Source organism: Hirundo rustica, chromosome 3 (genome assembly GCF_015227805.2).
Source record: "Hirundo rustica isolate bHirRus1 chromosome 3, bHirRus1.pri.v3, whole genome shotgun sequence".
NCBI lineage: Eukaryota > Metazoa > Chordata > Aves > Passeriformes > Hirundinidae > Hirundo > Hirundo rustica.
In genome coordinates this window covers 37,770,726-37,913,260 of record NC_053452.1, presented here as the reverse complement: position 1 = coordinate 37,913,260, position 142,535 = coordinate 37,770,726, and the positions used below count along the sequence as shown (strand labels likewise).

Below are 142,535 nucleotides of genomic sequence, written 5' to 3'. Positions count from 1 at the left end.
TCATCCTCCCCAGGAGATACACTGGTAAAAGATGACTGATCAAGGTGGTTTCTGTGGTGAGGGCCCTCCACCCATACACTGGAACCCTGTGATCTCCCCAGGGGGCAAGTGCAGGGCAAAGAGCCAGAAGATGGGCCAGTACCTGAGAGCACATTTGAGCTTTTACCTGGACCAGTTTATCCTGGGGCTCCGTGGGGACATCTGTGGTGTACTCCTCTGTCCGCTCCACACTCACCATCATGATCTCTGTGTGAGTGAAACTGGCAATGAGGCCTGAGAGCAGGTTTGTGACAGACAGGGCGTATGAGAGCGCCAGGCCCACAAGTCCTGTGAGGACAAAAGCATAAGCAAGAATGTCACTGGCAGGGAAGGAGCTGGCATCTTGGTGGGCAGACAAAAAAGAAACAAAGGAAAAGTCAGGACTCTGGAGTCTGGGGTCAAGCTTGAGGTTGGGGACACACAGGAGCAGAGACAGGAGCTGAAGCACTACACTGTGGGTGACTTGCTAGGGACAGGAGGCAGGAGCTCTGGATCTTACCCCAGTGCAGGAAAATGTGTAGCTCTGGGCTGGGAGAGGAGGAACCCCTTGGGGACAGCCTAGGGGTGGACATAGATCAATCCCTGGCAGTCTACCTGGATTTCCCAGCTGCTTCTGGTGCTGGATGATGGCAATCCCTGCAATAGCAGTAACCACAGCAACCCCAATCATCTGCAAGCGGATGTCCAGCCATTCCATCACCGTGTTGCTGGCAAAGAGGCAGCGCTGGTTCTGCTCCAGACGCAGCTGATTCTCCAACTCAAACCTGTCAGGCACACAACCGAGGTTTGCACCACTCAAATTCCACCCCTGCTGCCCCAGACCAAGGGCATTCCAGTCACCCTATAACCATCCCCACAGGAAGAAAAAAGAAAAAGCCTGCTCACCTCTTGGCTGCCCGCATGGCTCTGACAGTGCTCAGTCCCGAGAGGGTCTCTGAGAAGTGGGTGTAAATGGGAGACAGGGTGACACTGTGGAGGCGCTTGAGCTCCCGGGACGTGCATCGGTAATAGCGCTGAATGAAGAAGTAGACTACAGCCAGAGGGAGCAAGACCAGGCCAATCCAAGGGAGGCCATAGGTCATTATCACCAGCATGCCCAAGAGCCCGTACATGTTGGCTAGGAAGATGTTGAGCATAAATGGCAGGCTGTCATCCACACAGTACAGGTCTGAGGAGAAGCGGTTCAGGATGCGGCCTGTTGGTGTGGTGTCGAAGAAGGTGACTGTAGCCTGGCAATAAGGGAAGCAGACGGTAAGAGCTAGTCAGCTGCAGTGAGATCCAACCACAGAACACTGCAGGAGAGCAGCACCAAGGGGGGCAGATAAGGCCACAAGGTGGTGGCCACCACAAGCCACTTCCTCACCTCAACAGCCAGCATCCACTAGCAGCCAAACAACTCACGTTGTTTGCATGGTAAAAGGAAGCACTCCTTCCGGATCAAGTGGCTGAGAGCCACTGAGAAAGCAGGCACCCAGACACCATGATGGCCCAACAGTAGCGAGGCAAACCTAGCCTCTAATCCAAGCCACCAATCCCCTAATCCTAACTCTAGCCTGAGGACCCAAGGAAGCAGAAAACATAAATAAAGTTAACTGACACATGCCAGCATCAGCCCTAGATCTTGCTTAATGACTCTTAATGACTCTTTCCAATCTCATCTGAACTCACCATCCTGTAAAAGCTACTTTGACTTGACTGGCCCTCACCTTGGCAATACATCTAAGCCTAATGCGTGAACAGATGCAGGTGGGAGCCATAAATCATCCTTCCATGGAATGAACGGGACACATTTTGAACCCCAGCTCATTGGCCCCTTGTGCTGGCTGTGGTGCAGCCCTTTTTGAATACAGCTCTACCTGCCAATACCAACAAAAACCTTAATCTATCTCCCACATCCTTACTCCCAGCTATGAGAAGAATGTCAGCTTGCAGGAGCCTCAGCATGCCCTGGACTTTATGCCCATTACCTTTAGAACCCTTTGGAGCAGTCGGTCGTGAATGACAGAGGCAGCACGGAGAGCGCCACAAGCAAAGAGGAAGGCCCGAATAATGGTGAAGAGGGAGTTGGCCCCTGCAATGCTCCCATAAACTATCAGGTAGAAGTTCACATCCACTGAGCCATTGGGAGGGGCTGGGGTCTTGTCCAAATCTTGAATGGGGGAACTGGAAAAAAGGAGGAAGATTATGAATCTGTGAACATCTTCCTGACAGTAAATTCACAGACAGGGCATGAGAACCCAAGAGCATACTCCAGGGGAAATCAGGATAAAGCCTGACACTCCTGTTACACCCTTTTGGCACATTGGGACAAATACTCTTATTACTATGCAGCTAGGGGTCTTCCATCAGCCCCAGACAGAAGCCTTTTGGGCACGTTGTCAGGCCAGGGTTTTTGATTCTCTTTGTCAAAGCAGTCACACACATCCCCGCAAGTGAAGTGGTCAGTTTATCTGTCCTACTCTCCAGGATCTTCACAGGAAATGCACTTAAGGACATTTCCAGCTTCCTTTGGCACTTCTGGACCATATTGACTTACACAAGGCCAGCAGTGGAGAAGAGAAGCAGCTCTGGGGAAGGCAGAGAAGTTGAGCCGGCCATCACAGAGGTATTTGCTGTCTGGGACATGCTGGAGATCCAGTAGGACAGCCACCAATCCGAGATATTTCTGGATGCTACAGAGAAAGACAGACTACATAAAGAGAAATTCTACTTTTGAATCAGCAAATATGAAGCAGTCAAGCTGAAGGGGAAGCTGCTGGACAACTTTTGCAGAGTCCTGCTGCCCAGTATAGTCTTCCCCCTGTCAGCAGCAGAGCAGGAGAAGGAAACAGCCTTGAGGTGCAGCAGTGAAAGAGGACTGCTACAGAGGTACAGTAATGCAAATGCAGCAGCAAGATGCCAGGTGTAGCACTGTGCTTTTCAGATGGTGGAGCTCCAGGGACTACCACAGCCAGGTACAGTTCCTCCATGTGTCTCCTCCCTACTATAGAAGCTCTTTGAGCTACTTTAATTTGGGTAATAGAAAAGTGGTCTTCCTGCTCCAGGGAGAGTGTTTAAACCCCAGGTGTCTTTCCTTCTGGACTCCATGCAAGCAGGGAATGAGACGAGAGTAGTGCCCAAAGAGAGATGTGCTGCTGGGTCACTGCCTCACCTTGCATCAGGAACAGCGAGAAGAGGATTGATACTGCCAAGCAGCTGCCCATTGCCATCCAATAGGCCTTGTACACCTGAAAAGCCACTGCCCCTTCTTTCTTCTCTTCCTCCTTGTGGATGAGATTATTGGTTTGGGTTGGTTCTTCTGCCTCTGTCTTTATGGCCTCTTCCTGTCCCTGTTCATTAGAGGCTGTGGGAATGGATGCAAAAGCAAAGGTCAGTGTGGTGTTAATTTCTTCCTGCAGCTGTTCCTAACTGTGAACTATGAGGGACACTTTTTTCCCCTCCTGTCTCCTCTTTCAAGACAGGTGCACCAACCCTGGCAGTTCTTCATCCAAAACTGGACTACAGGTGGAACAATAGGTTCAAATACTGCTCCAGACCAATACCCAGTGACATGTGGGCCTCCTGTCCTTCTATGTATACACCATCCACATATCAGCATTGCCACAGCAGAACAAGATGGTGGGAGTTCTGCTCTAAGGCCAGCAGCCATCAGGTACAGCTTCTGTCTGGAAGGTCAGCTGTGCTGCCCCAGCTACCCTTAAGCTCATCAGGAACAGACCTTTATCCTTATGACCCTTGTCTGTATCCTTGAACTTGGGGAAGGCTTCAACAAGTGGCAGGATATCAGCTGGTGTGCCTGCAAAGAGAGACATGCAAATTCTTCAGCATCTGTGAGGAACAGGTGACAACTCTGCACCTTCCCACTGCCTCTTGCTCTGAAATGACCCAGTTTTGTTCTCTCATAACATTCCCTATGTTATACAGTAACATAGCACCTTGGAGGCTCTGGTCCATTCAACCTGTTACATCCTTCTGCCTCATAGGCTCCCCACATCTAGGGCTGTGCTGCTTTATCTGTACATCTGCACGTTCTCTTCCACCCCACCTTTGCCCACATGCAGTGTTCTCAGTGTCCTCTTTCATCACTGGGTTCCCCACTAGTTAACCCTAATCCCCTCAAGCCATTCCAAGACACAGGCACAAAGGAATGCCTGAGAAGACAATGTACCTGTCTTAACTATCCTGCCATTGTCCATCAGCAACAAGGCATCGGCCTTCTCCAAAAACTCTGTCCTGTGAGTGCAAAGGACCCTGGTCTTATCTTTGAGAACTCCGAAAATGCACTTCCGCATTATATGGTTGGCTACATCTGCATCAACGGCAGCCAGGGGATCATCAAGGAGATAAAGTTCTTTCTCCTGGGAGGGGTACAAAAGAAAAAAGGATACAGCTGCTGGCCCTGCTGGAGCAGGCAGTGCTGTAGAGAAAAGTCCAAGTGTCTCCGTGTGGCAGCACCTTTAGGCTAGCACGATGTGCTTTAAAGACACGCTGCCAGAGCTCACTGTACAGCTGAGAGCCTCAGCCTCTTCATATTCGACTTGGCACGATCTGCCACACAGTAACTCCTTTGTTATTTACCTGGTAAATGGCTCTGGCAAGGGCTATTCGAGCCTTCTGTCCCCCACTGAGTGTCACACCGTTTTCACCCACCTCTGTCTGGTCACCTGCTGGTAAAATCTGAAATATTCAAGAGTGTAATTTAGAAAGGGACAGGAAACTGCTGGGGACCCCACACCAGGACACAGGGGCCCCTCTCCAGTCTCTGGCAGTAATTTCTAAGGCTGACACCTTACCAACAATTAAACAATGATACATTCTGTACACTGGTTCTCCAGACAACCGGCAAGCTTTATTTATGCAACGGGAAGGTTGCATAAATACACTCCAGAACAGGGTGGTGACATCTGAACTACCATGGAGAGCAACTTCTGGTCCAAGGTAATTGCACAAGTAATTCTCTGTGAGAATGAGAGCTGTGCCTGACGTCAGGGTCCTTCCAAAGAGTGTAGCAGTAAAAACTACCAAATTTCAGTACCTGGAAATAAGTCTCTTCTTGGCTTGGTAGCATAGGTGATTCTACTAAATCTCAAATAAAAATCTTGCCTTTACAGAGCGTTCATAGCTCTGGCCAAAACAAACAGGGGCTGCTAAAGCTTGTCACTTCAGAAAATCAGGCATCAGCTTATAAACTGGGAGAAGGCAATCTTCCTATCATATATACAGCCAGGTTTACTGACTAATACAGTCATAAACCTCAAATTTAGAATATATGTCAGCAGCACTGACTTTGCCCTTCCAAATCCTAAAGAAGTTGCTTCTGATCCCCCCCAACCTCAAAAAAGCATCAGCTGATGATAGGTTCTGACTGAAAAACCCAACAGTCATCAGCTCTGCAAGAACAACTCCTTTCCCCAGGATGAAGAGCTTTTGGCTCAGCAGCAGAAGAAACCACCCAAAGTGCTACAAGAGTGACTTCACACCTTAAAGAAGTATGGGCACGCCAGGAATGGCGTGGGCTTGGTAATCAGAGCAACACTGCATGATGGGACATTGGAAAATCAGTCTACACCCTGAAAGAATAAAGACTGATCCCAGGGAGGCTCAGGATGGATGTAAAAGCTTGCCAAGAAGGCTCAGGCAGGTTTACAGCCTAGGCACTCACATTTAGGTCCTCAGAGAGGGCACAGGCCTCCAGCACCTCCTCGTACAGCTTGGCATCATATTCCCGCCCAAAAAGGATGTTTTCACGGATAGTGGTAAACTGTATCCAAGGCTCCTGTGTGGTCAGGCCAAATCCTTGCTCCAGGTCACAAACATACACTCGTCCACCTTGCCTGCAAGCACAACACAAGTGGGTATAAAGGGCAACAAAGAAAAACTGCTGGCAGATCAAAGTTACCTACAAGTTGCAATAGCACCAGACAGTGCCCACCTGCCATGGCATGGAGGGACCAGGCAGGGAGAAGTCTTTAGGCTACTTACTTAATAAGCTCTCCAGTGATGGCTGCAAGCAGAGAGCTTTTGCCAGAGCCAACCTTCCCAACAACCCCCAGGAGCATTCCCTGTAAAGGGAAATGAAAAGAAGCAACCTGATGTGCTAATAGAGGGTAGCTTGTCCAGATTTCTTGAGCCACAAGTAGCCTGTAAGGAAGCTGGCTGCTAGGATCATCTCACACGTTCAGCAGCGCAGCTGGGTACAGTCGTCAGGTGAACCAGACTCCTGATATGACAGGACACAGATTTGCAAGGAGTGCTATCTCTAGAGCCCTGCTCTGTTCCCTGCCCAGTTGTCTCCTGCAGCAATAGTAGAAAGCAGAGAGAACTAGTTCATCTCCTGTCTGTAAGTCATGGATGTTCTCCAGCATCTTTCAGCTCTGAGAGACGCGTCCTGTGCCTCTTGACCAAGAGAAGACTTTGATGCACAGCTCCTAAGCTAAGGAAAATATGCCACCTCTGCTCCATTATTTCTAGTTTCCAGTACTTTTTCTCCAGTGCCATTTTTCTGTATTACGTCCCATGTCCTTGCTCACCTTTCTCACTGACAGGTTCTCGATGTGCAGTTGCAGAGTGCCTGTGGATGAGGGCTGCCTGGGGCTTTCCTCCTCAACTGGCACCCACGAGAAGGCTGCACATTGCATCTCCATGGCAATAGCAGCATCTGAAGGGCTATCTACAAGTGAAAAGCAGAACAGCAAATCACTGCTATGAGAAGAACAGAAAATTAAAGACACCTGGCATCACAAATACCATCAGCTTTGTCCCCAAATGCAGAGACCATGGATGAAGCACGGCATGATGCTCCTGACCCAACCACAGAATGAGACTCTTGCCTACTGACTTGTCCTTAAATTATACTTCCCTTCTTCCAACCCTCCTGTCTCCAGCTCACACCAGACACATATGGCTGTCAGGAAGACAGCGAAAGGATATAACCTGGTTTTATTATTGCTGAAGGTGAAAGAATGACAGGGAGCTGGCCAAAGGCAATGATAGAAGGAAAGGGAGCTAATATGGCTCAGGAGAGGGGCAGCCAGCATGCCTGTCTGCCAGTTGAAGCCAGGTTTGTTGATGGCCTCAGTGTCAGAGCTTTGGTCAGAGGACAGAGCTGCTTGTTCTGCTGGGACACTAATGGCTCTGCCAGGACAAGCAGTGGCTTGTGGTGGAATGTTATAGCCTTGGCTCCTCCTTTCCACAGAAATCAGGAAAAGTTAAGTGTATCCACTCTGCCTCTACCCAACTGAATCTCTTGAATCACAGGGTGACAACCAGCTGCCCTCCAGTACTGCCCCTGGGCCGCGCACCTCAGCTTTCTGCTCTGAACATCTGCTCAGAGTCTCAGGCCTGGCAGATTCCTCAACCGTTACCTAGGGCATAATAAGCTTCCAGGTCCTGGTCCATGAGTTCAAAGAATTTCTGGATTCGATCCAGGGAAACTTTGGCCTCCAAGATCGCATTCAACACCCATGGGAAGCCGTTGAGGGGTAGAATAAGCATCCCAACGAGGGCCAATGCTGTGAACACCTGCATGGGTAAGCAAACAGCCATGAGCTGGAGTCAGTACCTCCCTTGTATCCTCCAAACAGCTTCACCAGCGAGAGCCTGAAGAGCTGTGGAGAGACATGGGCTGGGTTTATTTCCCACAGAAGATGCCTCAGGACTGTAGACTGTGCTCTGCACAAGACAAATTGGAGCTCTCCCTACTACCTACTCACCTTAGTGGCAGTGAGCTGGTGACCCAACAGGACATAGGTGAGGAAGATGGCAATGGAGACAACAACAGGCAGTGCTGCCCACATGTACACGCACAGAGCATCCAGGTAACGGATGGCCCGTAACTTCTGCAGCTCTTTAGCTCGGCTGGCATTTATCCTGGTGCTGAAGTGCTTCTCCCAGACATAAAACTTGATCACACGAATGCCACACAGGAACTCTGTCATTAGCTGCAGGCAACAAGGAAAAGAACATCAAGCCAACAGTGCCCCGGCAGCCTGGGCTGTGCCTGGGTGTGCAGTTGTCTCCTGCTAAGGGTCAGAGGCTAGAGACGTCAGGAACCATTTATTGCTAACAGTGACATAAACTTAAGTGACAACTACTGGAAACTTTGTGCTCATCCATCCCACCAGCTTCTTCAGCTACCCATGCTGTGTACAACTCAGGAAAAGGCAAAATATTACACTACTTTCCAAGTCAAAGATGAACAATACAGGTGAAGGGATGTGTGGAATTGCTAGCTACAGCCTGGATATTATTTACTTGTGTTGACCTGATAGTGCCTTGAGATAACACCTGACTCTCAGGCCTGGTCCTATCCTGACACAGCTAGTCTGTATCCAGAGCCTGGCTGGTTAATTTCCACAACTCTGGTGTCCCTGCAGGATGCAGTCCTCTCATTTCTGCTCTTAGGTCAGCATATGTAGAGCAAGCTGACTGTGTCTCTGCCCAACATTAAAGAAAGATAACAAGAGAGACTTTATTCAGCAAACCGGTCTTAAAACAGTTGGAAAAAGTTCAGCATCATCAGATATAACTCCGGTAGATGCACCTTCTATTAGGAAAATAAGCATTTTTAAAGCTGCCAACAGTTCTGACATGGAGTTGACCTGTTTCATGCTTCCAAAGTGTAAGTGAAACTTCTGTCCCCTCAGAGATACAATACTAAAAGGTGGGAATCAAATGTCTGACAGGTGGTGAGGAGAGATGGTACTGCAAATATGGGAAAAGCAGTGGAAACGATGACTGAGAGTGCCATGCCTGGAGCCATTTAAAATTACATCCATGATCACTGCCTTTGTCCAGACTGCAAGCCACTTTAGCATTGACGGTGTCACTGGAGCAATAGGATGGATGCATATCTAGAGGAAGCCATTGGGAGTCTTGCCTTAACTACTACATAGAGAAAAGAAACTTGCAAGGGAACCTAAATTAGCCCAGGGGACAAGACAAGCGTTAAAGGTTCACAATCTTACAGCTGGTGAAACTACATCACCCTGAAACACTTCTGACCCAAGTGTGTGCGTGCGCCCCTTCTGGCATTTTTCTCAACAGCTGCGATTCAATTAATCTGCCTCGGATCACGACTAGTGGCCAAGAAGCCAACATTGCGGGACAAACAGGGACAAAATGCAAACTCGGGGAGGTACGGTGCCCCTCACCTTGACTCGTGTGTCCTTGTGTTTCAGCATCTTCTCGTTGTTCGCCATGATGCGGTTAACTACGATCTTGTTGATGGGCACGAGCAGCAGCGCCAGGGCCATGCCTCCCAGAAAGGCCACCCCCACTTGCTGGTAGAGGAGGTAGAGGGTAACAGCAAGCTGGACAGGCAGGCTCCACAACTCGTGGAAGCTGCGGCAGAAGTTGACCAACCTATTGGTGTCCGTGCTCATGAAGTTGACGATTTCCCCCACGGTGAAGCGGGCAAGGCTGGTGCCGCTGACACGCAGAGCCTTGCGGTAGATGGCGGAGATGACGGCGGCCCGCACCATCAGCGCCATCTTGTTCGTCTCGTAGCTGAACTGGTTCCGCAGGAGAGCGCCCAGGAAGGAGCCAGCAAAGAGCCCGAGGGCATACAGAACCCCGTGGCTCAGGGGCTCCCGCCGTGACTCCATGAAGTTCACCAGCAAGTTCAGAAGCAGAGGACCTGAAAAACCCAGCAGACTGCCAGCCAGCTTGAGAAGTCCAAGGGTGTAGAAACGAAGCCCAAAGGCCGCATGAAGGACTGACAAGAGGCTCACAGCTTCCTGGGCATGGTGTGGGCTGTCTGGAGCATCACTACTCCCACCACCTCCAGCAATGATTGGGCTGGTAAGAGACGCTGTCTCCTCCTCCACTTGGTGAGGAGCTGCCTTCTTCTGCCAGCAAGAGTAGAACCGGTCACAGACCCTGGCAGCCTGGAGCTGGCGAGGGAGCACATAGACATCCTGTGGCTGGTTCAGCTTCTGCTGGTAGCCACGCTGCATAAGGGGGTTCATCCAGGTGTAAAAGAAGCGTGAGAGCCAGCTCTCACCGTCTTCTGCCACTCTCTGCTGGTCAGGCACTGGGATCCCTGGCCCTGAGATGGGCTGGTCTTGTTGCCAGGAGCGATTGATGGAGAGGAAGTCTTGCCTGCCAGCCGTGGGGAAGAGGTAGCTGACCACATATGCAAGCAGAGAGGCCAGCTGCAGACAGAGAATGGCAAACCTGGAGGAGGCACCGGGGTGGGCAGGGGACCAAGCTGTCCCACTCTGGCAGTACCACACCAGTGTGATGATGAAGGAAGGTAGGGGCAAGAGAGTGAGGAGAGCCAGGGCTGCAGGGCCCCTGGTAAAGCCATGAACGGACCTGCAGAGCATGACAAGAGTGAAGCCATGCACTAGCCATGTCAGGGCAGCAGTGCCATTGGCCAGCACTTCCAGGTACACAGGGCCCAGCTCCTGCTGGGAAACGGTGGCTGGAATGGTGTCGGCAAGGAACAAGCCAGCAAGTACGAAGGAGGTAGCGATTCTCCACCCCCAGCTTGGCCTGCAAGGCACACCGGAGCCAGACCTTGAGCAGGAAAGAGCAGTGAAATAAATTACAGTTGAAATTCCACTACCTCTCAGTCAGTATTGTCCCTCCTTCCTCTCCTCTTCCCCATGTTTATACATCCACTCCTACTTAACCTTCTGGATACACCTCCCTAGATCTGTAACTTTTTCTGACTGTAGGCATTGCTAAACTACATCAGGACATTACAGACCCCTCTACGGCCAATACCAGAGATTTAGATGCTACCAAACAAAAGCATTTCTTCACAGAAATTTGTTTGCAAACTATGATATTTTGTGGTCAAATTAGACTCAAATCCTTGAGGATTAACAGAAGAAAAAAAAAAAAAAAGTATATTTAACCTCTGTAACACAAATTTTGGACAATGAAATTCTCTGTGTCACATCTCTGATCCCTGATTTCCTTGTCTGTGGGATATTTTTTCTACAAACATTATTTTTATCACTGCTAGTTTCAGTGATGCTGTGCTTCTAAAGTGTATCATCTATTGCCCATCAAAATACTTCATTATCACCGGATTCTTTGTGGCCTTTGAGTATCAGTGAATGTTGTCATGTTTACAAATTTCAGAAGAGGGTAAACAGAAAAACAATTTTGCATTTCTCTGAACTCTGTATTGCCTTACATACATCTTCTATGCCACCTTGGATTTATATCCTCTCCAAGAACACTCCCAGTTCCCCCAGTCCTCATTCACTGAAAAAGTTTTTAATTACTTTCTGTGATTTTGCGCCCACAAATCCCCTCTATTCTTTCTGGATTCCTTTCTGTACACCGAATTAAGACGGGTGCTGACAAATATAATAGCATTATAATATTGTGTCATTCCCTAATTATATATGCAGCACATGATAGGGAGATCCAATTTCCAGCCTTTCCACCCCACCTCCAGCCCTCTATAATAATCAAGACCCAGACAAGTCAGTTGTCATACCTCGGAGTGCCAAGGAAGCAGGCACTGACCACTGCAAGGATCACATGAGGAATCACATTTAATGTCAGCTGGTTAAAGCAATGGCCAAAGCTGCCACGAACCCACACAGGGAGTGGATCTTCTGGGCTGGTCCCACACAAACTAGCCAGGATGCTCTCCATCCTTTGCTGGTAATTCAGCGTGAGAAACGGGATGTCCTAGGGAAAAGAAAAAGCAGCATGAGGTAAAAAACGTAAGAACTACAGTCCCAGTCCAAGATGGAGTGATGAGTAATTAATACAGAGCTAGAAGCAACTTCCTGGGTCGTAGTCCAAGCCCAGCTATTGTTGACTTACTAGCACATTTCTACTTCAGAAAACGATCAAGCTCCAGTTTAAAATAAATTATGTTGCTTATTCCCTTAAGTCACCCTGGGACTGCAATGTCCTGTGAATTTGAAGTTTTCTTATTTCCAGGTTGATTTTTTTTTTTTTTTTTTTTTTCCCCATGGCAAGTTTATCCACTGTAAGTACAGAAGAATTTTCCTTTCTATGGATCGGTATGAAAAATATTTTGAGCTGCTTAAACAATAACCTATTCATTGTATCTCCGTGTGCACAACACTTGCCAGCACGGTACTCCTTAAAGGCAGCGTGTATCATGAAACATCCCGCAGATGGCAGGGGAGGATGCTGGCGCCCATCCTGAGAAGCAGGCGGTGCCTCTAAGCCAGACTGCTGCTCTGTGTGCCGCCCCGCGGACTGAAGCACACCTGGGAAGGTCTCGGCTTTTATCCCGATTTCTGCTCGCACCAGCCCGTCCCATCTCCAGCCCGGGGCCGGCCGAGCGCCACGTGCGGGGCGCCGCACCGAGCTGGGCACGCAGGCGGCAGCACCGCGGCCGGGACCCCGGCACGGCGGCCCCCGACCCCGCTACCTCCGGCGCCGGCCCGGGGACCTCCCAGGCGGGCGGGGGCGAGCGCCGCGGCCGCCACACGCCCGCGCCGGGCGGGCCCCGGCTGCGCCGCCCCGCCGCCCCCCGGCCCGGTACCTCGGCTCCCCGGCGGCGCCGCCCCGCGCCCCTGGCGGCCCGGAGGACGCACCGCAGCCCCGGCGGGGCGGGGCGGGGCGGGGTCCCAGGGGAATCCGGGCCCGGGCCACAGGCCGAGCGGAGGGACGAGGGCGAGGCAACGTCCCACGCACAGCGCGCTCAGGCTTCTGCCCTCGGGTTAAAAATTAAAAAAAAAAAAAAAAAATTAAAATATATATATATATATATATATATATATATGTTACCCAAGCTAAAAACGGGCTCCAGTCATGAGCAACGGTGATTTCCCCCAGAATTCCTCTAGTTCCGTTCTGATGATCTTATCCCTCCCCTCCTTCTCCGATGATTTTTGGCTCACAGCACCTGAACTGTTTGTACACTGACAGACACCAGATGTACATTACAGACTTGCAGTGTCACCATGTCAATCAGCACAGGAATATTTATGAGCCACCGTGTTATCCAAACATCAGCAGGTATAGCCCAGGCAGTGCTTTTACAGGTATATATGTGCTAATACAGGTACAGCATTCTTTGCTTGTAGACAATACTACAAGACGCAAATGACATTACTGTAAGAGCACCTTGCCAATAACACAGTCTACTCACAGTGGCAGAGGTCTCCTGGCACAGTGAGAGATTGTGATGTTAACTTAACACAACCATCTGAATAACACAGGGTAAACAAATCCTCTTTGTTTCACCTGTGTTGTGTTCGGTGACTGTCTGGAACACAAACACACATGCAAGCAGCTTCCCTAAATGCGACACTGATTCGTTACTGTAAGAGTATATTGCATTGGGGTGGGGAGAGTAAATGCACAATTTTCCAGATGAGAGAAAACAAACCGGAGAGGATATCCAGCTCTATCTGCTCTGTCCCAACCCCTCTCCCCCTTCAGTACTCTCTTGCCAGGGAAAATAAGCATATCCCTGTAAATAACTCATCAAAGGTAGAAAATTTACTTTCAACATGCAGCTCACCGGAAATACAAAAAGCATTCTCTGAGTTTAGAGATGTTATCAGTGGGGTGCTGAGGAAGGAAAGTATCAGTGACATTCCTGAGAAAACACAGCAATCTCTGGAACAGCAGAGAGAAGATCAAGAGCTCAGTGGCCACACTACTCTCTAATCATAGTTTCCTTGTAAGGAGCAGGAGAGTGCATTTTCAGCAAATCTCTCTCTCCCCTTCCCTTCTTGTTTAGTAATACTTTCTCACATGTCTGAAAGTAATCTTCATGTGTTAGGTTGCCTTTACATCACCAAGCTACTCGTACTGTACACTGTATTTGGCCAGACTGCTCTTTTCCCCCACAGGTCATCCAAAGGTATCTAGACAAAGCTTACCTGAAGAGGCCTTGAGAGTAAGTTTATGCCCTCTCTGCTCAGGGAAGCTTCCCTTCAAAGAAAATGCTGTGAAAGCAGCAAACTCTCAAAACAACAAGTAGGGGTTACATGAAGTCGAAGCATTGAGCAGCACACAAGTGAAGCTGATTTCAGATTTCATGGTTGTGATGCCTTATTTATTTCCAAATAAATAAATAAATTATTGAAAACAAATAAACAAAAAGAAACAAAACAAATGCCCCCAAAATACCCACAACCCCAACCAAACAAATACTTTCCATGTCTTAATAAGATACTAGAGAAGTTCTCAGATGGCAACAAAGGACAACCCTCCTCCCTTGAACCAATCACCCTCACAGCTTTTCCATTCATACAATACACCGTATTTTAGCGCCTTTTTTTTTTTTCTTTCTTTTCTTTTCTTTCCCTTTTCCTCCCACAGTTCTACATCCTGCTTGCTCATCTTTCCTAATCTCTTCAGGTTCAAACCCATGAATTTTATTACTTCAGCTGAAAGATGGACAACTATCAGATGCCACAGATTCCTTTTTGGTCCGGACAGCATTGCCTACATTCATACGGGAAAACAAACACAAAGGGCATTAAAAAAGTAACCCAGGAAAATACCAAATCCACTCTAACTGATCTGAAATCACTTCGCCTGTTCTGTGCAAATAAGTGCATTTAAATAGCATCACAGCAAGAATTTAAGTAGACATTCCTTCTTTTCCTGCTGCCTTTTGGCTATTTCCCCTTCTCCTGAATTTTGCTGCCTATTTCATTTACTGCTGTGTATTTGACTGATTTAAGACATGCAGCATGTGGAGTACAGGCTGGTGGCTATATTGCTTACAAAGTACTTTGTGCGCTATAAATAATCATACACCTGGCAATCATTAAAAAACCAGAGTGTTCAAAATTGAAAAAGAACCCCACCAATATTAGGTTTAATTTAATCCACCTCCACAGGCCATGAAGGCCAGATTTTATTCACCATTATCCAGAGTTTGTTAATGCTCTAGATTGATAAATCCCCATTGAGGAAGCGCTGTCTGGCAAAGGGAGACTGCCCTCCCTTCTCTGATGAGTTTGTTTTGCAAAAGATTACTTAATACCAATCCCAGGACTCAGGGAACCAGTGTAGGCTGCACGCCCATGCCACTTCCCAGCTATAAGTAAATATTGAGCTGAAACAGAAGCCAGCCTAGACAAGCCTTAAATTCAGAATTATCAACCTTGTAATTATAGATGTAAAATCTCTGAAAGCAATTGTCTGTTTGGATGCATTTTCTGTGCTCCCAGCCAGGACTCTGCTATCAGCTGAACCATCCTCAAATTCCATGACGACACAGCCAAAGAAGGTTTCACTATTTGGCTCAGTCCAAAATTTTTCATGAACAAGCTGCTTTGCCTGGACCTGAAGGCACAAGATAGATATCGTGCCCTGTTTTCCAGGGAAAAAAAATTAATGCCAAGTTCAGAAGACAGAAGAGTATCTTCTACTGTATCTCATCATGAGAACACCAATTCCGTCACAGAAACACAGAAACTGTCTTTGTTGTTACTCATAGGCTAGCCATTCAACATTAGATGGTTGTCTCATGTCCCTGGATCTAGTCCTGACTCAGACAAGAAGGTAAAGAATTATAATTAAGGGATTACATTTTTCTCTTTTACTGCTCTGCTTCTTACACTAATGGTCCAACCTGAATTAACTTCAATTCTGATTTCTGTTTACTTGTTTATACAAAGCTATTCCTATCTTTTCTTATTCTGTTCTTTTTGAATGTCATTTGCTCCCCTTTCTTATTTGGGGCCTAGTGAGAATTCAGAGACACCCTTATTACCCCAACATTGCCCTCAGCATCCAACTAGATAAAACCTCTCCAAGCAGCAGCTAATTGCAAGTTCAACTATGAGCCTTGGAATTTCAAAGAGGAGTTTAGGAGCTGAACTTCAAGCAGAACAGACTGACTGGCACCTCCATCATCCAGTGAGAGCCCATAGCACCAATTGCAGGGATGTTACAAAAACCTCTGCAAAGGACCTTGCCTGGCTTTTTCAATTCCTGACACAAACTGCAGAGCTTCCTCTTCCAAAGATGTAAAAACTCTCAATTTGATCTGCACTATTGGGCCTAGATTTTGGTACTGATTTTAGGAATAATTTAACTGGATCCCACTAGAGATGCTTAGTCCCTTTAAAAATTTAACTTAGTAAGGCATGGGGTTAAAAGATGATGCTATGTCTAGTTGAAAATGAGTTTATAAATCACAATTATAAATTGTAATTGTAAGGCAATGCTCAGTAAGATGACAGGGTGCTAGAAAACACTAATGAGCACTGGTCAGCCTCCAACAAATGGAATTTTTTTCTCTTAGGAACTCTTAACATCACAACACACAGAGTGTTTGCTTTCTTTTTAGCATTTCCCCCATGAGCAGTTTTCTTACTGGTGCGCAGGTAAGACACTTTAGTGAACCTCTTCAGTTTTCATTATCTGGATTCTTTCATCTTCCAAATGCCACTAAAATCTATGATCAGAAACCACCAGAATACCTCCTGTAGGGCTCCTTCAGATATGAGGCAAAAAGGGAAAAAAATAATTTTCTAGCATTTTGCAAAGTTTTTAGGTATTATACACATAACTGTTATAGAAATCTGAATTTCTGCTGAGTTTCTTGGGTCTGTGGCTTTTTATTTGCCTGTTTTAAAACCAAACTATAGTTGAAAACTGATGCAATGAAAGCAACAGCATGGAAGAGATGTCCAAAACCAAACCAAACAAGTCATTTTCCTCACTTTTTTTATTACACTCAGCTATTTTTATTTACTTCAGTTGGTGGGACTGAGTGCTTGATGCAAACACCTGACACTAAGGCATGAAAACATGTTTCTCATTTGAATAAAAATACAGAACATATTTGGGCAACAGTATATTCCTTATAGCAATAAACTACTTGCATGAGATCTACCACCAAAAAAAACCAAAGGGGAATTTCCAACATACAGATCAGTTTTGTGGTTATCTCAAAGTGTTCTGCTTCTCTGGGTGTCACTGAGCCTGCTGCTTAGGGTAGTTAACTGGAACGGGTTGAGCGCCCATTGGTCCCACAAGAAGCAGATCCACAGTCTGCTGCACACCCTCAAAGATGAAATTCCTATCCCAGGAATTCTTACAGTTGAATTAAGGTGGCTGATAAGCACTGTAAGCCTTAGGACAGACAAGCGAGAAGAGGACAATGGCAACAGAAAATAGGTCTTTATACAGCTCATGCTTATTTTCATAATTGAGCGCATTTCCTGAGCCTGGGTAGTGTTGCAGTCATTCAGAAAATCTTAAAGGCGGTGAGTTTTAATACAGTTGTACTAAACAACTCCCACCAGAAACATCAGCAGACAGATCACCATCCTGCTGCTCATAGAAAGTACGCTTCAAAACGGGGTGTGTACCTTCAAGCAAATACATTCCCAAACACACAAGCAAAGTTTTAGCCAAAAAATCAACTGGCTCTTCAAAGACAAGCCCTCACGTGTCATCGAGCTAACAACAAAATACAAATCAAGATATAAAAGCTCATGGATTTTGGAAATGAAGGTGAAGAGTTTTATGAGAACCTTCACTTCTCTTGACCGCTAACCCATCTTAGTCAATTGAAAACCCTCCTCCTCTCCGGACACAGCCCCAGCACCAAGTAAGAGAAATGTTTTATCCGTCACACGAGAGCCGCAGCCGTCCCAGCGCTGTCCCGCACGAAGCGCGGTCGGGAGCAGGTGGTCAGGCGGGAGAGGGAGGAGGCGGGAAGCCATTTCCTTCCCTGCTATCCCTGCTCCCGGCAGCCAAGAGCGCGGAAACTGTTCAGGAGTTTTCTGAGCTGGACGCTCAGCCTTAGCACCGTCTCATCGATCAGGCAAGAATCGCTTTCGAACGCACTCCTGCTTGAAGACAACACCCGTACCGACCAGCTCCACGGCACTGTGCGTGTAGGGGGGAACAAAAAACTTCGTAACAAAAACAGCCAAGCAAACAACAACAACAACAAAAATCCCAAACAAAAAAAAAAAAAAAAAAACCAAAGCCGAGCGTGCCCCAGTCACGGCCGCCGGGAACCGAAGCGCGGAGGGAGACAAAGACGCGCCTACACGGCCGAGCGCACCAGCACCCCCGACTCCCAGCCCACCAGCCGCGACGGGCTGCCGGCCGCCGCCATTTTGTGCGGGCGTCCCCAGGCACCGCCCCCCCGCCCGGGCTCCCCCCTCCCTCCTCCCCCGCCCGGCTCGGGAGCGCGCAGGGCGGCGGGGAGCGCGCACGCCGGAGGAGGGGCGGTCCGGAGAAGCCGCGGGACCCCCGGGCCGCCGGCGCCATCATGTACCACTCTAGCAGCGGCCGCTCCGGCCCCTCGTCCTCGTCCTCCTCCCACCGGCTGAAGGAGGGCGGCTCGTCGGCGTCCCGCGCCTCCCGTTTCAGCATATCGGGGCCGGGGCCGGGCCACGGCCGGCCTCCCCCGCCGATGCCCGCCGCCGCTTGCGCCGCCGCCTCGCCGCCGCGCTCCGCTTCGCCCCGTCCGCCGCCGCTTCGCCGCCACCGTTCTCCATCGGGCCACCGCTCCCCATCGGGCCACCGCGGGCCCTGCCGCCGGTCCCCGTCGCCGCACCGCAGCCGGAGGTTGCCGTCGCCGCCGGGAGGAGCGGGGCTCGGAGGGCCCCGGGGCCGCCGGGGCAGCGAGCACGGAGACGGCGGCAGCAGCCGGGTAAATACTGCCGTGCACCGAGGGGGCTCGGGGCGGGTCCTGCCCCGTCGCCCGGGGGGGCTGTCAGAGCTCCGAACTTGGCGCGGCGAGGTCCTTGCAAAAATTACATCGGCCCCGGGCTCTCCCTGTGCGGAGGGAGAGCGGCGATTTCCCCCTATTCCTTAGAGAGCCAAATGGGGAAAAAAAAAAAAGAAAAAGAAAAAGAAAAAACCCACAAAAATCGAAAACAAAACATTGATTTCCATTTTAAGTGGTGTTTTCCCACTAATTTCCATTGCATTTTTGTTTGGCTTACTGGCTAGCTAGAGCCATTTTAGAGAAGGTGCAGAGATGATGCTGTCTTTTCGCTATGGCAGAGGATGTAACTAGTCGTTTTCCTCCATTTAACACGCTGGGTTGTGTTAGTGCATAAATATCGTTTAACTTATGGGAGTATAACTTTTTAGATAGCATGAGTACTTCGTCTGAATTCTTTCTGCTGTCACACGGCGGGCGTACAAAGAGAGCTGTTACTGATTTATATCTTTGTGAGGTATTCTGTGGCAGGCACTGCTTTGTAGCTGGGATTGCGCACAGGCTGTTCCAGTCTCCTCACTTTGTCTTGGCGAAGTCTGATTTGGGCATGTGGAGCTCCGTTTTGGCATCCGTAGTGGATGGCATTTTGGATGCAGACACCTTTGTAATAAATCAAAGTCTGAAGACTTAGTTTTTTGCGTGAGTGGGATTCGCTCACTTAGGTTTTCTCTTGTTGCTCCTTGGTGCAGTGATTGTTTTGTCTGGCGACTCTGAGCTGTGGAGTGTGGTAAGTTCATTGTGCGTTTGTATTACCGTGAAAGAAAAGATTTTCTTACTGCGGTATTCTGGGCAGTGGTTGCGTGGTCTCTCAGTCCAGCACACGTACAGTTGGAAAGAATGGTAGGTGTACTTGCCTTTCCCTCTCTGCAGTATGTTCTGCCCTCTCCCCTGTGCTCAGGCGTGGATTTGTGAGTTGCAGGGTGGGCTGATGTGAGGAAACAATGTAGCTGCAGGTTAGTCCAACAAAAGTGTGTTATCTGCTGATTCATTGCCTGATGGGGCTCCCCAGAGAGAATGGGGATTGCCCTTTCTCCTGGTGATACGGGTTCTTTGGAGCTGCAGCCATAGGAGAGGTCACAGGTGGTTGTAGTGGCATTTAAATTCTGGTATTGGTGTTGTTTCTTGCTGAAAGGTGAGCTCTCCTGGAAATGCAGGAAGATAATGTTGTCTTTGACAGTTAAGCCAAGCCAGGCTAAGAAACTTGCCTCTGGCCATTTGTTTTCACGTGGTTTTTCACCCTTATCTCCATCCTTGTTAGTTTCCTGTGTGGTACCCTTGCAAATTGCGTTGCTAGTAAAATCCATGATGAAAATAAGTAGTTTTTAAAAAGGAAATGTTTTTCTATCTGATTCATGTCAGTTTGTGTTGTGGCTTGATGGGCAATTGCATGTTCGTAACTGACGGGTGGCAACCTGAGATACAGGAAAGAACTTTCTTAAACTGACTCCACCATCCTTCAGTCTCCCATTTCACTGTATCCGTGATAGGCTGTGAACCTGTGCTTGTTGTAACAAAACTTTCAATGCTGACTGTGTTGGTGGTTCAGGCTTGGAGAAATTTGATCTAGGAGTTTTGGCTGGAAGCCTCCCACTCCCTCTTTGGTGGGGGGGTTAGCCCACCAAAAATGTCCACTTTACACAAGCATTATTTTTGACAAACACTGCTCTTCTAGTGTTATTTTACACCGTCCTGGCTCAAGTTAAATCAGTCATCTCAGCAAATTGTTACAGGTCAATGATATTTTTCTTGGCTATTCTAATTTCAGAGAAGGATTGAAAAACTATTAATCCTAGAATTTAGGCGTCAGCAGGTTAGCTAATGCTGTACTGATGAGCCAAATGAATTTTTTGTTTATTTACAGGATTACTGCATTTAAGGAAAGGCCTTCTGTAGGAAGCAATTGTCACAATAAGAGATCTTGAGACAATTAAATAGACCTCTTCAACCTATATTGTGCTGACTCTTGCTTTGCTAAAGCCGAGTGTAAGTAATCCTTAGAGTGGAACATCCACATTTTTTCCATGGAAGTTTTTGTTCTCCAACAGGTGTTTGAGTGACAATGGACACTACTTTTTCTTCAAAAGTGATGTTACAAAGCATAAAATACATATGTAGGTTTGTTTTACTTTTTAAAACTACTGTTTACAAAAGTAGCGTTAATTAGAGGAAAACTGGGATTATGCTGTCATTTTCCAAGGAGTGGAACTAAATGTGATGGAAACGTAGCAGACAGCAGATATGGTGGGTTATCAAGACTAGTTAGGGTAAAGTTTTAATAAAATTTTTAGGGTTTTATGACTTACGATCCTCTCTCTTCAGAGGCTTGAGAATACAAAATGTGCAGATATGGAGAGACACAAATATATTAGTAAATGGGATTTTGTAGCTGTCACTGGAAGGACGTGAATTCAGAAGCCTGAGGAAGAGGAATTTAATTTGCAACAAGAAAAGAGAATTTGAAAAAAGGGGGGAATATATGCATAAGGGTGGGAGATGTAGTACGTAGAATGAAGACACTGATGGGATAAGGGCATGGGGTTGAAATGGAGAAAATGAGTACAAGTTCCAGGTTATTTTCCCTATCCTACATATGAATTGGAGTATGAAAGCAGCAGCCTTAGAGATTTCTTACTAAATTTTCTTGATTCTGGGAGTTGTTTTAGTTTGGCTTTTTTGTTGTTGTGGGTTTTTATATTATTATTATTATTATTATTATTATTATTATTATTGTTGAGATGGAGTACATGCATTTCCAGGTTACAGCATTATTGCACATTTTGTTGTACATAACTGGGGTGCTGGCAGTGGAGCCATGTGTTGGATGTTTAAAGTAGGGATTGTGTTAGTTTCTTAATAGCTGAGGAAAACTTTGTGGAGATTGGAAAACATGGAGTGATAGCAAAGATTTGGGGCCAGTACTGAGAAATGTAATGAAGAAGAGGAGGATCAGGGCTTTATAGTGAGAGATTTTGGCAGACTTTTATTTGTTCTTGCAAGTCTGACACATGCTGCTTTTATTTATCCCTGCTGACCTACGTGCTTGTTCTTTTTAAGGGTTTTATTTTAGCTTCTTTGCTTTCTTGTAAGAAAATTGGCTGAGATTACAGGACTGGAGCATGTGGGGGTCAACAGAGAATGGAGAAATGACAAACAGGTATGCAACCTGTTCAGTAATATGGCAGTGGTAACTGTGGTTTAGGTGGCAGAACAGGAAGGGAGAAAAATGCAGTGCAGTGCACACATAGGTATGACTAGTGGTGGTGTTCAGTGCTCCAGATACAAAAACCTTTTAAAACTGGAATTTCTCCAGTTTAAAAAACAAAAATAAAAATCACGAAGTTCAGATATTTACTGCCCTAACTGCTGTCTCTGGGCAATTTGTAGAGGTCAGTCATAAGCAATCCAAACATTCTTAATGTAAACTATTTCTTTCGTTTGTCCAGAGTTTGTTCTGAGATGTAATCATCAATCACTTCTCTGTCTTCAGTGGAGGTGATTGTCATCTATATGCCCATAGACTTGATGACAAGAAGATGGCCTTGAAGATAGTAATTTCTTGAGGCAGCCCTCAAAATTCAGTGTTACAATGGGCACAAGTGAGCCTTCAGAATGTATTTGTATGAGACACATGCACCTTCAATGTGTTTTATCTCAGCCATGCTGTTGCAGGATCATATTGTGCTGGGCAAGACAGTTGATCTTTAAAAGTAATTAAAGTTCTGATAAATTCTGAGATTCTGCTTAATGGAACAAAACAGAAATCACTAATGTGTTACCTTAGCATAAAGCTATATGCATGATGGATTCTAGTATGGATTTGTACTGCAAGTGAATTTGGTTAGGTAAATTGTAAGAGAATTCTTTTGCTTTTGTTGGAGGTTATGTACTGTTCTTTTGGTCTCTTGGAGGATGGAGCTGAACTGCTGCACATTCTCCAGGTGGATGCAGATAATTCAGTGCACCTGCTGCTTGCTTCTGCAGTTTTCAGCAGTAAAAACAGTGTGCAGTGCATGACTGGTTTGGCAGAACTGAAGCTGGTTCACTGCTTCGTGTTAAACAGAATCTATATTGTGTTGGTTTAAAAAAGCAAATCAAGTATCTCCGTCTCTGGGCAGTCTCATCTGTTTTTGATGGAACTCCCCTTAACTCTGGTCATTCCTGTGTTCCAGTGCTATATTTTAGAATAATGTGAGGTGTAACTAGTTAAGCATAACTTACCAGTGATGGTGTTTCGTGTACTGTGTACGTGTACAATGGAAGGTCTGTGCAGAGGCAATGAGCTCAGGTCTTCTCTGCCATAGATTTTTCAGAGCCAACTTTATTTAGTTTACTGGTGTTTATCTCTACCAGTAATAAATAATGGAAAGGGAATTTTAGACACTTCAAGGAAGTGTTTCTAGTGGCATTGGTATTTTTAGTATTATGCTGTGCTTATTTGCTGAAAGCAGCATGAGGTGAGGAAAACTGTTAAAAACATCACTGCTAGGAAAATCTCTGTTTACATTGGTTTATACTTTGGTTCGTGTTGTCACTAAAGTTGTAAAGAGCCAGAAATTCAGACACTTTATTAAGAAATTCCTGGCACTGTTTCTATGCAATGTTTCTTTAGCTGCTTCTTCTCTACAAATAAAGGAGAACAGCAGCAAATTTGGGACTTTGTGACTTTCTCTTTGGTTTAACATCTTCCAAAATGGTGCTTTATGAAATATATTTTTGAGTTGAAAATTTCCAGATAATTTAAATATAGAGCATTTTATTAGCACCTGGGATGAGAAGTTAAATGCAGTCAATACCCTCCTCTTTCTTCAGTAACTAAATAAAATTGAAGTATTTGGAACAGTTATTCATCTAGTTTGATGTTTTAATTGATCCATCCCCCCAAGTTGAATTTATTAAGCAGAGCAGAATCGCTTTCCTTTCTGTAGCTGAGATTAAAATCCCCTGACTGATGGGCTTGCACTCTTTCTTCAATTCACAGCGGCGTTCACCAAGTCTCCGCTCTGAGTCTTCACTGGAGCACAGTTTGCGGATTACCGTTGGTAATGACCGGTATTGCCTTGGCACCCCGGAGCGAAGGAGGCTGTCTGATAGACTGGGCTCACCAATTGATAACCTGAGTGACAGGTATGGTCCTGTGCAAGTGGGGGTTCACGTGGGTAAACAGCGTGGGAATGGCTCTGCTGGATGAGACCAAACGTCTCATTAGCCCACTGATTGCCTAGGGAATGAGGGTAAGCATGTAAGATGCTTCCCAGGGATATTCCCCCAGCCTTCCAAGCTGCCGTGCAGGGAATTCCTGAACAAAAGTCTCTGCCTGTGTAACTCTAAACAGATATTTCTTCTCTAACTTTTGTCAGCTGCTTCTAAACCCTGTATAAACTAAGGATGCACATCATATATTGCAGGAGGGAATGTGATGTCAGTCCCTTCGGTGCTTCCTTCCCCTTAAGGGTGGGATGTCACACGGGGACACTTCATTTGACATTTCACTACTTCAGCCACCTTCTGTTTCTTAGGAACCTACCTAGTCCTTACTGAAAGGAAGGTTGTTTAGTATGAGGATAGTGTAAAGCTTCAACTTCTTCAATTATTGGGAGGAATTGTCTACTTTCCTGATTTTTGAGACTAGTCTAGAAGAAAACTCTAAAGTAGCTTGAAGGAGATTAGTATTTTGACTTCAAAAACCTTGCAGAAGAGAACATAGTCAGACAGTCTCATACATTATAAAGGAAGTCTGAATTCTTAGGATCCCTTGATCCCTTGAAATTGAAGAGAAACAGTGATGGAGAGAATTCTTTTGTGTTAAAATACTGCTGTGAATCGTGAAGTATAAATATTAGTAGATACAATTGGGAACTCTTTGCCTTCAGTAGGAGAACTGCTAGAATCTGGCAAAAGAAAGAAAATAAGAAAACTATGCAAATAATTCTCTTTGTCTTGAATTGCAAAATTAAAGATGGCATAGCTTGTGCCCTGGAGCATACAGTTGCACTTTCGGGTCAGGGAAAAGCTTCCAGCACAGAAAAAAAACATAACCACTTCCATTTTTGATGCAAATATCATCAACTGTTAAAAACCAAAAAATATGAGAGAGAGGGAAGTGAGCAGAATAAACGAATTTCCTGTTTTCTCAGGTGTAAAGTTAAGTTTCAGCAGGTGTAGAAAACCAAATGCGAGTTAGGTTTTTGGTACTGTCACATTTATGCCTTTACCTCAGTTCTCCTGGCATCAGTGTTTGATTTTTAAATCCCCTGTGCAGTCTGCAGTCTCCTAAATGAAATGAGTGCGTGTGCTCAGGGAGTGTACTGTGGTTGGAAGGAAAAGGAAGTGATAAGTCAGGAACCGGCACTTCTCTGGAGAATTAGGGGTGGTGGTGTTTGTCCCATTGCTTCATGGTCTCAGGTCACATTTTAGATTTAACCTGTTCTGTGGTGCTGATGCCTGGTTAGAAGTAACATCAGGTATAGCGGAGTTTATTGAATTTAAGAGTGAGAAATCACAGGAGTTGACTTTCTGTTACAGAGCCCATAGATGCAAAAAAGAATGGTAAGAGTAGACTCCAGAGAAGGTTTAAAAGTGACAGATGAGTTAGAATGAGGAGAAGATAAAGTGAGACCATATAGACTTTAAGTGACTTCCTTGTATTTGTAGTGTAAATATGCAAGAACTTAATGTCATTACACTTACTTTTTTTGTCTAATCTGTGCTGGCTGCACTTTTCTGAGTGATGCCCATTGTCCAGAAGCTTAAAGTATGTGACAAACAAGTCACCTGTTAGCTTTTCCTAAATCATCTAGGTACTACTTCTAAATTGTAAGTTTCTTCACTGCTAGCCATTTTCTTTGTTTTCAAAAGACACTTGGTATTTGGCTAAGGACATTGTTTATCAAGTAGTTTTCATCATGTATTTTTTCCCCTCTCTGACAGGCTGCCTTGGTACCAGAACACTTTATATCTATAAGTGGGCTGTAAAACGATCCTTACTGTTTCTGCTCATATCACAGTTTTATTTGGCATGTGGTATATTCTCATTCTAATAAAAAAAAATAAATAAGGCAAAAGAAAAAAGTATTTCTTGAAGATGTCTCTTCAAATTTTGAAGTAATTGGAGTAAAAAATTCTGAATTTAGTTATCAGCTATTTTTGCTAACTATTCTACTTTGACATTTTAAGCAATCACTTTGACACATTAGTGTCTGTAATTTGTAGGGCCTTGGGATGGTAGAGAGGTTCATTAGTTTATAAAGGAAATAAAATACCAAAGGAGAGAAATTGAGGAGGCTTTTAGAGTCTGCTGCAGCAGTGGGTTTTCAGGATGCCCAAGGAGTCTTTCTCAGTGTGTGTGTTCACATGCAGATCCATCCTAAAACATCTGTGAGAACTTGCCCCAAGTTTCTAGGGCAGCTGGTCTCCTGCACATATCTAAATAGGCACGCTGAACGCTGCTGGGCTGTGTCTTCAATGTCACCTAAGCAGCTTCAGTCTCCTGCTTGGACGAGTAAGTATTTTTTTGCCTTCCAGAATCTGAATCTGTCAAAGTGAAAAACAAATCTTTTTCTCTCTCCCTGTCTTCCATCTCTTTGGCTCTCGGTATTTTTAAAGCATTCTACTACTATCTGAGCTGGCACAAGCTATAGAGAGCATCCCACCAATTCTTTAATTGGTTAATACAAAAGATAGACTGAATCACTGCAGAGACTTGGTCTGTATTAAGCTGTGTTCTGAAACAGTGTTTTTTGGCATAATATCAAGAGTAACAGTTGGCTTGAATATGAACACTCATCTGACTCCCTATTCAAAGACTGTGTGTTAAAGTGGAGTCCTATTGATTGCTGACAGCAGAATACTGCTATTTATTTCTATCTCTGTGGATGTGAATAAACATGCCAAAAAGTAAATGACCTTACACGGTTGTAGATCTCTGAGGCATCATATGTGTGTGTAGCCTGTGGTCTGTTTTCCATCAATGAAACTGCAAATTCCAGTGATTCATGGATTCTTTGTTGGTGAAAGAATTGAGAAAGTCACAGTGGTACCACCTTGTATCCTCCCTCGGGGGTGCAGTAGCCAGTAGTGGACATTACTGGCTGAAAGCATCCAAAACAAGTAAGAGGGACATAAATCTATTGGTTTGCATGCACAGAAAACATGTTTCAAAAAATCCTTTAAGGCAAATGATCATTTCTTCCCACACCTGTATTTAATTTTCAGGTTTTAAATTTGCATTTTAGCTGTTCAGAGTGTATTTGGAATGTCTTGCTAGTTTTAAATATAGTAGGTCTGCTGTTCCTTTCTTTCCAAAGTATGATTAAAAATTCCTGTGCTTTGTCGCTGCAGTCTGAGTGTTTGAATTGTAGGTGGCAGCTGCCAGACATGCATCTAAATAATTCTATTTGCACTAAAATCAGCTGAAGGTATATGGTGAAACACATCTGTTACTCCATCAGGTGTGTTCATGCAGCTTGTACAGGCAGGCTCTTAGAAAACATGCCACTGGGAATAAACATATCTTTGTGTAGGTTGTGAAACCAACATTTTTTAATGAAATTTAATTTAGCTATTTTTAGATATTTTTGTGCTTTTGGAGGAGGTGGATATGTGTAGTTTGCTGAAAACTGGAAAGATACCATGTAATACAATAGGTACGGGTGCATGCCAGATGTGTTTTATAAAATCTTGAAGTATCTAATAAATGCTTTGTAATGATGCAAGGTAAAGCCAAGCTTTGTGTTGATTTTGTTCTTAAATATGCATGTGTAAACTAGGAAAATACCCATGAAAAAACCTTGTCTGTGCATCTCTGTTGTTCTTTAGTTTGCTGTGAAAAACTGGGGCTGTAATTTATTTGCAGATTTTTTTGAAGACGTCTTCTGGCATGACTTGATTAGTCCCTTCTCAAATCTACAGAGGGACCTTTTTGCGTACAAAGAGGTGATTTTTGTGGATTCAGGCCATTACACATAGCTTATCTCAAATCGATTCACTCAGTAAAGTCTTCTGTCTCACTGATGTCACTTAGGGCACACATTTTCTTCTTTGGACGATCTTGCTGGATTTTGAAATATCAATGAGTAAAACTAGCAGTTGGTAACTTTTGAACTGCTTGGTTTCTGCCTTACCTAAAGAAAAGTCCCAGAAAAGATTTTAGTCATAGAGGAAAAGGCCTTAGTTAAAACAGTACCCCTAATTGTAGGTGTCTGTAGGAATTGGTCCAAAAGTAGATACTCCAAGAGAAGAAGCCGGTTATTCTGATCCTGTGACAGTTGCACATCCACTGTGTGTAATAGTGCAGGGGCTGGCACAGAAGAACGGTACCATTACGCTTAATCTCCCTGGTTTGTGGATATCAGAAACTGTGCTTCTTTTTAGGTATGGGGTTCATGTGATTAGTGACAGTGCTGTCTGCATATCTGTTGCAGAAGAAAGTGTTGATAGAATTTGTGGTCCTTGTCCACAGCTGGAAATAAAAAGAGGATCTGGTTGCATTTGCCTGTGTGAAACTGAATTATACCTTGCATAATTTATAGGAAATCTGACCTTGGCATCTTACTGGGAGAGGCAAGGAAAAGGATTGTGGTCTGAAATATGATAGTAAGGGTTTTTAAAATGTGTAGTCTCTTACATTCACAGAAACGAATCCATCCTATTAATTTTTTAAGGCTCTTATTCCTCAGTATGAGTTGAATTGTCGATCTCACTGTGTTTGAAGGTAACTTCCTAGGAGGGATGTATAGTACTATTAAAAATAAGTCTCCCTCTCTACCCTGCCTTTTAAATACATAAGAATGTTGGTTCTGTTTAGTGAGGGAGATGTTTTTTTGAAACTGGTTTAGAAATTTCTTACCCTTGGATAGGAGTAAGACTTTGTTTCCTCTGATTCCAGTACTTCTGTTCTGTGCTTCTCTTACACAGGGATGATATGGCTGATGGTCCAATATTCACTAGAGGACTCACATGTCCTCGAGGCCTTGAGAGATACCCAGCGCATGAAGATCAGCCTTCAAGTCCCTTCGTTCCGAGGCATGATGAAGACTACCGCAACCGAGATGTTTTCCTGCACCGTTCGGATTACAGTCCGCACTACAGCCGTCGCGAGGTGCTGCCTCGTGCATCTGACAGAGATGCTGACAAACTGAGGAGATCCCCCTACCCACTGAGGGCAGAGGAGAGGGGACGGGAAATAAAGCGTCCGCGGTACGAAAAGGATGACAAGGTGCACGGTGCAAGTGGAGAGCATCAGGGTTTCTCATCAGGTACGCGAAACTACCGCAGACGAAGCCGCAGCCGTAGTAGAAGCCCGAGCCCGTCATACCCGAATGAAGAATTCCGAGAGCTTGACCGTGCAAGGAGGAAAAGAGAAGAAGAAGAGCGCAGTAGAAACTTGAATCATGATGTTTCAGGCAGTGGCTACACGATCCCTGGCTTGACTAACACATTACAGACTTCTGAGCCTCGGTATACATACAGGCCTGAAGAAATCCCACCCATGCCCAAAAAATCTATTTTGAAGAAACGAGTGGACACGGAAGCAGAGTCTGCTGTTCAGGTTTGGTCTCTGTGTGTCTGGCTATGTGCTTCTACTTTCCAAAACAGTTACTTCATGATACAGAATGTTAGTTTGATTTCCAAATTAAAAACAGCCAAATCTTTGTTTCCCTGTCCTTCAGAGAACAGATCTCTTTCTGTGGGGCTGTATAAGTTCAAAGTGCTTTAGAAACTTTAAATGGTTATGGCATTTAATCAGGAGTCATGTATATACATATATATACACCTAAATATATATATGTATATATTAAAAATCTGAGAAAGGATGACATGTCTTTGTGGAAATTCAACCCAGGATGCAGAGATGTGGGCCAGCTTTCATAGAAAAGCTGACTCTCATAGTACCACAGGCAGCCAGGATACTGATTGATATCCCCTGTCGCAGTGTCTGTTTCTTGTTTCTTTATAGACCTGGAGAACTGCCTAATGCATCCTCAATACCTCTGTCTGAAAACAGCTTTTAAATTTCCATATTTTTTTCCCTTTGGACTATAGGCTGGAGTCAGCCCTATTTAATTTGTACCAAATATATACCATTTGAGTCTCAAAATTAGAGCAAGAGACAGATATGTGGCTGTGACTACTGCGATAAACTGACTTTTTTAACACATCACTTTGATTTGCCTGTTGGATCAATGTTGGTTTGACAGTGACATATTTATCTCAGGAGTCCTCCAATACTGAGGATCCCGTTCTATACCTATTACTGGAAATGCTATTTAATATGGCATTAATTACGAATATCTGAAGAAGTGACTGAGAATAACCCTAATGCAGTAGTTTTTACCTGAATTAAAGTATTGAAATCCTGTGTGACTATGGCTAAACTCAAAGCATATTCAAAATTATGTACATTATTGACATATGTAATTATGTCAATTTAAAAATTTCAGTTCTTATGCTTGCAAAAAAATTGTGAAATGTAATTGTGATTTTGTGTGTTCTCTGAGATTTGTTTATTGTTGGACACAGCATTTCAGAATTAACAGGCAGCTCTGTTTGTAATCTTCTGTGTTCTCTTTCAACTCTGTATTGTCTCATCTAACATTTTTATTCAGCTGTGAACTCAAGGAGTTCCTTTGTTCTGTGAGGTGCATAGTGCCTTAGAAATAAATACTATCTTCTCTCTTTCAGCCCGAGGGCTTTTCAAGCAGTCCAGCCCCCAGCAAGGATCCTCCTCTTCTTTCTAGTCAGTCTCCTTTGCCCCAGAGCAACAACGTAGCTCCTTTTGCCTCTGAAGTGGAAAACTTTCTCAAACGGTTTAACAAAGGCTCTCTTGTGGAGTCTTCAAGCAAGGAGTTATGTGAAGGTTTGTACGAGTGGAACCCACTCTCTCATCCTCCCAAAGACACTTTGACGTTTGAAGAGAAGTTTGGAAGCTTCTTAAGTCACAAAGAAAAAGTAGAACCCAAGTCAGAGCCCACTGATCGCCATACTGACTTCTTGCTGCCTCATGAGAGGGCCAGTCAGGATGGCAGTGGTTTCTCCCGAATTCTGGGCATGATGGCTGATTCTGTCAGTGCTCAGGAGAAGAGGAGGCGTAGCTTTCCTGACATTGAGGATGAAGAGAAATTTCTTTACGGTGATGAGGATGAAGAGACCAAAATTGAATCTCTCCCCATAGAGAAGCCCCCCGTGAGTTGTGGCAGTGAGACAGTAACACAGAAAATGAGCCCACCTCCTTCTCCTGCTCCAGCTGTCAAGATGGATCCTGTAGAAGAGCCAAATGCGGAGTATGCAAAGATCCACGACTTGCTCAAAACCATTGGACTTGACATTGGTGTTGCTGAAATTGGAAAACTGGCGGTTCGTACCCAGGAACGCCTTCATGGCAAGAAGCTGGCATCTCGTTCTCCGGATCGTCGCTCTTCAGACGCTCGCAGACTGGATGCCTGGGAGCTGCGCCGCAGCCGGAGTGACACTCGCTCTCCCGAGTCAGGCCAGCAGCGCTCAGCATCACCTCCGGGCTCTTCCCAGCAGTCTAAAGATGTGCCCTGTCTTCAGAAATCAGACTATACTAAGAACAAGCCAGTGGGACAGGAGATACCTCCACATGCACTGGAACATCCTCTCCCTTCTGTCTCTCTCATTCCTTCAATTCCACCAACTCCTCCTAGTTTGCCACCCACACCTACTTCTGTTTCCCAATACCAAATTCCCAACTATTCCCACTACACTGCTGCTCAAATGCCCCAGAACTATCCTCCTCCCACAATGGCTCCTCCAGGATATGATGCATACGGACACTATATGGCATATGCAGCCCCTGGCTGGCCCATGTACCCCCCTGCCCAGCAGCCCAACCCTGCGCTACCAGAAGCTCATGGTCTTCTTACTATGGCCATGTCAGCAAACCCCACACGTCCCAATCTCCGGGTGATTGAGACAGTCTCTCTGGGAAAGGATGCCTCAGACGTAAAAAGAGATGGTTCTGTGCTTGTTCAAGTCCCTACCACCCCTTCTCATACCAAAGCACCCCTTCGTCTGTCATCACACCCTCTCAAAAATACCACGGAAAGGATGTCAGATGAAAAAAATCGGGCAGCTCAAAAGCAGAAGGTATGTTAGGTATTCTGATACTTCGGAATATGTTGGATTGCATGATTGGTGGGGTGGAAGCTTTTTTCCCTCAGGTGCATCTTTTCTTTTTTTTCCTGAGTCACTCCAGTTTAAAAATAGTTTGACCTAGTTTACTCCCGTTAAAGATTTGTCTGTATTAATCTGTGACACTTGTAAAAAAATGCATTTTAAACCTCCCCGAGTTGTATGCCATCAGCTATGGCAGAACATATCAAATCAAAAACAAAGTTGAATTTCTTTGGACCAACAAAATCTTACAGAGAAAACACATGGTGGCCATAGCTTAGCTTTATTCTGCTGAGATTTAGATATTGAAATACCTGAAGATATCTGGAGGTATGTAAAAATCTGAAGGGACAGTGTAAAGAAAATAAAATGGCTTTTTTTGTCATGTCCAGTGACAGAACAAGAGGCAAGAGGCACAAACTGAAACACGGGAGGCTCCGTCTGAACATGCCACATTGTACAACATACCATGGTTACACCTGTATTAGACATTCTTAAATACATACTACAGGATATCATCATTGACCATCACATACAATCTTCCCTCTACAGAATTTATATTAATTCTGTTACAAAAATCACAAAGTGAGAAGAATTTAGAGGAAACTCTACTTGGAGGCTCTGACACCAGTTCAGGTCATGCATGTTAATGTTTTCCTCTTCTAATTATCTTGGTTTGTACAATAATTAGAGAGTAGTGGGGAAGAATGCATTTTATAATAGGAAACTGTAGTCACACAACTGTCAACTGTAAGAGTCCCAAAAGTTGTTTTAGTTTTCAGACTGGTGTCCACTTGGTCTTTGTTGTTAAAATAAGGGCATGGAATTATTTGGGTATGAAGGGGCAATTAAAAATCATCTAGTTCCAACCCCACTGCCATAGACAGGGACACCTTCCACTAGACCAGGTTGCTCAGAGCCCCATGCAATCTGACCTTGAACACTTCAGGGCTGGAGAGTCCTCAATCTCTATGGGCAGCCTTCCATGCCTCACCATCCTCATTGTAAAAAAATGCTTCCTTTATATCTAGTTTAAATCTACCCTCTTTCAGTTTGAAATTGTTGCCACTTTTCCTGTGACCACAAACCTTGGTAAAGTATCTGTACCCCTTTTGCTTTCAAACTCCCTTTAGCTATTGAGACTGCAATACAACCTTTTATAATAAGAGCCTTTTCTTCACTTATATGAAGCACTACATCAGCAAATAAGTGAGCTTCCACTGCTTGCAGGAATAATAATTTCAACTGACACAGCTAAATTTTCTTCTTAATGAAATTACTTCTGGAAGAGCTATCTTGGCTAAAGGTGTGTGGTTTTCTCCTTCCCTGACAAACCCTGGTAACTCATCTGTGCATCTTGGTAGAACTCTTAAGGCTTTGTCTCCACTATAGAAATCTTTAACTTGGGTTTAGTCCACTGGGTTTTTGCTGGGATGGCTTGGAGTATAAAAATTTGCATACTCCGCTTGATGCCCCCATGCTGCAGAAAACTCAGAGAGAAAATGGTGGTTTGATGATAAAAATATTAGCATACAAAACCAAAATAATAACAAAAATCTCCTTACAGTGTTTAAGATGTAACTTAACTGTGTTGGTAGAACTGCTTCAGGAAGGATTCAGGGATCCTGCCAACACTGACATTGCTATAGTAGAAGTGTTTGTCTAGGAAAGTCAAGATCACTTGCTTGTTAGGGAAGGAGTCTGTAGTAAGTTTTAAGAGCCTTGTGAAGGTGGAAAAATTGGCATTTGTCTCTTGAAAAATGAAGCTGGAAAAGAAACTGAAAGAACATTTCAGGTTTCATTTTAGCATATTGCTTTGTTTCCTTCTGTGAGAATCAGTGTAAACCAATGAAGAAAGGATTTGTGAGTTCCTCATGCTACAGTTTACCTTACTGAACAAGAAACAAATTTAATCCTGATGTTTCATGTCAGATTGAAGCAAAACCTCACTAATAGCTAAAATGTGCCAAAGCAGGAGGCAAGGTGAAGGGCTGTGAAGGCTGATGGAACATGCTAGCTGTAGAGATGCTGCATGAGTTTTGAACAGCTATTTGGCACTGATCTTGATTAGCCCTGTAGAAGATAGTCAGATGAGCCTAAGGACCTTGGGAATTGGTGCATCCAACAGAGCAGTTTAGAGGAATACACTGCCCCAAAGAAAAAAAATTGCCTACAAACTGGGTTGAAGCATGACCACTTGTACAGTTGCCTTCAGGTACAGAGGGAGAGGTGTATTTATTGTGTTAAAATACTCAAGAACTTTTTGGAGTAGTGAGCAGTGTTCTGTGTCTGGGAAGCTGAGGTCTTCCTGTCGTTCTTACAAGGCTGTTTAACTTGTGTGGGGAAGAGAAGAAAATCCAGACACCTTCCAATTTATTTAGGTGATAGAAGAGAGAGAAAAACTGAAGAATGATCGAGAAGCACGGCAGAAGAAGCTTTACTATCTCAAGACTGAATTGGACAGGCTTCGTAAACAGCAAGGTAAAGTGCATTACCTACCCCTCCATTCCCTGCTTTTTTTTTCTCCCCCCTTGGGATGTGTCACAAGTCCTGGTATCTAACAGGAGGAGGAGGACCAATATAATAATAGTCCATAATGTATTTTCATACTCCTGGTAATGCACAACTCTTGAGAAAGCAGTGACCTAGTTACTGTATTAAGATCAATTGCATCAAAATTTGAGCAAACAGTTGCTCTTGCATCTTCTTGGCTTGAAAAAGTGAAGGAATTGTAATTTATGCTTTTTAATGCTTCTTTAGAAGTGAGAAATAGTAACTGAAGATGTTATTGTGCCTCTCAATTGTTCATGAATGTTATCTGGAGATGGAAAAGTCCTCTCTCAAGAGAGCTAATTTTTTGTGTCTTTAAAATTTGTTTGGTCCAAGTAAATACTTAGTTCCCTCACCTTTGGAAAATGATACTTTCAGGTTAGAATATGCAATTTAACTTTTGTTTGTTTGGTCACACGGGGAAATAATGATTATTAAATTGATACTCCGGAGGACTATGGTGCCTCTCTTAGGGTGTCTGTTATGGTAGTCCTTATAGAGGCACATCATTCAGATTTAGTGATGCTGTGCCTGAGAGTCAGTTCCATCTTTACAACTTCATAGTGAAGATTTAGCCATAATAATTTATATTAGTATTTTACTTGTTGCTGGAGTTATTGTGCAGATCTAAAGTCAGTTTTCCTTTTGCATTTCTGACTCTTCTGGTTCCTTGATTGGCTCAGGAGAGATGTTGAGGAAAAAACGTCGTGAGAAAGACGGACACAAAGACCCCTTGTTGGTTGAGGTGAACAGACTACAAGAGAATATTATGAAGGAGATTGCAGAGCTGCATAAAGAAGCTGATGCAGCCGACAAGAAGCAGTCTGAGCTTGACAAAGTAGCACAAATCCTGGGGATTAACATATTTGAAAAATCCCGGAAACCATCTGTGGAAACTAAAGATTCCTCGGAAAAGAGCAGCAAGTCAGAAAATGCAAAAGGTGTAGAGAAAACATCTTCCTCCAACAAGGTAAAGTCTTGCAGTTTGTTTGTAAAGATTTTCCCACTAAGAGAAGAGGGCACTGGGGGGACAGCTGGTCGCACACATTTACTAGAGGATCATTTGATGTCATTTGTTACCGCATCTCATACACTGGCTTTGATGGTGCATGCAGGTGAGAGTCAATGTATCAGTGTATATCACGTCGCTCAGGTTTTGTGCAGTTCAGCGGCACTTACTGTTTTTTATCTTGGTTTTGCTGAGGTGTTGGTTGGATTGAATAGTATCATTATTGTGTGTAGCTGTTTGATCTCGATACCATATCAGGAGGACAGACCTCTTTGTCTCCTCTACAAAATTTCTGTCATGGCCTTTCAGGGAGGAGTGTTTTTAGCAGCAAAGCTCTTTGAAAGTTGGGAGCATGTCGGTCTTCTCACTGGGTAATGATAGTAACAAATCACAAGACTTAAAGATGATGGTCAGCGTACCATGTTTTTTAAGTCCATGTGTTCTCTCTTAAGAAATGCCAGTATGCATCAGTATGGTCTCTCTGACATGATCTGTGCTACTCTGTGCTGGATGTACCAGAACAGGTTTATTGCATTCCAGAAGACAGTTTTACTTTGAAAGTAGGATGGTTATGCTTGTATTCAGGAAATCAATTATCCTGCTTTTCAGATGTTTATTCAAATATGTAACAGAAATAGCTAATGGGAAATTGTAGATGAATTTTGTGTAGATCTTAGCATATATTTTTTTTGCAGAGAGGAAAATGTTAATAGGGTAAGAGGTATAAGGAAAAACTGAGAAGGCGCCTCATCAATTTATCTGAAGGGAGGATGCCAAGAGCGTGGGGCCAGGTTCTTCTTAGTGGTGCTGAACAAGAGGACAAGAGGCAGTGGGCAGAAAGTGATGCACAGGAAGTTCCAGCTGAGTGTGAGGAGGAACTTCTTTACTGTGTGGGTGACTGAGCACTGGAACAGATTGCCTAGAGAGGTTGTGGAGTCTTCGTCACTGGAGATAACTCCAGAACCATCTGGACACAATCCCATGCCATGTGTTCTGGGATGACCCTGCTCAAGCAGGGTCCAGATGACTCACTGTGGTCTCTTCCAACCTTACCCGTTTTGTGATTCTGTATTTCCTACAAAGTCACTCAAATCTGTTTATCCTGTAAAATTTTCCTTGTGCGTTATTGTGGTCTGAAAACTCATTAGGTATCTTTAATTTAAAGACTTACTTTTTATTGTAGCTGTTTCTTGAAACATCTCTGAAGTTTACTGTCCGCTTACTGTCCACAACAAATTGTTTGCTTCAGTCACCACTTCATAAAACTAAAGCAAGCAAAAATGTTTAAGTCCTACATTGCCTTAAGTTATATTGTTTTCTTTTCTTGAGATATGGCATGTGTGAATATATTTCTCATTACTTTAATTTGCATTGTCTGTGTTGTCCAAACCCATAATGACTTGATCTCCTTTTCATAGTTCCCTTTTTAACATGGAAAATTGTGAGTTCTGGACAGGAACATTTAATATTTTCATACATATGTAGGCACATAGGACACGGCCTTCAGCTTCTAAAATTCACGCTGTAGTTCTGATTGTTAACTTTTTTTTCATGAAAAGAAAGATGGTGCAGGCCTTTCAACACTGAGATTGGTTCACTCTGCCAACCTGAGGGCAAAAAGCCTTTGCCTTTCTGCTTATTTGCAAGGTACCTTGTTGTCCCTTGCTGCTGACACTGTGTCCGTGTTTTGTAGTTACACGGTCAGTGCAGAGGTGAAGTCTGTGTTTCTGTGCTAAACACACAGCTCACCCTGTCTGGGCTCTAAATAGCAGCAAATTATAAAGGCATCTTTGAGCTGGGGTAGTGCACAAACTGGAGTTAAGGGTGGGCTGTCACCTGTCTATCTGAGAAGCATTGTCTTCTTAAAGTTCTGATTGAGATAGTATTTTTATAGGTGTATGTCTGTAAATAACATAAACATTGATGCTTGTGTGACATTGTGAACATCCTTCCTTGCACCTCCTGCAGATCATAAGTTGATCTCATTGTTCAAGAGAACGTTTGCTATGTTCTTGCTGACAGAGTACCTGCAAATATTTATTGGGTCATTTCTTATTTTGCTACCAAGAACTAGATTATATTGGGATATGGATATCTGTGGGGTGCATAGTGGCCTGACTGTTTCTTCAGTCTTTGATTTACAATGCATGTTGCAGGGGGTGGTGTTAAGGAATTTAAAGTAAGGCAGTTGTTATTTGACAATTTTGAATCTGCTTAAATAAATTTATTTAGTGCTGGTTGTGAATAACTTGGAAATCCTACAGCCAACTCGAGTCTGCTAAGTTAACATGCCATTCTTTCCAGACTGCCATGCAAAATGATAACATGATGGACTTTATGCCACTGAAAATGTAACTCAAAACTCAAAATACATCTAGTACTATTGTAATCTAAATTACCAAGGCTCATTCATGGTATATTTCAGATAATACTTGTTTTGCTACAAGTGTTAGTTTAGTATTAATTTGGGATAGAGTCCTGAAATGTCTGTGTATCACTATATGGCATCTTTCTGTACAGATCAATGTAAGCGCAAACATCACAAGTTTAAATCACAAGATCCTTCACCTTATATGCTTAGGTAATTAACAAAACATCATCTTTCTGTTATTATTAAGCAACAAGTTTTCTGGAGAATTCAGGAACGCTCAAATAATCTGATAAAACTGGAGTTAAATACTTTTAGTCTACTGATTTTTGCTTCCTTTTCCATTCTGCTTTCATTCAAGCTACTTTCACAGTAACTTCTGAATGCCTCTAGGGGAACCATTTGAGGTCTTCTGGGCATTGTTTGGATAGTGTGGTAAATTGGAACTGTTGTGTGAAACCAATAAAGTGGGAAGGGTGCATGCCACAGGGAATTTGTTCATTTGGTTCCTTGATTACCTACAACCATCCAGCCATTACATCTGGGACCCTTATTGGAAACTCTTCACTGCAGCCACGCAGCATCTTAGTCGGCAATACCAGCTCTCTGAAGTGGTGGAATTAACCTGGGCGCTGAAAAGCAGGTGATACATTTTTTTTTTTGGTATGTATGGCTTCTGCTGGAGGCAGGTTCTGAGTTCTAGAGCATTTTGTCTGTCCTGCCCTGTCTTAGAGAAGTGTTTCCTTCTGTTCAATTTAGGAATCAAAAACTACTAATGAAAAGTCGAGAGGTAGAAGCCCGAAGCCAGCAGAATCCTCTTCACAGTCCTCCAAACATCCTTTCCAGTTGGCCAATATTTATGAATATTATGATGCAGGGAACCACTGGTGCAAAGACTGCAATACCATCTGCGGGACCATGTTTGACTTTTTCACACACATGCATAATAAGAAACACAGACAGGTATGTTGCAGGCTTCCTTCACTAAGTGCATTTCATATTGCTATGAATATTAACACAAAAACATACATCACAGAACTACATTTTACAAGAGAACCTGAAGTAATAACAAACCCAAGAAGTAGTTTATCAAATTCTTTTCCCCTGATGTTGGACTTGAGCAGTTGTACAGCTACTGATGTGTTCCAAATATTGTAAATGGGGCCTGTGTTCAGTTTGCTGAGGTTTGCCACTTGTGTTTCACATGTTTACTTGTTCCTTGCGGTCATTTACATTTTACACTTTTCACAGGTTATTTTGTCGTTGTAAATTGTAAAATGGGAGGGAAAAGAAAGGAAAATTAGTTCTTGTAAATATATGCACATTGATTTTAATGTTCAGTGTTCTAAAAGGATATTAAAAAGGAAAAAGACAAGTGTTCTTGCCTTGCTTGTGTAATATATGAGCCTATATACCTCTGTCACTGTGCAAATAGACCCTGGATCCTTACAACAGACCTTGGGCTTCGAAGACCCAGAGTGAGACCAAACAAGACTCCATAAAACGCATTGATAAGATAACGGTTCCTGCCAAAGGTATGTTAATTTTTATTAACTCAGCTATCATCCCTCTTTGCCCCTCCAGTAGGTTCCACTTGCTCAGAGAAAGGAATTTTCAAAACTTTACCTTGGTACAGGAGCAGTTATAGTTAATGCATTATTAGGAAAAAGGCAAGTTATTTAGTTTCTTGGCTGTTCTTGTGGAAAAGGTCATGAGGAAAGTGTAGGAAAAATGTGGTTTCTTTTCATCTTTTTAGAGATTATTTTTTTTATTTTGAATACCAGATGTCTTTCAGTGTGGTTCTGAAGCAATTTTTGCCAACATATTAGATTTTAGAGCATGACTACAAGAGTTGGCAGTGTTTGGGTAGATCTTGCACAGTATTCCACACAGTCTTGTAGTAGACTTTTCCATTCTGTAAATTTTTAGCAGAGGTCTCTCTGAAAATTGACCAATGAGTACTTGTGTGTGCAAATACGGAGAATCTGAGACAGACATATGGAAGGAGCTCTAACTGAGCTGAAAAGTAATATAGGATTTAAAATATGATGTCTAAAAGGCCTGCCAGTGATCAACTCATTTTATTGATCTGTTACATATTTCTATTAGTGCCCACTAAAGAAGAATCTGCAGCGTCTCAGATAACTGTAGAGAGTTCTGTAGGCATAAGAATGCAACCTTGCTGAACATCAATGAAAATATTTGTGTTCTGTTTATAAACCAGGTGCTTAGTATTTGAGCAGACTATACCAGAAAGATAGAAAATAGATCAAGACTGTAGGAAATGTTAACCTGCTTGAATGCTCGATTACCATAACACAGTGGTAACCACTTAAATTTGAACCGTAGTAACAAACTTACTCACTTTACATGTTTTTTCCTGGTAGTGGTGGTTCCTATAATGTAACTGTAAGGAGCGCAGCATTAACTGTTCCTGAAGGAACATTACTGGAGGTTTTGCTGTTGTTCTTTGACCAACTTTGTTAAGAGCTTGGCATTTATTAAGTTTTGTTTCTCTGATAATTTTCTTTGGCCTTTTCAGGCTCTGAGTTTCTGATTCCCATCACTGGATATTATTGCCAGCTCTGTCAGGAATTTTTTGGAGATCAAATCTCAGCAGAGCAGCATGTGAAAAGTCATCCCCACAATGAGAAATATAAGGTTGGTAACTGGTGTACTAGGAAAGAGACATTCCCTACACTAGCTTCCACTTGTTCTGTCTTCCTTTCCTGAAGAATGACATTTAACTCCTTGGAGTATATGTGTTTGGTTATCTTCACTACATTCTACTGAACTAAATAAGCAGAACTTCCCACTACATCAGTACATAGAGATATTTTATCTGCATGAAGCTGAAACAGTGTCTACTGTAAAGTGACAGCACTGCTGCAAGCAGTTTGTAGTTGGTAGGACAAAGTTCCCTGTTCTCTTAGTGTTGAGTTGGTACTTACTGAACAAGTCAAAATTGTCAGAGAGCTGCATTTATTGATTTCTTTTTCACAGAAACGGTGGCTAAAATGTTGCTGTTTATTCCCACAGAAATACATAGATGAAAACCCACTCTATGAAGAGAGGAGAAATTTAGACCGTCAAGCTGGATTGGCTGTAGTTCTAGAAACAGAGCGCAGGCGGCAAAACGAGCTGAAACGGAAACTGGTTGAAAAACAGAAGGAAGAGAAGGATGAGAAAAACTCAAAAATAATAAAGAAGGAGGAAGTAAAGAGCATCCCAGAGTCTGGAGAAGGAAATAATGAAACTCAAGGCAAAACAGATTCTTCTGGGCGAAAAATGGGTATCATGGTAAAGCTAAAGAAGGAGGAGACAACAGAGGAGAAGAAAGAAGAAAAGAAAGAGGAATCAAAAAAGGAATCACCAAGTCAGACCTCCTTTGGGAAATTCAGCTGGAAAAAGACAGAGAGAGAGGATAAAACCCCAGGAGCTATTCCAAAGGAAGAGAATACAGAAGGAAACAAGGAGGAGAACAAGTGTCAGTCTGTGAAGTCCCATATCAAGCCCATTGAAATCAAGCTGTCTGGGAAAACTGTTATTCCACACACTAGCCCATGGACACCAGTTGTTTCCACACCGACACCAACAAAAATTTTTCCCAATCTACCAATCCCCACCATGATTTTCAGGAAGTCTAATACTGCAACAGTTAGTAAACCACCACCTTTGAACACCTTTTTATCCATCAAATCCTCTGGAACTACCACCAAGCCGCTGCCAGTGGTAAAAGAAACAAATGCAGATGTTCTACTGCCTCCAGATATCATATCAAAAGCTTTTGGGGGAGAAGAAGTAATTTTGAAAGGCTCAGAGGAGGATTTGAAAGCAGCAGAGAAAAATGAGTCTTCTCAGACTGCAGACAGACTACCTCCACCCCGTCCTCCACCAGCAGTCCAGCCGGCAGCTCTCATCCCTGCAGATGAAGGAGCTCCAGGTGTGTCTGAAAGTGAACAGACAATGCTGGCAACGCCTGTGAGACCACCGCCACCTTCAACTGCTTTCAGTGAGCAAGCAAAAAAGATAGAGAAACGGAATTCTTGCTTGGCCACAGCCAATGCTAAGGATCTCTATGATATTTTCTACAGTAGTGGTGGAAAGGGTTCAGCTGACAGTAAGCTTGCAAGTTCTGCGCTTCCAAATGGAGAAAACATAACAAAACCTGCAGACTTATCTGCAAATCACAGAACAAATAGTTGCTCATCCTCATTGAAAGAGGATTCTGAGAATGTGGATTCCTCACAGTGTAATAATCAAGTGACAGGGAGTTTGGTTCCTGTTGAAAATCAGGCTAAAATGATCAAGAAATCACTTCAGCCTCACCTATCAGAAATGGCAGTCACAGAATTACCAGAAAAAAACCCTGTTACTGGTATCCAGATGCCTGCAGAAATTGGACTTCTTGATACAGGAGGTGGAGAGCAGGCAGGCAGTCTGGAATTCTGTAATCTACAGAAAACTGAGGTCCAAGAGAAAGTTGGACGGGAAGATGGAAATAAAACCCCAGTTACAAACACAAATGTTCCCGGTACCTTGGAGAAAGACACAAAGACAAAAGACTGGGAAATAAAAGCAGTAAAGCCTAAGCATAGCCTACACTCAAAGACTTTGTTACCTGAGACACAGAATGAAATTCAAAATTTGGGAAATTCCCATTTGGTAGAGGAAAAGTTAAATGATAACTGTAGAACTTACTCAGAAACTGATAGCCCAGACTTGCTCTGGGGCACTTCCAGAACTAGTAATGGAAAAGAACAGATAGTCACAACACATTCTTGTTCTGAAAGTGGTTGGGATCTATCAAATACTCCAAATGCAGGAATAAAATCTGCCTCTAATGAGGTTAATGCTTCAGAACTGACAGAGGGACAGACAGAAACTAGAAGTACCCTATCAGAAGCTCAAGAAAAAGTTCAACGTAAACCTTCGGGCCATACAGTGTTAGATAACCAAAGCCAGAAGCAGGGAGTTGAACGGTTAGTCAATACCAGCTCGAACATTGTTGAAATCAGATCCAGTCTAGAATTAGTAGCTGAAAATGAACAAAAGTCATTAGGACACACTGAATCTGATGCAAGATTAGATAATTTTCTTTTCAAGAGACCATCAGAGGATGTGAAACACTTGAAGACTCCCTCCCAGAAAGCAGAGCTTGAGTTGAAAAGCACTGATTTCAATTTGGGAGACAGTAAGGTAAAACATGAATGTTTCAGCATCCTTTCAGCAGGACTTTTAGAGGAAAATACAGAAGAAGTCACAAAACTAGAAACTGTTGCATCCATTAGGCTGGAGTCCAGTAAACTTAAAAAACTGGGCATTGAGAGAACAGTGAATGAAACAGAGATTACTGATTTTGCTACATTGACTTCTGGTAGTTGTGAAGATAAAATTTGCACACGGATTTCTCAGAAACCTATGCCGCAGCCTGGATCACAGACCTCAAATAGTGACACTACAGAAGTGGTCATGCCAGTTCTAGAAGTGCAGGGCATTTCTCCCACGTCTGAGATACTTGTGCAAGTGAAGGAGAGCAAAGGTGGCACTGTTGAAATGCCATCACTGAGTTGTGACAGAGGCAGCACAGAATGTCAGGCTTCTGAGTGCATGGAAGCTTTATTGCCCGAGCTCAGAGAAACACACGGTAAGGTGGGTGGCTCAGAAGGCAAGGGAATGTGCACCCTTCAGAGCAAGAAGACTGAGCAAACAGAAGCTCCTGACAGTAGTTCGGAAGCTACAATGAATTCAGGAAATGCTGAAAGCATAGCAGAAAGCCCAGTGGGTTGAAGTAAATCCAGCCAGTCCCAATATTTGAGGAGCTAGGGCTGGGATTATGTATATGATTTTTGTTTGGTTTTTTTTTTTTTGTTCCAGCTGAGAGTTTTGGGTGTATTTTGCATTCTGTGGTAGGACTTGACTAAAGTGAAACGTAAATCATCAGAAGGCAGTTGCATACTTTATTCTGTACATTATTAATTGTGTAAAATGTTTTTTCATGTGAATTTTTTTGCCAATTTCTTTTCTACACTCTGCTATTAAAATGGAATCTCGTTTATAATGCGTGCGTCTTCTTTATTTTGGGGGCTTTTATTCTTTGACCATTCGTGGGTGTTTTCCAGCTCACCCAGTTTGTGCCAGCAGCACCGTGAGTAGCCCAGCTGCTGAGACAAGCTCAAGAACGGCGATTTAGAACTGAGGAAATGGAAACTTGCAGAAGAACTAAAACTGAAAATTTCTTTGAACTGTAATGCATGGGTTTCTTTACTTTTGTTGTTTGAAATGCAAGAATGTGTTTAGAGATGATTTTGTCTGTTTACCTGTCTCTGTGATTTGTAATTACTGTTGTATTACATCTGTACTTGAGGTGTTTCACTGTATTGTATAAGCACGTGTATGGATGCCACATCACTAAGCAAGGGGAGAAAATCTGTCCCGACTGGCTTTTGGAGAAGAAAACTAATCGGTAAGGCTCTGTGGCCTGACACCTGGACCAGACATATTGAGGTCACTTACATGATTTGAAATGGGCTTTCTTTCATTTTATTGTGATCCAGTAACTATTTGTGTTAAATCATTTAGCAGCTGACCAGCTCTGAAGAAGCAGAAGATCAGAATCCTGGTGTCAGGAATTGGACTCGCTTCATGTGATACAGACACATGCATGCCTACCCTGAATGGTCCTTGAGCTATTGAGTGTGATGGTTCTCATTTGTATAGCTTGTTAAAGACTAAAGTATTAAATGTGTTTCCTTGGATAAATATAACATTTTTATTTGTAAATTGTTTAAAAAAATAAACATATGGAGGTCAACAAGACTTTCTTCTTGGTTTTTTTTTTTCCCCCCCCCTTAACTCAGTAAAAGTGTTTTATTTCAATTTATTTCTGACTCTTGTAGTAGTTGATAAAATCGAGAAACTGTAGAGGATGAAGATACTCAACGGTTAGCCTGCTCAATAGAAACCAGTTTATTCCCAGCTGAAGTCAATGGAAGAACTACTTGTCAACATCATCAGTGGAAGTTTTTTTGAAGTCTTGAACCCTGTGTAAAACCAGAGGTGGGGCATCAGGGAGGGACCCCAGCAGAGCTTGAATTTTTGTAATCACTACCTGCACATGGACTTCTGGAGAAGGCAAAATCACCGTTTGTCTTCGTTTTCCAGGACTGTGTGTGAGGAAGGTATGAAACATTTCTCAGAGACTTATGGTGGTTTTCATACAAGAAATGTAAGAACTGTCTAAACTGAATTTGGAAATCTAGTATAAATGGTCAAGTCAACAGTAAAAAGGTAATTAAGTAAAAACAGTAAGAGGGTAATTAAAAAGGGAAGAGAGTTTTGAGAAAGTCTCTTTGAGCTGGTTTTATGATGTTAAGCAATTACTGCATCAAATATAGGAAATCTTTGTTAGTATTGTTGGCCTACTTTCATCAGATAGCTGATTTAGTGTCAAAACCAAAGAAAGCGAGGTTTGACATGCTTTGATAGTTTAAGGTGGGGTTGGGCAATGAGTAGAGATTGCTTAAATCCTGGTTTATAAAGAAGTTTTTTGTAGTTGCTTCTTGGTTTTCTTCTGTGTTTTTTTATTACATACCTGAGTTTGTTTGTTTACATTTGACAGATAAATTTTCTCCCACATTTTCTTTCCAATTTTTTCAGTAAAGTGCCTGGTCTCTTGTAAATCCACAGAGGGAGAGGGGAATTGATTTTATTACCTGCCTTGTATTGAGAGATATAAGTGCAGGGAAGGGAAATATTAAAGGGAAGGATGAATTTTTCTCGAGTTCTGCACTTTAAATGGTACTGTTTTGGAGTACACACGTGCTTTCTGGTTAGTTTCCTTTTGCAGACTGGTTTTCATGAAAGTCTCAGTGCATACAGTGGCAAACGGAGTAATCTGGACAGTTCTCTTCAGACAACCTTATTCAATGCTGTGTTATCTGTGTGGAACTTAATTTAAAAAATTAACTTTATTTTGGGGGAAAGGACAATATAATTCCATTACCCTTGTTCTGTGTTCTACAGTTGCTTCTACAAGTAGTGGTCGTGGTCAGTGCTGAACATGGCTGGCCATGAATGGAGAAGAGCTAGCACCAAGGGAAAGCAAGAACTTTGCAAAGGAGAAACTGGGAGTTGTCACCCCACATATGTCTAAAGCTTTCCAGAATCTGAACTTTCCTGTGGTCTAAGTTAAATACTACTTCTCTTCATGCTCTTTATTCTATCCCTGAGAGGAGGTAGGGCTTTTTACTACTGGGAGGAAAATGAACTTGGTCTGTTTTGTGGAAGGAGTAAACTGTAATCCTTAAACCCCTGGAATGGACAAGAATGTGCTGGGTGGTGTAGGTGATGACATTTAGGTAGATTGGCAGACAAGAGACATTAACACTGTAATTTCATGAAATGGCATGTATTTTTATTTATGTTTTTTTTTCTTTTTTTTTTTTTTTTTTTTCTTTTTTTTTTTTTTTCTTTCCTGTGGTTTCCAGAATAAATGATTTATCCACTGTACTCGTTCCCTGTGCTGGCAGAGCTGTAGCATAGTGCACTGACTGGGAAGCCTAATTTCTAGGCTGGCCTTGGACTCTTCCAGATCCTCAGGAGGAGGGGTGAGTTAATGGGGGTTGTCTGTTTGAATGGCGCAATACGTTACCTCTCCTTTCTGATATAGTTCTCTAAAAACTGCATAAAGCATAAGAAGTTACCTTTTTCCTGGTTTTCAGAAAGCTTCTGATAGAAAGGAAACAAATACAGTTAGAATGTTTCTATCTTTACTTCAAACCAGGCACAAATAGCTAGTAAATTCAAAGAACAGTGGATTAATTCTTGAGTCTTCATTTGATGCTGTAACTTTTAGTTTGTCATGATGGAGGCTGGCACATCCTTTCTCCTGGATGAAGTTTGTTGCAAACCCAAGCTTGATTAAGAAGCAGTGGGAGAAGAGACAGAAATGCTGGAGTCGTCCTATCAGTCTGTTTTAAGGTCAGGTGGGTTTTTAATCCTTCTTTCAGTCTCTTTGAATGTACATTTGGAAGGGAGAAGAAACCTTCAAATGTTTTTGGCAAAACATAGTAATTTTTCCTGGGGTAGTCTGTTGGGTAGGTAAACCTTGCTTCTAGCTTGCTGGAGCCTTGTCTTTGGCTCTTAACTAAGCAGTAGATAGGCTTTTGGGGGGATTTTTTGTTTGTTTTAGAATTTGAAATAGTGTGTGAGCAGGGAAGAAATGTAGCAACCATAATTCTGTTAGTAATTTTTTTCCAAATGCATTTGTGCCCTAGTGCTAAAAAGTATAAGTAGTAGATTAAGATACAAGGTCTCTGCCATTTTGCACACATTTTCCAGAATCATCATCCCTGGAAGTATTCAAAAGACATGTGGATGTGGCACTTAAGGACATGGGTCAGGGGTGAACACAATTGTGCTGCATTAACAGTTGGACTCAATGGTCTTAGCAGTCTTTTCCAATCTTAGTGGTTTTATGATTCCTTAATTTTTGCCAAGGGTGGAAATAAATACCTAATTCTTATCTAAGAGAAGCTTCACAAAGAACTTAAATTTTCTCTGGGAAACAGTAGGAAATGTGGGCAAAGGTAATTTATTTTTTTTTCCTGGTAAACCCCAAACAGTTTTTAGAAATACCTATGAAAGTAAGTGATGATACCAGAAGTGGGTTTTTTTGGTTTTTTTAAGCCTACAACCATCCACCAAACCAGTGCATCCCAAAGCATGACAAAACTGTATTTCTTCAGTGCAGAGGGCAAGAGAAATCACCTGAGGCAGGTTTTCATGAGGCACCTGATGTAATATTGTGTTGGTTTATTATTCTCTCAGAACATTACAAAAGGTTGAAGGGAGCAAAATCATTCTCTGAGCCAGAACTCAATCCTTTTGTGCCTACTGCACGGTTATGTGCAAACAGCCTATGTGCCAGCAGTGTGGAAGTATAAAGCAGCCATAAAATTTATTTTACTTGACTCCTCTGCATCTGTCTGGCATGAAGAAGAACAGAGAGATGCAAGTTATGGTTGCTAGACTATCCTTTCTGTCAGCTGGTTTTAGACAATATGGATGTATTCATGTTTGTAGCAAACTTGAGCAGAATAACGCAGCTGTAGACTGTTATTTTCTGCCTTACAGTAGAAATCCAAGGCTCCACAGTTAGAATTAGTTTCTGGGGTTTGTTTTGTGATCCCACCTCTGCCTCTTCTTGGGCTGTCATCTTGCTTGCGATGAGAAGGCTGGTTACTGTATGTTAGCAGTTCTCGGCTCTGGTAAAATGAGTCAAGCTGCTGTCACAATTCCCAGGAAGCTGTCCATCGACTGGGGATGCAGAGAGCAGAGCCATTAGAATTGGTTGGGCAGGTGATGGAGAATAGTTGAACATCTGCAGGAAATAAAACCTGCATCAGAGCTGCTTCAAGGCAAACAGTATTCCCTTTCCTAGCAGCCTGGCTGAAGAATCTTCATTTTACAGATAGTAAAGTTTTCAATTCTTAATCAAATACAATTTTTCTTCAAGAAGCTGCCTTTGTGGGGGCGTTTCAGCCAGAACCTAAACAACACTGAAATCCTACAAGCCATTTATGTTACCACCCTGTTTAATTTGCTTACAAACTTTAGATGAATGTAGAAACAACACTTCAGGAGCCACCGTAGCTGTGACGGATGAAAAGCCCTGTAAAGAAATGATAGGGATGGTCTTCATATCAGATCTCACATTAAGCTGTATTCATATCCTGTCAGAGATGAAAAAAAAACAGGAATTAAATGTAAATGCCAATAATTAGATGAAAAGAGTCTTGTAGCTAGGCACCTGCAAGATGGATATTTAGACATGCTTGATTAGCGGGGAAAAAAAATAAAAAGTCCATTAGCAAAGGAATATCAGTCACTGCATTTTCTCTTAAGAACTGTAGGCTAAATGCAATTAAACCCACTTAATATGGTGCTTTCCAGGTACTGTTTGAATTTCACGTCCTCTGCTAGTTAGTTTGACACATTATATTGCTTTACCAAGGTGTGAGAATGGTTCAGAATCAGTGTATCTCTGTCGTGTCCAAGCTAGGCTTACAAAAGTAATTCCCACTTCTGTTTTATGTATTCTGTGCAGTGAAGTCATGCAATGGATTCAGTTGGGCTGGGTGAAAAAAAGTCCCATATTTTCATTGCTGTAGTCTTTTGTCATTCACATTTGATCTGTCTGGCAGTGGATACAAGATACAGGCATGGACAACCTGCCTCAAGCTGCTGCAACGTCTACAGAAGAGAGATCATCCAAGAGAGTAAATGATGTGTAATTACTTCTCCAAGAGTTGAATCTGTGCTTCAGAATGCAGGAAAAGCTTACAGGTTGAAGGTTTATTTCAGGTTTGTAAGATGAAACCTTATGCTTTATATGGTTAGCATCCTAGACTAAAGCATCAAATACATGGCTTTTAGTTATCCTACTTCTTACAAATCCCTTCTCCTAATGAACTGTCTACATTCACAGTGTGGTCACTGACAGCTGTTTTTGTTTTGTATTTGCTTCTGCTACAACCCATCCTTGAAGGTGGGGTAACTGATATTCTTGTTAATAATGCATCCCTTGGGGTGGATTAGAGTGAGATGACACTAAATGACCAGTGTTTGTGTGTGTATATATATATGCCAGGTTTATTTCAGAACAATTTGGTTGCTAAGGATAGGAGGTATGTAGCCGGTTTGATTATTATCTGTAGAAATATAACAATACAGAAGTGTAAAAATAACGCAAGAAAAAGTATGAAAAGAAGAAGAAAGAGAGAAAAGATAGGTGAAAGGTCTCAGAAATTAGTTCGAGGGCACTTTGGGGGTCTTAGTGGTTTGTGACACCTTCTAAGACATGACAGCTGCCTCTCATGACAGCGTAGTTTAGCTAGTTACGCCCTGTGGGAGGGATGAACACCTTCAGGCCTACGTGTGAATGCTGCCATGCCTCCCCAGCTACCCCACTTGCCAAGGGTCTTTTTATCAGCCTTCTCCCTTACGTGGCTCAAAGCCCAGCTGCAGCCCCCTCTGCACCTGGGCTGTGACCTGCGCATCGTCAGCAAAGCGCCCGCAGCTTTTGCAGGTGACTGATTGTTTGAGTCCTTGTCCATTAACATGCCAGTCTAACAGCTTGACAAATTCCTTCCCGACCAGCTGTTTAGATGTTGAAAGGTTTTGATGCAGAGGGGAAGGAAACAATTAAAAGGGCGTAAAATTTGGGATTGTAACAGTCAAACCCAGCAGATGGTCCAGCAAGTGGTTTAGGATGAACATGGTTTGCTGTAACAGCTCTTTGTCTTTGCTGCTCTTGATTACTTTCCACAGGAGCTGAGAAAATGTTAGCTGGAATTGCCAGGTTTCTGGAAATCCATTCTGAGAAGGTGAGTGCAGATTTGCATGACTGGAATGGTATCTTTTGCTCCTCTCTTTGGTATGAGGGCACATTCTTTTCGTTATTAATGTGATTAATCGGTGAGGCTTTCTCTGTATTCTTATTGGTTAAACCTGCTGGCCATGGATATGTCTCTAATTTGAGGCCTTTTGCCAGCATCCAAGAAGACTCTGTATGTGTGGTCTCCTTTCTCTTTCTTAAATAGTATTATTTTAAAAACAAACATTAAACTTTTATGAAATTATACTGATTCCTGAGTGTTGTTTGTTTAAAAATTACTCTCTAGAAAGAATTTTAAAAGTACAAGCTACTATGAGGCATTAATAGTGGCAGGAGAGGACACTGGATTCTGAAGCTTCTTGATTCATAGGGCCTTTACTGGCCCTTCTGTATCCCTTGGAAGAGCTGCTTAAAGTAGGGAAAAAGGCTTTTTAAAGCTTCTGTCTCTATACTTAATTCAGAATGTTGCAGCTATTTTTAAACTCAGCTACCCTGTTAAATTATTCATGCAAACTTCTTTGTCATGTGTTCACAGAAGGCCTTGTTAACTCTTGTCACAAGTTTTCATCTCAAGGAAAGCGGTGCTGTGTTTCACCAACAAAAATGTCCTGACAGCAGCTGCCAGGCATGTAAAAGAATAAAGACAGCCTGTACTTATTCTTTTTTTCCCCAAGATTTATCATAGCTGTTGCTTATTCTCAAAAATAATGTGTGAGGGATCGCTTTACAGTGTGTAGATAGGCTCATCCTGCTTTATATATGATAAAAACCCACAAACTAGTTTGTTGCTGCTGCTCAGGGAAGATCATTTTACAAATTTCTTATTTTTGCCACACAAACTTCACACAGTCAGTCATATTCATCAGTATAATCTTAAGTATTGAATTGTCAGCTCTTAGCTTGTTGTGCTATAGATCCACTTTCTCTTTCTCCTTCCTTAATTTCTACTGCAGAGGCTGACTGGTAAACTAATTATCATAGCACTGACATCCTTTGGCTAACAGAGGTGTAATCCAGGGGTGGATTCAAACAGCCTGCCTAGAAGGGAAGGCCTGTATTTTAATTGTAATCAAAGCATCACAGCAGCAGAGATACGGCTGCTCCAGAAAATATTCAGGAACATGGTCTGTACAGCTAGAGAAAAAATGACTTGCCACACAAAGTCTGCATTTTAACCGTGTTCTTTAGCAGAAATTACCTCCTGCCTGCAGTAGAAGTGGTGGTTGGAGTTGATAAATGTGGTAGCCCAACAGAAGCTCCCTGCATCTTTGCCTCGCCAGGTCCAGGCTGCATCAAGGCTGCAGGTGTACTCCCAGTAAGCACACAGACACATCTATGTGTGTGCACGTGGCCAGCCACACAGATAAACACACATAAAACCAGAAAGCAGCACTTCTGCCAGTGGAAACAGGACCAGTACCATAATCCTTTTCCCCTCTCTGGAATAAAGGTCTGCAGTGGAACGTAGGGAGAAGACATGCAGCCTCCTTAGTAACAGGACAGATGCTCATTCATCCTGTAGCCAGCCCTGGATCCTTGTTCCCTCCAGCTGCAGATACCTGATCATGGCAAGACCTCAGGGCTCACTGTCCCACTCAATTTGCTGGCACCCACAGACTGTGGATCTGCTCAATAACAGACCTTGGGCAATCCCCCTGTCAGTTGGCCCTGGTACCCTCTTGTCTCTAATCCCTCAGGCAGAACTTGATGGCACAGCAGTAAGGACTGAAGAAAGTCCAGAGAGCTGAGAGTAGTCAGAAGCTGGGTGAATAGTAGGGGAAGTGTCATTTGTCATTGTCCTGTTCTTGATCTTTCTTGGTATCCGGTTTCATTTAGTACTCCCAAGAGGCCATTTGGCTAACCAGAGCATGCTCTCAGCCAGAACTGACCTTCCTCGACACCTGGCAAATCCAGCTGTATGTCTGACAGACGGTGGGCTTTTAGCTGCAGCACAGTGGCTGGATTCCGTTGCATCCAGACGCTGAAGAAACTGCAGTGTCCTCAGAGAAATTAGTAAAAAAAATGATTTTGATACAAAAGTGCTTAGCAGCACTTTACCGTTCTGCATCTGGTAACACTCACGTGTTTCATGCTGTTCTGCAAGTAGAGATTTCATATTTCATGCCTCTGTCATGGGGTTTTTTGACAACCACAGAGCCAACAGGCAGGACCTGAGCTGGGGTGCTGTAAACCCTGTGAAAATAATTTGTCTGCAATGGAAGAAAACCTGCCTTAAAGTTGTTGTCTTTGGCTAGCTTTTCTATGGAAGTGAGGTTTAAACCATCAGGGTGTGTCTTCAGTGACCTGAGCAAGTTCAACAAGCCTCCTCCACACGGGTGACAGCTTCTTTTGGTGCAAAGCTGAAGGAGGGGCTACAGCCTTACACTATTAGCTGTGAGAGAATGTGCACAGGAGGAAGTAATTTATCTTCAGTCACAGCTCACAGCATCTCAAACACCAAAACCAATCCATCACAAAAGGCAAGTGCACAGGAAACCAATTGTCTTTGTTTAATGACAACGGACATCCAAGCAGTGGAGCACCTCACATCTCTCAGAATAAATATATTTGGGCTGCAGAGCCTCAGGCCATGTATGGGCCGCCGACTTCCTTAACCTGTATGTAACAGCCTGGGAGCATCTGACCAATATCCACCTCACACATCGCCATCCCTGCCAGGCTAAAGGGGCCAGCAGGGGTTTACAGGGCTCCCATGAAGAGGACAGCAGCTGTCTGGGCTGGTTTGCTTCTTCCCGTAGGAGGAATCAGTACTACATGGCTTTTCCAGTGGTGACACAGTGCAGGGAGTCATGTGTGGCTCCAGCCAGGACATTGCAGTCAGGGACACATTGGATTCCCAGTCCTGCAGCTCTCTACGACTGAAGCCAAGGGGGGAAGTAGCCATAACAAACCTACCCCAGGGAGAGAACAAACCCAAGGAGAGCTGAGCTCAGTTCTGCAGGTTGGCAAGTCTGCAGAGCCTTGTGTAGCTCAGGGAAATCTACCACAGTTACAGCCCTTCCCTGAGCCAAAAGCCCCAGTGGCTGCTGCTTTCAGAAGTAACCCCTCTGCAGAGCTCTGGATCTCATTGTGCAACAGCAAACTGCTCAGCACAATATTATTTTGTTCAAAAAGCACTTGTAAAATTTTGTCCAGTGTCAAAATGAATTTCTTCTGGGGAGGGGCAGGATGCTGCACAGTGGCCATTCACACCTCTCATGCCAGATTTGTGTGGTGAAAAATCCTGTGTTGGTAGGAAAAGAAATAATCATGACTGATAAGACACGATGACAAAGCAAACTCGCATCCCTCTCCCCAGGAGAAAATTGTAGCTGCCTCTCCAGGTTAGCATCACACCTCCAACTCTTCTTCTCCCCAGCCACAAGATGCTTATCTTTTTCAAGAAACTGCTGGTTCTCACAGCACAGAAGGGACATTAAAGCAGTTTATGGAACACAGTGATATAGAGTGGAGAAGATGTCTTCCAAAATGTCCCTACCCTGCAGCATTTGCACAACTGAACCCAAGAGAGAAATACATTTATTTGTTTCAGAAGGCAGATGTCATCATCTGAGTGCCAAGATGAATATGACCCTTCTGTGTCGATGCTTATCTGAGCAGTAAATGTAGATGACAGCAAATGTCCTCATGAAATTAGCACAAAATCCTCACTTCTCAACATGCGCAGATTCAGGAGTGGACACAGGAACAGTGTCCATGTGACAAAATGGATTGTTTCATGTACTGCTTGCTCCTGTGAATGCTACTAAACCCTATATTTAGGGCAAGAAAAAAAGAAGGTTCAGAAATAAGGGCTCAGCATTATCATGACCACAAGCAGCAGCAGCGACCGAGCAGAGACAGACTAGATATACTGCCCAGCTTTGTACATGTCCACCTGTAAAAGCAAGGTGAAACCAACCATTACATAAAAATAAAAGCAAAACAAAAACCAAATAGAACACCCCCCCCCCCCCCCCCACCCCCAGTCAACCAAACAAGCAAAAGGTCACAAGCTTTCAGCAGCAGTGTTTAATTTGTGAGGAAAATTCTAACCCCACCCCAGACCTCCAGTTTAGATTATCCACCCAGGCAAGGCTCCCAAGCACAACACCTGAGATACTCTGAATAAAAAATGAATGGACTAAAGGAAAATTAGGTAATTCTCACAGCCCAGTAGCAATAAGGCAGCTTGCCAGAAGCCTTTATTTCTTCTTAAGAAAATAGAAGCGGGCTGTGGCTACACTGTACTAACCACTATACAACTAGAAGCAAATGCACAAAGCAGAATGCCTGTATTATTCCTTAGACATTAAGATTTTAGTCTTTAGGAGGTAATCTCCCCCTAAATGTGTAGATTGACATGTCGTTAGTAGTAGAACTGGTGACTGAGATATCTGCTAGTGTATTTCTTCTTTCTATCCCTTCAAGGTACTGTTTCTTTATCCTCCCATCTTCAGGCTACAAGATCCTTCATATTTTGACTGCAGCTTTTGTCCTTTCTGCCTGCCAATGGCAGTTACATGAAGTACAGGGCTCCCCTCCTGCAGCATCAGCTCGCTGCTGGTGACAGACTGAGATCATTTCAGACTTATCCCCTTTGGCCCCATAACTGAGCTTTCTTTCCTAAGGATGGATCTGTACCCACGTGCACGGCTTTCCCTCTGAACATGCTGGCAGCTGAGCACATAGAAAAAGTGAACGCTGTTACACTACTCTCCTGCCTCCCATGAATTTAAAATAATTTATTAAAACACTGACAGAGCGGCGCCTCCAGGAGTTTCCCGGCCAGCACAGAGTCGGGCAGGCTCAGCCCGCCCAGAGCGCTGCCTTCAGCATCCCTAAACGCCGCGCCCCGACCAGGGCACAGCTGCAGCCCGCGCCGCCGGGCCACGGAGCAGAGGGAGGAGCGAGACCCGCGAATTCCATGTAGTAATTGAACTGAAATGGTTTCGATTAATTAATTTTATTAATTTTATGCGGCGCCGGGAGCCCCCCGCGAAAAACCCGAACGCTCGCAAGGCATACCGGGATTTGTGGTCCCGGCCGTGGCGCGGGGTCCTTCGGGGGGGGGGAAACGCGCTCTCTCTCTGGCGCGGTTTGACCCTTCCGCCGCCCCGTCCTTCCCCCGCCCCCCGCCGGTTGCCGCGACGCCGCTGGCCGCAGCACATTCCTGCGCGAGCTGCGCGGCGGGGAGGGAGGAGTCCTTCTTCCAGGTCTGCCCGAAGTGGCGCCTGAACACAAAAATGAGATCCTTGGCTCTTCTCGGGCTCCTTTCCAACAAAATCGCTTCTTTGTCCGGCTTCGCACCCGTGTTCCACTTTAGCAATGGCGCTCCACTCGGCGGGTAGGCCGAGACTGCCGGCGACGCAGGCGGCGCCGGTCAGGCACCGGCGCGGGCGGCCCTAGAGAAGCCGGGTGAAGAGCGAGCCCGGGGGCCTGCGGCGCCGCGCTCCCCGCCCTGAGATGCCAACCCGGCAGTCGGCGGCGCAGCTGCGAGCGCGGTGCGTGGGGTTCCGGGGCTCGGGGAGAAGGGCGGGCATGGGCAGCGCAGGGAGAGGGGCTGTGGCGCCGCGGGCTCTCCCTCAGCGCACGGCGCGGGGTGAGAGTTGAGTCTCGCCCACGAGGCCGGGATGGGCCGGAGAAGGGGGGAATGGCGGGCGGTGGAGTGTGAGCACTGGTGGTGCTGAGTCCCGTTGTCGCGCAGGTCCAACCCTCGTGCCCCGCCGCAGGATGGAGTTCGAGCTCCTGGAGAACGATGTGCTGGAGTCGCTGGAAGACCTGGGGTACGCGTCCGGGGGTGAGGGTGCGGGACGCTCCCGGTGCGGGCCGGGAGCAGAGGGCGGCCCCGGCATGGGACACGGCGCCGCTGTCTGCCCCGCACAGGCGGGGCGCGGTCGCTCCGGAGGGCCGCGGCTCAGGGCAGCGCCTGGAATGGCCCGTTTTCGTCAGAGCCGCCCTCAGAGCGGGGCTGGGGATGATGTCCCAAGCCCAACGGGCAGGTTTTTAGTTGCGCCGCCTTGGCGAGCGTGTCACTTCTCCCTGCCAGCTGATCTCCTTGATTCTTGGATGCTATCGGGTCCATTGCACCTCTGTTCTGTACAGCGGCCCTAGCTGAGGGTGAGAGGGGATAAAGAGATACATCAGACAAGAAAAAAATTGTCAGGCTTCATATTTAGTGGGGGGGCGGGGGGGGGGAAGTAAAAAGACTTGCAAATGAGCAAGGGTTTTTTCTCTTTATATTTTTTAAAGTGTAATATAGTGCAGCAGACTTCTGCTGTGTAAATCTGTTACTTTGTCAGAGTCAGTAAAGGTTGTATATGTATGAAAGGGAGAGCATGGAGAACACGTTCTGCTGTAAGCTCCCGTGTCTGTAAACTGTTGAGAGTTCAGAGGACAGGCAGCTACAACTTCACTTCTGCTGCTGGTTCTATGCAAGCAGCTGTATTTACTCACATTGGCCCCATTCCCATAAATCACTTTGTGGCTAGAGTCATTATGCTCCAACAAAGATTGTATTTCCAGGCTAAGTTAGTGACTATAGTTGTAAAGCTTGACAAATAGGCTTCTGTTTTGGCAGGTATTTCTCTGACTGAAATGTGAAAAGGCAGCTCTGCCACAATGAAAATACTGTGATTGGGTTCTTTTTTCTGTCATATGTTTAAAGGGATATTAATGGCTTGAAGGGGCTGTGATTTGTGCTCCTGATTATTGCAGTTGTAGACAGAAAGTGTTGTTGATTTTTGACATAAATAAGTAAAGCAAACAGCGAAAGTATATGAACAAATAAGTTATATGACACAAAATTGTCAACAAGCGGGGAAAAAAAAAGGGAATTTGGAGAATGAAAGACATGAGACCTCAGCAGTATTGGTAACAACTGTGTCCGAAGGACTTATGATTCCTGATGTCTGGAAAGACTGGGGTGTTTAAAGCTTTATGCTTTGGCAATAGCTCTGTGGTCTTCGTGGTTCAACTTGTTTTTTCTCATCAGATATTGAAGATATTTCTAATATAGCACTTGTTTTTTTCTTACAACATTACATGTTAGAGAGCTGTTTCTTTTTGTAACTGTGCTCAAGGTGTTCAGATGGTGGCCTCTTGTCTTGTAAATCCGTTTGTTGAGCTGTTGAAAAAGCAAGCAGATGGGACAGCACGATGTTACCAAAAGAGAGCGTAGCTCTGGAACGCGTGCCATTGGCAGAAACAGGAGGAAAAAGCTGCTTGCAGTTAGGAATCTGCAAGTTGGATTACTGGCCAGATTGATGTGTAGCCGAAGTCATAATTATGAGAAATAACACACTCAAGATGTTACCTCTGTTAAACAGAAATTTTAGAAAAGGTGCCTCTAGAAGATCTGAGCAGGGACTTCAATCCCAATCCTGCCAAAGCAAACCCTTGCCATTGCTTCCTTTCTATTTTGATCTATTACTGGATGCTTCTGTTGTGAATCCCAGATGTTCCCAGGCCTACACATGTAGGACTGAAATGTCTGTGGGATGGGACTGAAACTTGCTCTAATTAGCCTCTTGAAGCATCCAGCCTGTTATGGTCGTGCTGTAGGGTTGTAGTACATTAGATTACAGCTTCCCACCAGCTGCCAGTAGATTAACTGTGTCACAAATCAAGCTGCTCTGTGATGTAAAAGTTATTTTTGAGTATGCCTTCTTCATTTTACTTGGCTGAAGTAACAGACCACAACAGTGAAGGCCAAATCCTTTGTATGTCGTATTAAGCACAGGAGCAGAGTGAGGAGAATTACATTTCAATTTGAGATTTTCTTTTATTCCTGAGGTCTGCCAAGAGTTGCCTGGGCTCATTGGATTGTTGTGATGTAGTGGGTGACTACCCGGCTGTTTCCAAGAGAGGTTTCAGTTGGTTGTGAGCACTCTTGAATGTCTTTTTCTTTTTGGGGCAGTATTTCAAAATAATACTGTACTTTTTTTTTTTTTTTTTTTTTTTTTTTTTTTTTTTTCCCTAAAATACTTAGGTAGACTCTGACTTGGGCTTCTACCTGGTTAATAAGGCAGTCTTCTCCCTACTCTTCATTCTCCCCCTGAGAGATTATCAGTTCACAGATGCCTTCAAAACAATGTTTTCTAAGATTTGGTCTATAAACTCCTGCTTTCTTATGATAGGTCTGATTTTTTGCTTATTTTGCTTATGCAAAGAACCAACTCCAGTAGTTTTTCTTCTGTATATTAAGGGAGGTTGGTTTTTCAAAGAGGATATTGTTATGCAGATCACTTTTGTAAGATTTCTATCAAAGGCTTTGGTTCATAAGGCAGCCCTTTCATACGTGATAGGAAATGACAGAAAAGATGCACTTGTTCAGCAGTAATTATCCAACATACTGGAAGGCAGTCTGTAGAGCTCCGGAGGGAATCTTTGAGACTGCAGTTGCCCTGGGTAGGTCTGTTGTCAGTAACATCTTCGGGAGATGGAGGCAGAGAAGTTGCCACTGTACATGGCAACATTTTCCAGGAGGAAACCTTGGATGGTGATACTTTGTGACACTGTCTCTTTGAAGGTAAGTTAACGTGCACACCAATTCTGAGTTTACTCCGATGTTTTCAGTGTGGTTCTTGCTAGAGCTCAGTACAGGAATCCCCATTCCAGGAGATCAGCGCTGCAGATGTGTTGTGGTTGTAGCTCTCAATATGTATACAGCATAAAATAAATCTATCAAAGGACATTGGTCACAGCAAACATTAATGAACCGTGCTTTTGTTTTACTTCTCAGTTACAAAGGGCCATTGTTAGACGACGGAGCGCTGGCTCAGGCAGTGTCTCATGGAGCCAGCTCCCCTGAGTTCACCAAACTCTGTGCTTGGCTGGTGTCTGAGTTACGGCTGTTCTGTAAACTAGAGGAAAACGTGCAGGCAACCAACAGTAAGTAGTCACAACTCCAGCACAGACATGGACTTAGTGTGTGTTCCTTCGTGCCACAGAGATTATGGCAGGCGATATCTGTTGCACCAGGGAGTGTTGTCTGCACACCGACAGATTTGGGATATTTTCCACCTCAAATTTGCCTAAGGAACAGCCAGTAGAGGTTGAAATAATAGTGGCCATCAAACAGTCTTTCTTCTGAAAACAGCTTTTTCTGTTAATTTTTCAACCATATTGATTTTTAAAGTTCCTAGGTGGATTTAGGGAAACATTAATGCTAGTGGGGTTTTTATTAGATCATGAGAACACTTTTATTTCCATGGTTCTGTTTGTTATTTTGATGTCAGTAGTACTACTGTTCAAGGTAACATTCTCATGACCACTTTTTCTTTTTGCTGCTAGTTCCCTTAACTCTGTGCTTGCTAAAAATTTTTTCCTCTTCCTGGAACACTCTGAGAAAGAGCCTGAAAATGATTGTTTGTTTTTCGTTTTGCTGGATGAAGCGAAATGTAGCTTTCAAAGAAGAAGTTACTTTTTTTGTCATGACATTCTACAGATTAAATTGGCATGATAACCCATATTCCTGAATATCTGATACATTAACTCTTAATGCCTTTATGAGCTCAGCTTTGTATTTACTCAGTGGCCAAAGGTTGCTGCCTTTTACCTCAGCATCTGTTACTTTCCTTTCTCTCTGTTTATGACATGGTCATTTGTTCTTCTTTCAATGTATTTCACATTCTTTCTCTGTAACAATCCATTATCTAATGTAATAAGACATTATTACATGGGTGAGATAATGGATTGTTACAGAGAAAGAATGTGAAATACATGACCATTCTAGTAGTATAAGATTCCTGTTCTATGTTTTGTGTAAAAATACAATCCAGAAGTATTCCAACACCTATTTCAAATTCTCTAAACACAGTGCTATAAACATGCTGGAGTACTGTCAGGTCTTACCTTTGTTTTGTATGTCTTGAGTTTGGGAATAGCAGACATTTGGGGTTGAAGTCTCTTTCCAAAAGATAAAAAAATGTTACTTCTCCTGACTTTTTTTTTTAGCTAACAAATTCTGATTAGTTTCAGTAGTTTTTGACAGAAATCAGTCAAAAGGTTTGGTTTACATGACTTAATTATTTTTAAAGGATATATTGATATGAAATAAAATCAGTTGACAAATGTGAGCTTACAGAGAGAAGTAATAGAAAAACAAAAAAGGAGAACTCATAAGCCATATTTATTATTCACGACTTTTTCATAACCATCTGATACATTTGTAATGGAAAGAGATAATTGATATTTAAAATAATGCCTGTAAAATTTATGTTTTTGATGTCCCCTTTCATTGTAGAAGTTGCCAGTGCCTGTCTGTTGTAGCTTGGAAAAGCTGTCAATGAAACATAATTTTATATTAATGAAGCATGTCTTGATTTCAAATAGGTTGTGCTGTGTCCTGTAGGAACCCAAGAAATGCACTTGGCCTCCATTATAAACAGGTCTTAATATTAAATAGCAACTTGAGCAAAAGATTTTTTTTTTTTTGAGTAGCTAATTCATTCTCATCATAGCCCCATATATATCAGCAGTGAACGAATTATTATTCTTTTCTTTCTAAGGTCCAAATGAAGCAGAAGAATTTCAGCTTGAAATGAGTGGGTTGCTGTCTGAAATGAACTGTCCATATGTGTCATTGACATCAGGAGATGTGACAAAACGCCTTCATAATCAAAAGAACTGTCTCTTGCTGCTTAGTAAGTTAAAAGGGTGCTTGCAAACAAATCAGGTTTTCTGCAAGATTCATAATGTTTCTTACACCTAATGAGATACTGTTTTGTTTACCACAACGTAGTTACCTAAAAATATGCATTATTTTTTCTGCAGTTTACAGTGTCAGAGTATTGTACTTCTGCGTTTACCAGTCAATATGTAGCCAGGATATGATGGAAAATATTCTGAGTGTTAACCTTTTTTGCATTCATGAGCAAAAAGCCTCTCCTGTTACCTCTCAAAAGGCACAACAAAGAGGGAATTATTTGAAGACTTCTGCCAGAATTCAGCCACTGAACTCTACTTACTGTGGTTGTAAAAATGACCATTAACATCAGACACATCATAATCTTAGAGGCTCCCAGTGTGATGACCTGCAAGGTGCAACAAAACTTGCATTTTCCTACACTGACAGCAGTCAGAATGGTTAGGAAAGAGAGAATGTTTTATCCCTGCTTCCAGTTCTTTTGATCATCATCCTTAGTACATAGCTTTGCTGTTGCTTTCTGCTGGTTGAGAGGAAATTAACATTAGCAATGGTGATGTCTTCCCTTTACCACCCATTAGATCTCAGTAGCTAAATTGGGGTTTTTTTCTGCTTATGAAATGTTAGAGGAGAAGAAATAGTGCTTGAATTTGTGAAAGGTGTGTGATATTAATTCACATTATAATAAAAAAAAATACAAGCTTTAGAGTTAGAAATTGTAGTACTAATTTTAATCTAATTTTAAATTCAAGATGAGTTAATGTTTTATTTGCTTCCTCAGTTCCTGCTGATTTTTTAGCTTTTCAAAACAAATTTAGTTCTGCCATCATCTGAGATGCAAGAAATTAATTACAGAGTAGGAGAAAGATGATTAAACTTAATCTGAATATTTTTAGTATGTTAAAAAATGTCAGATGAAGTGAGGTAATTGATGCATTTAAAATAGTTTGTAGCTCAATCTCCCCTTCAGCTTGTCTTCTGTAAGCCAAGCTATTCAATAAATTTGGCTTGTCTGTGACACACCGTTTATCCCAGAGGTCCTTTGGGATGTACATTTTGGTAATATAAGGCTGTGCTCAGGAGCTGAGCTCTGGTGTCCCATCTGGCAGGAATGCCATGTTTACTGTCAAATGTGAAATTGCAGTAGTGCCAGACTCCTTTTTTGTGTACCACCGTAGTTGCACAGCTTTCTTTAGCTGTGTTAAGTGAACTTATTAGGTATCCTGTTGCATGTGAGCCATAAAATTAGGTTTTTTCAGGAGAAAGAGGATAACCCTCTGTAATGAAATGCCAGGGTATTTTACATTTTAATGAAATACAGTACAGTTTATGTTACTTGTAAGATGTTGCAGTGTTGCTGGGAGAGGAGAGCACCAAACAAGCGCAAGTATTTAGAATTGATTGTCTTAATGTGCAGCATCACTAGAATACAATGTTAGGTGCTGGCATCTGCAAAAACAGAAAGTACAAGAGTTTCAGGCTGGTTTAGAAGAGGTGTGCAGAAAAGAATCCCTATCTGAAGAACATTTGTCTTAGTGATAGGCTTAAAAATTTCTGTCATTGTCAGGGGAGGTTGAAGATAGCTTACATGTGGTCTCTAAATCTTTGAAACAAAATTCTCCTGCTAGTGTCTTTTTCAGGAGGCCTGAAAAGAGTGTAAATAATTGAAAGTTCAATGTAAGAAAAACCTGTATAAAGTGTTGCTGAAAGAACTTACGGAGGATGCTTCACTGCTTTACATATTCTAAGAAATTTTTTATTCATAAGGTATTCTGTGTTTTTAGCAGAAGACATTCTAGAGATCATTAAAATGCTGTGGTTTTTTCTTTATATTTTTATCTGTCCCAGTTTTAGAAATAATAATCTTCTTTTGTATAGTCCTGAGTTTACTTCTGTGCTCACAAGTGTGTCTGCAATATCAATTTTTCTTATTTTTAGAAGTGTTTATGTACATTGTTGCTATGGTCACTCACTATGATTAATGAGAAGTATTCTTAAACCTGTGCATTTTATAAAAAGCCTTAAAGTTGTGACACCTGCAAACAAAGGCTGTTTACATCACTGTAAATGACACCAGATGCTGGAATTCTGGGCATATACCATGTTCAGAAATTGTGATTTTTGATTTTTCTCTTTTTGTTTAATAAAGGAGTTACAAAGTAATGGTAGGCTCTTACAGTTCTGAGAGAACTGAGTTTTCTGCAGAAAACTTCAGCCATTCTAACTTCTATTTCATCAGTTACTGCCTTCCTTTCTGAAGTTATTGTAAACATGAATTCTCAAGAACGTTTCTAAGAGGGATTATTTTTCCACTCTGCATTTTGCATGGGGAAAAAAATAGAGGAGATTCATCCAGCATTTCATGTCTCTCTACTTGTTTCCTTTCTTGTTCCCTAGAGCCTCAAGAAGTACTTATTTGTCTACACTGAAATGCACATACTTGTTTCCATGCTCCTAGTTTCCTGTCTTTACTGGGCAAAACCTGAAGGAGAAGAGCTGTGCTGGAATCATAGGGATTTTTTCCAAGCTTTCATTGGTTGTACTAAACCTGTCCTCTGTTTGTTGTGTTTCTAGCACTGAACTCGGTAATTGTAAATATGAGTGTTCTGTAGGTACAGAATTTCTATCCCTCACTCTGGCTAAACAGTCCATTGGCACATCTGTTGGTTGTAAGCACTTGAGTTTTCACTGGCTCGAAAACAATTTAACTCTGCTATATCTGATGGTCCAATCTAATTTTTCTTACCCCAGCATACCTCATCTCAGAACTGGAAGCTGCCAGAATGCTGTGTGTGAATGCTCCTCCTAAAAAAGCCCAGGAAGGAGGAGGCAGCGAAGTCTTTCAGGAGCTAAAAGGCATCTGTATTGCTTTAGGCATGTCCAAGCCTCCCGCCAACATAACCATGTTCCAGTTCTTCAGCGGAATTGAAAAAAAAGTAAGATCCAAAGGAGGAAAAATTGGAATATTTATGATATTTTTTGATGGAAAATAGTTCTGCTACATGGGTGAGATTTGCCTCCTGTGAAACTCCAGTTTTGAATTGTGAAGGAGAGTTAATGTGTTTTGCTGTGTATGCAACGAGTCAGAATTCTGAAAATTATTTTAAAGGCTTTTTCCATGCCGAGGCATGAGGTCAGGGACTGCTGCTATCATCGCCTTGTGGGGTGACTGCTCTAGGTTTTAATGCCATCACTTGTTACAGAAGACAGAAGATGCTCGGCTTAGGCCTCAGGAAGAAGGTTAAAGGGAAATGTTTTTCAAGAATTACACCTAAACAAATGGGAACCTAATGTTTTAAAGATATTTTTGTTGAAAGGTGATGTAACTAAAGTAGAACTTAACACCTTTTCCCTAAGCCTTCATCAACTCTTGTGATTCCATTTATTTTTATTCCTTCATGTGTGTGTTCTCCAGGCTGTTGTGACTTAAAAAAAAAAATAAAAATTTACTTTTATAAATCAGAGAAATTAAATGGAATGGACTGTCCAGTGAACAGAGCAAGGGTTGGGGACAGAAATCTTTTAGGTCACATTTAGTGACTTAATTTGTGAGACAGGGGAGAGCAGAACAGCAGAAGACAAGCCTTGATAACTTTAAAGAACAGATATGGGTCCCTTCCAATGCAGACTAATTGTGATTACAAAGCTCCCCAAAACACTTTCAGAGTTTGGCACACCTTTTAGTTGCGTTTTACCTAAACAAAGCCAAGAAACTGAAAACAGTGTTTTGTTTCTATGCAAGATACCAGTTTGGTTTGACCTGTTTGAGGACAGGAGGTTGGTTTTCCATCAGAAGTCCAAGGTGTAGAATGGAAGCAGTTTGTTTTCTGGCTTTGGAATTATTATGGGCACTACACAGACACATAAGAAATGCTGTGCTTCTATTTTATATAAAAAGCAGAAAATACTCATAATAATGGACAATGCTAGGAAGCTTTGCTGTTGAAAGAGGTTCTCTAAAAATACAGACTATAAAGTAGATTAAAATCCTTTTAATCTGGGAATTCTGTTGTTTTCCTAACATGCTTCTCTTTTACATTGTCTGCTAAGGTTAAATGACTATTGGCCCAATGACTTACATAAACCTCCCTCCTTAACTGTCCTTACAGCATAATGAAATACAATCAAGAACTTCTAACCTACAGTTTTAGCAGAAATTGTATATAACTAGTGTTTATAGTCCAAATACTTCACGTTAGCAGTATTTGAGAATGAGAAAGTAAAGCTGACTAATGATTGACATCACAGTGCACTTGTTTTTAAAAAGTGGGTCTTAGAATGGTAATATTGTAACTTAATGTATGAAAATCAAGATTTTTCCTCACACATGTGTAGTACAATTTGGAGGAGGACCTATTTGTAGTTCACTCTCTTTGTTAATGATCCACCACATTAAAAAAAGGAACTGATACTTGACTGCACTGCCTCTACTATTTGAAAACACTTAGGTTTAAAATCCTAAATAAGTTTGGCTCAGTACCATTGGAAAACCAGATCCCTGAATGTGTTAGATCACATGCTGGAATGAACAGGTTGGCATTTTTTTTTTCCAAACTACTTTGGAAGTTTTTGTCGCTGCTACTTCATTTCTTCCCCCTTGAAGTCCTAAGAAATTTTCAGGTGGGATAGATAATTTGTGCCCAAACTCCTAAAATGCAAGTTAGAGTTAAAATTTCATATTAAATACTTTCCTCCTCTCATTTGTGAGGAGGGATCCTTCTTTGGGTCGTGTTATATTTCCCATAGCCTTAATATAAGGTTTTATTATACAAATATGGGATTTTTTCTGGATTAAAGAGATGATGTGTAGAATAATCCCTCTGGGTTCAAGAGCAGCAGTACCTCATGGTGTCTTTGTTTTAACTGTAGATCTCTTCTACAGTCCCTTCTCTTAATTTTTAAATTATTATAGCTGAGACTACCAAAAACAGTTGCTTTCCAAAAGAAGTGTGCTTAGCTCTCTGTTCCAGAGAAAATAATTTGATATTGGAGGTTGCTGTGTCATGCCTTTTACTGTCCTATAGTCCTCTCCTTTAATTTGAATCTTGAAAAACTGATTTTTTTAGCCAAAGCTTATATTTTTATGTCTCCTAACAGCTGAAGGAAACTCTAGCAAAGGTTCCACCTAATCACGTTGGAAAACCTTTATTAAAGAAACAACTGGGACCTGCTCACTGGGTGAGTAGTTGAAGGTATTAGAGCCCATTTCCCTCTTTGAAGTATACCAAGTATTGATCTTGATTATGTGTGTTGCAAAAATAATTTTTCTCTTTCTGAAGAGAAGAATATAATTTCTTGCAGTATAATGTATATGTTGGTGCAATAAATATACAGCAGCTGGTAAGATCTTGCATGAATCGCTAGGTCCAGATGCTGGCTAAACTTTTCCAGAATGAGAGATCTACAATGGTGGTGCTGACCAGCATGCTTGTGTAGTAGTTTAAACCTTCCTCTCCTGCCCTTTGCCAGCACTGTCTGTGTGACCTAGCCCTGCTGAGATGGTGTCATGTCTGCTTCTGGGACTTCTTTTCAGCTAAACTGTGGGTCTGTTCATAGTGTCCCCCTCTTTTTCTCATTTGAAGTGGTCTGCTTCCTTCATAGCCTCTTCAAGAGGCAGTGAGTATTCAGGTAGGAGCTGGGAGAGACATTGTACACCCAGGCTGTGGAGCCATGATCTTCTCCAGCTGGGATTTGTCACCTGCTGTACTGGGAGCACAGTGCCCGGCTTAATCCCTGCTGCTGCACCAAGCTCAAAGCTATGGCTGCTGCAGCAAGACTTCAGCTCTCTCTTGTCTCTCTTGCTTAAGGCTGAAGCACATCTCCCAGCAGTCTGCTTCCTTCAGTGCTCGTGTTGAGACTGAAAGTGGGCCCTGCTGCCCTCCCCCCCAGCCAGGCCTCTTTAAATACATCTATGATTTCCCTAAAGGTGCATTTCTCAGCTGCTGCTGCTCTAAGTAAGCCAGGTCTGCTTACCAGGTGTTTCTCGTGATGACTTTTTCCTATAGGGCACTTTGTTGTTTTGCCTGTAGGCAGATTGTGCATTAATCAAGATCCTCTTACAGTACTGTGCTTACTTTTAGTCCTTTATCTTTGCTCTATCTTTGTCCTTAAGCTTACTACTTTTTAAGAAGGCACGGATGTCCTGTCTCTTAGGAGATGCCCTTGCTTAAGCTTGTTGCCTGTAGTATCTTCTCACCTTTGCTTCTCTGTCCTGGTGGATGTTGAGAAATGCCTCAGCAAGTGTGTGCAGTTTTTGTGCTGTTAAAAATTTTAGAAGGCTGAACATGAGCCATGGAAGCTTCAGGAAAATAGCATCTGTAGGCCCAGCTTGTCTGTGAGTCCATTTGACAAGGTAGATAATTGCAGTCTTAAGCTTTTCATAGTATCTCTCTGTCATACTCTCTTCCATCCGTGTAGTTCATTAAGTAGAAACACTTTAATCTATAAATTATGTTTGCAAATTTTTGTTTCAGGAAAAAATTGAAGCAATTAATCAAGCCATAGTCAACGAATACGAAGTCCGAAGAAAACTGTTAGTCAAACGTTTGGATGTTACTGTGCAATCCTTCGGCTGGTCAGACAGAGCTAAGGTACAAACAACTTGCTGGGAAGTCCTGGTTGTTGGTAACCCTTTATAATAAGTATCTCTGGAAAACTGCATCATTTTTTTGTCCTTCATGAGTCAAAAATAATCATAGGAATTGTCTGGTTTTGTTTTCTAAAGAAGCTTATGACAATGGAAGATGGTTAAAAAATATTTTACTTAAAACTGATTTGTTGGATTGTAATTCAGTCTGTAAAATGAGAAGTCAGACTGTGTAACTACACACCAAAGCCGCCGAAAAAAGTGGAGATTACTGATCCAACCATGGATCAATACCAAGAGTACTATGTGAGCCATTAAGTGCTGTGTCTTGTGTGATGGTAGAAAAGCATCTTCCTGTTGACCAGCCCTTATCTTACTTTGTGCTGTCCACAGCCATCAGATTTCCTTAACTCAAAGTGCGTCTGCAGTCACAACTCCACAGATGCATGTGAGAAAAGCTGCTAAGGCACTACTTGTTCTTATCTCATAGACAGGGTAATGCTCTGTGTGCTTCTTTTGTCTTTGAACCTGTGACATGAGGTCTTTTCTCCCCTGAGTATGTGATACTTATTCTGCTTTTAGAAATAATTACATGGTTTCCCTATTTCTTATGTCTCAGAAAGAAATTACAGGATTTAAAAAAAAAAAAAGTACATATAATTTATTTTCCAGGACTAGACCAGATCTGCTAACTTGGTGTTAAGTATGCTGCTGACAGTATTTGAGACTGAGTTATTAGTGCTGGACTGTGACACATAGAGTCATTGGGTGTTTTTTCTTAATAAGTGGTTTTTTTAAAAAGCAGCCATATTTTAATAATGAACTGTGACCTGTCCCATTTTCTGTTTCATCATCTGAGTAGGATGTCTACTGGTGTACTCTCTGTGAAACCTTGAATTCTTCAGGCTTTTTAGTAGGTGACTGAAGAACTAGCTGAGTGTTTAAGTATTTTAATATTGAATAAAAATGAGCAAAAATGTGAATTATGTTTAAAAAACAGGGCTTTCTAGTTATGTTAGAGCTTTGGCAGCTTTATCTGTGTGGTTTTGGTTTTTTCCTAGGAATTCTCAGAAAGTTTTGAACTTGACTACCTACACAGAATATTTTCACAAAACCCACAAAATGCGTATATTCATTTATATCTATTAAAATGCAAATATTTTTTAGAAGCATAACAGTACAAATTTGGAGAGTATTGCCGTACTATTCCAGACATACAATACAATTTGTTTTAGCAGCAACTTTTTAGCAAGATGTTAATTTTCTTTTTTATTTGAAAAGTATTAGAGTACAGTAGCATGACAAAATAGCTACTTCTCCAGATACGTGGAAACACCAGGGGAAAAAACCCCTTGCAGTCTATTACTAGGGATTTTTTAAAGTTAAAATTTCAAGTTTTACCTAAAATAGTATCATAGTACCAAAATATTGTGCTCAGAGCTCAGTCAGACATACCAGGGAAAAGCACAGTAGTATTCTGGTGAATACTTTTGCTTCTCCTACCTTTAGCCAGTGTCATATTCCAGTTTTCTGCCTTTGGATGGAAAATAAGATTTTAGGATTTTAAAATGTGCTTCTAAGTTTTTGCACCGTTAAGATGTGTTGGAAAACCTTGTTTGCCTGTCCCCACTGCCATCATCTGCATTCAGATGACAATCTGGTTTATCCTAACTGCATCACACACTATACTCTGTTGATGGCTGAAGAGAGATGTAACTTGTGTAGTAACTCCTGTGTGGTAGCACAGATTTGTCCTGTGTTTCAGCTGGAAAACTTTCAAGGTGTTCAAAAAAGCCAGAATGGTTAATGCTGGAAGGCAGTAGAGGAAGAGCCATTGTACACAGGGCAAAGTTGAGTGTAGGATCTCATTTCTAGCTCTGCCAGTCCCTCCTGGTGCCTCGTCTTTGTGAAGAAGCTGACTGGAATGAAGAGTGGAAAGAGTTAACACGACCTTTTTGCTGATGAGTGTTGGTGATGGGGTGATCTGGCCCAGCTGAAACGGGGACAAGTCAGGGTGAAGGCACAGAAACAGTTGTGTTTCACTCTCAGTATCTTCTGGATTCTAGCAGTAATTCATATAACTATATGGCACACTTCTATTCTGTTTGCCTGGAAGTAATACAGTCTGTATGTATATATTGTTAAAATTGTCAGCTCATTGGTGTCTTGGCATTTCAGTCAAAATTGTATTTCCTATTTACTTAAGAAATTAATGTGACTCCATTTTATTTGTGTAATCCTCAGGTATAAAGTGTTTCTCGCTGATTTTGTATTAACTTTTTGTTCTATTTACAGTAGTGGCTTGTTACTCAGTGCTGATTTGATTCTTGTGATGAGATGTCCCCTTGCTTTAACTGACTGGGTTTTATTTTTCTTTGCTCCAACAGAGTCAAACAGAAAAACTGGCTAAAGTCTACCAGCCCAAACGTGCCCTCTTATCTACCAAGTGCACTATATCAATTGCAAATCTCTTGGCAGCTCGGCAGGATCTGTCAAAGATTATGAGAACAAGCAGCGGGTCCATCCGAGAGAAGACTGCATGTGCCATTAATAAGGTACCTTGGGTGACAAACAGCTTGTTCTTTTAGGAATATTTAAGTAACTTGAATGTAGTAATAAATCCTGTGGCTTTTTGGGATTGTAAGTGGAATTTGGAAATAAAGGATAAGAAACTTGGCCTTTATTTATTCCAGATAATGCATCAGTAGATTATGGATAGTGCAGTTTCAGTTGTTGAGCTTCGCAGTGTCCTTCTTTGGGGCAGTAAAAATTGCTAAAGTACCTTGGATTACTTTCAGTGGGAGTAGGTCTGCTCTGTCCTACCAGAATTACTGAAGCCATTACCTTCCTGCTACCTGAATTCTGTCACCATGTCTAAAATAACACCTATATAGTAACTGTGTTTCTGGTCTGTGTAAATAGAACGTACTAAGATCACAAGGCAAGGATCCCACAAATTAAATTGCCCTGGGTGCACTCATCGATTGCAGTCAAGTGTGTAGTTCTAGTAATGACATTGTAGAAACATGACTTAGGCTAAACAATTTGCCTTGTTTCAAAAATTATGATTTTACAAGAGTAATAGGCTCACAAAAGTATATGTGCTGAACTTGCTGCTCAATAGCTATGTACAGCAGCTTACTTGGTGCTTTAAAATAAGTGGGATAAGTGCATGCTCTTCTACCTTCTGAGTACCAACTATACCTCAGGTAAAGTTCTAATTAATTTAGGAAAGAGTAGTGGTGTGCTGATTTGGCCACAGCTCATCCAATCCAAATAATTTCTGCACCTTTTTGGTGTTGTTGGCGTGTAGGAAATTGAGTAGTAAGACAGGTTGACTCCATTATCAGACTGTATGTAGGTTTTAGTAGGAATGCAGTACTGCCCTGCTGCTGATGCATGATCTGTTATCTTCTTTCCATTATCAATATTAAATGTTTTCCAAGACAGTAGTATGAAAATAGCAAAGTAGCCTACTTGCGTTGAAGTTCCTTTGTTATATTGTTTCAAAATTCCAAGCAGTACAAATGTCCCGTTTTGCCTTGCTAAATTTTTAAGGGCACGCCATTCTTAGACAGCTAAAGACCTCGAGAGTCTGGCTCCACTCTGATCAGTGCTGTCTCACTCCTGTCTGTTGTTACGTTTGTGCATATCCTCACTGAAAAATAGATTTTTTTTTACCTTTTATTTACCAAGTCAATGGTTTCTACAGCAACTCAGAACACTAGTTAGGAGAGAGACGGTGTGGCATTGTACTTGTGCTTATTTGGGTTTAGCGCTCTGCACTGATAAAGAGTTAAGTGAAAGGCTGTGTTGGTGCTGCCCATGGCGATGTGCCTGTTGTTTGAACACAAAGCACAGGTCTCCTGACTTGTCTTCTTAGCAGCGCTTCAAGTACTAGATAATCCCTGCTTAACTTTTATTTACTGGAGACAGAGGTCTGTCATTCAAACACACAAAATTTGCCTCTGGATGTAAAAACCATGGAGTGGGTGCTGTCTGTGGTGTGTCTCAGTAAATGTGACTCTTGTGTGAGGTGTCACAACTCCTGTGACAGTTTTCCATCTCCCTTTGCAGGTGCTGATGGGCAGAGTGCCTGACAGAGGAGGAAGGCCCAATGAAATTGAACCTCCACCTCCTGAGATGCCACCGTGGCAGAAGAGACCAGAGGGTGGCTCGCAGCAAGGCGGCGGCAGAGGAGGAAGAGGTGGCTACGACTCTTCCTATGGAGGGCGGGGAGGTTATGACCATGGGGGCCACGACCGAGGAGGAAGAGGAGGCTATGACTCGTCATATGGAGGGCGAGGAGGTCACGAACAAGGAAGCCATGATCGAGGGGGACGAGGAGGACGCGGTGGTTATGATCATGGTGGCAGAGGAAGAGGAAACAAGCTTCAAGGAGGCTGGACAGATGGTGGAAGTGGTGGCTACCAGGATGGCAGCTACAGGGAGAGCAACTACAGAGATGCAGGTTTTCAAACAGGTGGCTATCATGGTGGTGGTGGCTACCAAGGAGGAGGCTATGGTGGCTACCAGTCGTCTTCTTATTCTGGAAGTGGCTACCAAGGGGGTGGTGGTGGCGGTGGCTACCAGCAAGACAACAGATACCAAGATGGTGGGTCCCACAGTGACCGAGGGGGTGTGCGTGGAGGAGGGAGGGGTGGCCGTGGTGGTCGCGGTGGCCGAGGTCAAGGAGGTGGCTGGGGGGGCAGAGGTGGACAGAACTTTAATCAAGGAGGGCAGTTTGAGCAGCACTTCCAGCATGGAGGTTATCAGTATAATCAATCTGGCTTTGGACAAGGAAGACACTTCACCAGCTGAGGCTGCTAAAAATTTACACTTCAGCAGAGCTCACGTAATAGAAACTTGGTTTCAGAGGCCTGACTTAAATGCTGCTTGAATTAGTACAGGTTTGTACACAGCAGGTAGAATCTCTTTGGGTGGGACGTTCTGCATAGAGCACAGCACAACTTCGTGTAGACCTCTCCTCCCCACCCACTTCTGCCTGTCTGAATGAAAGACATTGTCACTACCCCCTGCACCCTAAACATCAACTAATAGCCATGCTTTTTGGATGTTGGACTGGTTCCCTTTGCTCAAAACGCTTTTGTTCTAAATGTGCCTGCTGTCTTTGCCTTCTATTTTGATTTGGAGAAATACCAAGACCTGTCAAATTTTTCTGTTGTAGTACACAGCAGAACTTCTGCATTTTTTTCCCCCAAATAATTGCTGAGTTACATGTTCTAAACCAGTCTGGAGCGTTGCTTTTCGGCTTGCTGACCTCTTGTTTCGGTCACGATGACGTTAGAGCGTGTGCGTGCACGCACAGGGATCTCTGACAGACGGGGTTTGTGTTACCTGAGCTCTGCTGCGGATGCCATGTTCAGTAGCCTTATCTCCCGCTAAACAGCGTTTTCCCACCCGCTCAACTCTGACGACTGACCACCGCCAAAATCTGCAAAGATCATTTCAAACTAAGCTAAATTGTGAACCGATAGTGTGTGTAGGGCTGTAGTTAGGTGTAGCAATTCAAACTGACCTGCATCCATCCAAAACAAGTTGCTCCTCCTCGAAACCTAATTTTTACTTGAAATCAGCTAGAAGAAATGACAAACTGAAGTTTATTTTATTTGCAAGTTAATACCACTGGCTCAGCAAATCTAGGGCAATTTGTTTTGGGGGTTGTCTTTTTAAAGAAATGCACTACGGCCTGGGAAGATTAGTTCCTGCCTGGAGGAAGCCCTTTTATTATTGCTGCAGAAAACAAAACCTGGCTGAGTTTGGTGTTCTGATGTTTGGGGTTTTTTTTTCTTTACTGAAAGCCACATAATGCTTCTTGCTGGGTTTTTTGTGTACATAAACATTGTCAAAAAGCTGTGAAAGAAAATGGCTGAAGGTGTGCTGTTGTATAAAAGGTGAGCAATAAAAGTATCTGTATGTTCTGTTTGCTTTAGTTTCTTTTTCTTGACAGTAAAAAGCAGTTGCTACAGTAGCTGGGAATTCATGGGGATTTCTGTCTTTTTAATCTTTTTTTTAAATTTTATTTTAATCTATATTATATTTTGTAGTTGTCCCAGCCTGTACCATGCTTTCTGCTCTTTGAAGAGCTGTCAGAACAGGAGCAGGTGGGAGGAACTGATCGTCAGTTCTTTTGTTCCTTCCTCTGACCTGGTGCAGCAGCTCATAGTACTCTCTCTTGCTGTGTAGTTATTCTTTAACTTTGTGTGCTGGCTTGAAGGCAAAACCAGGGAGACACTCTAAGTCAGAAAAACAATTTAATTGGAGAGGAAAAAAAAAAAGTAAAATAGAATAAAGCAAATGCAATAGTACAAAAGATCACTGACAGAATCAGAATACAACCTGAAACCGTGGTGGTAGCAGTCTAGATGAAGTGGTCTTGTTGAAGCAGTGATCCCGCAGAAAGGTCTGGTAGCTCTTGTCCTCTGGGAATCCAGTGGGTAAGGCTCCCTGTGCTGTCCCAAATCCCAGATTATATCCAGGTGGGAATGCTTGGCTCCTCTCCCTGGGCAGAGCATCTCACAATGGGCTGATCTCATTCTATGAGTCTTGCAATGGGTCCTTGATTGCCCATTAAACAGAGATAGCTCCTGGAGGGGCAGCAGGGCGTTGATGGGCCATTAACAGAAGATAGTCTGGAGGCAGGGGGCAAGAGAAACACTGTCCAACGTAGTTTCAACAGCTCATGTAGATGGTGACAGAATACATGCTTTGGGCACATCTTACATTGTAACCTAGGACACTTTGTCTCCCAGGTTATGCTCCTCCTGCATGCCCTGTGAATTTGGTATGCTGCTTCTGGGAACTTCCTGATGCTCTCCAGCCTTGTGGAAATGTAGGTTCTTGCTATTGTGCTCAGATCACTGTACCAGAGTTTGTGATGGTGGCAGAGTCTACCTGTTTAATCCTTGGGGATGAATCCAGATCGATGCAGGCAGGAGCAGTTCCTTGCCTTACAGTAATAGCATGAGATTCTGAGAGAATCTCTGTAATGCTGGTGTTGCTGTAATTCAAGATAATCATGTAAATAAGCTAAAAATGACAGTTAGAACTGATTTGCCTGTATTTCATGGCACAGTCAAACTGAAAATCTGTTTGATTTATTGCGGCCACTAGATGCTGCTAGTGATTCACAGGTTTGGAAGCAAAGATCCCTGAGAAAGGCACTTGGAAATCTGACCTAATGGCTTTTCTCTTTTAGTGTTTCATACAAATATAACAAGCCTGATGCGAGAAAAGCTCTCTGTATTGAATTCCAGGTCTTTGAGGATCACTGATACAGCTCTATCTCTGCCTAGCGTCATTCACATTATCAGCATCTAAAACTGAATGTTGCTGCTTCACAAAGGTTTATTGATGGTTTCTTACAGCATCGTTCTCCAGAGGTGGTGTCTCCCCTGTGGGAGGGTAATACCATGAGCATTAGCTGGTGACTAGCTGCATTCAGGCAAAAAATATTTAGTGGGGGGGTTTAAGAATTAAGATTTCTACAGCGGGGTCAGTCCTGGACTAGCAAATGTAAAGGGATTGACAAATTAAAAAAGCCTTTTGCTGGGAATGTAATCTCTTCAAGCTGACAGCTTCAGCTTTTCTTCACACTCCTCACTGCATAGAGGGATGGTGTTTCCTGTCAGTGCATTAGGAGTGCAGTAAACTTGTTCCTAGCAAGAGGGAACTCAGGAGGCTTTTCATGGAGCCCTTGCTGGAGTTACATCAGCACCTTCAGAGATAGCTTTCTGTGCTAGAGCTCCAGTTCCTCTGCAAGGATATAGCTGTTGCTGCAGTGGAGAGTCTCACCTTTGCACACTGTGACATGGTGAATTGATGCTGAGGTGGGAGCTTCCGCTTTCTCCTCCCATATAGCTTTTTCTCGTCAAAATATGTTGCTTCTCTTCCTCCCTCTTCCAGGACTTAGGGTAAGCCAAGTCCCAGTTTATTGCTTTTTGAGGAGGAAAGTTAAAAATCATCAAGGCAAAAACAGGAGGCTTTGCTCTTCCAACAGGAAAGAAAACACTTTGCTTCTGCCAGCTGTTGTTGTTTTTCCTTACCCTATTGTTTCCTCCTAGTGTGCTGTGACTTCTTTGTTCCCCAGGGAAAACAAGCTTTGTGTATGTGGAGAGAGCAGCTTTGATTAATGAAAGCAAACAACCACTGCTTTGTTATTCTCTGTATGATGCTCTGATATTTACTGTTTTCCAAACATGATTCCTACACTGCTGCACTGGGAGGAATCTCTTAAATAGAAGCTGGGAGAGGAGAGACGGGTTATGGATGTTATTAAACTGTGTTGGATTGGATATACATGCTTGATTCCATTGTGCATCATGATCAAAAGCAGAACTCCAGCAGATTAAAAAGGCAATTAAGTAAGCAAGCAAGGGGAACAGTGTTCTTCCTCTTGGCCTTCCTGTTCTTGCCACTGTTCTCCCACAAGCTGTGGGCATTTTGTTCTGTTTTTTCCATCTGCCTTTTTTTCTCTAGCAGCTTTTGTTTCCTGAAGGCTTCACGTGTATTGCCTTTCCATTCCCTCTGTTAGGATCACTGTCCCTCAAGCAGCGTCACTGTGCAGTGACGTAACTATGGGGAGAGGGTGGCACACTTGCTTCCCACGTCAGGTGCGTTAGTACCTGACTTGGAATGCCATCATCCATGTGCACTCTAGTCATAGTTGGGTTTTCCTTGCAGGTTTGAGGAAGAGATAAAAATTTATTTCTTACTGCATATAAGGGAGTACCACAACAAGGGGAAGTGGGTCAAATTTAGCTTGCACCACATGTAACTCACCCCAGAGAGCCTTCTGGCTTGTAGCTGTTCCCTGGGTAGTTTTCTCTTTAGCTGGCTGGTAATCTCCTGCTTGATGAGATTCCTCTACTTCAGCACCCAAAATCCTGAAGTGTGCAACTCCATGGTGATGTGCCATGATGGCTGATGGTCCCAGAGAGGCTCCTCAAGCTATGGATTAAGCTTCTCAGCCAGAGCATGTGGGTAACCAGCCTTAGGGCTTTGGCTGCCTGTCTCCATGAAACTATTTGCACCTGAATTGAGGAAAGTGGCAAGTGCCTCAACCAACTTCAGGTTCAGTTAGAACCTAGAGGCTTACCAGTCAAGTATCTAAGATAGGACTGGGGAGAAGGGAAGCAAGATTCATGACAACAGATAGTTATGAGAAGTGGTTGGAGCTTGAAAAATCCTGTGGCGTAGGAGTATTCCCTGTAATGGCTTATGCACCTGGGAAATGAAAATTAAACTGCTGAAGTGGGAAGAATGTAGTGGGGAATAAGGATTCTCACTAGGATCTGATGACTTTTGAGTGCATAAAAGGCTTGTGTCAATTCTTGTGGTACTAGAAGTTAATTCAGCTCCCTGTTTGGTTAATGAAGGCCTGCGAACAAAAACCCTTAAATACCTTTTTATTGCACATAATTTAGTCTTACTTCTGCCATATTTAGACTGCAGTGGAGTCCAGGTGTTGTTGACTGTCAAGCTTGTGATTCTGCTCTCTCTGAACTGATTTCCCTGGACAACAGGAATGGTACAGGTGTATCAATGCATTTTTAAGGTGTTGAGCATGATTTAGCAGTCCCAAAACAGCCAGCACAAGTTTTCTTTATGAGCCTGCTAGCAAACCCTTAGGTTAGAGCCACAGCAATGTTGTGATTGGAGAGCAGTATGCTGTGGTGTTTTCCCTGTGAAGGCTCTGAGCTCTCATGTGCTTGCTTATTTCAAGTTAAGACTTCTCAAGGGGACGCAATCTGAAAAAGCAAGTGCTATTACCAGCTGTAAACATTGCCTTCTCCCCTGTTTGGCCAAAAATAAGTCACACCTCTAATTACTTGACGAACAAGGGTAGAAGGGAAAAAATAGTTTTCCTTTGTGTTTACTTTGTGCTTTTTACAGCTCCAACTGCTGTCAGTGTCATTGTTTCCCCTTTATTGTCCAGTAATTTCCCCTCTTGTCCACGTGGGTCTTTCCCACAACAGAGGAGAGAAAAACAAGTACAAAAAGTAGGAAAACACTATTGTAAAACCAAAGAAAGAGGGAGTCTGCCTGTGCTGTGGGCAGGTGGAAGGTCACAACTCGTTTTCACACATGAAGCAGAGATGAAGGTGATAAGGCCACTTTAAACTTTCCGGCATTAGCTCCGCTCATGGAAAAAGCAGACTTTTGGCTAAATTTCATACTGCTCCAGAGGTAGCCTTTTGCTGATGGCTTTTCTGTCTCCTAGGACCAGATTGTCAGCAGCTGTAAACAGCACTTTAAAGTTCACAGATTTTCCAATAAGTTTAGCCTGTTGGCTGCAACGCTTATTTTGAAAATCCAGATCACTGCTGATAACTCAAAAACTTTTTCCAAAGTTGCATCCATTTTTGCAGTGACCCTGGGTGAGCCAGCTCTTTTGTCAAGGCTTTCTTGAGAAGTACTTGGAACTATTTTTTTGTGCTGTATGGATCTTCATCAGTTAGCAGGCTGATGTTGAATGAAGCAAACCTTAATTAGATTTTCTTTGCATTGTAACAGTCACAAAACAAATAAAAAAACCCCCTTGTTTCTCCTGTCTCCACAAAATTTGCATTCAGTCCTTCCTTCCTTCCTTCCTTCCTTCCCTCCTTTCTTCCCCCCCTCCCCTCTTCTGGTCTCCATTAGGATCTCCTTCCATTTTTGGTGTCACATAGAGAAAGAGGTCTCTTAGTGACTTCTTCCTGCATTTACTCTTTGTCTTGTTATTTGTTCTGGTTTTGGTGGGGTTTGTTTTGTTTTGGGGTTTCTTGGGTGGGTTGGTTTTGTGGGGGTTGGTTTTGTTCAGTTTTCTTGGTTTTTTCCCAGCCTCTGTCCTCTATCTCCATCCTTAACTTGCAGCTTTCTTTCATGTGAAATCTGTATTTCCCATACAGATGCCTAAAACTTCTAGAACTAGTGTCCAAGGCTGCAAGGATCCTCCTGCGGCTGCTCAGGCTGTCTCAGGCAAAGGCTTCTGGACTTCCCATGAGGAAGACCTTGGGGGGGGTGCACAGGGCATGCTTTCACTTTGACTTCCATAGGGGGGTCCTTGAGCAACAGTCCACAGAAGTGACAGGCTGTTTAATTTTGGAAAAATGTAAAATTTTAGGCAACGGCTGCCCCTAACCTTGCTTTGCAGCTCAGCTCCTCTGCTGTACTGAAAGGAAAATGGCTCAGCTCCCCCAGCTGGGGAAAATCCATGCTTCAGACTAGTTCTGGTCAGCAAACATTCTCCCTGCCCGAGACTTCACCTACTGAGGAAGGTGCCCCAGAGAAGATAGCTTCTGTCTGGGAAGATGTTACTTTGCAAAGCTGGGTTTATTCTTTTAAAGCCTAAAAGCTGAGTAGGACTGGGGGTGGGGGGCAGAGGAGGGCAAGACTGGGGACATTTAGAGCAGAGGAGAGAGCTGTGGTTCAAACCTGACTTTGCATTTCGCTCTGAGGGAGCTAGATGTCCCCGACTCCTTGAGAAGCACTCAGGGCTACTCCGTAAAGTTGGAAGCAAAGTTGAAGCTCCCTTATGTGGAACATGAGGTTTTGCAGAGCACAGAAAGTCCTAGTGGGTTTGGCTCAAACAGGCAAATAATCTCTTACAGGGTCTATCCAAGCACTTGCATTTTTCACCTACTCTTATTGCTTGTATTCATTGGCATTTGTAGATTAAGCTGCAAATAAGGTTTGACATTATCTTCCTTTCCACGCTGTAGTGTTTTGGGGAGTTTGTTTTTTAAGCAATCCCTCAGTCTCCCCTCATGTTTTTTAAAAGATCCTGAGACAGGAGAGAATGGATGGTGTGGAAGTATCCAGCATCATTTGGGATTATATCTGACTTTAGCTACTTCATTAATCCAGCATTCTTGTCATTATGACGCACTTTCTCCTGGATGCTCTCCTGGAATTGCTGTACTTCAGGCAGGCAGGATTTCACCAAGACCAGCAAAGACACATAGCTCAGGCAGGAACTCTGATGGCTGATGCTTTCTGCACTTTGTTAAGTTAGGGAGTGTGAACAGGAAACTCTTTGTCCCTTTACCCTTTGGGGAAGTAAACTTTTTTTTGTGAAGAGAAGTTGTTCCCTTCTTCAGAAACATATGTCCACTTAAAGTAAGAAGAGAAAAAGATTTTCTAAATTTTGTATATTCAGGCCTCCCTACAGGATAAAAAAATGCTCATCTTACATCCACTTCTTAAAATGTTTGTTCAAGCTCTGTCAGCTCTCCCTACTCAGATTCTCGTTGGGGAACTAGGAGATCCACATTCTGTAAACTACCTGTGAATGCTTTTTTACTAAATTATTACATTGTCTATAATAAATCTATTCCTTTTTGGGCAGTGAGGGGATGTATGTGTGAGAAAACAGGCTGCATTTCTACCCAGTGTCTTGTTTTCAATGGCCATGAGCGCTTACAGCCAACAACTCTGTGGTCCCCTTCCTTACACGCCTGAAGTAAAGAGTTTCCAGCTGTAGCAGGTGCTTGAAATGTTCACCTATTCTTTTTCAATTTCATGAAGAATTTCAGGAAGGATTTCTTCATGGACAGGGTTGTTAAGCATTGGAATGGACTGCCCAGGGAGGTGGTGGAGTCGCCATCCTTGGGCGTGTTCAAGAAACAGCTGGATGCGGCATTTAGTACCATGTTTAGTTGACAAGGTGATTGGTCAAAGGTTGGACTTGATGGTCTTAGAGGTCTTTTCCAGCCTTGATGATTGTGTGATTCTTCTTGGAGGCTGCAATATTTTGCTTAGCAGGATCGGCTGCGTGAGCCTGCAGACTATCCTTGATCTGCAACTGCTACTGAGGTAAGCAGATAACTGACTGAAGCTACCAGGCTTGCAAGAGATTTATTAATGAGATGAGTAAGTCAAGAGCTACAAATAGCTTTTAAAAGCCTGCAAGAAATGAGCTGAGGTGTACAGACTAAACGCTGGTCAAAACTCTGCGATGTTAAGAATGAAGTTACTCATGAACATTTCATTTATAGAGCACTAAGAGGCTTATCTCAGTAGATCCATCAGCAGCCTGGATCATAACCAAATTTCTCTATTCAAATCCTCCACCACATCATTTTCATTGTGAGCAAGCCGTGCGCTGTAACGGTAGCTGTGTGGTCAGCTGGCTGTGACCCGTCAGCTGACCCACCACAGGAAATAAAGACCATGGCTTTGCTAATGCTCGCTCTTTGCCCACAGAGGTGTAAGAGCGAAGAGTGCTTCTGGCCCTCATCCTACTTAGGAAACCAATGCTTGTGCAGTGCTTATTTCTCTTGAGTTTACAACAGTAAAGAGAATTTTTTTGTTTTGTTTTGTTTTTAAATACTTTTTTATCTCCACAGATTAACTATTGCTGGTGGTTTTGTTGGGAAGCAAACTTGCAAGAGGCAAACCTGGGCAGGCATCATGTAGTCCCAGTGCAATTTACAGTCAAATTACCACAGAGAAGTGCAGCTGTCAGTTTTATATTAGGGAAGTCTATGAAGTAACTCTCGTCTTGAAGGCTTATAACATGTTGAAGGGTGCAATAACTTGAATTTTGTGGGACATCTTCTAACTGGGTGGCTTTAAGTCAGAGTGTGTGCTACACACACACCCCCAGTCTTGTTGTGGAAGATGGGATAAGAAGACTAACATGTGTGCCAGTCTTCCAGGTTTGAGCTTTGTGGTATTTAGTTTTTTGCTCTTTTTTCCAGATGAGAGCTGTCCTCTTTCAATAACTTAATGGTTCTGGGAAATGCAGCTTCAACCCAGACCATTATAGATTCAGGTGCTGGATCCTACCTTAGCAGACTGCTGATTTGGAGACTGCTGTTCAGAACATTTAGTCTTAACATGTACAGCTTTCTAACCAGAGAAAAGTATAACATCCACATACATCCACTGACACAAACACACCGACACTTAAAACTAAAGTGTTTATTGCATGCTAATGTTACCATAATCAGTGCTGGCAAAGATGACCCTTCTCCATTGTGGTGTAACCAGACAAGCAGTGTCTCGGAATTGCTTCAGTCTCAGCCAGCTGCTGCCTATTTGGAGGATCCCAAGTGCTGGAACTGGTATCACCGTGCTGAACACCGATGCGTTCACTGTAGCAATGTAAACAAGGCCAAAATTCAAAACCCCAGGTGCGCAAAGAATTTCAGTACAGAGGACTTTGTGAGAGATTTTTGTTTGAGATTTAATCAACGTGCACACCTACTTCTTTCCTTAAATGATCATTACAAGCCTCGGGAAAGAACTGTTATTGAACAAACTTGGATGCTTGGCCTCTGTCCTCACCATTGTTGTTTCTGGCAGACATACCGAAATGATGCAGTGCATTTAAAGAAGGCCAAATATATCCTCACTGGCATGTAGAGGAAGTTTCCACAGAAGTCATACAAAAGAAAACACTGAGCGCAGAGATCCATTCTGCTGTGGCTGTGCAATGTTCATCCAAATGGCTTACTTGTGAGAAAATAAATAGTGCCTCAGAACACCTTTCAGCTAAGGAAACAGGGCAACGGCTGGGTTTAAAAGGATGAGGTATGGGAGCACTCCTTATGGCCAAATGTGGTCTGTGACAGTCCACCAGCACTTGCTGTAGTTGTCATCTTTAGTTTTCTGTGCTTCAGGGTGAGCAATCAGCTATCCTGTAAGCAGAAGAAAATAAGAATTTACATGCTGGCCGAGATGGTCAATAAAAGCGTGGGGCTCCAGAAGTACAAACTTTATGGATGACAGCAACAGACATCATCAGATTAATAACCTGCCCTGGCCTGGACTCCTGTATTTGTCAGGATGGTAATTGTTGTGAGTTTATCATGGAGCCCCCAACGGTGCAGTGCAAGGGACACAGCACAGAAGGTGGCCAAATATCCACCAGGCTATTTTGATGGTTTTCAAAATGAAAAGTACCCAGCTCCTGAAGGGGCACATACTGACACCAAAACCCAAACTGCCAGTTACAGTGACAGAGTAAAGTCGTACTGCAGTGTAGAAAACAGGGACCTATGGATGATCTAGCATTCTTCTGAAGGCAACCCTTGTGCAAGAAGCAATGACAAATTTGAATGCAAAAGCATTCTGAAATCCTTCAAATAATCTTATGAGACTTCAAACTGTAGCAGATTTTAAACTTTCTTGGCTTCTTCTGGAACTCACCTCAGATTCTTGTCTTTCTGGGAGGGTTTCTATTCCGTTGTGATCCTGTATACCTTGTGGGGCCTCAGCTTCTAGCTCTACGTCAGCCTGCGTGCTGGGCTTTTCATTCTCCCACTTTGCAAAGCCTTTGCTCTTCCCAGCTTTTCCGTGGAATTTGGACTTCATTTTGGGGAAGGTATGGGAACCAGAATCATTCCAACCTGGCTCGTGCCACAGTGGTTCTGTCTGCGTTGCTTGGCTGGTGGTCACCCGCTGCAGCCGCACGGAAATTTTCCGTGAAGAGCCAGTGACAAGGGTGATAGCTCTGCCATCAAGGTCCTGGTGTTCTGCAGCAACACTGGGAAACTCAAATACTTCATCTTGGACTGAAAGAGAGGGTGGAATTGTTCTGTTTAAGCATTCTGCTTCGAGGTCCTTACAAAAGGTAACAAGCCTGGGGAGGGGGTGGGGAGGTAACCTCTCATATGAAGCAGTGCTATAATTATCAATATCCATATGCTGCTTGGAAACTGTCTCTGACACTGTGTGCACAGATTTTATTGTCTCACCATCTGCATGAGCAGGGGGTAAGGCAGTGTTAGAGTTGTGCCCTATGTCTCCTTGTTCCTAAGTGACAAAAAAGAAGTACAATTTTATTTCTTTTCAGCTGGGATAGAGGTGCCAGTAAGGAAGACAGTGAGCCTTAGACAGGACACTGAGGCCATCATTGGAGAAAGGGATGTTGTAATCTGAGGACAAGCCATAATGCAGTAAAAAGAACAGGCGCTGCTCTGTGTGTTGATACAAAGGAAAAATTAAAAATGGCAGCAAGGATACCGGCCATTAGAGACGATTCCAGAAATGGTTTAAAATAGGAGGAAAACTGTTCTCACCTGGAGGCAGAGATGGACTGCTGGGCAGAGACCCATGGTTGCTGCCTACTGAAGTTCCTCTGGAAAATTTCCTGCATGCCAGCACAAGCAGGTCTCTGCACTGCTTGTGACAGTTGGCACCGCAATCTGTAAAGAAAGGAATTGTCAACTCATCAAAAGGAAAGCCACAACTATCTGTAATCCCTCGGGGCTATAAGCAGGCAGATACCAAGAATGGACTTTGAAGGAACAAAAATTTTGACAGAAGGTGTGGAGGGTGTTACAGAAATGGATCATTTGGTGTCAAGGGCATTACAAAAAAATGGATCATTTCCATGACAGCCATTCATAGAAAAATGGCATCAGAAGACAAGAGGGTAGATGACATTTTAATCATGAAATAGTCTCAAGGAAGAGGTTTGAAAAGATATGTTCCCGTGTATGGCATACATAAAACTCTTGCTCTACTGCATTAGTCCCCCCAAGAGAAGTGGTTATTTATTTGGCTGGCTTTTATTTGACCCAGCAGGGCCCATTATAGTAAACAGGTTTGGTTAGAAGATGCCAGAGCATCCATACCCTGAGTGTCTGGAAGGATTGATGGAGGTCAGTGGAGAGTGTGTAGGTTAAAACTAGTCTAAGTAGCTCAGTGAGCAACATTAGCACATGAATGAGCTTTGTGGAAGTGTATCATCCACCCAGGCAGGACCTTTTGAGTACCTGCACTCCAAGCCTCTGCTGGGATTTAAATCACTGTGGATACATCATCACTAGGTACATTTATCTGAAGTGTGGCTGGAGTATGGATCTTATCTGCAGGAAGGGGCTGAAGGGTGGAGGATGTGCCCCAAACACAATCCCTCTCTCCTCTGTATCCTTTTCCATTGTTTAAAAATTTCCACCTCCCTTGTTTCTCTGTAGCTGCTCCATAGCCCAGCATTTTGTTCTAGGTGAGCGTTGTCAAGGTGCTGCATTTATGACTCTGCTGTGAGAACCACTCTGCTCAGGGCAGCAGTGCTGTCGTGATGGGAGAGAGTTTTGGTCTCCACCGACACCTTGTTCATATGAATAATGCAGCAGTACCTGCCCAGCTCTGGTTTTCTCTGCCTCAAAGGTAACACGCCCCTCAGATACACTAAAGATCTGTCTGGAGGTGCAGGACTCCTTCTATCACTTGCAGGCCACGCAGTCTAGCTTTTATCTCATTACTCACAGTGCTGGGGGAAGCTGCAAGCCTGAAAGGAGGAACTCCCTCCCGCTCCCCGCTGTGTCGGAGGCTCAAACACAGGCTGACAGCTCTGTGCTCAAAGGCAGAGTTCATCCCTAACGGTGTCACACTGCACTGATGCTGGAACACAGAGCAGCTGGCAGCTGCTGCCACAAAAGCAGCACCCTCACGCTTGTTGGCCACTGCAGCATCTGAGCGAGCAGCTCTGCTCTCTTACTTTTATGCTTCGTTGCCTGTAATTTTGACTTTACAGAACCACTTTTGCTCAGTCTCCTCTGGGCCACTGCTACAGGCAGTGATGCAGGACAGAAGCTCAACTTTCAGATCTCAGATTGAGTTTACAGGCTGGTGTGGCGAGACTTGACCTTCCTTTCCTCATCCTACCAGTAAAACGATAGACTGCAACCAGCCCTTTCAAAGCTTCTAAGAAGACAGTAATCAGGAATATCTGAATATTGTCCCCATTCCACTCTGAGGAAGAGAGGTTGTGGCTGGAGAGAAACAGAAATATGGTGTACCCTCAATTACTGTGAATTCTTTATCCCTCTCCCTGGAGTCTGTGTAAGACTAAGGGAAAAAGGTACAAATATGAATGCTCTCCTGTGAATAAATGAGATCCAGCTACAGCTGTGAAAATCAACAGCCCCCTTCAACCAGAGTTAGGCTACTTGAAAAATAAATAGGTCTAGGATTTTAAAGCCAATGAGGACCACTACAATGCTTTTTTTTTTTTTTTTTTTTTGTCTGACCTGCTTAGTATGGTGTAAGTACTGTATAAGAAATTAAATATTTTATGAAGGCAAAGGAGAGGGATGTAAGAGCTCTATTTTTTATAAGTTGAATGTCTGAAGAAGATCTTGCAAAGCGATCTGCTGAGCAGTCTAGGAATTAAATATTTCTCTATTTCTAGCTCAGCCACTATTAAATTGCAAGTAGGCTTTATTACAGGCACATGGACGTACACGACAAACTGTTGCCAGCAGACTTTTTCCTGGTCCTAGTCCCAGGGGATAAATTTCAGGATGTCTCAGTGTTAGGAAAAGAACACTTGGTCCTCCTATTTACAAGGTCTTTACTGGTAGAAAGTGAGAGCTCATGGAGTCAGGGGCTGCCTTGGACCTTTATCACACAGAATCTGTGCATTCCTGCCAGGTGGCATTTTCTCTAATGCAGTGAAACTTCACAGCATACCAGCAGTCACTGCTCACGGACAATACCAAGTGTAGATGCAAGATGAATCTGAACAAATGCCATTTTAATTAAAGGCATGGTTGACTGACTTGTACTAAAGCCCACCACCCATAGCTTGAAAAAAATCCTCGTAATATTTATTTACCTTTGCATTTGTAGCCTTGTTTGATTATACCCCAGAGCTGCAAAGAAAGACAAAAGAATGTCAAGGAACCAGAAAAGAAAGCTGGAAGGAAAACAAGGTCACAATGAGGAAGTACCAATGGCTACAAAAGCACAAACAGGATACAACTGCTCTTAACACCCTTCCTGTCAGGCAGACCTCCCCCTCTAATTGTGATAAGACTTGTGCGGCTTCTCCCTTATTTCTGCTACTTACTCGTAGTAATGGGACAACCAGAGAAGGAAAGATACAGATGACATTTGCTTCCAGGAATGGGTTAAAATGTGATATCATATCAAGCTTAGTGAAAACAGCAGAGCACGTTCTGCTTCTAGGCTCCCTTAATGTTATCTGCAGGAGAATTTCCTGTATACATCCATTCTCCAGATACATCCCTGACCCATAACATTCAAACACAGCACTGGGGACAAAACTAGGTTCTTGGTTCCCATACTGATTCCCAGCACACCTAGCCGTAGCAATTTGATTTGTGCATCTGCCTTTTCCAACTTAAAAAAACCCCATAAACAGACGAAGAATGAAACAGGCAGAAAAGACACTAAATTCCATCTTTGTCTTCCCTCAGAAGCTGTTCTTGATGATGTACATTTGCAACTACCAAATGCTAAACATCCAAGGGCCAGTGTGTGTGGTCCCACTTTTGGGAAGCTTTTACTGCCACATAAGCAGGATTGCTTGGAAACAGGGAAACTCCCTGGCAAATTGTTTTCTATGTACTCAGAAGCACTGTATCTACAACCATGGCATTATAAAAACAAGCATTTCCACTCTTGAGAGGCAGTGAGAGGAAGGGGCAGTTTTTCTAACTCTAGCATGAAAGGAAAAAAACCTGGGGACTCTGGTGTTTATTTTTCCTGAACTCATTCACCAGAGAGTGTGAGCACATCCAGCAGCTGAAACTGCGTGCAGCTCCTCACCAGATTTAAAAGTATCCCTGCACAGAGAGCAGGGGGTGAATATGGTCATTGGAAGAGATCAAGATCATTCAGAATACAAAGGAAAGAGTAAAATAAACAGAATGGGAATATTCTGGGTGAGAAAAAGAAACACTCCACACACTGCACAAAAGAAATAGCAAGCAAAAATGGAGGTCCAGAGAGAGCAAAAATAAATTAGCCAAGGTAGAAGAATGGTGAACAAAAGAAAAGAAGGAACAACAGTGGGAGCTGGGTCCATAGAAGGCCTGTGGTTTATTATTTTCTTGCTAATGCCATAAATGTGCACAGTGAATGCAGTTGCTGTGCTCAGGCAGCGACAGAGGAGCACCCCAGTTCCTCTTGAAAGAGCAGCAATGACCTGTTTTCCCAGATCTCTTTTACAGGATCACTGTAAGAGACATGGATTGTTACTTGTTTCATTTAAGCTCTAATCTGTTTGCACTTAAGATCTCTCTCCTCACTCCTCACCTTCTTTTCTCCGTCCCTTTCTTCCACTCAAAGCTGGCACCACTGTTGCGGTTACACACTGCTGTGAAAGCTTAGCTGAAGTGTCATGTCATGGGTTCTGCCCTAAAGCTTTGAAGGTGTCTGACACAGCTTTGCTGCAAAGCTGGCTTGAGCCAGCTCCGAGGTAAGAGGATCTGCGCAATTTGAGATTCTAAAGCTTAGCAGGACGGGCGCTCACCACCCTGCCCCGTGGTGCAACTCAGGCTTTGGGGCGGAACCGCGACTGGCCGTGGGCATATCAACTCTGTGCTGCTTAATGGCATTTGGTCCTAGCTTGACCTTCAAAGTTGGTATTGTTTTAATAACTGTGCGCACTGCCCTGTCATGTCAATTCATCCTGCTGCATGGTCAGTGCACATTATTTTGACTGTGAATCGGTGCATCAGTTTGAAATTAGGTTCCCATCCGTGGATGAGTAGCACTGAAATGCAGGACAAATATGGAACAGATTCTGTAGCTGGTTCCTGTCCTGTCAGTCCGACTCATCCACAGAACAATGCCAATGACTTCAGTGAGCTGACAGGAAAAATGACCTTATTTCCATTTCCTGTACAACCCCTTACTCGTTCGTATTCCTGCACTGGATGTAATCAGGGAGATGCGAAAAATCTAACAATGGCCAATTAGAAAACTGATGCAGGAGAAAAATATCTGCAGGAGAGGACATTTCAGGGCAGTCCTTGGGCCTCGCTTTGCCTGTGGAAGCCTTCCGAACACGCAGCGAGTGTCACGAACGCAATGACGTCTTCCCAAGGCAGCCTGGAACAATAGGCTCAGGCCAGGAGCTGTCCCTCCCCGTGGGTCTGCTGGAGCTGTCAGCTCGAGACCCACCAGCACACTCCTACGTCAGCGCTGACCATGTCACCCCCAGAGCTTTTGCAGCTCCAGCGGAAATAGGCGGAATTCCTTCTTCCCCGTGCCATTAAGCAGCCGCAGCGGTTGCGATAGGGACTTCAAGCATCCAAACAACACCGACACGTCGCAAAAGAAGTGGGTGGAAAATGGGAGCGTGGACTAGAGCAGGAGAGCCAGAGCGGGTCTGAAAGGAGGCATATTTCTGCGCTTTGCCGTGCTGCTGTTGTTACTTTCAACCATGAAGAAATATTGCTCAGTGGAAAAGATCAGGGAATAAAGTTACCGCGGAGTGCAGAGGCGGATGTGATCAGGAGAGCAGGGACAAGGTCTGAGTTTACAGCCTGTTATGTGAGCCACACACAAACAGAGGACGTGGCCCTCTGCCCTTACTGCTTTAGCTGTCTAAATGTGGACATTTGGTTTCAGCCAAGTGTGTCCATTAAAGTAACTCCTTTATCAGAGCAATTCTTTATTCTCTACTATATTTGGTTTGAAGTGGAACACTTACAGAAGGTTTACAAGCAACACGAATCAGCAACACAAAACCAATCCTTTCCCAGATATGTAGAGAGCCCTCTAATAAGCAACATCTGGTAAGTTATGGCTGAGAGAAAAAGTAAATTAAAAAAAACCAACCCTCAACTAATAAATTCTAAAAATTCTTATCATACAGAACTGCTGGAAGCACTTTGATTTCTTTACCAAATTAGAAGACCTGTTAATTCAATAGAGAGAAAATTAGGGCTGTTACAACCATTCAGCGAATTGTGAACATATCTATGTTGCCATGTGCAATTTCCTGAGAAAGAGCAGCTTTTGCCTCATCTACATCCTCTGCTCCAGACGTCTATTTTCCCTTGGGATTGTTTACACGGGTAATCAAGCCAAATTAAAGAACTTAAGATAAACCAAGTAAGACCATTCATATAATCTCTGACATCCTTTAGCTAACGTAATTTTATTCCCCCCTCCCAAAATTCTTATCAATGAAATTCCTGCAAATGCCAGTTTTCAGAAACCACTAAATCAAAACTGCATAGCACAGCTACAGCATGAGTAAATGTTTTGTGCTTCTGAATGCCATGAGATATTATTTGGCCAAGAGACTTTTGCAATGTATGGAGCCAGTTCCACCCCATATACATTAAAGGCTAAAAGTTGTTTTTAAGATATGCTATTATTAAAATCATACTTACAAATCCCGCACAGTGCTCGCAGAAAGTTGGTTTAAGATAGGTCATTTCCTGAAAATTATGAATGAACCCTGGTCCCATTTTACACTGAAACTGTGACTTAGCTCTCAGAAAGTAAGCCATCATTTCTTCTTTGCTTATAAGACCATCTCTGTAAGAGAAATAAAAAGTAGAGCATATCTGTTGCTGCTCATGGCGCTGAAAAATTTGTGGTCTTCTCCTTGCAGAAAGCATGCAGCACATAAAGCACGTCATTTGAAAGAGCTGCAACAGTCCTCAAAGGAAAAAAACCTTCGTGGTTCTTATCTTTCTTTAAAGAGCTACGCTGAACTTACAGCACAAACCTTGTTATCTCACCTGTTAGAGGTATGAGAGCACAGAAGGCACCTGACTTACTGCTCATACAGAACAAGTGGTTATGCTTCTGGCTGGCCACCAGCCTTCGCAGCCAAAGAGACTCTGGGCAACAAGAATTATCAAGCCCTGCTGGCTAGGAAATAGATGTTATATGTACCTTCTAGAATATTTGCTACCCCCTCTCTGCTACAAGCACTCATTTCCCCTGTGCTGTTCAGAACTTTTTTGTTTCATCAGTCTGATGCCTGGTCTGGATAGAGCATCTCCACTGTAGTTTCACAGTACTCTAGAGTTTTGACTCAGTCTCAGCAGGAATTTGTCATTAAGCTATTACATAAATGATTTTTAAAGTGTCAGATAAAACAGAACTCCAGCCTGGGACTTAAAGAACTGACTAGAGCATAAGACTTTAAATGATAACAGAATTCAGCTTTCAGTAATCTTGTCAGGCACAAGAAACTTGGGAGATGCTGTTTCTTCAATACAAGTATTTTCTGAATTTTTAAATTTAGGAAAAGGGAAAAAAAACCAAACCAAACCAAACCACCACCACCCTCACCAAAACAAAACAAAAAACAAAAAACAAAACAAAAACCCCCAAACAAACAAACAAAAACCACACAAAAAAACCCCAAACAAACAAACAAAAAACCAAAAAACCAAACCAAACCAAAACAAACAAAAAAAACCAAAAAAACCCTCACAAAGATATCTCCAAACTCACTGGTCTTTGTCCAGCACACAGAAGGAGTCCAAGAAGGGAAAGTTGGCAGCTATACTTTCAAAGTCTTCCTGAGATATATAACCATCATGGTCGTGATCGTAGTTCCTAAAGACAGACTGTGGGGAAAAGAAAAGATATTATTGTACTCTTACCTAGACTATCCTGAATCTATACCAACTGCTTCAACATTTTAATTACACCTAACCTAATGTTTTATCCAGCTATTCAGATGGTCTGTTGCATCTGAATTATAATTAAGAATGTTGTATTCCTTTTATTTTGACTTAGTATTTCAATGTGCATATTATTGGACTCTATGGGAAAAATGGCAAATTTTAAAAGAAAACTTGACATCAGCATTTATCTAGTGATGATCCTCCACACCTCTTTACACATAATTATTCTTGCTTTGCTTTCCTTCTTTGTTGGAAGTGTCACCAAAATTCTGCCCCAGTGATGACATATTCCCTTTGCTTCATTAAGTATACTTTTTAATCATGAAAAAACAAAGAAATAAAACAAAAACAACAGCAGCTTTCCCATGAGTATTTCAGATGGTTTGGGCTTCATTTCTCTTGTAGGTGGTCACTCTGCCACAGTGCTATTTCAGTCTATTTTGTTTACTAATATTTTTGCAGCCCAATCATGAGCAATTTGTGTCTAACAAAAATTCTGTTCAATCAACCCATCCCAATCTGCCACTAAGTAAAAACAGACATTGGATCAAATTTAAAAGGTCACATACAGTGATGGGTGCCCTTCTTAGCTGCTGAGGAGTTACTGTATTCTGTCTTCCTGCTGGCAGAGATGTGCGAGGGGTGTTAAAGTTACGTGCAATGGTGACGGGAAAAACACGAGTGTCAAAGTCAACATGACTGTCTGAGAGGCGCATAGTGAACTACAGACTCCTTCATTAAATTAAAATTTTGTTAATAAAGACATTAAATTAATATACTGAGACCTTTTGAAAGGCATCTGCATTGTCCTTGTTCTAACAAGAACCTGATGAAGCCCATTTCTATCAAATGACTGTGACTGATGACTTCAGGACCTCAAAAAAAACATCATAAAGAAGGAACCAAAACACAAACCCAAGTAGCATTCAACACTTTTTGTAATAAAAACAATGGCTAAAAGCACAACCCGAAGCAGCAAGTAAACAACAAATACTGGCAAAGTGAAAACAGCTGCACAGAGTGGTGTGAGCCTTTTAGTAAGCTGTATCCATAAAAGCCCCAAATCAGGTTTTAATCCTGTCAAACTCTAGATCAGATGTCCTGAACCAGGCCAAAATTGTGGAATGGGGAACTGCAACTCCCTCAAATATAGGAACAAACATAACCCTCCCCCCCCACCCAGCACATTCTGGAAAGATTAAGGAATTGTGACAGACTTCCTATTTAACGAGCTATCAAAGAGAGATTTGGATGTGGAGTCATTTTTATCAACATATATGGCACTGACAAAAGCAATTCAGGAACAGCATGTGCATTTCTGGCATCCCACAACAGAAGAAAAATGAAACTTTTATATAAAAAGAGCATGTACAAAAAGTAAACTACAAGATACATTTGAAGTCTGGGTGAGAGATCTGAAGAGTTTGTTTAGGTTATCTTAACAACATAACCCCAATTAGTGATCTGTAACACAAAGTCAGAATTTAGTAGTTCCTCCCAGAGTTACTTATTAATTTGTAGAAAGCAGAAAGAAACGTTCAGTCTTTCCAAAGGAATCGGGAGGTGTTTAGCTTTGTTCACATTACCTAGCACAGCACATCGCCTTCTAAACTGAAGCTAGAAGATCCCAGCTGTGATTCTGCATGACCTCGTGTCCACGTCTTTAAAGTGACACCAAGACAATGCTATCTTTACCATAGAGAACATGCTCTAAAATAACAGCAAGCTGAAAACCAGAAATAGAGTTTCCAGAAAAGTTCATTGGACCTATTAATGTATGAGACCTTGTTTCTGAGTTGCTTTCTTTCCAGCTGTCTGTTACCAGACATGAACTGTGTGGCTAGAGCTGCAAAAACTAAACTTTGCCCTCTAAATTTATATTTGCTAGACAAACCTATTAAACAGCAGCCAGGTTTTGGATGCCTCTGAAAGTCTGCTCGTCTTCTACCCAGAAACCTATTTACTAATCCCACTGCTGATTGCAGCAATAAAATAAGTATTTCTGAACATATCAGTAATGGCTCAAATTTGTTATGGTATGTCTGAAATTCACCCCAACTATAACAATCTCATCATGATCTTGGAATCAATTATAATGACGTAAATATTAAATCTATCATTCTTTTAGACCAGTGTAAGGTTCCAGGTACTTACATCCACCAGTTTCCGTATGTGCTTGTTGATGACTGTAGGGTCAGGTTTAGGTACCACTCCAGATGCCCACTCCAGTGGCACTACTGGCTTGTTGGGGGTGGTCGGGGAGGTAGGCTGCTGAGAGATGGACCAGAACACAAGGATTTTCAGATCTGAATTAAGAAGTTGAATTTCCCATTAAAAGCAGCTCAAAATGTCAGAGCTATAACCACAAACTACTGGGGACTCGTGCTGTAAAAATATGCTCAGCAAAACATCAGGCAAGGTTTTAAAGGGCTGCTTGCCTGCACTAACAGCTTCAGTCAGGCTCTCCGTGGCACCCCACAGCTACACTGCCACCACCCAGGGAGCTCAGGAGCAAACCCAAGCAGTCTTCCCTCACTGACATCTCCAGAGGGTTCAACAGCAATGTGACTGGAAGGAAGAGGGAAGGAAGGAGGGTCTGTAGGGTTTGTGAACACAGTGGGCATCAGAAATAGGTAAGCCCAGAAACCTGCTTTGCTCCTCAGTAAAACCTCTGAGAAGATCACCAGTCTGCCCCCAACTCCCTGCTGGAGGGAAATGCTCTCCATGCCCAGAAACCAGGTGAGGGACTGCCACAACCTGAATGAGTTCATGCTCCTGCTCTGTGCAGCACCAGCAAGAGAGCAGGATGCAGAGGCAGGGGCAGAACTGTGCCCAGCAATCCCGCTGGTTTCCAGCTGAGATGTGCCAGGATGCACAGCTTGATTCATCTAGGCAGCTTGAGTAGAAAGGCTCTAACCTTTGACTTGCTCTGCAATAACACCAGCCAGATTATTTTATTTTAAAAATATCTTGGTCTTGACAATACAGTAGCTGATAGCTCACTGCATGCACAGAGCTCACAGCCTGACTCCCTCCACACCGCTACAGTACTTTGGGAGGAGCTCTGGAATGCAGCTCAGATTCTTCAAGTAGAAAATATAGGACAAACCTGAACGCATTTTCAGGTAAGGACTTAAAAAAAAAAAAAAAAAAATACAGTTAGCATGAAAACCACTGCAAGACAGACTGGCCTTTCCCTGTGTCTGTCACTGGACATCTGGCAGGTGGAGAAGTGTCAAGCAGAAAAAATTCAGTGTGTTTTGGATTGGAAGGGAGAGGGCCCACAATCTCAGAAGGCCCTTTTGATGAGCAAAAAATCTGGGTCTCATTTGTTTCCCCCTGAACTGGTGTGACTTGAAAGAGAGACAATTAAGACATGTAAAGATGTTACACGTATAATTGTGTATAACAGTGGTATTGTTATTTGACAATAATATTATTATTTGACATCCAGATGAGAAATGGTCACAGGTTCATATTTTACTGTGTTTGGTTGGAAAAGAAAACAAGGATTTGTTAGTGGATTGCTTTATTAATTTGGCTTTTCCTTTCTCAAGTGTTAGAACAGCTTTTATCAATGCCTTGATAGGTTTTGACCATACAAATATGCACAAGTAAGTTTGGGAGGAAAACACCCCTCTATCAACAAAATTAGATTTCCACAGGAAGCACAGTGAACCTGGACATCCAGCTCTATCTGCCAAAAGCACTGACTCAAAGCATCCGTATTAAAAGTGTCAGTGTGGTGCTAGACTACCACGACCTCACAGGGAGCTTTTAACATCTGCTGGTCTGAGTGCACAGTGGCAGAAAGAGACTGAAGTCACTGGAGCCTTCCTCTTCCTTCTGGGCTATTCCATTTGAAGCCTCATTCAATTTTTATGGGGTTTTTTTTGGCAAGTTGCAATGAAATCCTCATGTTACTGACCACTAGCCAAAGGGAAATATTTGTTCCTTCTACTGCACTCATAGACTCAAATGAACAACCGTGATTTTATTTATGTATTTGAAATGCATCCTATGAGGAAAGGTGCTAAATGGTTGTCCAGAGACTACCAAACTAAATTTATCAAATGTTCCAAAACATTGTATCTGGTCATGCAGTTTGTGATTCAGACCGTATCTCCCATTTATTTCACCAGCACAAGGACTATGGTATTGTAGACTGAGAAAGCATTTTCAGATGTTTGCACACATCTATGTATTTTGGCATGAATTCATATGAAATGAATTCTACTGAAAACCAAAAAAAAAAACCTAAGTGCATAATCAGTGTCATAACTGTACCAGGCAGAGCTGTCCTTTAGATAACAGCTGTATTAGTAAAAACTCCCAACAACAAGGTCACTAATGAGTGTGGAAAAGCAGGACACTGTGAAAAGGCAGTGCTGTAGTACAGCTGGTAGTCACTCCTCAGTGTTTTTTTAGGCTTCTATACTGACTGAAGGATCTCCTCTGAGCTTTAGAAGAAGGAAAGTCTTGCTCAAGTCCCTCTTGACAGCAGACCCATATGCTAACAGATCAGCTCCACTTTTGCCTCGAAAATGATTGCAGCAGCATGAGGCATTTCCTCCATAGTGCACCTGCATGGGAGGGGTGCCCATATAACAATAAACCATGGAGTAGTTGGAATGACATAACGATACTGTCACGTTGCCTTCGACACATTTTTCCACGTACAAAAGCCCTACAGATTCTTTCCCCTCTAACAGAGCCTGTGTGCTTTGGCACTCCATCAAAGAGAAGCAAGCTTCAAATGGTCCGGCTTCTGTCGATTCAGCTGCAGCTTTTTACCCATCAGGGTGCTGCAACAGCTCAATGTCACTGGCTGTTCATTGAGCCTTATGCAGAAGTCTCCCACAACTGCTGGGCACTGCCAAAGTTCACAGCATTGTTTATATTGCTTTTGTCCCGCTCAAAGCTCAGGCTGGAGATCAAAGCAGCAAGGTGATAATTTTCTTCATGTACAGCAGCAATCCATTAGTCCTTCCACAGCATAGGGCTGCGACATTTCAACTTTGCTGGCAGTAATGAGAGCATGAGGCGCCCAGAATGACTGAAATAAACAGCAACTGTTGTGGACAAACCGTATCCAATAAGGACTGGAGACTCAGTAATGAAATTTCTAATTTTCAAGATGAGCTAGTGTTGACTGTGGAAATATTCATTAGTTTCCTTATCATTGCTCATATACATAGCTGGGAGTACACACACATAGTTCTCAAATGGCTCTCCAAGAGTGATTAACAATTTTAAACCGCAGAGAAGCCTTATACTTGGAAATCAAAGGGTTCTGCTTCCTTGCTTGTTTTTAAGAACACTTCAAAGCTTTAAAAAGCACTGGAATGCATCATCTTGGGCTCCTGGACCCTGCTCTCACCCCCTGTGAAGCACTTCCAGCCACCCTCAGCCTCTGCTGCTGTCAGACTTGAGAGGGCTCAGTCTGGGAGCATCACAGGCTGGATATGAAAGGTAATAAGAGTGTTAACACACTGAAGAAATGCTCAGAGGAAAGCAGAGTCCCCAGCTTTTGGCAGCAGAAGAAAGATTAATACTTGAAGTGAAATTCAACTATTAATTCTGAGATTTATCTATACCCTTTGATTTTCAAAAATAAAGAAAAATGCATGAATGGAGCATTATCTTCAATGCTCCATGCTTAATGCTTTAAAGCTTGCTTCTCTTTGATGAAGCTGCACATAACCAAATAAAGATTAATATCTATTCTCATCTGTTTAAATGCTGCTAGAGTGCTCAAGATGCAGCCGATTATACCTAAGCAAACAATTTTAAAATACTACAGTAATTATTTTCCTTGCCTTAAACAAATCTTTTAACTCAATGTTGTTTTATGTAACTGCACCAGCATCCAGAAAATCAGCTAAAGGTCATGCAATAAATAATTAATATAAACTTATAAAGGATATATGTATCTAAAGCAGAACTCTGTTTTCCAGGATTTGCAGAAGTTTTGTTGAAAAATAATTAGCGCTGAAGTCTGTCATGTTCCACTATTTATTTCTCCCAATATGCACTAAAACCTATAATTAGTGCCTGTGTTTTCCACACAGGTATAGCAGCTAAAAAGCTTTATGTGCATATGAATAAGGAAACACATTAAGGGTCATTTAAAAATTCAATCAACTGCATGCAGACGAAATAAGCAATATGTCAAAACGCAGTAAAAGACCACGTACAGATTTGGAGTTCCTTGGCTCCAGCACCAGCGAGAGCTTGTAGATATCATCCTCAGTGTGGTAGAGGTCCAGGGACAGCTATATGTAAGAAAGAACGGAAAACAGTAATTTTTACTAGGCTGGGTTGGATATGACAGGCTTGTAAGCTGAGGTACACCTCCCACTGAAGGTAGACACAACGCTTAGCTGCTCTGAGCTCAGGAGAGATGCCAAAGCCGTGGGCAGCTGCTGGGAAAGCGGATTTCCACCGGGCAAACACAACGCAGGCTGGTGAAGCACACGCTGCTGCTCGTGTCAGGCACAGCCCTCACCATGGCCCCACGGTGAGAGGGGCTGCATGCTGGCCCCAGGCAAAGAGCGACTCTGGCTCCAAGGACCACCCCTACACAAACCACTTTCTTCCAGCAGCTCAACGTTCACGAGAGATCTCAGAGAAACAACCTGGTGAACGCAAGAACTGCAGGACAGTAGTCGTAGAGGGGCTAGGCTGGAAGGATTGCAGATTCTATTCTGGTCAAATTTTGTTCCTCAAGAAGGGTCATAGTAGTGCAGCTCTTCTACAGAGATCAGCCCATGCAGCAAACACCTCTCTGGAAAGCCCTGGGCAGACAGAGGCCTGGGAGAGGCAGGCTGAGTTTGCCACCGCTGTTGATGCAGAAAAGTGGATTGAGAGCAGTTCCAGTTTAGCCCAGCTTGGCCTGCTCTTGGTAACCCCTCAGCAAGTAAGGCAAATTGCCTTCCAGCTGTTTCTAGATAAGTGAAAGATTTTTCTATCATGTTCTCATTCTTTTCCCTTGAGTATTTATTGAGAAGAAAATAAAAAAAGCACTAAAATATGCTTAAAGTAGGATGAACCTGTTTTTACTTTGGCAGCTGGGGTCTTGCACTGATCTGTATCTGCAATAAATCCCTCCTCTTTTGGAGTGTTGAAGGAGAAAGGTGATCAACGGTATGGCTAATGTTTTACAACGAGAGGAAACAAACGTTGCCTATTTCCTGTGATCACGTTCCTGCATTAACTGGCTTTGAAGAATTGGCACGATTTGAAGTTATCATCTGCCTTGCAAATCCCCAGTCAAGCTGAGATTGAGTTAAAAGGATGTTCCCGAGCAGACGGATAGAATTGCTCCTAAATGGCTGTGACAGAAGGTTATTTTTAGAGAATCTGAAGTGCCAAGTAGCAAGCAGGACCAGTGACTCCTGCAGCAGAACCACCTTCAGCAACCACCCTCTTTTAGGCACAATTTTGTGCAAGGAGTCAGAAACAAGTTGTGCCCTTTCCCAAGATAGGTTCCCAAAGCAAACACATGGCTTTAGAGAAGTCTGGAGATCACATTATTCATTTTGTCTAGCTGAACCATTGTTGATTTTTGCACTTTGTAATTAAGGGCACAGTGAAAGGCTGTGCGTCCTGCAGCTGCCTTTACCCAGCCAGCATGCTGCTGTCACAGGGTCAGGTAAGGGCCTCTCCTAAAGACAAAATTGAACCAGTAAGTGCTGTAATAAATATTGTTCCTGTAGTGAGATGTTCAGTGGTTGTATTCTGAGGTTCCTTGGTGGCATAAATAAGCAGCACTCAGTTGGAGTGCATGATGTCACCAGGTCAGACTGGGAGTGAGAGCAGAATTGGCAGTTCAAGAGGTGTTGTCTGGTTCCTGTGAAAGAGCACGGTTTTCTCAGCAGGGCAGATGAACTGGGTGTGGATTTGGGAGTGGAAATGTACTAGTATTTGTTGAGCAAGCTTGTCGCTCTCCCTCCCTGAATTATACAACTTCATTAGGCACAATGTGTAAGCATGCAGAGGACAAGGCTTTGTCTAGTTCAGAATTTTCATACACTAGCACAAAAATTACAAGCATGATGACTATGCAGTTATGTAAGCAGTCATTTTATATTTTATTTACAGTTTTGCTCTGACAAATAAAATATAATAAGAATTTTCCTAGAATAAACTTTACAGTGAGTGGCAGTTTCTATTTTAATTTGACTATCATTGCTGACCTATTTATTTTTCTGTCCAGTTTGGAGGGGCATTGAGAAAGGTAGGGGAGTGATCAGAAACGCATGACTTATTTTTTTTCTGAGTGGAACTTACTGAACACAAGTTAGGGAGGGTGACTTTCAGTTTGATTGTTTAGGTAGTTCTTATTCTCTTCACTAGACTGTACATATGACTGGGACTTTCCAGCCATTTGCATATAGTCTCAGAACAGGTTAGATAAATAGATACTGAGACATAAAAATAGTGAGGGAAAAATGGTGGCACCAAATAAGTTTTAACACAGTTCATATAAATACGCTGTGGTCTAGCTGAGAAACTGAGATCCACTTCTAATCCACAGAAAGTGATGAAATATAAATATTCACATTGTGGAAAAAAACCCCAAAACAGTGTGGAAATACTGCACAACAGGTAAGGTCGTCTCTTAAGCATCCTTAAGAAACATAAGTTTTTTAATGGCCAAACTATCTTAAAGCTGTTTTTCCTCTCTGCTGCACTGCCAAGCTTGTGTTTAGGTCCTCTTTCACTACTTCTTAGCTCCACATTTTGGATTCCAGGGAGCGGTACAGAGCCAGGTACAAGGTTCGGTGAAGGTGGAGCAAGCGTGGCCAGTAGGTCAGGAAAAGAGGAATAATCACAGACTAAGAGCAATCAATCCTGCTCTAAGAGGTGAGTCCATCTTCATGTAACATACTCTGGCTAGCTGGCAGCTGAACTGTAAGACATTTACTTGGCTTGCCCATGTAACTCAGACTCATTTGCACAGCACAAAGCACAAAGGACTTGCATCCCCTCGGCTTTCACAGTCTCCTGTGCCTGCAAACCTGGCACGGGTCCCTGCTGTCCATACAGCAAACCTCTCCCTTGTTTGTAGCACGCTAACTTCCATGCAAAATGCTGGCTTCTTTCAGCTGCTTGTTGAAAGCTAAAATTCTGTGAGATAGAAGATGACTTTTTACGCTTACAAAAAACTGAGGTGGGGTGGAGGGGTGTGGGGATGGGGGAAAAGCAGACTTCAAAGTTTGTGTGCAGACATTTAAGGCCTGAGAAGACCAGCTTTCTAAACTGATGACCATTGAGCAGCTACCACTGAAACCATGAGTCCTCTTGCTCCCCATGAGCCCTTTTGGTCTATATGCAAAAAACATCTTTAAAATGCCTGTAAGCCCCTTGAGCAATTGGCCTGAAGTTTACTACCCACCTCTCACCCAAGCATTTAACCCAAGTTCTCACTTTATAGCCCTTATCAAAGTCTCCCAAACATCAACATTTCCTAGCCACTTGAAAGGTATCATCTTCCTCAGAGCAAACAGGACTCTGCCACCTAGGAAGAGAAAAACCAGGCCATATTCCCACATGCCCAATAAATGCCCATTTTCTCTTTTTGTCCGAGTTGTTGGACTCGCAAACCACTGCCCAGTGATTTACTTGTCAAGCAAGCACAGGGCAGGCACTTGCTAAGTGTTGTGTAAAAGGCAACAGCGCACAGGAGGGAGGCCAGGCAAGAGATTTACACACTGCTTATCAGGACAAGAGACTGACTAAAAGCTTGCCCAGATAGAAGCCTCTCAATGGGAAAACAGCAGAAGGGAAGAAACAGTTGGCTCAGCCAATTCACACACAACTGGAGAGCATTCTACACATTTGCACACATTTACTAGATTTGAAAGGGAGTTTCTCTAAATAAGGTAAAGATGGAAAAAAATTTTACAGTTGACATTAGAGAGATAAAACCCAGCAATAACAGGAATGCTTAATTCTTCATGCTCTGAAAACTGAAGTTGATGTAGGCAGCAGGGGAGGCTAAATCTGCTAAAAGAGCATTTGCACATAGCAAGGTCAACTGTTTTTAGTTGTCAGTTCTTATCAGCTTTGGGTTGCAACCTTTTTCTACTCCTCTTTCTCTGAACCCAGGCAATAATTTAAAAGTTTTTTTTCAACAAAAAGATAGACAGAAACATTTGATCTCCAATATAAGTCCATCATTACTATTTAAGAGACGAGTGTAAAAAAATAAATTATTGTATTGTTTTACACAGATAAGGACAAAATCTACATACAAGAAGAAAAATAAGACTATTCATATTATGGTATGTATCAAAATTCTGGTCCAGGAACTTTTCATAGAAATTTGTTAGTTTTTAACTTTCCAGAAGTCACCATTTTAAATCAATACCCCCACACAAATGTTCTTGATCCACAACTACCCTTCCAATGACTGACGTGAATACAGAATTACCCTGGAAAGGTTTTAGGTTTACCTACACCTGTGTAGCTTATTTATAACCCTTGATCACGTCTGGAATCAACATTGCAGAATGCAACTTGATTTTTTACGATCAGATTGGCCCAACTGTAACAAAGTCAGCAGAGTTATATTCTGAATGAATGCGTCAGAGTGTCCTAAGTGAGAAAGTATCCATCATGTACTCAATTACTTCTCTCAGTAAATAGAGCACACTGAAAGAAATACAAAAATACAAATAAAATCCCTGTCATTTTGCTGGAAACACAGAAAAGAAGGAAAATATTTTTTAGAAATTGAAAAACAGATGTGCTGTGTGAGCTCAGGCTGATACAATGATGAATACATGAAGACCCGCAAGGTCTTAAAAAAAGCTTTAGAGTTCTGCTCCTTTTGGAAAACAGGCTGTCACCAAGAAGAGAGAACAGCTAATGAAAGTGGTAGCAGCAGTTCAGCTTCCATCTCCCACTTCACATTGTCTAATTTCTACCCTTTTGGACTCACTTTTTTATTGCTCAGTTCCCTAAAGCCTGAGGTTCCACTTCCCCCTAATTCAAAGCCAAGCTTGTATGAAATGACCAGAAAGGGAAAGAGTGTCACAAGAAAGCAGCTCTCAGTCCCTATGAAAACAAAACAAGACAATAAATGCCTACCTTTATAGTTCAAAATTTAAGGTAAAGGACTGTTGCAGGGGCCAACATCTGGTGGCTTTACTTTCCTGTCCCACTAATCAAGATTAAGACTTTTTCCCAGGTTGTTCCACACAAGGCACAACTGAAGGTGGTTTTCCAATTTCTCCAAACTTTCCCAGTCCTCATTACAATGAAGCCATAGGTATGGCTTGGTTTCCACACCAGCTTGGTTTCTCCGAGCTCAGGCTCATATTTGTCAGTTTCCTCAGTGCAAAGCTCTGTACCTGATCAGTCCCAGTATAAATCCATCACATTTTTATTTACTGGATAGGAAGGGTACTGTGTCACATGGAAAGCACAGGGGAGCAAAACCAGAATGATCTCAAGATGGAATTTCTCTTGTGTGTTGATGCCAGCATGTCACCCAGTTGCTCCAGAGACATAAGCCTCCCTTCTAAGTAGTCAGAACTGAGTTTTTACTTCTCCTAAAATAAATGCAGCCCTCCATCTGTCATTCTTAAAAGAGGCAATTTCTAACAATCCTGTTGCTGCTTCCAACCCTCACATACAACTGTAGTAAAACTCTTTGATTTTCTTAACACCTCATGTGAACTTGTTTCTGTTTCGTATTTTCTCCCTTTTCTTTTTCAAAACTGAGATAACAATATGCACTTAGTTTTATAGACGTGAGTATTCCTACTGACACTCAACATTTGAATCACAGCAGTGAATTGAAACACATTCAATACTTACAGTTAGCAGGTTAATTAAATCCAAATTAGGCTCTAAATGATGAGAAGCAGTTTGCAGGGAAACCAGTTCACTCAAGGTGATGGAAAGCTGCTGCATTTTCACTATGTTAACTTTGTTCTCGTCTATCCAATCAGGAAAAATTACATGGACAGCAATCAAGTCTTTCAAATGGACTCCTAAAATAGGAATTTTGAAGCCAACACAGTCAGCAAAAGCCTTGCGGTAGTTGCAGTAGTTTCCATTGGAAGAGACCAGCTCTGTCATTTCGTTCCAGTCCTACAAACAGCCAGAGAAGCAAGCCCCTGTGAAAGCATTCATTGCATTTCCTTTATCTGTTTTAAATGAGCACAACTCTTGTCAGGGTGTTGACAGTGTTAATTTCCTCTCTGGCACAGACAAGGAACCAGAGGATCTCTGTGAGCTTATCCTGCTCCATTGAGAGGAATGCAACCAAGTGCCTTTCAGGACGCTCTGCCATGATCCAAATATTGTGCTGGTGAGACACCTGCACTGCAGAACCCATCAGAACTCAAAGAGGTGATGTTCACCTCAATATGTCCATATTCTGGGGTCCATCATACCTTTGTGACTTCCGAGGACAGATGGGAATGAGTCTCTTTCAGGCGAGAAATAGAGCTGTGGCTCAGACCTCCCACAACTGCCATCAAGGTGTTGAAGTTCTGGAGGTGAAGGAGCTTCTGCAGGAGAGATTAAAAATTATCAAAATACAACATCACACACAAGAAGTTAAAGGAGACAACCCATCATGGCTAAAGCAGAAATCACTAAACCAAGGCACGTAAAAGAATGGTTCGGCATTTTGTTTTTTAATTAGCTGAGCTCCAGAAGAAACACACAATGGTGACAGTTGCCACCTGGAACACAACGAAGAAAAGTTATTATAAAGTTATGTCTCCTAGTTAAAAAAAGCAGGCACACCACACCTGAACAAACAACCTGCAGTGATGCTGAACAGGCTATTCCCTGAGGAAATAGCACAAAGAGCATCAGCTAATTTGTTTACTGTAATCTCCATTAATACTCCTGCTTTGTACTGGAAGAAAAAGACTCATCTGCAAGACTTACCTGTGCGACATTGATAAACTTTGTGATTACTTCTGCTCTTTGCTGGGGTGTTGGTTTGCTGAGAACCATGAGCTGGACCCATTTAGAGATACCATTAAATAAAGCAATAGATCTCTCTAAAGTAGGATTGTTCTCCAAGCAGCCATGGATCACATAGCTTTGGTAGTCTGTGAACTAGCAGAGAAAAGAGGCTTTCAGTAAAACAGTGAGCAAACCAGAGAATCTAATTGAAACTTTAATACTTTTCATTTTAAAGCTCCTCTTGTTTAGAGAGTGACCGTGACTCAGGGTCAGCAGATGCTGCTGCACAACAGCTCTTCCTTAACATCTTTTTGCTGTTGTTTTGGTGTGGCTTTTCCTTAAATGTCAACTTACAACTCGTTTGCGCGTCAGGAAATACAGAAGCCTGCAAGCTGAGTGTGATTGCTACTTCCATCTTTCCCATAATTTACTCCACAACTTGTGTTCTGTCTAGTTACATTTGACACCTTCAAGCCATGGTACTCTATAGAATCCCAAAAACTAATTTTCCCTTAAAGATTGAAAAACAGTTTTCAGCTGTCCCTTAAAGGGAAGTTTTCAGTAACTTATGTCATAATTTTAGCTTGTGTTGTGAATTGCTACTGATGCCAGACAAGATGGGTTTAGCGGATGAAAACCAGCCCACTGGAACAACAGCAGGGCATATGCTCTAACACAACAGATCCTTGTCTCCTAGCTGCAGACAAACAGTATTCCAGTGTTCAGATAATTTAATTTTTTTTTTTTTTTTTTGTTATAGTTAATACTGCTCTTCCTTCTCCCCCATTTTTTAAAACAGGTGAAGACAGAATTCGGACTAGTCATAATCTACAATTACATATCTTTGAGAGAACAAGTAGTACAAGATTAATTAACTCTCAATGGCTGCAGAGAATCATCTGTGATAGCAAAATTCAAGCTGAAGAATTAGCAGAGAAGCTAGAAACAGCAAGTAAAAAAAAAAAGAAAATCTATTGCAGGCTTGAGTTTTCTTCCTGGAATCCCCAAAGGAATTCAAGTATCTAATTAAAATCCATGCCTTTTTTCTTGTCCTTCCCTCCTTCTTTGAGGTTAGCATTGCACAGATCACAGTAGGATGTTTTCCTATGATTTGAAGTCTAGAGTAATTAACCTTTGAACATTATTAAACAACATCAAAAGTGATTCTATTTAGGCTGGTCTCAGCTCCTCATTGATCTCTTTTTCCTTCCTCCCTTGAAACAAACAAAAAACCCCCTCATACATTTTTCTTAGTTTGGGAGATTCTCTCATGGTCCTAAACACTTTAAAAAAAAGTTTCATTTGTCATCTTGTAAACTTAGTGTTTCCACTTGCCACCTGACACAGTAATATCACATGACCCTTTCATATGGATATTTGCCAGCGGAAATCAGCATTTCTTTTGGCATTTGTCTTACTAATTTAATTTGGTTTGTTTTAGCTTCAGCTTCAGTTTTCATCCACTTTTGCCTCTTGTCCTTGTACAATCCTCTGTGAAAAGAAGCAACTGTGCCTGAATTTCCCCCAGTGTCAAAAATCAGCAGGCACAAAAAGGTCAAGGAAGCGCATGGCTATGTCTATCATATGAGAGAATATAAAGATTCACTGCACTGAAATGTTGAGAAAAAAGTCATAGATGTGAAACCATGTGGACACTCTTTAAAGACGGGCTCCTAATTGCAAGTGACAAAGTTGTGGACTTCTTACAGAAATTCTCCTAAAAGATTTATGCTCCAGAAAAGTGAGATGCTCAGCTAGCTCAATGGGCTCCAGATGGTCGAACAGCAGGCAGGCTTTTCCTTTCTTGGAAATCTTCTTCCTCTGTGTAACTCTTCTCATCCAGTCATAGGAAGGACTGCAACAGAATAGGAACAAATCTCACTTCTGTTTGCGTTTATGTCAACGTTGGAATGTAAAATTGACCACAGAAGGACCACGAGACTTCTGGTCTGTGACATTCGGCACATTACAGACACTTAGAATTAGACCTGCTCAAAAGTGTAACAGAGGATAGGAGTTCTGGATGCACTACACCAAGTGATAAATAATAGCAGGTTTCTATCACAACAAAAGGAGGACATATTCTTCCCTATGATACAGGAATCCGTAATTAAAGATGCTTTGGGAGCACGAGGACACGATAAATTCTGATACAGAGTAAAAACATACTTGAATAACATCAAGGATTAATTTTTCCTCTTCAGTCCCTGAGGTAATGGAACAACAGAGACTGCCAAATATTGTGCATATGCCATATATTAAAAGACAATCTACAATATCAGATGAGATGCAAAAGCATGGCTGGCGACATTTAAAAGGTAACTTTCATTCCAGCTTGTCAAGGAAATAGTTGCAATCATTTTGATGTAATGCAACTACATATGTGAATGTTAAAAGTTCTCTGGTTAAATAACAGAAAACATCACAAAAGACTGACAGGTTCCTGATGAGAGGACAAGAAAACTTCCCTGAGAAGATCTAAGATTTACATAGCATGCCAGTCACTACATTGCTTGTCATTTTGTACGAAAACTTGTAGAAAAACGTAATGCTAATCACTTAATTGGCACTTGATTTGTCAGAAAAATAATTTATTTCCTGTTTATATTAAAACATTACATACAGATAGGAATATTCTCTTTACTGTGTAACGATAACTTCAAATTTTTAGTAGCTTCAGATTTAAAGACAATTTTGCAAGGGCTTTTTTTGTTCTCTCAAGATGGGCCTTAATACTTTTATACTTTGTACAGAACCAGAATTCTGCTGTTCTAGACACAAAGATGTCCTTGACATGACATCCTTACATGCTGGAGATATCAATAAGGTGGATGTGATCCTCATATCCAAGCTGGCTGGCTACTTCTTGAAACTCTTCAGTCAGGCGAATCAGCCCAAGATCCAAGTTAAACTCTGCAGGAAATTCCAAAATCCAGTATCTGAAATCCACAGAGAGCAGTTAAGAGATGCCCAGAGACTCAGGTATTACAGTCAGTGGCTGCATATATTTTACATACATTTTTAATAGGACTTATTTCAGCTCCACTCTTGTTTAGACAGAGAGAGTGAACTCAGCCTGTTTCTTCTGTAATTATTTGTGACACTGAAGTGGCAAAAGCCACTTTATCTTTTTTTTCTTTCTTTCTTTCTTTCTTAACTCACAACAGCACGACAAAGCAGCATTTTATTGAAGTGCAAAATTAAGGTGACCTTTCAGGTGACACCCACAGAAGGTGCCCACCATGTCCTGACCCAGGCTGCCAGGACACCCAGATAACGCCTGCACTTAGTCCCTGCCCAAGTGACACCACTTTGTCTGCTCAGAAAAGACTTTTCCATGAAGATGCCAACGTGCATTTGAGCGGCAGTTCTGCCACGATAACCGAGCAAAGCAGATGTAAAACACGTAAGCTCACATGTAAACCATGAAAGCCCCCTCCTCTGTGTAAGGGGGAGTGGAAAAGGCTTCACCAGCCCTGACCTCAGCAACCCCCTCACCTTTCTTCTCAGTCATGTAACTTCATCCAGAGGGAGGAGGAAAAACATTTGTTTGAGTGAGGCAAGTTATAGCATGATTACTTAAAAATTCACGCTTTCTCTTTCACAGGGAAATGTTCCTATGTAAGAATAGCCCAACACATGAAAGCTTTCCCATGGAAACAAGGCCAGGGCAGCTGGTGCAAGGTTTGGAATACACCCAATGTGTAACAGCTTCAGCAGCACTAACACACTCCTGTCACTATAAATTATGTAGGGATTGCAAGGGATTGCATGAACTGAAGTCTACAGCTCAGAGACAATTTTCTTCTCCCACACTAAGTTACTCCTGGAAGCAAAATGTGTCTCTCCTCTGTGTGGCACTGAACGCCCTCTGAGAAGCTGATAAATCATAACACACTCATGAACAAGAAAAATCATAGCACAAGTTTTCTGTCAACCTTTTAGCTTGATGTAGTTAAGTGTCTTAAAAGCTGGGTGGCTCAACTTGATTGTTTTAAACACACAGAAATTCACTCTTCACTGTAGAATGGTGACCGAGTAAAAAAACCCAAACAAACGAAATTATATTGATAATATTAACAGAACAATGAAACCGAAATGCTAGAGGACCAGAAGTGCATTTACCTCATGAAGTAGCAGATTTTCAGTCTGAATTCATTGCTGTTCTCTCCATCAGCATCTCTATAAGTGTGTCAGCTAAAGAAGTGTGTGCCTTGATTCAGCAATGTTTTTATTCACTGGAGGCTGGTACTAGACCAGCTGAACTTTAGAAAGTATTAGACTTTTCTTCTAGAGATAACCACATAACGCCTCTGATATTTCATTCACTTTCACAACATCATAGGGAACAGAGACTATTTCCTGGCTGCCCCTTCTTTTTCCCCCTATCAAAAAATACCTCTATTCTACAATTCTGAATATTCTGCTGAAAGGCTTCTTGCCAGCTCTGGCTAACCAGATGTGATAATAGTTACAATTAATGAATAAAGAAGTATGAATTACATATAGGTGCTTAGATATCACTGAAAATTCATAGTCAAAGGTCAACCTGCTGTGCTCCACTTGAAAAGTTATCTTGGCCTCAATTTGCAGTTATTCGAGGTTGATGTAAAGTCAACTTTCTTGTACCTATGGACCCACAAAGTCTTTATGTGAGCACGAAGAAGCTCACAAACTTCCACTTTTTAAGTTGAAGAAAAATTCACCACTAAGCCTTGTTTGTCCCTAATTAATTGGCACATTTTTACAAGCAGTCAGGAGAACAGTCTGCTTTTGACACTGTAATGCCAATTCACAGCACTTTGTGAAAGGATATGTGGCCAGAAGCTTGCCAGCCAGCTCTGTCGAAGGCAGATACCACCGATGCATCAAAAGAAAGGTTCTTGGCAAATGGCTGGAGCACGGGTTTCCTTTGTCATCTACAAAAGAGAAACAATGAGTTAACCCCATCATAAAAGAGGGGAGCTTTTATTCTTCAAGCACAGTCAGACAGAAAGGATCAAAACTGGAAATGTTGCCTTGTTATCTAACAAAAAAGTAGGAAAACACACCAGAGCACAAAAATGCCCCTGGAAGAGTAACTTGCTAGAATGCAGCAACAATAATTTAAACAGAGGAAAAAAACCAAACCAGTGCAGGTAACAGGCCACAGCTAAAAAATAAGGCATGGGCAGCACTGTGCTAAACTTTATATAAAGACAGTGCCAGTAATCTAAGAGACAAATCCAAAATTAATCCATCAAGGGGGTGGGAAGATGATTTATGTGCAGCTCCTTCCAATATTTATTTCATTGCAGATTTATAGCTTTAAGTTAGCAGTTAAATTACTTTTAAAATTTGCTTCAAGGAATTCAATGTTAGAGCAGTTCCTCACATCTGTGCCCAAGGTCACATCTCCAGCTGTCAAAGAGAGACCCTTGTGTCTTTGCAGTGTAGCCACTGAAACTACACACAGTTATTCCCTGGCAGACTGGCTGACCATCAGTCTTCCCCACCATCTGCAATGGTAGATTATGCTCTGTCTGTCACTTTTTTAGAAGACAGTAGATGATGTGATGTATGAAACAGGAGCCACACATGGACTATGCTTGTCAAGAGAGTGTGTATATGAGAAGAGACACTATTTCCAACACATAACAAGTGCATGGGCTCTGCTAATACTTTAATTAAAGTTCTAGAGCAACAAATTTGATGGTGGCCTGTAGAAATGGATGTATGGGATCCACTGTAGCTGGTGGCAAGATCTGTCCATCCATCAATTGTTCCATCTCTCTCACCTTTAGATACTTGTTTCTCTCCAGATGGCAAAAAAAAAAAAAAAAAAAAAAAAGGTACTTCATTCCAATCAAGATCTGTCACCCATCTCCAGGGAATCTAAATGTAGCTTTGTGAATCAAAGCCCCATTTGAAAACACTTAAGTCCACCCATGAACTCATTTGACTGCAATGTGATATATGTCATGATTAATGGTGTTATGGATCAAGGTCTTTTTCATCACTTCTTTCCCTCAGACCTGGTACATCACATTTTAATAAGAGTAAAAGGATTACATGAGCCTTAGGTCATATTCTTGTCAATTATTGCATGATGATTTGGAAAACCTTTAAAAAAAAATTACTGGTCAAAACCACAGCTGTGTAACCACTCAAGGCAAAGATCAATGCCAGAAATAACTCCTTGAATAATTCATCTAAACATTTCTCTTGGTAAAGGCCAGCATTTTAAAAACCACCATACCCACAATTGTGCATTATTTGTATTAAGAAAATTTAATACAGTATGCATGTGATTAAAATCCTGGCTTGCTTGATTCTGGGCCAAATTGAAACATGGAAAATTTTACAGAACAAAAATATTCTTAGCCAAGAGAAAGACTGGCTAAACTAGAGAACAGCAGGATTTATATTAAAAGATTAATTTCAATAACAACAAAATAAAATATCGAAAGAGCATACCAAACATTTCAATACAAGTGTTCAAAAGCTCATCTAATGTTGCAGCCTTTCCAAGAGTGTTTGACCCCATTGTCTTTTAATCGTTGTCAAAATATAAGAGACATTTTCACCAAGTAGAAGGATGCTTCTTCAAATGCCCAGCTTTTTCACTTTATTTTGTTGGTTGCATTCTTAGCTGGACTTCAATGAAAATCTGAAGAAAGTAAAAGAAATCATAATTATATGACTATATGGAAGAATTACCAGGATGCAATGCTTACAGTTCAACTCTTCTATAGACTGCTTTTTTCCCCACATGATACAGAGCATGTGAAAGATTGCCATAAGCGTTCCCTACATTCCAGCTTGTGTTTCTAAGCATTGTCCAGTTGTTTGTCCACTAGCACAAAATAAATCCATAGCTAGGGTCATAAAACAGAAACCAGATGGTAAATGAGGGCCTGCATGTACAATGACGCACACTTTGTTCAAGTCGCTCTATTTACACTTGATAAGTCACTTTTTGTTAATAACCCTGCTTTTACGTTTTTAAGCATAACCATTTTTCCCCTGAGGTTACTGGTTCATGATAATGCTAATGGTCTTAATTGGCACAGACCACATAAAGTGTTTAATGAACTTCATAGCAAACATTAAACTAGGAGGCAATTTTTCAGAGACCTTAAGATCAGCTGTTTAAAATAAAATATATCTTCCCACGGTAGCTGGGTTGTCACAAGAGAGCTGAACGCATACAGAAGCTTCTAAATTTTATTATACATCTACTGTGCATCTAAATATCAAGTATCCGTTTACCTGAAGGTGCACAGAATACTCTGCTACAAGTTTTCAGAAGTCATTTTACAGGTTATATTTAAAGAACAAATCAGTATTTTATTATCTGTCTGTGACTAAGCCCCACTACTGCCTGCTCACACCAAGTGTTTGAGATGTGACAAACAAGTAAGTACATCCAGCAACTTATCTAGGGAAAAAAAAAAAAAAACCCCACAACAAAACCAAGAGTCCAACTAAAATAGTCCTTGAATTGAAACAACACAGGAATTTGGGAAATTAATTTTCAGAAGTTATTGCCCATAACATCAGTTTTTTTTAAGCTGGTCATGCAAAGCACTGGTGAACTATATACCTGCCTTAATTCACCCACAAATACCAAGTTTTTCAAACCCACCATATCACAGACCTCGCACCGCAAACCCAGTCCTGGTAGGACTGGCATTCTTCACCCTTTTTACAAAACCACCCTGACCCCCTTTCCAGGGTGACAATGAGCACAGAGGGATGCTGTGTGTCTGCCTGCTTGCAGCCCTGCAAATATCCCCGTGGTGCCGCCCCACAAGGGACACCCGGCAGTGGCAGCTTGGCTGGCCCCGCTGGTGCTACTGGAGCCAGCCAGCTCACACCCACAGCACGGGCAGGTGTGCTGCTTCTTCAGCAAAAGGCAGGGCCAGCACATCCTGACACCACTCCCAGCTCCCAGAAAGAGGAGAAATCCTTTCTCATTCAGGGTAGGTGTGCACTGCTGAGCTGATCATGCCCAAACTGGCCTGCAGCTCCACCAGTGAAGTGTCTCCACCTCCCAAGAAGACCTGGCATACGTAAGTCGCTCATTGCTGGCCTCCCACCTGCACCTCATATCCATTCAGGACACCACTGACTGGCCAGGGCTGCTCTAGCAGCACAGTGCACTGCATCCCAGCCCCTGGAGAAGTGTCCTGCACTGGACATTTCTCTACAGACCCAGTCTCAGAGTCCTGCCGTGCTGAGCCTGTTTGAAGCGTGCAGCAGTGTTTTGCTTGGAAGAGCTTCAAAATATTCTGTTCAGCCAAAGATGCAAGTCCTATGAGGAACAGCTAAAAGAGCTGGCATTCTTTAGTCTGAAAAGAGGTAGACTGAGGGGAGACCTCACCACACTCTACAGCTGCCTGAAAGGAGCTTGTAGCATTTGGGGGTCGGCCTCTTCTCCCAGGAAACAAGCAACAGAATGAGAGGAAATGGCCTCAGGTTCCACCAGGGGAGAAATTTAGATTGGATATTAGGGAAAACTTCTTCACTGGAAAGGTGGCCAAGCACAGACTGCCCAGGGTCGTGGTTGAGTCACCATCCCAGGAGGCATGTAGAAGATGTGTAGATGTGGCTCTTAGGGACGTGGTTTGGTGATGGCCTTGGCAGTATTTTGTTAATGATTGAATTTCATGATCTTAAAGTCATCTTTTCCAATCTAAACATTCCTATGATTCTGTAGCATTATTTTTAGATGCATTCCTACAGCCAGTTTCTTTCTGGTCCCATCCAGCAATGAATTTAGACATGACACTCTCTTCCCTGAAGCGGAGAGGATCCTGGAGGATGCATGCCCAGCTCATGGAGCAGGGAGCCTCTACCAGCCTGTGCACAAACCATGCTGCAGTCCAAGCCAGCCAACAAGAAACTTAATCAGAGAGGTACAAACGTTAGATCCTGCCCCTTCCAGCTAGGTGGAAGAAAGCACTCTGCTCTGAACTTGGTGGTGCAGAACCCCCTCCTGAAAGAACACATCTGTTTTTCTAGGAACCACGCAGAGATGCTACTTGCGACAAACCGAGGGGAAACTAAACGAATCCTTTCACACAAGAGTAAACAGAGCACGCACTTAAGGAAAAGGGGAGCTGGGTACACAATGCTCCTTGCCTTCAACCCCATGTAGCAGGGTTGGCTCTGGGCCTTGACCCTTCCTGCTAGGGCTGGGCTAACACCAACCCCAAAGTCGTGTGAAGTGAACGAGAGAATGCAGAGAGATGTGTGGCTCTCTAACCTGCTGGTCAGGACACAAAATCATGGTTATCCTAGGGTTAGCTTTCTTCCCAAGACTATTTATGTATTTGAAATGGGAGGAAAAAAAAAAAGTAAATAGAGCATTTGCTTAATTTCAGAGTTAACCAGCAGCTGTGCAGTGTTTTTCAAGATCACAACTTTGTACACTTAACTTTTCCTAGAATCCCACTTTGGGCATGTTTTTCCTTTTTGACCATACCCAAATCTTTCTCTAAGTGCTTAAATTACCAGTGTAATTTTCACAAATTCAGCTATCTAGCTCTTCCAGATTCATCTGACTTAGGTTTTCTTTCGAGAGGAGAAAAATAAAATAATTTGCCATTTCAAAATATTTTTTAGTCAGCACATCAAAAAATTAAATGGGGAAAAGTTATTGCATTTTCTGTCTAAGCCTAAGAAATTGCTGAGCATGAAATGCAGGAGTGGAAGAGATTTGATCTGGCTTTTAAGTTTTGTTGATATTCCAGTCATCCATAAAATATAGCATAGGAGACTACCATCTCTGTGTTCCACTGACAACAGTATAAAGGCAGCCCTATGGTAATCAACAAATAATTCCCTGGGTAAAATTGAAGGTTTGGTGTTTTTCTTTAATTTCACCACTATTTAACTGGCAGACACCTGGATCCTGACATTACAGTGCTGTCCTCCCAAACAGCCTATCTGACCTCTAAAGGTCCGAGCATTATTATAATAAAGTTTCTTAAAGAAGAATAAAATGTTTCCACCAAGTGAGGAACCGGCTGACTGGGTCTGAGCCAAAACCTGATATCGCATCTTTGACTGCAGACTCCAAAACCCACAACCATTACATCACTACTCGTGTGATTAAACACTGCTGTTCTACTAAAACAATAAAGGAATTGTCTATAACCACGCCACAATGGTATCCAACCACACACCAGCACCTGTAGAGATGGATGAGTAAAATACAACTCTAAATTTCATCTACATAAATTAAATAAACTATATTCTGTCAACGGTTCAGTGTGAGAAAGGCACAAAATTAAAAATAAAATAGAATCATAGCAGAGTTTTACTGCATATAAAAAATTAAAAATGTTTGAAATATGTGGTTATTATTAAAAAAATGATTGCCAAAAGTGCAAGTTTGGCAAGTTGGACTTGCCAAACAAAGATAACTTTCAGAATCTCTACCTCCAGCTGCTTTCCAGCATAACACTGAAAGATCTTATTGCCATCCACCTGTTTTGGGGAATGATTAATAAATAATTTTTTGCCTTATAATGGAATTCTTAATATGATTGGGTTTACTGTGATTAACATAGGCTATTAAGGACACAAGAGGCACAGTGTCCTCCACAGCCACCCCTTCTCCTTTCTTTATCAGGCCATTTGGAATTAAAGTCTTGCTGGTAACTCACCATATGCTGGGAAGGGATTTCAGGAGATGGTCAGGAAGAGGTGAAGACTGCAACAGCAGCAATCCCATCAACATCGACCTTAGCACTCACTCAAAGCCAACAGCTTTTTCTCCTTCATTTAGGCTATAGAAACAACTGCAATATCCCTATGAACCTAGTCACGGCATCAGGCATGTCATGCTTCATTTTATGAAATACTTCTACCATGGGATGTGCACTTCCTCCCTGGGAGGAAAGCAGAAACAACCGCAGCGATGTGCTCAGAGGTTAGAAGTTTGCCATGGACTGAACTGCAAACCATAGAGTTCCTTCCAAGTCCTGCCATCACCCTGACTGCCACATGCACACGTTTCATTTGAGCAGATGGCTTTCCTTAGTACTTTTGTGCAGTGTAATTGCATTTTGTGTTCAACATTTTGGAAGCCCTGAGATGGTGCTGTTGTGGACTGTCTTGATAGATTACTTGAGACAAGTACGTAGGCTGTGAGCTCTTGAGACAGATGTGGCCAGGTACAACACATTATTTTTTAGAAGAAACAGGATTCCCTGCCAGAAAATTTGTGATCCTATGCAAAATCACCAAATGGTGTGAACAGGGTGGGCAGCACGAAGCCAAGGTCTCAACGTTGACTGTTGCCAAAACCAGAAGCCTTCACTTCTACTGCTGGAGGCTACTAAGGGGAGGTCCACACCCGCAATCTACAGCACTTTAAATAATACTAAAAATGTCAAGCCTGTACAAATCCATGTGTGGGCAATCTCAGGGGGATTTCAGGCAAATTGTATTGGTTACAGGTGGAGGCTAAATCAGTAAGTCCATTTTAAATAGGCATAAATTTGACGTACATAAATAAATATTACAGGGTAATATTTATTTAGCTAAATTAAATTCAAGCAGCTTTTTAGCCAGGTCAAATTAAATGTACATGTAGCATTTTCCCCATTTATTAAAAGTGGGCTATTTTGCTTTTACTTGAAGACGATAAATAGAGGCTCATGCAGAGTCCCACCTTGATACAGAGGCACCTCTATGGGCCCCAGTTTATCCATAAACTTTCCAGAGGCCTGCACACAGAAGACTTGTATTCTTTACAAGATTAGAACATTCTTGGGGCTTTAAATAAGCCAGACCTCCCCTCATTCTCCCTCCTCCAAGGCTACAGAACACATCAGTGAATGCTTGCATTAAACAGCTTCCATCTGGCAGCTGGAGGAGTGCTAAGTGGGAGCAGCTCAACAAGGAAATCCAATCAGTAGCAGTATGCAGAAAAAGTAGTCGAGAAGAAATCCTGTGTCTCATGAGAAAGTTTAATAGTACCTTCCCTTGCTACACCTTTCCCCATTATTCTGTCTTAATCATATCAGGGCAAGCTCTTCAGGACAGAGGTCATCTGCTACTGTAGATGTAATGGAGGCTCTCACAGTAAGACCCTTTCCTGTTATTAGTCTCCACATATATTAGTGTAATTACCATAATAAGAATCCCAGCTGGGACTGCGCCTTTGCCTACACAGGTGCAATCAAGACATCTGTTTGGGCTCAAGTCAGCACGGATTTTAGGTTGCTTAATGGGTGGTTCCTGGAGTTTACTCTCTCCCAGCAGTCACAAATTTCTTGTAGCTGGTCAGTACCTGTTCATTTATTACAGCTCTATTTCTAGAAATCTCCGAGCAAGTGACACAAGGGGTCAGGTTTCTCCAGGGTCTGACTCAGGCAGGAGCTGTGCTAGGCTGGGCAGAGGTGCTGGGCTGTCAGGCAGCCTAATGCCACTGCTTGTGCCCAGCCCATGACCTCAGCCCTCACATGCAGCTGGCTGCAGGATGGCACATCTGGCTTGCCAGTGACGTTTGTTGTACGGAGCAGGGACACAGAACAAGGGAGAGATTGTGGTGCTGCTCCATGAACGTAAGATACAAGTCTTGCTGTGGGCAGGAGAGGAATGAAAATGGAATATGGGAGTCTGGGGCTCATCTGACTTCCCAGGACTCATTCACCTTTTTTGCACACCTTCAGATCGTAGTTACACAATGACCCTCAGCAACTGTCTGCACCCTATTGCTTTGATTTTTTTTTTTTTTTTTTTTTTTGATCAAAGGGGAACTTCAAAAGACACTAAACAACAGAGGGGGATGTGTTTGAAAAGAAGACAGGACAGATACTCTGCTGGTGGCTAGCTAAAGCCAATCCTTTGGTGAGACAACCAGCAGTGCATGAGGTCAGGGTCTGTACTCAGCAGTGTCTCTCCACTATGCTCCAGTGCATAGGACCATGCACTCTGGTCCTAGGCTCCAGCATGTGTTCTCTATGGGCCACAGTCCCTTCAGCGGGTCACTTGCTCTTCCATGAACTTACCAAAGGGCCAGAGGCTCTGCCACAGAGCACCTCCTTGTCCTCTGACCTTATTATTTCCTCTCTTCTTCCCTCCCATTCCCTTGTTCTCTCCATGTTTTCCCCTCTTCAGAATTTTCTGCTTTTTATTAAAAATGTTTTTCCAGAGATGCCATGAACCTGACTGATGGGATCAGCTGCATGGGATCCCTTGCAAAGACAGCTGGAAGTGGCTATGTCTGACACAGGGCAGCCCCTGGCCTCCTCCCACGGAGGCCATTCCTGAAGATGCTCTGCTGCCAAAACCTTGCTATTTACATGCAGTATAGCCTCTAAGGGATGAGTACTGGGCCTTAGCACAAAAGTATTCAAGTTACAAACACTTGAAATATATTTTATTATGCTTAATTTTGAGAGAAGGCTATGCTAAGCTTAATACTTACTTTCACAAGTCACCCAGTTAGCATAGAAGGGTATTATAAGCCATTTCAAGCTGTAGACATACAGTCTTCTATGGGAACAGAGGTTAAATTAATAGGGCCACAGGTAAGAGACCAAGTGGATCCATATATGGATCCACTCACATGGACAACCCAGCTGTTGATTCAGACCCACACAATAAGACCTTGGTGTCTTGTACAAGTTCATAAATTAGCATATGGAGTACAATACATGCTGACCTAAGATAGAAGAGAGGCTTACAGAAGTCATGAGGAATGCCAAAGGACAGTCACATGACCAAAAACTTTCAGTAATCAGAAAGTCACTTGATTAAGGCTTGAGCTGCCTAAATAGCATTTTGTTTAGCTTTCTTTGTGTGAAATATAACCAAGATTACTTCAGAGACAACATAACACCTCTATCACTACCACTCCCAGGTTTTCTCCCTTATTTCACCTAATTCACCTAAATAATTGACAGCTTAATGACTGGATTTGTAAAAACAGCAAAGGTTATGTTCCCAATGGCAACACTAGCATTTTATGGAATTGGTTATCTACCACATTTTAGGTTTGTCCCATCCACTTCTATATTTGTTTCCTGTATTTACTTTGTTGGTATTTGCCTCTGTAATTTTAACTCCAGCTAATAAATGGCAGTAAAATCTGATCAGACATCCTTGGGTTGTTCCATATACTATGCTGATGACATCTTCCACTTTCCATGGGTCAGGGTAGTAGAGTTGCCCAGAATGCATCAGGTTAAAAGGGAGAGCTAAGGAAGACTTTTATTTTCAAAAGAAGGAAAACTCCCAGCCATACCTCTCGGTAGATTTGTCACAAAAATGATTTTGCTATTCCCAGTAAAGTCAAATCACCAATATCAGACATTTGATTAACATGTGTGACACCAGGGGATGCAGCTCTCCTGAGAACCTTTGTGCTTCAGACACATCAGAGATCTCCAGCACTGAGGGAGAGGACAGCAACAGCAGTAAGAGTTTCACACACACTCTAACTTGATCTTTATTCAGAAGCCGAGCAAGACATCACCAATACCTCCTGTGAATTAAACTACTGCCTGTAAGCCTTATGAGAAACTCCTGGCAATTACCTTCGCTATGCACAGACTTGCACAGAGCACCTTTCAAGGGTAATTGTGTTTTGTTAGCCTAGTTAAGTCAGGGATAAAATACATCTTAGGAGCATGCTCGTTACACTGTTACATGCCTAAAATAAGCTGGTCCAGCCCAAGCAAAAAACCCAATTCTTTTAGTTATTAAAAAACCAAACATTTGAGGAAGTAATCAGCTCTTCAGTTCTGAAAGACAAGCCTCCAGAATATTTATTACCATGTATCTGCTACGAAATATTTAAATATTTTATTATTGTTTACCTAAACGAGCTATGTTCTCTTCAAGACAAGCCAGAAAAATCATGCTTATTTATTAATTAGATTACTAAGAAATCCTAGGCCCTATCTGCCTAGTCTTTCTCGTAAGTTCAGCTTGAAAATCTACTGCAATGCTTGTTATGTCTTATATTTTAACTAAGCCAAAATTTTTTGGTAGCAGCGTAGTCCCTGGGTACTGAGTCCTTTCGAGCTGTTAAATATTCCAAGAGTTATGACAGTTTTAGAAGTCAGCACTGCTTTTAGTTTCACACAACTTTTCAATCAATTTTAAGGCAAAGAGGAGTCATAAGAGCATGTAACTAGTATGAAAATTCGGTAAGTTCTTGTCTAATAAACCCATGGCTTCTAAATCAATTTTTCCCTTAGACAAAGCTTTTTCACTGCATATCATTCTGTAACTTCCAGTGGTTTCCCACTGTAGACCAACTACTCATGGAGCTGTACTCTCTGGGCCCCACACTGGGAGACAACCACACTGCAACACATCTGTGCCACCCTTTATAAAGATACCACAGGAACTGCAGACACATCTGGAGCTTCTTGAGCCCACCAAGATCTACAGGCTTGTGCTGGCCACTCAAACAGTAGAGATCATAGCTAAGTGGCCCAAAAAGTAAAGTTTTAAACCACTCCCCTTCTTCCACTGGCCATCTCTGCAGCAGTGTCGTGTCAAGGTAAGACAAAACCATTATTATCTGCAGTCACAGATATCACTAGGGAGAATTCAATGCCTCCTACTTACCTGCTATCATTTTCAGCAATGATGATCATATTTAATTTCTCAGCTTTCTGGTTTCTGACCTTTCCCAAACTGAAGAACAACAGCAGTTACTGTATATCTACTAAAAGCAAGGGTATCACCTCACGAGAAGGAGAGGTAAAGTGCATGTTCATTTTTTCTTCTTCAGCCCTGTTAACCCCCACATTTCCTCACATCTCTCCCCATGAATCCACACTCTAAACAAGTCTAGTGTGAGAAGTGGCCTCCCTGTGTAGTGAGAGCAGTTTTGCCGCTGACCTTTCCTCCTGTGACTACAATCCAAACCTAGATTGGCTTCAGAAATGTCTCGACCATGAATTTACAGCCTGGGATGTACTTATCAGCGCAGTAAATTGAAGGCAGCAACTGGCAAAACAATGAAGGCAGGAAGAGGCTTTCAGAGACTTAAGTAATGGGAAACTAGATGTCTGAGATGGAGCAAGACAGAGTTAAAAGGACAGAGGGCAGGACAGAGCTTTGGCTGCCTCTGCTCATTTGGCTGTTACGATGCATTTGTAATCGGATAATCCTTTGTTTTCCCTTTGTTTTCCCTTTGATGAACGTAGAGAATGGTTCACACGTAACTGCTATTTCCCCACAGACCTGTTAAAATGTCCCACACTAGGAGGGTGGCTGGACCAGCCGCCAATGGCCAGCAACCCTTCCCGGTCCCTGGTGGCAGCTGCCATTCACTTGAGAGCGGCTGCTCTTCATGGAGGGAACGCAGATGAAAATGGCCCTCTGGGAAAGAGCCACTGAGCATGGCACAGACAGAGCTGCTGCCTGACCTGGCAGCGCATGCAAATTGCAGTCTCCCGCACGCTCTCACGAAGCAGGGGTGCCTGCCTTGGGTGGTGCTATGGTTTTGCAGCTGCAGAAGTCACCAGTGCCTCACCACTCAAGGGCAAGCAGGTCTGCAAGGAGCTGGTGGAGTAAAAACATAGCCCGGAGGTCAGGAGAGATCCAGTATCTTTCTTTTTGGAATTCTGTCAGCAGAGGCTGGACATTGAAATCCTTAAGCAGTTTCTCACCTCTAATTACTTCTGAATTTCCCTTGGGAAGATGAGTGGAACAATGGCGGCTTCAGATTTGTTAGAGATGCGAAGAGAGCATTTTAAACACAGGCATAGAATGCTCCTTGGGCCAAGAGCTTTTTAAATACTAAGTCTCCAACCGAGAAAAGCAGTAAAGAGCTTATTATGCATTTTTAGTGTGTCTGACTAGATTTTGTACTCTTTTTTCACAGGTAACAAAGCAACCATCAGTGAGCTGACTAAACTTTGTTTCCTCACAAAGCAATCTATGAAGAAACACGCACTGGTTCGTACAAACATGAAGAAACAGCAACCCTCTAAAGCTGTTTATGATAGAAGAAGTCTACAGAGTACAGGATATGAGAACAGCGTCACCGCAGTTCCTATATTCCTATACCCAAGCTCTTGGACCAGAGTGAGTTTTATTAATAACCACATACCTTCCTAACAATGAGACAACTTGCAGCCAACAAGTTAAATGCCTTCTTTAAAGAGAGACTAACGTAAGAATGTGCTGTATATAAAAATATACAGAACAGCAAGACAACTTGAAAAAGGGGAAGGAGCAGTGTAAAAACAAAATCTCAAAGAAAAAAGAGGAAAAGCATCTTACAGCTCCTGATCTAATAAGTAACACTTCAAACAAGAAACTTGGATATTTATTTTGCTAATGTTATTTTGGCAGTTATATATATGTTGTATGAAAGAATATTTAACACAGGATTGCAGCTACACAAATATCCCCCTTCCACAGCCACAGAATACACTACTATCATAGGACTTCAGAAAAACAAACTTGATCAAAACCCATTAGTAAAGTGTGCAAAGGACATGTCTTAATATACAACACTGTAATTATTTAAAGCTCATGTGTGCTAAAGATTCACCATTATTTGAGAAGCAACAAGAACAGTTGCTGCAGCTGTAACAGCTGAGAATCACATACTGCACCCAGTACACTTTTGGCATGGTAGATAAAACCCTGCCTGTTAGTTGGTAGCATAACAACTTTGCAGTGGCCAGTTCAGACCTTCCCAAACAACTTGAAAGGCTCTTATTGACTAATCCAAACATGTTTGTTTTGAATTTATAGAGGACACCCACAACTCTTTACTCCTTAGCATGTAATGATCAAACTTAGGGACCTTGTCAGAATTTCCATACAGATCTGCTAAACTCCGATAATTCTGGAAAAAAAGAAATATCCTTTGGCTATGTAGTAAAGCTAATATCAAGTGAAAAATGTGGTCAAGTAAGGGGAAGAAATTAAAGGGTGAAGGAGTTGGGAAAATCTTGATTTAAAAGCTGATTTAGAGGCTTAGGGACTTGTTTTTCTTTCCCCGGTATTTAGCATTGAAAGACTGGCTGCTGTTGCAGTCAGGCTTTCAAAACAGCTCTGTCCTTTTCAAAGTTACTTACAGGAGCAAACTATATTTCTAAAAGCACTAGTATACCCGACAACCATGCTCAAGTCAATTTTTACCCCAGTTTCTAATTCAATATCATTAAATCAGTTCAAGTATTCAAAAAGGAGATGGTTTTGAAACACAGGTATGAAGCAAACTTATGATATGTTAACCTGAAAACCATGTCTCTCATTTTACTTCTGCAATATGAACTGAGAACTTGATCCAAAAGAAGGATTAAGAGCCCAAATCCTGGCTCCCTTTTACTTCTATGGCCTGGCTCCAGGGGTATGTTTCTCAGCCTGGTCTCTCACTTCACACCTCCTCACCCCAGAATGTGACTGTCTAGAGCTTGTAACCTCTTTCTGCACTTTTGATATTAAGGTCTGAGTCAGTAGCATCAAGAAGCTCCCTGTTTAGGTCACTCCTAAAACCCTTTGGGATCTGTACACACAAAAGTCCTCTGCCTTGCCTGTGTTAAGCATCCTTTAGTCACACCTAACAAGCTAATCCCACACTACGTAAGTGCAGTCATGATGCCCAAAATGTTTTTCCAAGAGCTCTGAACACTCCTTAAAGCTATGAGAGGTACAGGATCAACTCTTGCAGTTAATGGAAGGATTGCAGATCGCACGCTATCTTGGCTGAGACTACAGAGGAGATTTACCATCCTCAGGACACGGTGTCATTCCATATTACATGAAATAATGAAGTTCCTTTGGCCTGCAGGGAGCAGGCAGGCAAGAGCATGACTGTATAATTTTTAAGGTGAAGAGCACTCACTCAAGAAGAGGGGGAAAAAGTGAATCCTAGTTCCTGCCCCAAATCCTATTTAAGATAAAAATATACAGACTGTCATTAGGGCAGGGCCTGGAAACTGAGAGTTTTAGGAAGGGTGGCAGCTGTTCCAGGAAGTATGTGCTCATGAATTCAGCAAAGCAGAACATGAGTAAGCAAGCTAAAGCAGGCAAGACATCTTTAGCAGAGGAGATTATTACTAGTCTTTTAAGGAAGCTATTTCATGAACAGTGTGATAAGGCTGCAATATCATGGCTATTCTGATTTGGAGAACAAAAATCACTATATAGCCAGATAGTGAGTTGACTCAAGCCCTAATTCAGCAGACTTTTTCTGATGGAATTTTCCCCACCGGTAATCAATTATGTATTTGCATAAGATGGGGTTTTTTTACTTCCCACTAGCAACGCCAGAAATTTCCAAACAAGCTCTGGGCTAGAACAATGCTTTGCTGTGAAACAAACAATTTACCAATGTGTGCCACATGAACCAGCACCAAGACTATGGATTGGGTGGACCTAAGAGAATTATGGGTTACGAATAGAAGCCTATCTGTAATAATGCTACTTCAGATTAAGGAAATTCAATTTGTTGAGACCAGAGTTTAAGCTGGTGATATGTTCATCTTTCTAAAGAACATGAACAAGAACACAGCATTACGACAAGAAATATATGAACTTTTGGTCATGTGTCAAAGGCAGCCTTATCAGCATGTTTAGCAAGCATGCAAATACCCCCCCCTAAAAGCCATGTTCCGTCTATTTGACCGTATCATGTATGACTTACTTATACTCCAGTCTCTAAGACTGATTTCTATGCTGAAAATCTTCAACTGGTTTCAGGCATGGGGGGGCAAAATATACTTCAGAAATAATGGAAAATCCTTGTTCATCTCAGAGATCCTGGTCCTGCACACACCTGCACTGCAGACCCCCTTGCACAAGCCCATCACTGCTCTGAGTGGAACAGGTTTCCACAGAAAGGGTTGAAAAGAGAGGCATTTTTAACAGAAGTGGAAGGAGTTGTATACATGTAACATGTAATATCGATATATGTATATCAGCAACTGTTTATTAAGCTTGGTATGACTTTTGTGGCAGTCCAAAGCAGACATACTGCTGAATCACTAATATTAAATTTGTGTTAATTCAAGATGATACAGTTATTTTTTCTTTGCAGGAACTAAATTTTGAGGTCTCTGAACAAGAATAGCTCAGGTCTCACTAATTTTGCACGTATTATTATGCTTGGCAGGTTCTCAAGATACTGAAGCCCACTCCCCTTGCCTGAGAAACTCCAGATCATTAGCAAGGAGCATATGCATAAATCACAGGTGGGAGAGTATTCTGTGGAGAGAGTCAAACCATTTCACTTATTTGAATGTGGTCAAGGGGAGCAGTTATTCAGAGAAGTGAGACAGCAGATGGCCACCAAAACAACCAGAGTAGCTCTCAGGGGTAATTGTATTTTCTGCTGAGCTGTAAACATCAGCCCTGTGAGTGTTTCCGCACACCCACACATTGATCCTGACCTCATAAACACTCAGAGGTTAGCTGAACTTTCTGATGGGATCTCTCATGAATTCAGTTCAGCAAATAGCTGTGTATCTGCAGGATTAGTCTTTGTAGCTGGACTGGACCCACCAAACCTGTTTTGTTGATGTTGCTGGTGCTTGTAGCTGATAATCTTTTATATTCATTACAAGAGAAAAGCTCCTCCCCATCTCAACACCTCTATTCTGGTGGTCAGGTGGTTTTTAGATATGTTATGCCAATAAGGAATCCTATTAATGAAAAAGTGCAACTTCACTGGCTCTTCACACTGAATAGAAAAAACACAGAAAAAAAGCAATATAGAGCAAAAACTAGAAGACCCGAGAATTTGTTTCAGGCTTTTGATTCAAACTCTAAGGTATAAAGCCTTGCTATTTCTGACTTGTAAGAAAGGGCCAATATGAAAACAAATTTTTCAAATTCAGCAGTGTAAAGTGAAAATACCATAAATATGTTAAAACAAAATGTTGTTTAGAGTACCTGTACAAATGTATTGTAGCCAAGCCTGGGTATCATAGGAAAAAAAGAAAATGACACAAGTGCCCTTACAGTATTTTTAAAAGTAGTTTCCTCTCTTTATTCAGGAATATCCTGGGAGTGGCTCCTTGGTACAATGGCATTTTCAACTAGAGAGAGGGGCTAGCACAACTGTAGTTGCTCCTCAGTTAAATGTTTTGATATAGAGCAGAAATATATCCATTCAGAGAACTGCCAGGTTGCCCTGATCATTTCCTCAGAGTAAAGATTTAACAGGAACCTTATGATGCTCTCAGCGACAAGGGGCTGCACTGAGCTTCTGCACAGGGACAGCAATATCCCCACTGCTACCCAATCTCCTGTACAATGTAATAAAAAAATCCAGGGTGAACTTTCAGTTATAGACTGGACTTTCTAGAGACGCATCAAGGGGAAATGCAAGGGCAGAGCACTTCCCCAGACAAAGAATCCTGAGATTTAATTAATGTGCTTCATGCCTATGCAGACCTGCCTTGACTTACATGAGCAGAGTGGGGGTGTATATTCAAGAAGCTGAGCATTGTTTCTTATGAGATCAGGATATTATAAAACAATATGAAAGGTGGTGGTACAGAGGTTGTGTTTTCTGCTTAAGTGCAAAATCAGTGTGTGCCTCAGTGGTGTTCCATGACTGGTGGTGCAGTGACAGGTATTGCAGTTAGAATTCATGAGAAAAGACAAAAAGTGAGGAGAGCCTGAAGCCTGCATTTATTTCTCAAAGTACACTGGCTGTGTTTAACAGTAAATATTCTTACCAAAATGAGTAAATGATAAGGATTGAAGCAATTACACTCTTGAGAACCTTGTGATGTTGATCACGTTTTCTTCATTTTGTGGACATAGAATTTGAAAGTCTAGTCATGAGCCTTGAATTTAATTCAGAGTCAGATACAGTAAGGACAGCTGTAAGCAGGGTTTTTTATCTTAAACTTTGCAGATCCAAGTGATGAGTTATTCTCCTTGATTGAAAAGTACCCTTATAACTAACATTAAAGAGGCACAAACCTGAGCTCTCAATATGAGACAATTTAGTTTCTTTGAGACAATTCAGTTACCACTATAACAAGATGTTTTCAGGAATTATTACCTGAAGGCAAGCTCAGTAGTGCAGCTATCTGAGGTTTTATATTACACTGAATTCCCAGCACTGGTGGAGAATTAATCAGCTCCACCAGAGGCACATATAGCTGGCTCAGAGTCCAGCTGGTGCAGAGCCATACAGCTTCACATCAACCTGCTGCACCAACGCTGCCACAATGGCTGTGGAGAAGCAGGGATGAAGAAATTACAGCAGGGATGGACTGAGCTCACATCTACTTTCTGGTGGATTTGGAGTTTAACTTAGGCTTACAGCAAGGTCCTTCAACAGTCCTGGACAGTTTTCTTAACAGAGAACACTCATTACAAATGCAAAATGCGGTGTCTAGAAACAAGTACACCATAGCATAATCTTACTCAAAAAGCAGAATTCCTATAGTTCTGAAGAAAAACAAACTTATTCAGGGATCAGAATAAAAAGCGTCAGGAAACAAGCTATTCTCCCTGCCCATATGGGATGGAGATGTGGACAGGCCAGAGGGGCCCCATTGCAGCCGAGGTGCCCAGGGCACCCGGGGCTCCTGACACAACTCCAGGTACTCAGGACCCGTAGTTCTGCTCTGCTAATGGTGTTCCACAGTATCCCTGTGGGAGCGCTGCCGTGGGCTGAGAGAGCGTCAGCTCGTGGTTCAAAGGCAGCCTACCCTTGGAGACACAAACAGGCAGGAAGCCACACAGACTTCTGGTTTTGTCAACAATTGAAACCGATTGACATTTTCCCATAAAACTTCCAATCAACTGTCAAAATCATAAACTATGATTTAAAAGAAAAGTCTTCAAAGAAAAAGAATGTTTCACTTTCTTCTGTGAGAAATCTGTGAAAAGCTTCTTCTCCCCACCTTTAAAGGAGAGATTGCATGCAACCTGCCAGTGTTTACTCTTAGACCTTCCTCAGCAGGACCCCGCTGCTCTGCCTGCCCCTCTTTAACCTTCCCCAGAGCACCTTAGTCTTACCACACACCAAGATCCATCACTCATTCATCTGTTCCCATTCCTCCTAAGTCTTCCTACAAAGAAACCTGCTTCATCTCTATGTAAATAATTGATCAAAAGTTCCTTTTTATGTATCCTACACTCCAGTTCTAAAAGAAAACTTCAGACCATAAGAGTCAAAAATTATCCGATGGGGACATCAATCATTCATGAAGTAAAACCACAAAACATGCAAGTACCCAAAAATAAATTGCATTAAGAACTTGGAGATATTTAGGAGACTCCTTCCCTGTTTTTTAGGGAGGATTTTTCAATCTTCACAATCTAATTATGCGTTATTATTCAGAACAGTTTAATAATATCTTAATCAAGACATCTTCAGTCTTCTTGCATTTCTTTACTTCTGCCTTTTCCTTTCAAAAAAATCTCTGCATTCACCCCCAGGAAGTAACCAGTCACAAGCAATTTTGTCCAGATCGATCACACTGTTTTAAGGGAGTCCTTCTGTCAATTCTTTACACTAGTACTTTTAAGCCAAACGCTGAAATTTCTCTAAACTCGAGTTGCGTCACTACCTATTGACTAGGTCTCTACAGAGAAAGGAAAATACAATCATCATAAACAGCCTCCTCACTCCATCATCTGAGTAAATAAGCACCATATTCCCCTCCTGGCTAGCATGAGGGTGAAACCCCGTACCTGCCTTGTTCCCACAAGACCAAAAACAACACTGTTAATCACAGGTCAGAAAAATACAGGCAATCTGAGCATGAATGACTGCTTATCAGTGAAGTTTCAAAAATATGCTTTACACTTTCAAGTATTTTTATGAAAGGTCTAGGATGAAAATGGGAAAACAGTGACAGTTTAGGAGAAAAAAAACCATCAAAAACAGGGAAAATCACTTACTGTACTTGGTTCTGCAGAGGTATTCAACACAAACATCACCCTTCCTTGTCCAGCTGCCAAGTGCTAAAGCATGAAATGAGCAGCTGTTTCCTTCAAGCTGGGGCTGTGTGTCTTAACTAGTCACATGCCCCTCCTGATAAATCTCACTGCCGTGCCAGGAGGTTAGAATCTGAAGATCATTATTCCCCCTATTAGAAAATCCTTTTCATAATAGCAGCCTTTGCTCAAGCATTCGGCTGGAACGCGGCGCTATGTGCTCCATAACTTCTGGTTTTTTGTTGGTAGCTTTTTTTAATGACTAACACCAAACAGTAGATAAGCCTTAATCAACAGTAGGGGCAGCACAAGTGGAAAGTTAAACACATCCCTGTTGATCGCTTCAGGTTTTTTTCTGACTTCAGACTTTGCTTCGTTTTAATACAAGAATTTCAACAGGAATGGGAAAATTTAAAATACTGTTGTGTTCCTACTGTCTTTAACACCAGGCCACTCCAGTTATCATGCAAAACACATGAACAATCCCACTTCTGGGGATTAGTTGTTGTTAAGGGCAACATTACTATCTTTTGTGTTTGGACAGTAGAGTGATGAGTGTTAATGCTGGAGATAATTTTAATTTTTGCATCTGGCATTTTTACATCATGGATTATGTGGCTGCATTTTGCCAGACATTGTATAGTCAGACTGAGACAGACCCTTTGAGGTGAGGACTATCAGACCAAAGAGAGAGAGCAAAAAAAAGCATCCTTATCCCCGCGTTCCCAGATGTAGGACAAATGAAGGAGAAATGCCAAAGTCAAGAAAGGAGCAGGTTTTGATGGAATTTTCCAGGGTGCTATGTAGTCACACATTACTGAAATTCAACTGAGACTTTACACTTAACTCCCTTTAGCTTGGTCACTCATTTAAAGATATTTAGGTATTTAAGGACAAAAGCGTATTTTGAGGGTGAGGTGTAAAATACAAATTTCTGAAATTCCCGTCCCACATTTAGGATACACTGTGCTGAAACCCTGGCAGTACTCCAAATTGTCAAGTCTGCTATACACTACTATAGGACGTGGTAATGGTATTTTGATATTTGGTAAGCAATCCAGATCCTGCAAGACAGCACGGTCTCATTGGGTTACAAACGGCATTATAGGGCATTTTTCTGAAATACAAACTGCAGCAATAGATAATGCTGCAACTGAGATCTGGAAAAATCTAAGGAATTTCTCATAGCCAGCTGCTAGTTTTTAATACTGTTAAAACAGAATAGCATATCTAGCTGGCACATTTGTCAGAATCCAATGAAAGCCAGCAAATCCCTGAAGATGAAGTCTGCAGCGACAAAGGGTAACTGGGGTTGCTTCCTCTGACCTTACCCAGCTCCTCATATTACATAAACCGGCATTGGTTACAAAACCGTGCAGCACCGGCGCTGCCAGCGCAGCCCGGGGCAGGGAGAAGGCCTTGTGCCCGTTCCCCACGCCTGCCTTTGTGAGCTTCTCCTCTTTCCCCGGGGAAACGAGTTTTCGGAGAACAAGCTCCCACCTCGGCAGAGCTCTCTCCGCCCGGCCAGGCACGGGTGTATCCAGCCGTGGGGAGGCTCCTGTGCAGCCTGGGGGGCCGAGGAGCTGTGGGGCTGGGGTTTCTGCTCAAAGGGCTGGAACACGGCGTGAGCCCCGGCCTCCTCTTGGCCTGAGTAAGGGGGTCAGCGCAGAGGCAGGAGGAAGGCCCGGGAAACAGGGAATGTTTGCTGCAGGTGTGTGCCGAGGCACAGTCGCCCTCATGTCCGCCGCGGAGACTCCAAGAGATTGTGCCAGGGCATGGAGCTCTGCTCCCATGGGCCAGGGGCTGAGGAGGCTTTAAAAAAGGAGGCTGTAATAACGATGAATATAAAATGAGAAATAAACCCATGAGGAACGAGTTCATTTAAATTTAGACCACTGGAGGAACGGCAGTTTCAAAAAGGGAGCGAGACCTGCCCTGGCAGATCTGTTGGAAGTTCCAGCAGACCCTGGCCATGGGTCACAGAACTGGGTGTAAACACCTGGGCTCGCTCAGAGAAAGGAGAAGGCACTCACTGTGCTTTAAGGCCCATTGATCAAATGAGTTATCCTTGATAAATGCCATTGCATTTCCCCTAAAATACATTGAGATCGAGGGTAACAGAACTTGACATGCAACTTTAAAATGACTCCAACATTTCTTGACAACTTTGTACAAAATTACTCCCTGTTGATACCGAAGAAAACATGACTGAAACGTGTTCCAAAATAATCTATTTGTCCTCAAATACCATATTTATTACTTTGTCCATTACTCTGATTATGCAATATCAGCTGTGCTCTTACGTTTTTCAGCAACTGTTAATATAATTGTTTAAATACTGGTAGTACCTGGGCCATTTGAAATAGCACAGAGTACAATGTCATCCTCTGCACTGGATAGCTGTCTTTATTTGGTAGTAATGCTCCACATAGGAACATAATTTGATGATAATGACCGAATGGTAATATTCCACAAACAACTTGGGGTACACTCCCTAAAAAGAAAAGTATCCTTTGTACTTTCTGAAATGAGTAGACAAATAAATTAATTTTTATGGCTCTGCAGTAAACTGCAGTTTATGTGGGAAAAAGTATATCTATCCTCATGCTAGACAGATAATTTTAAGGTATTGTGAAACAGAACAGATAAATCATTTGTATGTAGTTCCTGAAAATAAAGGCCTTAAAATTCTTGTGGAGGTTTTCCTTTTTTTCCTACTCTTTCCTGTTTTTTCAAGAGAAATACCAGCATATAAAAGAAGATCAGGTAATTAATGAAGCTACAAAAAATTAAGTGTTGTGCTCTTACATCTATCAGATAACATCTTAAATATGACAGAAGTTTTGCCGTGTGGAACACAACAGCATCCTGCCTTCTCTTTCTGTTGAGAAAACAAATGAAAGCTGGATTGAAAAGGGTACATTTCTTCCTCTGTGGACATTCATTTGTGAATAGGAAAACCTGATCCTTGTGGGTTCCTTACAACTCAAAAGATTCTATGATTACTGGCTCAAATAAAAACTAAGAGATGAACTCAGTCATGCTGAAATGAGACATGAGAAATACTGAAAAGAAGCAACAAAAATAAACACAGTTAGCACTGAACTGTGATAGGGATGTGTGCACGTAAGGTAGAATTTTGATGTCACATAGTATGGACAGCTTTTAGAGTAGCCTCAGGAACTAAAGAATGGAAGAGTTGTCCATTTTGGTTTGGGTTGAGATCAGGAAGATTTTGCTTTTACCGACGCTGGATAAATGGATCCAGAGCCTCTCCTTACTGTAGGAGGGGATTTTTTTTCATGGCTTCTTTCTATATTTTCTGCATATGGCAGTTATGGACTTCTGTTTTGTGGGTTGCCCAAAAATATCTCTTTTCTGCTAACAGGTTCTCCTGGAATTTATGGAACAGGATGTAATGCTCTCAGTGGACATAAATGTCAGGTCGTACTAACTTCAAGTCTGTGTTGCTACGTTTGTTTCCTAAATGGCTGCGCTACTATTTGACTTCAGCCTTTTAGAGTATATGGAGCTCAAACATAACAGACAAACTGCCTGGTTTGCTGCTCTACCTCACTGTCCCTGATATTATATAGCCTTCACTATCAGCTGAAGTGAATGAAAACAGACCATGGAAGCCCTCACTAGACAGGATGCTTTATAAATACCTAAGTGTGATTAAAGGCGCTGCTATAAATAGTCCAACGGCTCTCACACAAAGCTTCCAGCTAAAGGAGATATGAGAGACATAACAGATAGGAATTTTTGCTGAAAATACTACTGCATATAAGGCTCTCAACCTTACATTACATTAAATCAGTTTGAAACATTTATGGGCTATATTACATCCCTAGCAATGTAAATCAGTTCCAGGTTCTTCAGTGTGGTGCTCTAGGGGGCACAGGAGTACTGCAAATGTCCAATGTACCTCCCCTTTCATGCCCAAGGGTGCAGCCAGTAGTCACATTACCTCTAAGAGAGTATGAGTTGAGAGGATAAGTTATCAAATTAGGTCATCCCAGGATATGACCTTTGAAATCCTTCCTTCCTTTATATCAGCAATAAAATGTTGTAAGGTGAGCCCAGAGCAATGCTTAGAGTCAAGGCTGCTGGTTGCTTTTCATTGGAAAACAGTGCCCTTCAGTGATTCAAGCATATGAGAAAAAAATTACATGGAAGTTTGATATGCTGTGTTACCCATCTGAAATTCAGAGTTTGTGAATTAAGCTAAAATATCCAATAACTCTATTGTCAGAAATTATGGATGGAAAATATTATTGTGCTCTGTTAAACATTTCTTTCAAGTCGAAAAACAGTCATAGTTCTAGTCTATGAAGCACAGACCTGCTTTTTGACAGCTCAGTTGCACCATGGCAGGCAGTGGGGGGCAGCTCAGTTGCACCATGGCAGGCAGTGGGGGGATTTTTTGTTGACCTAGTAAATGTTCAGCCCAGCTATTGGCCTTTGACAAAGGTTTTCACCTGTTACTGCAACTCCTGAATTGTCTGGGAATTAAGCCACTCTGGCAGTAGTCTGTGCCCTCAGTGCTTCTCATGCCATGATCCAGAGGAGCTCTGTCTTGTCCTCTAGGCAGCCTTCCCACCACTTTTGGGTGGCTCTTAGTTTTCTCCTAAGCACTTGGTCTGCTTAGTGGAAGACTCAGAAGCAGTATGCCTGGAATAGAAGGGATAGGAAAGAGAATAGAATAGAATAGAATAGAATAGAATAGAATAGAATAGAATAGAATAGAATAGAATAGAATAGAATAGAAGTATTTCAGGTTGAAGGGACCTGTGAGGATCATCTGTTTGGATGAACATCATCCTACCATGAAGCGCAGACCTATAACAGTAAAGGACAGAAGATCCAGGAGGTAGAGATGGGAGATGGAAGGATGAAGTTTAATGATAAATGTGGAAGGCAGCCTTTTCTCTCATGTACATTACCAGTGTGACCTCCCTCCTTTTCCTTCTTTCCTCCTTTTGATGTCCAGTTTGGAATCTGTGTGCTGGTTTGTGGAAATGCTGTGCACTCACAGCCGCAGATTAATGGTAATTATATCTTAACTTATGTGTATTTTCTTTAAAGAAGAAGGAAGATACTAGATTTTAGGGATTACAGATTTGGCGTGAAAAATAGGGGATGGTCTTTTTTTCCCCATATCTTCAGTTCTCAGATTTAAAGGGGATGACAATGACTGATGATGTGATGAATGAAAATATCAAACCTACTAAAAAAAAAAAAAAAAAAAAAAGAGCCCATCCACAAAACAACTTCATCACTCTTATTCCTGCCTTTCCAAAACCCACAGTATTCACAGAGAAGCTGGAAATTTATGGTTTCTTCCTTCTAGAGACATGTGTAAGAAATTTTAATTATTTAAATAGTTACTATTATTGTAAGAACACTGTTCTTTATTTCCAGTTCACTTTACTTAGTTTTGTTTCACTTTGAAGTACAGACATGGAAGGAGAAATAGAATCCTAAAGCGGGCTGGCATCTCCCTTGCTAAGAGGGTGTAATTGTGCCATGCAGTGATAGCAGGCACTAAGGACAGCTTCTGTAGCAGAGACAATAGACCCATGATTACAAAAAAAAAACCCCCAAAAAACCAAAGCAACAAAAGCTCTTCATTGTCTATTACCAACTATATTGAATAGTTATATTCCACAGGGGGGATATGGTCATTTCAGAAACAGAGCCTGAAGGGTGTGTTCCAGTAATTCTAGACTTAGATATAGCAGCAGAAAAGCACCTCTGTCATAAAGGGGTTTTCCCAATACCGTCTAGATTGAAGTTGAAGATTTCAAAACAGACTTGTGCATTTGGAAGAGATTTGTTCTCTAGGCTTCTCCAGCCATCCTCCTTGTGAGTGATGTGCTGAAAAAGGATGGGGCATTGCTGTAATGTTGAATGTGCAGCAGCTCTCAGTTTTTGTTATCTTGTCTGCATCTGGTAAGTTCGGGCTAATCAGTAGTTCCTTTACCATTTAAAAATCTCCAGTAAGTACTTTTTTTTCCCCATACTTGGTGCAAATGTATATAAGAGATCAAGAGTATGACATCAGGGTTTTTTCCTGAGTTCTTCATGGGATCCGCTCTTAGACTTTAAATGAAATTTTAGTTGCACAGAAAGTTTCTAGTTCAGTGAACATATGTTTTAAAATGCATTTATTTCTATTTTGCCAAAAGCATCCACCCTTCTGCATTTTACTTCTCTCTCCTACTGCAAGTTCAACTGCTGTCAACTTTGTCTTGTATAAATCATTTCTGAGAATGATTTTCACTCAAATTTTACAAGAGAGAGAATGTTATCTGCCAAATTTGCATTACACATGAATAGTGAAAAATGGTCTTTTCACTTTATAAATTTTGATAAACGTGTTGTCACCACCAATGTCACAGTGGTTCTTGGTTTGGTAAGTCAGTTTTTTCTCAGCACAGGCTGGTAGTGAGTGTCTAAGTAGCAACTAGGAGCACTACATTCCAGGTTGCAGCATGACATAGTCCATTTGCATCGACATGACAAGAGTGGAAACAATGGAGTCTAGTAACAGACCCAGAAAAGGCAAAAAAACAAGCCTGTGTCCTTCTTCTCTCTACAAAAAAGCTGACCTTTTTCTAACAGTTTCTGTCAAGACACTAAAGATTATTGCACTGCTCGCTTATGAAGAGTAGCATTTTTACGCATTGTAAAACGAGGCCTGGATCACAAATGCCTACCCTGGTAGAACTGTCAGGCAGGACCTCCACTTAGTCCAACACACAGCATGTTTATCAGTCAGACTGTCTGAAATCTGCTGCAAATGTCTCAGGGTTCAAGCTCCCAGCTTACTCCGAGATGAGTGAATTTGCATCCCTCTGTGCCTTCCTACTATGTGTGAAGTATTCAGTGCAAAGACATGAGAGAGGCTATTGCTTCCATGCTCCTTAGTTGAGAGGAGATTTGCTTATTATAGTCACAACACTTAATATTTTGTATGACAGATCCCCTTGGGGCCAAGGCCTCTATATATAACTGCTGGATTTATCACACTTGTTTTACTCTGGGCCCTTCTCTGTTGTTAGCTCCGGTTCCACTACTTTTAGTGGTATGAAGACATTATCCTCCTCTTTTATGCTTTTACTGCTTTTAATCATCGCTTAAGACAGTTATCTCTAATAGAATATATTTGAATGAACAGCACTATATTCGAATGATGTGGTGGGTCCAGAATTCCACATAGGCTGAGTTAAAGTATAAAACCACAGCATTATATGAAGGCAGTATGAGAGTTCTTTCTTTCAAGAGAGAAAAAAAGAGACTATCATGATTGGGAAGAAGGTCAAACAGCATGGAAAAATTCAGCATTAATCCACTTCTCTCCCTTGCCTGTTCCCATTTGTGAAGTTATGAGGCGTGTTTTGTAGTTCCATTGACACTGAGTTTGGTTTTCCTTTTCCCTTTAGTAATGAGCTCATCTTTGAAGATTTATCTTTCTCTCCAGCCTTCAAAGATAATTGTGGTATGGTAATAATCCAAAATAACAATGGAACACTAGGCTGGAAAAATAAAGTGTGTTAGAATATAAAAGATTCTGAGAATGCTGAGCGGTCTAAACAGAGATGTTGGTACACATTAATTTTTGTTCTTTCTAACTCAAGGGAATTACAGCTCTATAATGTACACAGCCACTAATCAATTAGGGAGATAATGCCAGACCTGTTAGCTTGACTTTAAATTCCTTCATCCAGCCTCACCAAGGGAGTTATTTGGTACCCGGCTGGACCATGTTGGCAGAGCAGAGTGCACACGATGCCCTGTGTCACACCATGACTGCTGCAGCTGCTCACTGCATTTCTGCTATCTTGACCAAGCGGCACAACTTCATTACAGCACTGGCACCAGGGGGGCCACTTTGCATTTTCATTTTCCTGGGGCTGTGTGATGCTGCACTACAGAACTGTTAGAGCAGGGCTGTGCTTTCACCGTGCAGTTGTTTGAAACCATGAATCTGCTGGGGACAATTGTGATAAATGGGTCTGCAACCATTACTAGACAGGGCTTTGGGAGGGAACACTTCAGAGATCACATCCAGAGAAGCAATGAGAGCAAAGTTCTGCAGGGAGTTTAGAGAGGAGTGGAGGACTGAACCTATCTTTACATAAGGTAGAGTGTTTGTCATTTCCCCCTGCTGCCAAGAGGGTCCTGCTTCCCAGGAAGTTCTATACTAACTAACGAGGAGATTACCAACCCTGAAACTCAGCATAAATAGGAAGAAGATAAAGAAAAAAGTACTTCTTAAAACTTCTCAAAGCCAATTTTTTTTTTTTTTTTTTTTTTTTTTTTTTTTTTTTTTTTTTTTTTTTTTTTTGAGGGGGGATTGTTTAACCCAAGAAATGAAGATAACCTGCATGGTTATTGCCAAGGTGGACTTGTACCTCAAGACAGTCTTTCTTGTTCCCCCTTTTTGTTGTTGTACTACATATTGGACATATCCTTCAAAAGCACTCTGCTACTGCTGTGTGTTCATGCAGCAGAAACCCACTGCTACAAATCCTTGGAAAGGAGACCTCAGGTCAAGTCTCCCACTTTTTCTCATCTGTTGCTCAGATAATGTCCTTTTAAACTGCCTAGGTGTGACCAAGTAAGAGATTTGACAAATTCATGATGTATTTTTCTATTTGGTTAATATATCTATGTTTCATTTGTTCGTGAACAATGCCTCCTTATTTTATATCACAATTTGCACATGGTCTAGGTTGAATGAGAGAACTTAAGGTAAAGAAATATAGCTGCACTTTGGCAAAAAGATTGATTCTAAAGAAGGTTTTTTTTTGTTGTTGTTGTTTTAATCCTTGCTTATGCAACAGTACTTTTCTAGTCCACTAGAAGAGTAGGAAAGCAACCAAAGTAAAGTTAATGGCTTTTTCTGATAGCACAGAGACTTCTGGGAGAAACACTCTGTCTTCCACACACACACTGACCTTCACCCTTGTGCAATAAGCTGGTGCAAAGCCTGCACATTTAATTCCCATTTGAGCTAAAGGATTTGTGTCAACCTGAACAGTTCTCACTGCTGTGGGTCGTTACTCATGCGTGTAGAACATTGTGATCTTCCCCTTAAACTTTTATCTTGAGCATACTACATCCATACTCTTCTGCTGTAAGCAGGGAAGCTTTTAGGTTTTGGATAAGAGAAACTGTGAAATTAACATGCTGTGTTTGTAGTCAGACTAGATGGTCTAATGACTCTGCCAGGCTTTAAATTTTATCAGTCTGCTGAAATAATTTTGCTTGAAATCAATGAGACTACCCATAGGCTTAAATTTAAGCACCTGCATAAACATTTTCCCAATACAGGATATTATTCAGCACATAGTTATGAGCCGGGTGTTTTAGACATTATCAAAGAAATTATTTTTTTAACACTAATATTTCTGTTGTGTTGAACAGCTGCATCTCTTTGTAGAACTATTTTGATGCTGTCCAATATTGAATGTTGATTTCTTAATGTGTTTTAACTGGGTTTCTTTTTGTGTTCCCTCTTCCCCAGTTCAGTATTTTGAGTGAGACTACTGTAGACAGTACATGTGTTCTCAAAAAATCTTGCTTTGACTGCTTCAAAGAGTTTTAATTTTCTGTTCTTTTTTTTTTCCTTATAATGTTAGTGGGCCTGACTGTGACTTGGAGCACAAAGCTTCCTTGTAAGAGTGTCTGGTATAGTGGCATAAGGGCTTAGAGAGAAATTAAGATACTTACACCGGAGCAATTGCATGAGGAATAATAAATCTTACTAAACCTGAACTAGCTTTGCAGGAAAGCATGGCATGACTTGTCACCCAAAGTGCATTATTTTTTAAGTCATGTGGTTTTTCTTCAATTCAGTCAGCTTTCCTGGAACCAGAAATCCACACTGCCCACACAGCAGTGACAGCTGACTGAAGTATTTATTTGACAACCCTAAACCTCTTTAACTACATGGTAAAATAATGTCAGGGTAGGAAGAATGTGAACCTCAACTTCCTTCTGGTATATCACATTCTCATATTTAATTTTTAGCTTGGAGCTTTAATAATTGCAACCCTGTTAGTACTTGTGAACACTCAAAAGTTTTTATGTAGAAAGAATCTCCTGCAGAGTCCTTAGACCCTAGCAGGTGGTAAGATTTTACAAGGTGCTGGGGTGTAAATTTCATTCTAAGTCCTTCTGAAATCAGGGAATCACAGAATAACAGAATCAACTAGGTTGGAAAAAATCTTTGAGATCATCAAGTCCAACCTGTGACCTATCATTACCTTCACTGAGTGCCTCATCCAGTCTTTTTTTAAACACCTCCAGGGACGCTGACTCAACCACCTCCCCGGGCAGCCCATTCCAGTGCTCAATCGCTCTTTCTGTGAAGTATTTTTGTCCTCATGTTTCTATCTTCAGGCCCTCCGTTTGCAAACTTTGATCTCATGAACATGTGAACTCTTGCAGTTTAGAAACAAATCTTTATATGTGTGTGTTTATGAAGAGTATTAATTGGAGAATTTTTAAGTACCATCTATAGCATTTTTTCCAAAGGCAAATGTGAAAGTGCATCAGTAGGTTTTCGATCACCTTTTCCTGTAAACTACAGTGTAACTGGCTGATTTGTAAATGATCTTCTCCTTACAGCTACGGAAACGTTTCTTTTTTGCTACATCCATGCAGTGGTACCAAGCTTTAAAATAATGTGTTGAGTGCTGCTGACCTGAATAAATCTGGATGATACGGTGTGTACCATAGTTGTAGCGCAGTCGCTGTGCAACTGGCATCTCCTGGAAATGACTGTATTTATTCAACGCCAGAAATATTTAAATTAAAGCACTCTTTTTCTGTTTCTGCTTCGTTTTTGTGCAGGGCAATCAGTTACTGAAATTGAAAGCAAGGAGTGTTACCTGCATGAGAGCATGCTACGCTAGTTGCTCAAATCGCAGTCTAAAGAGCTTTCTCTTGCAAATATCTCTACAAGCTTCTAGTTTTACTGCCATTTTATTCTTCACAAGACCAGGCTTAAACCACCTAGAACTGAGAATTGCTGTAAATACTGAGCACTTTCAAATCAGACAAAGAAAGGCCTGATCCTTTCCATGAGCTTTGGCTTACATCTGCTTCATTGGAATTGCTGCTTGGCACCTCCCTGGATCAGATTTTCAGCTGACGGCTGCTGTTTACAATTGTCCTATCGCAGCTTTTCACCTACATGGATGACATCCTGCCTTGCTATCTTCACAATGGCAGACCATAAACATAATAGCATCCTACGGGGATACAGCAGAATAACAACACATCACACTTCCTTTTTACTCACCAGCAACGTTTTACCATAAACCCCTAATCCCAGACAACATCTGAATAACAAATGAATGATCTGAATAGCATATGCTTAGAGGTAATGTGTTAACACAAATGAGACTAATACAAAGGTTATTCTCATAGATCTTTCAAAGCAGATAAAGTTTGCATGATGGAAACCTGAGTCTATTATTCTACAGCTTCTATTCTGCTGCCTGCAAATCACAACGGCACTCCGTTTGCTAGAAGTGCAAAGGACATGTTGAGAGTCGAAGAAACCAAACACAGTCTTAAAAAACTTAATTTTTCCGTCTTAAAGTCTGCCTTGTTGACAGTAACTCAGTGAATTAATGTGGTCTGTACACTGATATATTTTAAAATGGAGCTTTTTACACATGCAGTCATGAGACTAAAATATTGTGTATAGTATCTGGAAATAAGCAGATTAGAAATTTCTACTCATATTCTAGTGTCAGTTTAAATTAGACCCCAGAATGGCAACGTGTAGTATTGCAATGCAAGCAACAATGAATACTTTATCTCGATTCGATATCTATATGTAGTATATTTTTGTGTATATGCACGCACACAAATACAAGAATTACCTGTCATAATAAACTCTAAAACTCTAGAAGCGTTCAGGTGCTTTAATTCAGGCTAAGTTCCTACCCTCAAGTGAACATCATAAGACTTAATTATCACAAAACTTGCATTATATAAACTTTGATATGTTTCTATAGTCCATATTAACGCATCTCATATAAATATATTTCCCTCCCTCTGTCTCTACATCTATATTTTTAAATGAATGCAGAGTTGACATCATGTTTGCCTTTGGAGCATACGTTTACCATAACATTTCCCTAGTACTTAATCCCAATCTATAAAATAAACATGACACAAGTCAGGAAAGCAGCAAATTGTTGTTACGGGTTTATGACAAAGGCCTCTTTTGCTTAAGAAAAGTTCTGAGGAAGCCATAAGTGAACTCAGATTTACCTAAAAATCAGACACCCTGCCAAACCTTTATCTAAGAGCCAGTTGCCATTCCTTCTCCAAAGCTCATTCTTTTTTTCGGGCCACACCTGAAAAGAAGCGGAGCACGCAGCAGGTAGCAGCGCCAGAAGGAGGCACTTACCTCAATTTGACCGGCATCCAGCTTGCACCAGGCTCCTTTTCTGAAAGAGTTCTTGTCAGGATCCCAAGCTGCTGAGGTTGTTCGCTCCCAGCAGCGCCCTGCCCATGACTGGCCCCGAGCAGCCCCGGCAGGGCCCTGGAGAGAGGAGCGGGGCTGCGCTCTCCTCGCTGCCGGCAGCTCCGCCGAGGCTGCGGCTCCTTTCGGCTCAGTTAGTTCTGGATTGTTCGGCTAAATGGCAGCCACGCTTCCTTCTATTCTTTCCCAACTTAGTTTTCCTGCCTCCAGTGGTGCTTTTTCCTTTCTTTGGACTATAAATAGGCCTGTCACAACACAGCCTATAGCAGTAAGGAAGGCAGGAAATGCATTTAAACAAAGGAAAGGTCTTAGGGGGTTTTGCCCTCCCCTGCCAATATAAGTAAGAATTTGATAGGGATTGGTCTGCAGACACAGGTCTCTTTGCATGAGGGAAACACTTGTTCAAAAACATGTTAGGATGTCATCTTTTGTACTCCACCAAAAAAAAAAAAAAAAAAAAAAAAAAAAAAAAAAAAAAAAAAAAAGAGACAGTAGCAATAGGCCTTAGTCTCTTGAGTAATTATTACTTCCATAAAGGAGTTCATTATGGTGAAATATTTTAATTTCTTTGGGACTGGAGAGTTGGAAAAAGGATTTTTTTTTTTTTTTTTGGCTTAGAAAAGAGGACAAATTTGGCTAACACGCTTTAAGAAGACAAAATGCGTCTCACAGGATGTGTAAATCTTCCATGGTTAAGAATGACGTTTAAAGTTTAGGAATCTTCATTTTGTCTGAGTACTCTCTTCCTCAGTGGAACTTATCCTGCAGGCTAGAAGTGTTTAAGCAAACTAAATGTGCTTCCATGCAGGGAATCAGAATTGCTGTGCATGTATTCAATGAAGATGGCTGGGCAGCTATGGCTCTCAGATAGCAACTATGTTGAAATCCTCAAATATGTTCCATGAATTAATTTGAGAAAAAGAACTTTTTTTTTTTTTTTTTTTTTAAACCAGAACCCCCAATTTAATTATTTTCAGCTTAGTGGTTTCAAAGATACATACCAAGCTTCCAAGAGTCTCTCAAGCTTGAAAAAAGAAATTATCAATTTTCACATTATCCTCAGTTAAGACGGGAATATAGTGTGGTATTGATCTGTCTCTATCTTCTTGCCCTATCCCTACATTTTCTGTTGTCAAGGGTACATGCCTTGCCTTCACTTTATACAAATTAAGAAAATCTCTGTAAAAAACCCCTTTCTGCTGCTTTTTACATTGGTAGTTTTATGTCAGAATTGCTGTGTGTTTACTGAGGACCCTAATGCATGGTTTGGGGTTGGTGTTTATTTTAGTGGGAAGGTAGAGACTTGAAAGATAGCTGTTGCCAGGTGGATGAAGAATCTTTCTTCTCTTTAAGATTTATATCTGAAGTATACATGAAGGGTCACGCTGAAAGTGGTGAGAGTTAAGCACCCGTGGCACTTAAGGAATTTGAAGAACATTAAATCTTTTGTTTCAGACATGTTGTAGGCAGGGATCATGACTTAGCCAGTACGGTGTTTTATATATGAACTAGTCAATCTGGGTTAACCTTAGGTACACTACATGATGCCAGTGCAGTTTATATAAGAGAGAGCTTTGCAAAGATCCTGTCTGCCATGACAAGAATGTGGCTGTCTATGAAAAACAAAAAGAGACGTAGAAGTGGTGTGTGAATAAACATTGTTGTTGATTTTTTGAGAATTAATACTAACTCAAGACCAAGGTGTTCCTTGAAAGTGTTTTTTAAAATACAGTTAAACCAAAATGGAATGCTCCAAGCAAAACTCCTTTCAAAATCAATAATTTAATTTATAGAAGGACCTGAAAGTTACGATATTTATGGTACTTTTTTCTTGTGTTAATTATCATATTTAGGAGACAGGTAGAAAGCCTTTGGAAGATGGTGATCTTTGCAGATCATGTCCTACAAATCTAGAAAGATAATTCTTTGTAGTGATCAAATACTGATTTCAGCTGAAACATGGAACCAGATTTTGCTTAAAAGACTCTGTCATGGAGATGATTGAAGGCCAGCTGCAGTCTTTTTGGCTCTTTTGGACCACAGACCGAGGCTGAAGGACTGGCAATGTCTAAAAGTTGACTGAGCAGCTGTGGAATAAGCCTTACTAACTCTATTTCTGCAAAGTTCATCTCCACAGTATAACAGCACTGAAATGCAAAGCTGCTTAGCAGTAATAAACTTGCACATACCTTTATTCAGATGTAGTTTAGTTGAAACCTTAAATCCTCTCAATGAGTTACTACTGGTTACAGACTTGAATTTGCATGACACGTGCTCTGTGTGCTGTCAGCACCAAGCAGTGCCAGAGCCCTGGAGAGGCTTAGTCTGGAATAGCTGCTTGCCTTGTGTCAGCACCGTGCCAGCAGAGCCCAATTGCACAAGCCTGCTTGCACTGATTTTGCTGGTAGCCTTTCTTTCAAAACCACACACATATTTTCTCAGTGTCATTCAAA

The 142,535-nt window shown here is 42.2% G+C and overlaps 4 protein-coding genes across 13 annotated transcripts in view; 2 read left to right on the top strand and 2 right to left on the bottom strand.

Moving 5' to 3' along the window:
• ABCC10 (ATP binding cassette subfamily C member 10) overlaps positions 1–18,270 on the bottom strand; it is a 22,747-nt gene extending 4,477 nt beyond the window's left edge. Inside the window, exons 1-17 of one of the 6 annotated variants that reach the window (XR_009207673.1) lie at positions 13,875–13,977; positions 11,498–11,694; positions 9,192–10,560; positions 7,752–7,979; positions 7,404–7,560; positions 6,570–6,709; positions 6,022–6,101; positions 5,702–5,873; positions 4,618–4,716; positions 4,208–4,397; positions 3,758–3,835; positions 3,191–3,382; positions 2,576–2,711; positions 2,007–2,202; positions 925–1,268; positions 634–803; positions 167–327 (exon numbers count right to left, since the gene is read on the bottom strand). Coding sequence is in view for 5 of the 6 variants with exons in the window: in XM_040059717.2 (XP_039915651.1) it covers positions 167–327; positions 634–803; positions 925–1,268; positions 2,007–2,202; positions 2,576–2,711; positions 3,191–3,382; positions 3,758–3,835; positions 4,208–4,397; positions 4,618–4,716; positions 5,702–5,873; positions 6,022–6,101; positions 6,570–6,709; positions 7,404–7,560; positions 7,752–7,979; positions 9,192–10,560; positions 11,498–11,658 (3,873 nt within the window). In the remaining variant the exon portion in view is untranslated. Of the gene's footprint in view, positions 1–166; positions 328–633; positions 804–924; positions 1,269–2,006; positions 2,203–2,575; positions 2,712–3,190; positions 3,383–3,757; positions 3,836–4,207; positions 4,398–4,617; positions 4,717–5,701; positions 5,874–6,021; positions 6,102–6,569; positions 6,710–7,403; positions 7,561–7,751; positions 7,980–9,191; positions 10,561–11,497; positions 11,695–12,248; positions 12,355–12,526; positions 12,538–13,874; positions 13,978–18,247 lie in introns of those variants that run through there. The other 5 variants (XM_040059717.2, XM_040059715.2, XM_040059716.2 and 2 more) reach the window with 5 other exon arrangements.
• ZNF318 (zinc finger protein 318) lies at positions 18,242–44,567 on the top strand. Of its 2 annotated transcripts, XR_005700134.2 has the most exons (11): positions 18,242–18,625; positions 23,679–23,824; positions 28,613–29,246; positions 30,380–31,804; positions 34,213–34,312; positions 35,065–35,351; positions 38,518–38,721; positions 39,194–39,293; positions 40,301–40,419; positions 40,798–44,224; positions 44,341–44,567. XR_005700134.2 is itself a non-coding variant. In XM_040059713.2 (10 exons), exons 1-10 carry the CDS (start codon positions 18,242–18,244, stop codon positions 43,546–43,548), a joined length of 6,150 nt encoding a protein of 2,049 aa, XP_039915647.1. In that variant the 3' UTR covers positions 43,549–44,567. The 2 variants fall into 2 exon arrangements, 1 of the variants encoding a protein (XP_039915647.1); XM_040059713.2 differs by having other exon boundaries at positions 40,798–44,567.
• An 11,020-nt stretch (positions 44,568–55,587) lies between these two features.
• FAM98A (family with sequence similarity 98 member A) lies at positions 55,588–73,334 on the top strand. 2 transcript variants are annotated; one of them, XM_040059476.2, is made up of 9 exons: positions 55,588–55,662; positions 55,866–55,944; positions 58,902–59,050; positions 60,670–60,804; positions 63,558–63,742; positions 65,904–65,984; positions 67,280–67,396; positions 69,780–69,947; positions 71,470–73,334. In XM_040059476.2, exons 2-9 carry the CDS (start codon positions 55,892–55,894, stop codon positions 72,211–72,213), a joined length of 1,632 nt encoding a protein of 543 aa, XP_039915410.1. In that variant the 5' UTR covers positions 55,588–55,662; positions 55,866–55,891; the 3' UTR covers positions 72,214–73,334. The 2 variants fall into 2 exon arrangements, with proteins under 2 accessions (XP_039915410.1, XP_039915409.1); XM_040059475.2 differs by lacking the exon at positions 55,588–55,662 and adding an exon at positions 55,681–55,760.
• A 7,969-nt stretch (positions 73,335–81,303) lies between these two features.
• RASGRP3 (RAS guanyl releasing protein 3) lies at positions 81,304–140,214 on the bottom strand. 3 transcript variants are annotated; one of them, XM_058419962.1, is made up of 17 exons: positions 140,008–140,214; positions 110,145–110,337; positions 108,508–108,607; positions 107,814–107,879; positions 106,496–106,627; positions 105,396–105,543; positions 103,668–103,841; positions 103,163–103,279; positions 102,582–102,857; positions 96,950–97,027; positions 92,907–93,020; positions 90,577–90,692; positions 89,499–89,646; positions 85,964–86,000; positions 83,421–83,546; positions 82,549–82,913; positions 81,304–82,037 (listed from the first exon to the last, which is right to left on the bottom strand). In XM_058419962.1, exons 2-17 carry the CDS (start codon positions 110,212–110,214, stop codon positions 82,029–82,031), a joined length of 2,076 nt encoding a protein of 691 aa, XP_058275945.1. In that variant the 5' UTR covers positions 110,215–110,337; positions 140,008–140,214; the 3' UTR covers positions 81,304–82,028. The 3 variants fall into 3 exon arrangements, with proteins under 3 accessions (XP_058275945.1, XP_058275943.1, XP_058275944.1); XM_058419960.1 differs by having other exon boundaries at positions 92,907–93,023; positions 140,008–140,212; XM_058419961.1 differs by lacking the exon at positions 140,008–140,214 and adding an exon at positions 127,533–127,633 and having other exon boundaries at positions 92,907–93,023.
• Between the last annotated feature and the right edge of the window lie 2,321 nt (positions 140,215–142,535).

Bases quoted from the DNA above. Each gene is read 5' to 3' on its own strand.
- ZNF318 (XM_040059713.2), top strand. From the start codon at position 18,242: ATGTACCACTCTAGCAGCGGCCGCTCCGGCCCCTCGTCCTCGTCCTCC. The intron at 18,626-23,678 runs GTAAATACTGCC...TTCAATTCACAG, and splicing joins GAGACGGCGGCAGCAGCCGG to CGGCGTTCACCAAGTCTCCG. The intron at 31,805-34,212 runs GTATGTTAGGTA...CAATTTATTTAG, and splicing joins GGGCAGCTCAAAAGCAGAAG to GTGATAGAAGAGAGAGAAAA.
- FAM98A (XM_040059475.2), top strand. From the start codon at position 55,700: ATGGGCAGCGCAGGGAGAGGGGCTGTGGCGCCGCGGGCTCTCCCTCAG. The intron at 55,761-55,865 runs GTGAGAGTTGAG...GTTGTCGCGCAG, and splicing joins CCCTCAGCGCACGGCGCGGG to GTCCAACCCTCGTGCCCCGC. The intron at 67,397-69,779 runs GTACAAACAACT...TTGCTCCAACAG, and splicing joins GCTGGTCAGACAGAGCTAAG to AGTCAAACAGAAAAACTGGC.
- RASGRP3 (XM_058419960.1), bottom strand. From the start codon at position 110,214: ATGGGGTCAAACACTCTTGGAAAGGCTGCAACATTAGATGAGCTTTTG. The intron at 108,608-110,144 runs GTATGCTCTTTC...TCTCTTTTGTAG, and splicing joins CACTTGTATTGAAATGTTTG to ATGACAAAGGAAACCCGTGC. The intron at 86,001-89,498 runs GTAAGTATGATT...CTTTCTTTGCAG, and splicing joins GCGAGCACTGTGCGGGATTT to CTCTGGGGTATAATCAAACA.